Source organism: Eretmochelys imbricata, chromosome 21 (genome assembly GCF_965152235.1).
Source record: "Eretmochelys imbricata isolate rEreImb1 chromosome 21, rEreImb1.hap1, whole genome shotgun sequence".
Lineage (NCBI taxonomy): Eukaryota > Metazoa > Chordata > Testudines > Cheloniidae > Eretmochelys > Eretmochelys imbricata.
Window position 1 is genome coordinate 14,357,065 of NC_135592.1, and position 121,055 is coordinate 14,478,119.

A 121,055-nucleotide genomic window follows, 5' to 3' on the forward strand; every position below is an offset into this window, starting at 1 on the left:
CAGGTGACAGAACCCCCAAAATATTTCCCATACACACCTCCAGGACAGCCAGCGAGTCCTTTGTGTTGGGCAGAGACTGCACCCCACCCCCATGGGTGAAATATTGTGAAGAGGGTGATCAGAGGGGAAACATGCCCAGCGGGGCATAGGCAGGGCCCTGGGTAGAGACTCAGAACCGTGTCTTTCGGTTGCCAGCGTGGGGCATCTGGGTCACAAGCTTCACCCCCAGGGGGGTCAGGGCTCTGCCGTCCATCTAGGTTTGCAGCCAGCTCTGCCCCTCTCCCACAAAATGTGCAGCTCCTCACCCCCTATCAGGGCTCCTCCAGGTGTGCAGAGCTCCCCCCTCTCCCCCCCCCAGGTGTGCAGAGCTCCCCCCTCTCCTCCCCCCAGGTGTGCAGAGCTCCCCCTCCCTCCCCCCCGCCCCCCAGGTGTGCAGCGCTCCCTCCGCCCCCCGAAAGCGAAAGCGGCCGGGAGCGAAGGCGGAAGCGCGGTGCCCGCTCCGGGCTGCAGAGGGACGCGCCGGCCGGGCGCCGCGCTCAGGGTCGCCGCGGCTGCCGAGGGGAGCGAGCGGAGCTGGCATGGCCGGGGCGGGGATCGCCAGCTTCTTCCGAAACAGCGTGCGGCGCCGGCTGGCCCGGAGAGGTGAGGGGGGCGGGGGGCGGGGGGGACCCCCCCAACCCCACCCGCGTCCTTCGTCTGGCCTCGCTCCGGACCCCTCGCTGGGCGCCCCCCGACCGGTCTCCCTGCCCCATTGCTTCCCCCCCCCCCCCGGGCCAGGTCTCCCTGCCCCATTGCTGCGCCCTCCTCCCCCCCCGCCAGGTCTCCCTGCCCCATTGCTGCGCCCTCCTTCCCCCCCCCCCCGCCAGGTCTCCCTGCCCCATTGCTGCCCCCCCCGCCCCGCCCCGCCCGGTCTCCCTCTACCCCATTGCTGCCCCCCCCCCCGCCAGGTCTCCCTGCCCCATTGCTGCCCCCTCTCCCCCGCCCCCGGGTCCCTCTGCCCCATTGCTGCGGCCCCCCCGTCTCCCCGCCCCCAGGCGCTTGGCTCGGGACTGGGAGCTGTTCTGGAAGGAGGATCCGGGACTTTCCTGCGGGGGCAGCAGCCTGGGATTCCCGCGGCCCGGAGCGGGAAGGCAGCGCTGGCCCCGGCGACCCACGCGGAGCTCGGAAGGCAGGATCGGGCCCGCTCCCGCGGTGACCCGTGCCGCTGCGAGGGGGCTTTACGGGGCTCCCTCTGCCCAACCCGCTTTGAAATCCGCTGGCTCTGAATCCTGCCTGTCCGGGGCACCTGCTGCCTCCCCTCCCCTAGCCCGGCAGGCTCTGGGTGGAGAGCTCACACGAACTCCCACCCGCTGGCCAAGTTTCCGGTGCCCCGACCTGCCGCGGTCATTCACACCTCTGCAGAGCCCCGCCTTCCCGATTCACACCTCTCTGCCCAGCATGCGGGGGCCATGCACATTCTAGTTTTACACCCTTGAAATGCTGCTGGGATAAGCTATTAAACAGGGTATAGATTCAGACGTATGGTCTGTATATGCCCTCTGTTACTGGCGAATCCGAGCAGGGCACAATCTGACTTGTATTTGTTTGGCGAGGTAGGGCAGTGCCACTCTCCCCCTTTTACAGGGCGGGAAACTGAGGCACGGAGAGATACCGCCCCCCAGGACGAATCGACTAGAACCTGAGTCTCCCAAGTCCCAGCCCTAACTCTTGGCCCTGTCTTGGTCTGGCTCTTATCAGTCCTCAAGATAGTGGGCCCTAAAGTCAGCTCAGAATTGCAGCAGTGCTGGGAAAACATTCTAACCATCATTGGAAAACGGGGAGGTGGCTTGCAAGATAATGTACCTTGAAATATTCACTGGTCTCTGGACCGGGCAACAAGAGAGACCATTTACAGGGTGCTTTGAGTGTCCCAGATACCTCGGGCTCGGTGCTGCCTGAATTCAAATGCCACGCTTGATAGAAGTGGAGGCAAGGCTGAGGATCGCCACTTTAGAGGCGCAGCACTGGCTGGGCCTTCATTTTGTCATGTGGCATTTGCCATGTGGTGCCCAGGGAGGAGTGGAGGCCAGGGGCCGCCCTGCCAGGAATCTGCATGCCCATCATTCTAGTGCTCTGTGGGCGCTGGAGCGGCAAGCCCTTCGGCTCTTCTGGGGAAGGCTGGTTTTGTTTTTTTGATACTTGTCAAGTGTTTGTGGAGCTGTAGAAAACCCATTTCCTCTCCGCTAGGGCAGGTGGGTGTCTGCATGTTGCAAACAGAGCATGAAACAAAAGTCTTCTGCACCGCAAAAGTGGCCAGAGAAATGGAACATTTTATGCAAATAATAAAATATTAAAGAAATTCTGTGCTTAAAGGTCTGATGTTATCACAGCAGGAACCGCCTTGCTGAGCTGGAGTGAGCCTAGTAATCATTCCAGTTCTGATCTCATGTAGACAAGGCAGAAAGTGTCCCTTCTGTATCCCCCATGCAGTGCTGCCAGGAGCCTGAGGGGTGTGTGTGCAGGGCTTATCTATGCCAAGAAATTACACTGATCTTAACTCGCTCAATTCAGAAACCAGTTTAGTGAAATCCGGGCGATTTCAGTGTCGACTGGGCCTCAGGGGCACCTTCCTCCCACACCCTCTCCCCTGAGAGTCATGCCAGGCTGTACCAGGAGGAAGAGGTGGAAATGAACTGCACCCGCTTTGGGTTCCAGCTACAGCTGTTCGCTCCCGGTACCCGCTCCCCCAGCCAAACAGACAGACTTCCCTTAGTGGGAAGGAGTCTGGAGGCCAGTCCCCTCCTCCCGAGATGGTCGTGCTACTCCCTGTTGCCGTCCCCCCCTCCTTATACCCAGCCTTCACCAGCCAGGCCTGTTCCCTCCCCCGCTTTCCTGTCATCACTGATGGAGAGCTCCATCAGACCAGAACCACTCCCACCTCAGCAAGGAAAGACCTGCCCCGCCGGCCCCCCGTTCACAAACTGATGGGGACCAATTCCGGCTGATCCACCATCAGGGTGAACGCCTCACCTCGCCAGCCACCTCAGACCCCAAACTCCCAGCAGGGCAGCCTGCGGGAGTTGCTGGGGTTTGGGCAGGATGTTGGGTGAACGGGGAGGCGTAGCAGTAAACGTTTGTTGCAGCAGCCGACTTCCCGTCCTGAGTCAGAACGCTGTTCCCTGGCTTCTGAGTAAGTGGCCCCTGCCCCCCCAAGTGGGGCTGGCCCCTGCTGCTCACCCCCCAGGCCACCAGCCCACGCCACTGCCCCCCACTCCTGCCCGTGCAGGGCTGGCCTGGCCTGCGCTACTCGTCCGAGCCCTCCCTCCCCTCGCGCAGGGCTGGCATTGCCCCCCCGCACATTCCTCTGCACCCCGCTTGGGGTCACACCCCACTTTTGGGGCAAAACTGGGCATTTGTCCCGTGCGCTCTGGCTAACTGATGAACAGTTGGCCAGAGCAAACGAGACAAATGCCCTTTTTTGCCAAAAAAGTCGGGACAGCCGGGACAGGGCTTAAAAAGGGGACTGTCCCAGCCAAAGCGGGACCTATGGTCACCCTACTTCAGAGTGGATTGGTTTGTGTTTCTGAAAGTGCTTTGGAGATCAAGGTCCCCGCCACAGGCTTGTAGCCAGTCCTTGGGCGGGCTGGCTGGCTCTCTCTAGCTCTTGTCATGGTGCTCATTGCCCGTCTCCAGTTCTTTCCCGCCACCCCCCCGGATTACATCCATGGCAATGACCACGTGTCCCTTGCTGGAGTTCAGGGCACGCTTCTTATTCCGTGTGCACGGGGCCCATTGGTTGACCTGTGCAACCAATTTGACACAGTTTCCTTCCTCCCGTCTCCCTGAATGGTAGGATGTCCTAGAGCGTAAGTCCGCTGGGCACTCTTATCTTCTGCTGAGGCACTGTGGGATAGAGGCCCAGATTTTCCCAGCATGCACTGACAGAAACCCAGCTGGCGTGGAAGGTATGGATAAGCTCAGGTGGCTTTTATGACTGCCAAGCTACGGAGTGGACACAGAGCTACTTGTAACCCATTAAGATGACTCTCCCCCCAAAATCGCAGCTGCATTTGCAAGGCGGAGGGGCTCCGAAAGTGCCGTTGGCCCTCCGTGCTATTTCCAGTTAGGGGTGTCGGGATTTCAGAAGGGAACAAATTATTGGTGCCTGGTCACTTGATACCTAGTGGAGAGATTCAGACAGGTGGCATCTTGATCCTGCCAATATTGGAAGCGCAGTGGCTGCAGTGTATTTTAAGGTTAGACCAGGCAAAGCATGAGCAAGGACATAGAGCCATGAGCACTCCTGCACTGGCTCCCCAGGCATGGGCTGGGTGGGGCCTAATCAGGATCTCTCTTCCCCTATATTATTGGAAATCAGAGGATAACATCTGAATTCGGTCAGTATGGTAGAAACCAGATCCTGCTTTTAGCTGCAGCCTGCTGCTTTGCTGAGGGTGACCTTTTGACAGGGAGGGTGCGCTCCAGTAGGAAGTGCAGCCTTTTGACCGTAGCAGCTACCTCCCGCAGCTGCTGTACACTGGCAGGAAAATCTTCCTCCACTTCCAGCGCTCTCAGTTATGCCCGACAAGGCTGCTGTCCCAGCTTCCATAGGTACTCTGAGAAGAACCTCTGTACCATCCAGGAGGAGCCTGGCTCCTCCCTGCACCCAGCAGATCTAATCTCTTCCAGTAAAGGACACGCATGGTGCTAGGTGCCTAGCAGGCGTGTCCCTGGGGCTCCTTCCGAGGATGGAGCAGCAGCACCTAACACTGCTGAGGCCTCATCTGGAGCACTGTGTCCAGTGTTGGGCCCCACGCTACAAGAAGGATGTGGAAAAATTGGAAAGAGTCCAGCGGAGGGCAACAAAAATGGTTAGGGGACTGGAACACATGAGTTATAAGGAGAGGTTGAGGGAACTGGGATTGTTTAGTCTGCGGAAGAGAAGAATGAGGGGGGATTTGATAGCTGCTTTCAACTACCTGAAAGGGGGTTCCAAAGAGGATGGATCTAGACTGTTCTCAGTGGTAGTAGATGACAGAACAAGGAGTAATGGTCTCAAGTTGCAGTTGGGGAGGTTTAGGTTGGATATTAGGAAAAACTTTTTCACGAGGAGGGTGGTGAAACACTGGAATGCGTTACCTAGGGAGGTGGTGGAATCTCCTTCCTTAGAAGTTTTTAAGGTCAGGCTTGACAAAGCCCTGGCTGGGATGATTTAGTTGGGGGTCGGTCCTGCTTTGTGAATCCATGGTGACTGTTCTTGATCACTTTCCTCTCCTCTAAGTGCTTCAGAATTGATTCCTTGAGGACCTGCTCCATGATTTTTCCAGGGACTGAGGTGAGGCTGACTGGCCTGTAGTTCCCAGGATCCTCCTTCTTCCCTTTTTTAAAGATGGGCACTACATTCGCCTTTAGAAACTTGTTTCAAAGCTGACTTGCTCCTGATGCTGGACATCCCTGTGCGGAGGCCCTGGCTGTGCCTGGGGCAATCAGGGGACTGGGCTAATGTGGGGTTTGGAACAGGCCCCAGTGTGTCACTGACAATGTCAGGTCAAAGCACCCTCTAAGGACTGCACGCCCCCCTCTTTGGAGTGCATGCCCAGCGTGTGGGCAGTGGGAGAAGACTGGTGCCAGGGTACAAGGATGGCACTGCACCTTTGGGCCCCCTCTCACTGGAGAAGAGGAAGGTGGTTGTAACTGGCCCGATAGACACCCCCCACCCTTCTGAGAGCCCATCCCCAAAGCTTGGGCAGAAGGAGAGGGTGACAGCCAAGACCTTGTGCTCTGAGCAGAGGAGAAAGGGCTTCAGGGTGACTCACGATGCACCCAGTCCTTGTAGCCCTCCTCCCGCTTACTCCTACAGCTGGTCAGAGAGGGACAGAGCCTCCATTAGAGCAAAAGGCTTCACCTCTACTTCATCTGGTCCTGGGCCAGACCTGGGGGAACAAGGCATTTTTGGAACGATGGCCTCAAATTTGGAGTCCAAGTTTGCCCTGAAGCTGCTTTGTACAAGTTGGGATGTGATGCTTGCTTAAAATAAGATGGATGCCACCAGCGAGAACGCACGGCAGAGAGGCTCTTCTGCAGATCTGCCTTGTATTCATCCCTTTGCTGTCGGAGTGCTGTGAAAGGGACAGACCCGGGTGCCACTATGCTGTCTGCATCCAAGGCTCTCATCTGCCCAATTCTACTGCCGTCGGTTTGGCTCAGAACAGGCAGTCCTACACTAGCAGGGTATGAAACCGCACGGGACCCTGGACTATTGGCAGATCTGTTCATAGGCTTCATGATGGGTATAGACATGGGCCATGGAGGTTCTAGCTCCGCTGAGATGTGGCCCCATGGAGGGAGTACACCTCCCGGCTGCATGCTGTGATTCATCTCTAGCAGTCGTCCCCTATGACGAAGTGGGACTGTTCTTAATGTTTCCTCTGAATACTGTAGGGGTGCCTCTGTTTCTCCTATGCAGTTCTTAAGTCTCTAGGGGGTGGGATAAGGGGGTGTAATTGTTGCAGAACAAAGGGCCAGTGTACATAAATGGCCGACACTCTGTCTCCTGGCAACTGATGGCCTGGGTCCTTCCCCCCTGCAAGGTGAGAGCTAAAGGGGTTGGAGAACAAAGGAATCAGGTGACCTCCTGGCCCGGGAAAGGGACAAAGCCCAGAGGAGGAGGGGCTGGAGAGAGTTTCAGTTTGGGGCTGGCTGGGGAGGAGGAGTGAAGTACAGACGTGGTTGTCTGGCTCACTGCCCCCCAAAATGGACCCAGCTGAGGGATCCTGTTCTCTGCACCTACAAGCTCTGTTTTAGACCATGTTCCTGTCATCTAATAAACCTCTGTTTTACTGGCTGGCTGAGAGTCATGTCTGACTGCGGAGTTGGGGTGCAGGACCTTCTGGCTTCCCCAGTACCCCGCCTGGGCAGACTCGCTGTGGGAAGCGCACAGAGGGGCAGAGGATGCTGAATGCTCCGAGGTCAGACCCAGGAAGGAACATGGAAGCCGTGTGAGCTTCTTGCCCTGAAGACAGTCTGCTCACAGAGAGGAGGCTCCCCCAGAGTCCTCACTGGCTTCTTAGGGAGCAGTTTCAGAGCATGGCCCGGGGACTCTGTGACATCCCCCTCATCCCCCTGAGAACTTTCTCAAGTCATTGAAGACAAAGCTGAGGGTTCCAAGAAGATGGAAGAATGGGAGAGTAGATATAGAAATGTCACCCTCGTTAATGCCTGTTGTGATAATTGGGCCTACCAATTTACCCTAGTTGCAATCTCAGTTGTAAAAAGTATATGAAAGTTCATAAAATGTGACTTTCCCTTAAGGTTTGTTATTATAGGTTATTGCAGGGATCGGCAAACTTTGGCACGCGGCCCGCCAGGGAAAGCCACTGGCAGGCCGGGATGGTTTGTTTACCTGCAGCGTCTGCAGGTTTGGCCGATCGCAGCTCCCACTGGCCACGGTTTGCCGTTCCAGGCCAATGGGGGCTGTGGGAAGTTTTATCCTTGAGATCTTGGCTCAGCTGTGCACCAGGCCACTCACCTGGCAGAACTTACATTAACTGCCAGTATCCGGAATGCAGGGGAGCCCTGGCTATGCCCCCTCTCCCTATGCCAACCACAGGGCAGGGGGGTGATGTAGGACCTCTTGCACCTGCTGTATGCTCTCTGACGTTTCCCCCTCCCAGCTCTGGCTATACCAGCTTTAGGGGCACTTTGTGCTCAGGAATGACAGTTTCTCCCAGACTGCGCAGGGTAGAACAGATAGACTGCAATAAATATGGCCCCATCATTTCATGATTTCTTGGTGCCCTAAAGTGCATTTGCTCCATGTGCTTTGCTGATCCTCTGCACACCTCCACCCCTGTGTGATGCAACTTGTGGTTATTTCTGTTCTGTTGAGCCTTGGACTCGGGGTGAGCAACACTGCCCCGCTCTAATAACCCTGTATTGTAGCCACTTGTCACCTGCTCCGGGGGCAATAAAACTTGAAAGTTAATGGCACAATCCAAATGATAACGGTCAGATATATCCTGGGATGAAGAGGTTATTGGAGTTGGTGTACCTTGCATTGGAAGGACAGCGGCTTTGTGTGTGCACACAGTGTCCTGCGGGTCAGAAGGAGCCTGGCTGTGCTTGGTATAAAGCGCAAAGCAGGTCTGGGCTTGTTCCGGGATGGGAGACCACTGTCTATTCCAGGCTTTCTGTTTCGCAATAGCAATGGCTTCTCTTCGGGACACAGAACGGAGAAAACAGCGTTAATGCAGAACGAAGGCTGAGAGATCCCGCACTCTGGATTCCTTGCAGCGGGGGAGCACCCTGCACATCTGTGGCTTTAAAATACTGCCCTTGCTGATGGGCGGGGTCTCTGACGGACTTCACACCCACGGGCTCTGCTGTGTTGGTGCTAGGAGGTGCTTGGCCTCCCTGCCCCGGCCCAGTCAGCCTGCTCTGTACTCCTTCAGGGCGAGGTGTAGAAGTTAAACAAGCAGCGAGGGAGTGACCTGGAGAGCCCAGGTTTCTAGGTTACATTGTGAGAGTGACTCATGTAAACTTAAGAAATAGCCCATGTGGCTCAATACTGGGACTGCATTTAACTTTCTGCTCTCCGGAAGCTGCAAGGCGATTTTCACACCCGCTAGGATTTCCTTTTTCCCTTGGCAAATTTGTAAAAGCCCTTCCTGTTCTCCCCTGGTGGTATTAGCTCTTTTTTCCATAGCAGCAGCCCTTGTCTGTTCCTTTCAGGTTTGAACAGGGGGTTTCTCTTTTCTCCTGTCACCTGCACAGCCGGCAATTAAACGTGAAAGTTAATGGCACCATCCAACTGATAGCGGAGGGGGCCAAATGCATCCCAGGATGAATACATTATAGGAGTTGGTGTAGGTTGCATTAGAATGACAGCTGCTTCCTGTGTGATAATCTCCTGCTGATGATAGCTCATGTTAATTAATTAGCCTCTTACAGTTTGTATGGCAATTTCCACCATCTCTGTATGTATATATATATCTTCTTACTATACGCTCCATTCTATGCAACCGATGAAGTGAGCTGTAGCCCACGAAAGCTTATGCTCTAATAAATTGGTTAGTCTCTAAGGTGCCCCAAGTCCTCCTGTTCTTTTTGTATGAATACAGTGTTTTACAGGTGCGAAGGGGCCTGTGGACATTCTTATTCTGAATTATCTTAATCCATTTTGGAAGTGGATTAAGCTAATTTTGAATGAGAGTCTTCTATTCCAGAATAAAATCATGCATGCAGGGAGTTAATGAGGAACTGGGGGGAGGGATAGCTCAGTGGTTTGAGCATTGGCCTGCTAAACCCAGGGTTATGAGCTCAATCCTTGAGGGGGCTATTTAGGGATCAGGACAAAAATTGGGGCTTGGTCCTGCTTTGATCAAGGGTTTCGACTAGATGACCTCCTGAGGTCCCTTCCAACACTCATATTCTATGAATAGCTTATTATGCTTTACATTCGCACATTGCCTTAATCCGAATTAACATCCCAATATAGACAAGCCCACAGTCTGTGTTTCCTTGTTTGGTTGCCTCCCTTCTCCATTTCCAGTGCAGGTCCCGGTGCATTACGCCCTGCTCTCTGAGCCGAACTGCATTCTGGATCACTAAAAAAGGCACCCCCATTGGCTGCCACGTCACCATACACCATAATTTTTGGGTTACAGATGTAAATCAGGACGCATCCCAGGACGAAAGCAAATCCGAATCTGCAAGGAGGCCGGGAGATCGAAGCCCCTTCTGCTACTCACCAGGACAGTTCTTCTTTGAATACCTCGTCGTGGTCTCACTAAAGAAGAAATCAGGAGGTGATTATGAACCCAAGATAATCTACCAGTTCCCAAAGGTGAGGAGCCCTGTCCTGGTTACAGAATGTGCACGTATTTGTTAGAAGTCACCTCAAAACCATCAGGGCTCTGGGCAGCCTGAACATAGATTACAGCAGCCTGAGGCCATTTTAACTTAATCTGGGGGGGACAAACTGACCCCCAACAGGCCCAGAACATGGGAAGTGCAAAGGAGACTGAGCACAGGCTCTCTCAATCAGAGCCCCAAACTCTTTTCTTCTGTCCCACCAACCCCACACCTCCTAGCAGAATCCTGCCTGGGGGAAAGATGCGGTATGTGAAATTTCAGGAGCTTGATCCCTTTTCAGGGAAAGGAGGAGAAGAGTTGAAAATGATGCTTCTGATGGGAGGTTGGCTCTTGCCTTCCCTTGGGAGGGTCAGCCCGGCTCCAGAATGCACCTCTGTTCATGGTCACGGTGCCTCCTTTTCAGCTTGGAAAGCTTCATTGTGGGCTGCGTCAAGTTCAGCTGAGTCTTGCGTTTGGCCTTGCAGCTACCAACAGCTATGCTGCCCTTCTCGCTTAAAGCCTTTGCTCCCCCACTAGACTGGGGAATCCTCGTGTCCACCCTGGAGGCAGTCTAGAGAGACAACGGACTAGGTAGTGACCCGCTCTTCCAGTCCCGGGGCCCTGCACTGCTCTGCCGACGCACCGGTTGTGACCTACAGAGCCCAGCTAGAGAGTCCAGATGTTTCCCTTGTGCAGTGGCCTGGGCTGGATCCTCTTTTATTGTGATTTTACTTCTAGTATCATTTTCATTTCAGCGTGAGAACTTACTGCGGGGCCAGAAGGAGGAGGAAGAGAGGCTGCTGCAAGCCATCCCCCTCTTCTGCTTCCCCGACGGCAATCACTGGGCCCCACTCACGGAATACACCAGGTGACTCCCAGATTGATACGGGCTAAGGGACCACCAAGAGCCAGTGCTGCAGCAGGGGCCCGTGGGCAGGGAGCGGGGAAGGAAAAGCGAGTCCTCGTACTCCCTCCTACTGCCTGGATGTCACAGGAACCCAGTGAGCTGCCTGGGTAGGGAGAATTTCCCTGCCTGGCTTCTGCAAAACCAAACCACTCCTGGCTGAGGTTTCACATTATTGGCTCTTAACCGTTGCAGTTTATCTGGCCAGGGGTTAGTGCTTCATCATCCCACGCTGCTTAGTGCTCAGGGCTGAGCATCTCTCCTCTAGATGTTTTGTGGTCTGTTTATTTGTTCCTCTTGATAGTTATTATTCATTGTAAAAAGAAAAGGAGTACTTGTGGCACCTTAGAGACTAACCAATTTATTTGAGCATGAGCTTTCGTGAGCTACAGCTCACTTCATCAGATACATACCGTGGAAACTGCAGCAGACTTTATATATACACAGAGAATATGAAACAATACCTCCTCCCACCCCACTGTCCTGCTGGTAATAGCTTATCTAAAGTAATCGTCAGGTTAGGCCATTTCCCTCTGGAAATGGCCTAACCTGACGATTACTTTAGATAAGCTATTACCAGCAGGACAGTGGGGTGGGAGGAGGTATTGTTTCATATTCTCTGTGTATATATAAAGTCTGCTGCAGTTTCCACGGTATGTATCTGATGAAGTGAGCTGTAGCTCACGAAAGCTCATGCTCAAATAAATTGGTTAGTCTCTAAGGTGCCACAAGTACTCCTTTTCTTTTTGCGAATACAGACTAACACGGCTGTTACTCTGAAACCTGTCATTATTCATTGTGATCACAAAAACGCCGAGCTCTTATCAGGAGATTTCCAAGCGCTTTACAAAGCAGGTCGGTGTCCTTATCTCCATTTTTACAGATGGGGAAACGGAGGCCCAGAGCAGGGTCATGACTTGCCTAAGGTCACCCAGCAGGCCGGTGGCAGAGCTAGGAATAGAACCCAGCTCTCCTAAGTCCCGAGCCGGGGCTCTGTCCACTAACCACACTGCCAGCCCGTAGCACCTCGAAACCCCAGTCACGGGCCAGGCCCCCGTTGTGCTAGGACTGGACAGGACCTGCCCCAGGGGGCTGACAGTATAAGCCAATGGACCTGACTGGTAATCAAGTGGAGGATCCAGCTGTTGGGAGCGTCAGTCACTGGCAGGGTAGGGGGCTAGGCTGCCATCTTGGGCAGTGCTGGGGACTCTCTCCCCACCTCCTTTTGCCCCGTTGCTCAGTGGCTCCAAGCTACGTTCCTGTGGCTCTCGTGCTCGACCCTTAGCAGCGCAGTGGAAAAACGTTTCTCCTTGTCTTTCAGTGAAACCTTTTCGTTTGTCCTGACCAACGTTGATGGCAGCAGAAAGATTGGCTACTGCCGGCGCCTGCTGGTGAGTATCCCTCGCTTTAAATGATCTGGTCTCATGCCGGCCCTTCGCGCCCTGAGCAGCCAGCTTGGCTGCAGTGCGTCCCCATCCCCCTGGGCAGTGCAGGGAGAGTAAACCGAGCCAAGCTAGCCCCAGGGAACTGCTTACAGGAGACTGTCACTCTGCAGTCGGCTTTCGGGGGGAGTGCTTATGCCCAGCCCTTCTGCAGCTGCAGGCATGGCCTGATGCCAGACAAAGAGGTGGTTGGGGAAGGGGGTGTGTGGAAGGGTAACCGGCGACAGGTGCAGGATGGGGGTGGGGAAATGTGCAGAGAGGCAGGAGGAAGAGGAGAGCTGGTGGAGGGCACCTTGGTATCGCATCTAGTATGATGAAACTGCTGTACTTCTTCATGGCTCCCTTAGAGAGACTGAGAGAGACGGGCACAGGACTGGTTAGCTGCCTTTGAGGGCCTGACTGGCTCAGAGGCAGGAGATGAGATATGGATGGTTACCTCTCAGGTGCTGGTTTGAATCCAGCCCAGTTCAGCTGCGGTGGAAGACTGTTACCAGGGCCGCTGAACTGTGTATTGTGGTGTTGGTCACCTACATTCAAGGCCCTGTGTTGTCCCAGGCAAGATGCACCTAAATTCTGTGTGGAGATCACTAGATTCTTCAGCCTCTGGGTTGAAATTTGGTGGCAGTTTCAGATCAACTTGATTTATCTTGAAGGTTTAGAACATAAGAACGGCCGCACTGGGTCAGACCAAAGGTCCATCTAGCCCTGTGTCCTGTCTTCCAACAGTGACCAATGGCAGGTGCCGCAGGGGGAATGAACAGAACAGGTGATCATCAAGTGATCCATCCTGTCAGCCATTCCCAGCTTCTGGCAAACAGAGGCTAGCGACACCATCCCTGTCCATCCTGGCTAATAGCCATGAACTTATCTAGCTCTTTTTTGAACCCTGTCATAGTCTCGGCCTTCACAACATCCTCTGGCAAGGAGTTCCACAGGTCGTGTGAAGAAATGCTTCCTTTTGTTTGTTTTAAACCTGCTGCCTATTAATTTCATTTGGTGACCCCCAGGTCTTGTGTTATGAGAAGGAGTCAATAACACTTCCTGATTTACTTTCTTCACACCCGTCATGATTTTATAGACCTCTTTCCTATCCCCCTTAAGCACCTCTTTTCCAAGCTGAAAAGTCCCAGTCTTATTAATCTCTCCTCATTCGGAAGCTGTCTTCTGACCCTTTTCCAATTCCAGTATATCTTTTCTGAGACGGGGCGACCACATCTGCACGCAGTATTCATTGTGAGTAATCCCCACCCCGGAGCGACGTAAGCTACACCGACCGAAGCCCCAGTGTAGACCGCGCTGTGTCAGCTGGAGAGCCTCTCCCGGAGGTGGAGGAATGAGGTCGACGGGAGAGCTCTCTCCTGTCGGGTTAGAGCATCTTCACCAGATGCCCTACAGTTGTGCCCGAGCCGCGTTTTAAGTGCAGGCGTGCCCACAGCATTCTAGGCCAGAAGGGACCCCCCACGTCATCTCGTCTGACCTCCCGTATTTCACAAGCCACCACCCGGCCAGCCGCACACTGAGCCCCGCAACCAGACGTAGCCCAGTTTATTACAGCCCTCAGGAGACTCAACTGTCGACGCGGCAGGCAGAGAGCAGGAGGCTAGCGGGGCCTTCCGTTGTCTGCAGGCTCAGGAAAGGTGTAGGGGCTTCGGTGACTCTGAGTCCGTGTTTTCAAGCTTTTCTTCAAGCCCTTAAAGGCTAGGAACTCACAAGCTTTTTTAGTCTGGTGCTTAGATGCAGAAGCACAACCCTGCAGGCCAGGAACTGTGGAACCCACGTGGTCCTGCCTCTGCCCAGCACCAAGGCCCTGTTTGCTGTTCGTTCTGTTCAAGGCCTGACGTGATGCGATAGCAGACAGAGATCAGTGCAGGCTGGGAATTGCGCTGCACTGTTAACGGGCTCTGAAATCGTTGCCTGCTTCGGTTCTCTTGAAATAGCCCTAAAGATGCCCCCCAGCAGGGAATACATAGCATCCCGGCCGGGGAGACAAGCCAGCTCAGCTGCCTGAGAGGCCTCGCCATGGATCACCGCCTTGGCATGCCAAAGCCTCTGTGCGCATTGAGTGCAGACAAGTCCGCGCTAGTGCACCCAGCTATGGCCCTTCCCCCCAACCAAATCGAGGTCTTTGCCGAGCGACGCGTCATTCGTCTCTGCCCGGCGATTCCTGAACCAGACTCTGCCCCGGCCCCGAATTCCACCCTAGGAAGGGAGTCGGAATCCCCTCCTGAGCCGCCCCGCTGGCTGCCTGCCCTCGGGGCTGGGAGGCAGACGTTGTGGCGGGGCGGGTAAGTGACGCCCTCCAGAGGTGGTGTGCATGGAGGGTCAGGGCTATAGTATTCTGCCCCAACCACAGACCCTGCCTCAGTGTCTCCTGCCTGCAGCTTTATCCCCACCATGAGCCTGTGGACCCGTCTCTCCCAAACCTGCCGTGCTTCGCTAGCTGCCAGCTTAAAGCCTCACTTGCCTTCCTGACACATATTCTGTTCCATGGTCTCTACTGTTACCCTGTGCCCCTCCCCAAACCTGCTACACCCCCACTCCGTGCCTGGGGCTTCCAGCAGCATGCTGGGCAGCATCCGCAATAATTCCTCTAGTCGGCCTGCAGGGCCTTTTTTTGGAGGTCTGTGGGCCAGCGGGAGTCCTAAGCGCCTTCCCTTTGCCTCAGAGACTGTGTATATGCATCTGCTTCTGGGGTGGGGCATCTCCTGCAGCTGAGTTTGGAGAGGAACAGGGCTGGTACCAGCCTCCTTGCTTTTTCAGCTTGTTCTGCAAGTTTCCTGACTTGTAGTTTACGTAGCCTGGGAGGACCAGCTGGGCTGTAGGCGGGTGGTATCATTAACCAGGTCTCTGGGAGGCAGGCAAGGCCAAGCCAGGGACAGCTCCTAGCTTTGCTGACATCTGGCTTTGCATTCCTCGGAGAGGCCATGGCCCCGCCCCGAGTGGCAGTCCCTATAGTGATGGGGTTGGCATGGGGGGGCTGGCTCGGTGCACCTGATAGAGGGGGTAAGATATTGTGGGGTACAGTTAACCCTTTGTGTGCTGATCCTTCTTTCAGCCCGTTGGCCGGGGCCCTCGTTTCCCAGAGGTCTTCTGCATCATCAGCTGCCTTGGCTGCTTTGGCTTGTTCTCCAAGGTAGGAACGCCGGCTCTCACGGGCAAAACACTAACCCGATCCGGGCCTCGTGCAGCTGCTGGTCCCCGTCTTGCTGCTGCCAGATCTACAGCTCGGTGCAGGGAAGGACTTTTGCCTGGGGGAGCAGCTGGTGATGCCGCGGCACAGAAGGCCACCTCTCTGGGGCTGAGGAGGGCGAGGCCTGTGGTGTTGAGGCTGGTGCTGGCTGCTTTTCCTCAGTGAGGACACAACTGAGCTGCTGCTGTGCCGCCGGGAGGGGGTGGGGGGCCGGGCGGGGGCAAGTCAGGGAATTCTTTGCCTTGCTGTGGCTGACGGATCTCTCCTTCCCATAGATCCTCGATGAAGTGGAGAAGAGGCGGCAGATCTCCATGGCCGTCATTTACCCCTTCATGCAGGGCCTCCGCGAATCCCCCTTCCCGGCTCCGGGGAAAACGGTCACCATTAAAAGCTTCATCCCTGATTCCGGAACGGAGGTTTGTGTCGGCTCAGTAATCTGTGCTCGGGCGCTGCTGACCTCCAGCAGGGCCTGTCTCTCCACCCCTAGGAGCTGGTCTAAGAGGAGGCCGTGCTGGAGCGTGTGTCTGGCCGTCGGGCCAGCCGGAGCTTTGTAGGCTTTCCTCAGTACAGTCTCTGCTAATGCACTTCATGTCTCCAGCTGCCTAGGGGCAGTAATACACGAGGGTCAGAGGTCAGGGTGGACAAGGGGCGCTGGCTGAGTTGAAGAGCGAGGCTGTGCTGTCTGGGAACGACAGATTAGGGAACGACCCCTTGGAACGAGCTGGCCGCTTCATGCCAGTGGCGATCGAGCCAGCAGTTCCATCAATTCTCCACCCTCTGGGGGAGAGTTGGAGACGGTCAGGTGTTCCATATTCCAGCCTGACCGCTATGGCCGGGTTCTCCCAGGTGGCCGGAAGGTGCAGTGAGCTGGGCGCTGCCCAGTACACAACTGGTGTAGCGCTCCGTGAAATGCTCCGTGTCGGTCCTGCTGCGAGGATCTATCAGCACAAACAGCCGTTAATGCCAGCGGATGTGGCGGTCACACTTCTTGAAGCTGCTGTTGCAACCTCTCCCTGCAGCCTGCAAGCCATGATTTCAAAGAGGCTGCTGATTTTGGGAGCCCAGCTTGGACCCCCTTGGGCCTGATTTCCAGAGGTGCTGGGCATCCTTTCATGTCAGCCAGAGCTAGAAGTCCAGTGCCACCTAGAACAGCTCACTCTGCTCCCAAGCATGCTTTGGGGGGCTCGGCTCTAACAGGCAACCAGGGGAGAGAAGTGAAGCCTAGCAGCATGAGAGCTGGGGGGAGAAAGCAGATGTGGCAGGGGGCCCACGGTTGGGGCGTGGAGAATTGGACTGAATGGTGGGAAAGGGGAGCAAAATCATGCTGGGTGCAGACAAGGGTGGCGTGGCCGAGTCAGCTGTGCGAAGAAATGATTTGTAAGCAATTGTCATCAGTGACAGGGAAAACCCTGCCAGGTTAGGAGCTGGGGAGTTTGGCGTCAGGTCGAAGGACGTGAGGCTGATTTTGGAGACACCAGTGTGAATCTGGATTAAAACTGGTTTCAGTGGAATTGCAACAGTGTATCCCAGGTCCCTGGAACTACATGACACTGCCCCTAGAAGCCTGCACTGTTTCCCCTACCTCTGCAGTCCCATACAATCCGTGCAGGATCCCTTGTGTTACTGAATGTTGTATTACACTTAGTTGATTTGACTGTGTGTCCGGATTTTTCAGTGTGCTCACAATTCTATACTGACCACTCCTAATTTGAGTTGTTTGGTTGCTGAGTCAGCAAAAGCTTGGGCTTTCGGGACAAGGAAGCAGAAGCCTGGCCGCTTTCACTCCCCCATTTGATCAGAGCGGCGAGGACTTTAAATGTGGGGTGGGTTGAAGTGCTCCTTCTCCAGCAGCCGCCCTTGCTCAGAAGTGACACTCACTGTGCTCAGCAACAGGGAAGCAGTTAGCTCAAGGTTTCTACAAAAACAGCAGTGAAAGATTTCAGAGTAACAGCCGTGTTAGTCTGTATTCGCAAAAAGAAAAGGAGTACTTGTGGCACCTTAGAGACTAACCAATTTATTTGAGCATGAGCTTTCGTGAGCTACAGCTCACTTCATCGGATGCATACCGTGGTGAAGTGAGCTGTAGCTCACGAAAGCTCATGCTCAAATACAGCAGTGAAAGAGTTAACAGCATGGCCTTTTTAATCACTTTCATTCACACCTCCCTTTGTTGAATGGCAGCCATTCACACCTCTCCTTGAGCTATTGTTTCATACTGAGTGCAGAAACTGCTTTGCATCTGCTTTTCTCAGCTGGCAGGGCTAGAGACAAGACACTGGGTTTATAGTAGACAATTGTGCCCATTTAACAAAAAGATGGGGGGGGCGGGTGGATAGCTTAGTGGTTTGAGCATTGGCCTGCTAAATGTTCAATCCTTGAGGGGGCCATTTAGGGATCTGGGACAAAAACTGGGGCTTGGTCCTGCTTTGAGCAGAAGGTTGGACCAGATGACCTCTTGAGGTCCCTTCCAACCCTGATATTCTATGATTTTAGATATCTATCTAGTTAAAAGAAAAGGAGGATTTAAAGGAAAAGGAGGACTTGTGGCACCTTAGAGACTAAGAAATTTATTTGAGCATAAGCTTTTGATGAAGTGAGCTGAAGTGAGTTTCACTTCATCGAAAGCTTATGCTCAAATAAATTTGTTAGTCTCTAAGGTGCCACAAGTCCTCCTGTTCTTTGTGCGAATACAGACTAACCCGGCGGCTACTCTGAAACCTATCTAGTTAAACCGTAACAAACCCTAATACAGATGCATGGGGATCAGTTTCAGCCTTACTGGTGCCTGTTGTTAGCTTAATTCCATATCATTGGCTTTGCTTTAGGAGTTTGCAATTGTACAATTCAGTCCTGTCAGTGCAAGCCCTGCAATGGAGACAAGCCTTTAGGCCTCCTCTGCACTGGGGTGGGGGCTGCTGATGTAACACAGGTGCAAACTGGGACTTGCTCTGCTTTGAAGGGGGGCTGAGCTGAGTGCATTGCCTCCTGCAGACAACGCATTCCTATTTTTGACATGAGACGTTTGACTGCAGTGCGCTGATGCAGCGGTTGTTTTGGAATGGGGCATTGCAGCCACCTCGTCCCATTGCACATTGGGTGCTGGGTGTAACTGAGAGCAGGAGCCGGCTTGGCACAGGTTCTGCTCTGCCAACTTCCTGGGTTATGAAATCTCTTGTGATGCTGCAGCAAGAAGGGTAAGATTGTGTAAAGACTTGGCCTATTGCTTCATGCATTGGCTGCTGGCAGCACTGCAGAGATGGGAGCATTTTCTTCAAAAGCGTCAGCGTGGCGGCTTATCCAGCCTTGCCAGTGGAGAAGGGAGCCGCTGCTAGGGAAGGCGAGGCTGGGAGCTGGCAGTGCGTGGGAGAGAGAGGGTGATGGAGGCCTGTGGGTAGCCCAATGTTCAGCAAAGCCCAGGCTGGACTAAGGTCTAAGTAAGATCCTCCACTTTGAGTGGTGGGAGGTTGTTCCGAATGCCTGGGGCTTCTCCTGGATCAGTAATCCAGGGCTCAGCTTTTGAGGCTGGCGAGAGGTTTGGCTTCACCTGACTGGCAAAGGCACGTAATATAATGACACCAATTAGTTGTAAGGGCTCACCTGGGCTGGAATGAAGTCTAACCAGCCTAACAGGAAAAGATGTAGCGAAGGGTAGGAGTGTCTGGAAACAGGCATTCCAAATGGCCACTAAGTACAGGGATTGCAGCACTCCATTACCTCTCCTTTTGTGGCCGTCTCAATGCTGCTTGATGTGGCCATTTGGAAGAGATGTGTAAGAGGCAACGAGATGGTGCTGCATAGATACCTGCATGGGACAAAGCTAGTACAGGAATCGATGCTAGCGGACAGAGGCAGATCAGTGTCCAACTGCTGGAAGTCAGAAAAATTACCGCTGGAACTGGGATGCAAATTTTCAACCAGGAAGGTTATTGTGACATCATCCCGTGGAGTCTCAACATCCAGATTAGGTGTCTCACTCCAGCTCAGTCACCAGTTACTGGCCTCAGTGCAGGAGTCGCTGGGGGAAATTCTCTGGCTGGCGTCATGTAGGAGCTCAGACTAGATGATCAGAGTAGTTCCTTCTGGCCCTAGAATTTATACACTCCAATGCCTAATGAACACTTGGGAGAAAGGATATCTTTGTTAAAGATTCAACACCACCCACCCGGTTCAGTGAGGCTCACAAAGCAACCCCCCTAAGGCCTGGTGTACATACTAGTTTGTTCCTGGTTAACTAAGGGTGTGCTTTGTAAACTGGTCTAGTTAAACCAGTGCAAGTATGTGTGTAGACAAGGCCTAAAATATCCTCCATCAAAACCAGGGCAAGCCAGACATGACACCCAGATATCTGGGCTCCTCCTACCAATGTCTCTGCACTTTCTCCCACCCTGCACTTGGAGAGCCCTTCATGAGAAGCTCCGCGAGGCTGCTGGGGGCTGATGAGAACTCCTGGTGATTGCTGGTAATTGGGGATTACCTATGAATTCATGGTGTTGGTAAAGCAGCTTTGAAGCGGAGGACTGGTCCCCACTGGGAACTTGTGCCGATTCTAGTCTGGGGCATAGCTATATGGTACACACCAGGAAAGCTATGGCTTGCCTGTCACGATCTTATCCCGCTGTCAAGCCGGAGTCATCTCCACCAGTAAACAGAGGCCGTGCCTATCTGCGCTAGGGGTTTGCATCGAGGCACATCCCCAGGGAGGACACAGTCAAGTAGGGTCACTTATTGCCTCGGCCACGCTCTTATTTGGTGCACCAGTTTCCCCCACTCTTGGTCTGTTAGATCAATGAACTCTGGGCAGGACAGTGCCTGGCCCATGCTGGGCACTACCAAAAAGTAATCCTAACTAATTGTAATATTGCAAAGATCACGCATGACACTCCTTTCCTGCCTCCTTTCTCCGCCATACGGAAGCAGGTAGGGCCCAGCCCAGCATGTCTGAGACCTTCTGCATGGTGCTTTTAATAGAATTAATTAGTGACTTGTTAGCTCACTCGTGTCCCCTCTGCTTCCCATCAGCTCATCGAACTCACGCGGCCCCTGGACTCCTGGCTGGAACACGTGGAGTTTCAGGCCCTTCTGCAGCATCTCAGTCCGGAAAACATCCTTTGGCTCTTCGCCTCTGCGGTTCTGGAGCGACGGATTATCTTCGTGGCAGAGGAGCTCAGGTGAGCGCCCTGCACTTAACCAGAGAGCTAGTTCTGGGAGCTTCAGAGAGCTACAACTAATTCTTCCACTGTACGCCGCGCTGATTAGGCCTCAGCTGTAGTATTGTGTCCAGTTCTGGGCGCCACATTTCAGGAAGGATGTGGACAAATTGGAGAGAGTCCAGCGAAGAGCAACAAAAATGATTAAAGGTCTAGAAAACATGACCTATGAGGGAAGATTGAAAAAAATTGGGTTTGTTTAGTCTGGCAAAGAGAAGACTGAGAGGGGACATGAAAGCAGTTTTCAAGTACATACAAGGTTGTTACAAGGAAGGAGAAAAATTGTTCTTCTTAACCGCTGAGGCTAGGACATGAAGCAATGGGCTTAGATTGCAGCAAGGGCCGTTTAGGTTGGACAATAGGAAAAACTTCCTAACTGTCGGAGTGGTGAAGCCCTGGAATAAATTCCCTAGGGAGGTTGTGGAATCTCCATCATTGGAGATTTGTAAGAGCAGGTTAGACGAACACCTGTCAGGGATGGGCTAGATAATACTTAATCCTGCCATGAGTGCAGGGGACTGGACTAGATGACCTCGCGAGGTCCTTTCCAGTCCTATGATTCTCTCAACTCGTAAGTACCAGTCACATGCAGCTCGCCCAGCCCTGGAATGCAGCCTGCAGGTGCCGTCGGTTCCACTCCCCCTTCGTAAGGGGGCAGACGCAGATGCAAATGTCGAATGACGTGTCCTGAAGTCTGCTACTCCGTGTATCTCGGCCCCAGGGTAGGTGTAGTTGGGGCTGGCTGAGGGCACCCTCCCCATCCCCACAGTGCAGTGAGTGGTGATTAATTTTTTGTGCCCCATCCAGTTCAGGAGATAAAATCAGAATAAATTAATTCCAGGTGCAGGGGAGGAGAGAGAAGCTGAGAACCTTCCACTCTGGGAGCGGACCCTGAGGAGTCTGAGCAAGCAAAGGGTCACTGACCTCAGACTGCTCATGAGGCATGGAAGTCTGATCTAGTGGACAGAGCACTGGTCTGGGATTCAGGAGACTGGGTTCTATCCCTGGCTCTGCCACTGGCCTGCTGCATGGCCTTGGCTGAGTTACATGCCCTTCTGTGCCTCAGTTTCCCCATCTGTAAAAGGACCTCCTTTGCAGAGTGCTCCGTGGATGAACAGTGCTAGATAAAAGCGAGGTGGTATTATTATGTATGATAGACTAACAAGTCAGCTGGAGTCTGTTCCCAATTGAGCCCAAAGGGTTAATCCTCACTAAGCTGACAAGCCCAAGGAGGCAGGTAGCCAGGAAAGTCACCCTCTCATGCTAATATCAGCAGAGCGTAAAGGTTATGTTCACTCCTCGTCAGACAGCCCGTCGATTCAAATCTCTCCTCTCCCTCTCGGATTTCCTCATTCCGACTCATCAGCAGGAAGGAGTCTCTGATTTGATCCCAGCCACCAGAGACTTTCACTCTTCAGAGCCTTGGAAGAAAACGACACACACTGACCGCCCTGCGGAAGGATCCTCTCTATAAAATTAGCAAACAATAACTTTGTCTAGTGAGGGTTAAGCCTTAAAAGCATTGAAATAAGGAGTGAAGGGGGAAGACTTGTGCACTCCTTTCAACCACAATGCTGTCGATATCGCACTCCCCAAGGCTTCCACTTCCAACATATACCGAAAAGCAATTCACACCCCAGCTTCCTCAGACTCACGCTGTGCAGGGAGAGCACCAGACCAGGACTTGGGAGACTTAGGGTCTGTTCCCAGCTCTGTCGCTGGCCTGCTGGGTGACCTGGGGCAAGTCATGCTCCCTCCCCAAGCCTCAGTTTCCCCATCCATAGGCGCTGACTTCCCCACTGCCTGGTGGGTGCTCAACCCCCGCCCGCGCCCCAGCCCCACCTCTGGCCCCGCCCCTGCCCTGCCTTTTCCCACCCCAGCCCCGCCCCCTTCCCACCCCCATTCCACCCCCTTCCCCGAAGTCCCCGCCCCGCCCTGCCTCTTCTCTACCTCCTCCCCTGAATATGCTGCATCCCCACTCCTCCCACTCCCTCCTGGAAAGTCCTAACCGCCGCCAAAGAGCTGTTAGGTGGCAGGCGGGCGGGAAGCACTGGGAGGGAGGTGGAGGAGTGGGGACACAGCGCGCTCAGCGAGGGGAGAAGGAGGCAAGGAGGGGGGAGCTTGGCTGCCGGTGGGTGCAGAGCCCCCACTAATTTTTTCCCGTGGGTGCTCCAGCCCTGGAGCACCCACAGAGCCGGTGCCTATTTTCCCATCTGCAAAATGGGGATAACGAGCCTGTCCTCCTTTTGAGAGCTACTGATGAAAAGAGCTAGGTATGATTATTATTAACTCGGAAACTTAGCAGCTTTTGTGTCAACGGATCAGTATATATGACCGTCCCCCATTCCCTGCATTTGGGAGCTTATTTTGCCTTAACTCTGCTGAGGTCACTGTTAGGGTTTTGTGTTAGAGTGAAAGATAATGACCCTCCCAGGTGGCAAAGCCAACCTGCAGCTTGTGCTAAGGGGTAGGGGAAGGCTAGTTGTGTGGGCTGATGGCAGTGCAGCTTGTTGGGCCCCCTGCTGAGGGCAGGGGGTTTCCTCTTCTCTCTAGGGGAGTTTAGTCTGAAATTCAATTTATTGTTTTCTAGTTGGGGAAACTTTTTGTACCAAAAAGGCAAATCTGGAGGCACCCCGGATCGCGGTGCCCTGCCACTCAGAGCATTGGTGGGGCGACACCGGCAGCAGGGCCAACTCCAAGGGTTCAAAACCTGTGAGCTTTTGGCCCCCAAAATCATGGTATTTTTAAAAAAAATACCTATGTGGGAGTTTTTTCTTCTGGTTTTTGAGCCCTTAGGGACATGTATTCAAACTTTTCTCCGCAACCACAGAGCTAGAAACTTACTTTTCTTTCGATTTCTTCATTAAAGAAAGCTGAGATTCTGATGTAATCACCTGACTCCAGGAACTGGGGATTTAAGAAGAACATCAAATATTGATGTGTGATGAAATCCTGAGAGTTGGTAACACTGCCATGTGCCAAGGGGAGGAAGACTTCCCAAAAACAGCGAACATAGGCAGGTAGAATTGAGCTGCAGGAGCTCAATGTATTTAGCTTAACCAAGAGAAGATGAAGGGGTGATTTGATCAGTCTTAAGCAGTATCTATAAGGGAAACAAAACTTTGATACTGGGCTCTTCAATCTAAGAGACAAGAGCCAATGGCTGGAAATTGAAGCAAGACAAATTCAGATTAGGAATAAAGTTCATATTTTTTAACAGCAAGGATTATGAATCATGGGAACAGTTTACCACCATGGTGCGTTCTCCATCACTGGCAAATTTTAAATCAAGATGGGATGTTTTTTCTAAAAGATCTGCTTTCGTTGGAACAGGAATAAGTTCAGGGATGTTCTCTGGCCCGTGCTATGCAGGAGGTCAGGCCAGATGATCACAATGGTCCTTTCTGCCTTTATAATCTATGAAAAACAGCACCCACCTGTTTAGGAGCCTGTCTCTCCTTGGAAGTGACTTAGACTTTGGATCCTGTGTCACTCAGGTGCTCCTGAAAGTCTCACCCAAAGCTTAACCTGCTGGCCAGCTACTTGCCAAATTAATTTACTAATCAGAACCCTTATTTATTCGGCAGTGTCCTGTCCCAGTGCATCCATGCCGTGGCAGCTCTTCTCTACCCCTTCTCCTGGGCGCACACCTACATCCCCGTGGTTCCGGAATGCCTGATCGATACCGTCTGTTGCCCCACGCCCTTCATGGTTGGAGTCCAGAAGCGCTGTCTAGAGCAGGTTCTCGATCAGCCGATGGAGGAGGTACTGTCTGAGGGGGTCTCTGTTCCCATGCCGCAGATGGGCTTGAAGATGAATGTTTGCCTGTTCGTGCCCCTTGATTGTTATCTCCACGTGGTAGCAGGCAGGGCCGGATTTACAACTTACGCGCCCCTGGGCACAGCATCTTCAGTGCGCCCCCCCACCCCCAACTACAGCTGACCTCCGTGTTGCACACTGTTTGAGAGAAGCAAGGCGTCCCTAGACACGTGCCTACTGTGCCTAATTGGAAACCCAGCCCTGGTAGGAGGCCCTGATTTTGTCTCCATCCCAGCCTCAGGAGGAGAAGGGCCCAGAAGGAAACAAGAGCGGACTCCAGCCTGCTCCTAGGGTAATACCCAAGCTGTTCCCTAGGCCAGATGGGATGCTGATATCATCTCCTACCCACTAGCTGGGCAAGGGCCTCAGCCCAGATTCCCTGGGACAAAGGGGGCATTCCTTGCCCTCAGCTAACCTGTAGCCAGCATTGCCCTAAGTGTCTCACTGCTCATAGCTCATGGGAGGTGAGCACACATCTTAGAAAACTAGTGTAGACACTGCCAGAGTTTCCAGGACCGTGCGCTCCTTGGCCTTCTGCTGGGAGCACTAACAATGGGGCAGTTGTGGGGCTGTGGCCCTCTCCCGATGGGGATGTGGGCTGAGACTCCTGAACTCATTTCATGTGGGCCTCCCAAGAGACACCGGACGGGAACCACTTTCAGTCTGGGCTGGATTGGACCCAGTGACTGATTCTAGAGGTGAAAGGCTCCAAATCTCCTTTCCATGTCCCAGGTCCATTCGTTCCCCCAGGCCAGGCACTGGTGCTCCTCTTTCACCAGGCAGGAAGTTTGGAGGGGTGGAGAAGCCTTTTCCATTGCAGTGACCTAGAGCAGTTCATCATCAGGTGCAGCTCAGAGCTTTTCAAATGGACTTGGGGCACAGAAGACTGCTCTTGAAATACATTCTCTTAACTCGCTGCTGCTCAGAAGCGGCCTTGCAATGCAGCCTGGCTAACGCTGCGTCCTGTCTGTTGGTTTTAGGTGCTGCTGGTTGACCTGTGCGAAGGGAAGTTCTTAAGATCGGTAGGTGTCCCTGGTGCGATTTAGACTGTCCCTCATGCGATCGCTAGACGCAGGTGCTTGTTCGTTGCTTGACCAGTATTACTGAGCCACTGTAGGGTCCTTAATCCTGGCTTTTCAGTAGCTGTCACTCACTCCTTCCCACCTGTCACTTATTATTTGCACTCTGCAGGCTCAGGGGGGCAGGGCCTCTTGCCCGAAATTACAGAGCACACTGTAACGTTAGCGTTCCTGGTTTCAAAACACCCGGGCACGGCCCTTCAGGGAGAGACCAATGGGAGTTCAGTGCAAAATTAATTTCTCGGGCTGTTGTGTTGTCTTTTTCTCGTTACTGGTGGCGGAGGAGAGGCTGTGTCAGAGACAGAGGTGTCAATTAACCCTGCAGAAGGTGTCTCTCCAACATCCTTTGGGATAAAAATTGATAAGCAATAGCTTCTGGCAGTAGCTAGTGAGCCCCACCAAGACTATGGTAATGCAGACTGCACGGCTGCATTAAAGAATGGGTCACAGGGGATCTGGTGGGGGGAGATGTGTTCATTCCAGGATGCTTTGGGCCTGCAGGTACACTCAGAAAGTGGTTCGCCGAGCTAGAATTCTCTCTGATGCTTCAAAACCTTCTTCCCAGTAAAAGCCACCGTCTCAGGCTTCCCTGGTTTGCAAAAGCTGGCTGTGCTAACATCGGAACATCCTCTTTCAGGTTTGCGACGAAGGAGACATCTTACCGGCCAAGCTGCAGACCGAGATGCTGACTTCTTTAAAGACGCACAACAGCAACAACAACATACAGAGTAGGCAGAGAGTTCTTTCTTTGGGGTGCGCACAGTGGAGTACCTGTGAATGCCCCACAAAATGACTGCTGGTGTCCCGGGCTAACCAGCCATCCTGGGGCAAGTGGGCTAAGAACCCAGGACCTAATTTCCTACACTGCCCTCTCAGTTCCAGCCAAACCATCTCTAGTGTTGTGTATGCTTTAGACTCACATGCACGCGAAGAGAATAGCTCAGTGGTCTAAGCAGCTGGACTGGAATAGCCAGGGTCCCTGGGTCCCACACGCTCAGCCTCTGCAGGGACACCTTAGCCCTTCCCGCTTTAGAGGTAGAAAGAGACTGAGGTTTGTGCAGCTTATGGAGTGTGGGGCAAGTCCTCAGCTGGTGTAAAATTATCACTCCATTGGCTTCCTCTCCACATTGACTTTAGTGGAGCTGTGACATCTCCCACCAGCTCAGGATCTGCCCCGGGGTGTCTTCAAAGCAACACTCGAAAGACCAGCACAGAACTGTCAAGGATCCCAAGGCACTTAGCTATGATTGGGGTTTACTTTGTGGTCCTTACCCAACCTTTCGCTTCCCCCACCTGTTGTTCAATGTGATATGCTCTGATTAGCTGCAGCTCCCCACTACAGAGGTGGCTGCATTTCACCTGCATTTCAGCGGTGCTCTGGTTCTGCAGGTTGGGAAGTGCTCTGCTTTATTCCCCATCCCCAGCTAGCAGGCATAGTACACTGTTTCTGCTCTGGATGAATACTAAAGTGCAGCCGTGGTCAGAGAAGCCCCAATGGTTATACCGATTTCTTTGTGTGTGCAGCAGAGTCGGACCTGCTGACTTCATTGACAAAAATAGACCCTTTTTATTGTTAGCTCCACAGAGCTAGCGCAGTTCCGGGAGAAGGAGCTTGATTCTAGCAGACACTACTAAATTCCAGTCTTCGTTATTGGTGGGGATGAGCGAAATGGACAGAGCCCAGCGTGACTCTCAGACGCCAGGCCGAGTTTGCAGGGCTGGGTGTTATATAGAGATTTAAAAAAACCCACAGCCTTTCTAGCTGTCGTGCGAGCACGTGTGATCTGGAGTCATTGGAACGCAATAAACGAGGGATTTTTACCAAGTCATTTTCAGACTAGTACCATCCCCTGCCAGTTCTTGTAGTGGCCATATTCTGAGCTGAGCATCTTCCTCCCTAAATTCCACAACCATGTAGGATTGTGGAGACCAGTCAGGGAAGAGAAATAATCCATCAATAGGGAGGGGAGAAAAAAATCCAGAAGGCTCTTGATAGCTTTATCTTGACAAAACAGAAAGCCAGTGACCCTGAATATCCCTCAGTGAAATCTGGATCTGGGAGATCTGGACAGCTAGACTCCCTTCTTCCACTACAGTGTATACGTGCTAATCAAGCAGGTGGAGTCCTCCATCCAGAACAGCCTGTGAAGGGCAGTACCATGTGCTAGTGGCTGCCACAACTCTCCTTAATGATTTAACACCAGGAAATTGGATTTTAATGTGTGAAGGAGATGGCCATTGCTTCTGACATGAACACAGCATGTGAATTAGGTCAGCGTGCAATGAGGCCCTCCATCTAGCATCTCGGTAGGCTGGTGTACTTCACATTTTAAGGTGGTAGACGCAATTCATTGAATGTGTATACAATGCTCGGAGTTCCTTGGAAGCCAAGTGTTATAAGAAGTCCAAGTATGGAGGTCAGCAGTAATTATCCATTGGACTGAGCAATTGAATACCACATTGGGACAGTTCAGTTTATACTCCTGTCGGCTCCTTAGCGAATGGAACCTCCTGGCTTTTCTCCCTTGCCATGACTGGGTTTGGGAGTCACACAATTTAGCAAAAAGAAATGGAGTACTTGTGGCACCTTAGAGACTAACCAATTTATTTGAGCATGAGCTTTCGTGAGCTATAGCTCACTTCATCAGATGCATCTGATGAAGTGAGCTATAGCTCACGAAAGCTCATGCTCAAATAAATTGGTTAGTCTCTAAGGTGCCACAAGTACCCCATTTCTTTTTGCGAATACAGACTAACACGGCTGTTACTCTGAAACCTGACACAATTTAGCACCATTCAGGTGTTACAGCTGCTTTTGAATGGAAAATGTCCCGGACCTTGGAATGCCCCAGACTGTGGCACAGACAGGAGAAGAGAGGTGGGATGGCCCAGTGGTCAGAGCACTAGCCTGGGACTCAGGAGACCAGGCTTCAAGTTCCTGCCCCACCACAGACGGGGCGATCCTTGGGTGGGTCATTTCGGCCCAGATCCTTTAAGGAAATTTGGAGTGTAAATACTTCTGAGGATCTGTCTTTCCATTCCCCCATGATAGCCCTGTCCTGCCTCACAGAAGGGTTGTGAGTGTAAATACATTCAGATTGTGAGGTGTCCACATCCTGAGTTAATGGGGGGGTCGTGTGAATACCAGCCCCCATGCCCAAACGGTACGTTTTCTATTCCCTTTTCAGCGTCTGAACAAGTGAATGCCCACGTCTCCAAAACCTTCGTGCAATTCTTCGTTAAAACTGTTGGCCATTATACATCACACCTCAAGTGGAATAAGAGCGGCCAGGGCTCCTTTCAGGAGAAGGCGTTCTGCAAAGCCATCACCTCCAAGTCCTGCCGCAAGTTTGTGAAAAGATTTGTGAGGACTCAGATGTTTTCCCTCTTTATCCAGGAAGCGGAAAGGAGCAGGATGATCCAAGAAGGTAAATTGCCCCATCTCCTCCCCCTTCTGTTACTGCCCTGGCATTCAGGAAGCATCAGGATCCCTGGAGGCCACTCTTTGGTTTCTTTGGGCTAGAGGGAGCAGGACTCATTTGCATATTTGCTTGTGCAAATGAGGTGCAAATGTTTTTGTGTGACTGCTCCTGAAAACACAGCCACGGGGGAAGGGGGAGAGATGCTGTTAGAGAAGATGGTACAGGCAGTGATAGTGAGTCTCTCCCGCAACCTCTGCCTGCAATGCACCAGCAGAGACACCCTGGGTCGGTTGCAGTAGTCTCTTCGTCACTGCAGCCCCTGGATGGAGAAGGTAATTGCAGACTCCAGAACTTGGCCTGCATTTGTATTGAATACAGTCAAAGGGCAAGGAGGAAAGGACTAGTGCAAAGCGCTCCTTGCTTATTCTCTTCTCTACAGTGTATTCCCTGACACACACACATCCTGTTTCAGGGCTGTAAGTAATGCAGCATGGCCTAGTAGATGGAGAACTGGACTGAGCCTCAGGAGAGCTTCGTTCTAATTCCTAGCCCTGCCACTGGATTTCTGGCTGATCTTGGGCAAATCACATCACTACTCCGTGCCTCAGTTTACCTATCTGTAAAATGAGCTGTATAAGACCTGGGTATTATGATGATGATTATTGCCACTTTCAAGAAGAATTTCAACAATGTGTCTCAGTTACTGAGCTAGCTGCACCTCTGAGCCCCCGCACTCTCTGAGTGCACTCCCCCATCCCCTTCAGTTTGGATCTGGTACCATTTTATCCCCAATATTTGTGATGCTTGCCCTGCTGGTTCAGCTTCAGCCTATCGTTGCTCGAGGTGCAGGTAGATTTGGAGCCAGTGCTGCTGCTCTGGTGCCCTCCAATGCAAATTGACCGGAGTCATTGGATTCTGTTCCCTGCCTCTCTACCTCCTTCAGCACCTAAATCCCATAGCGATTGGTGTACAATAATAATGTATATGGAGAATATGACCATAGCTCCATCTTCAGGTTCTCTGGTTCTTATGGAGTTTGCTGGGCTAATCTCTGCTTCTGCATCCCTACCACAGCATGTTGTTATTAAACAGAAACCAGCCAATGACCTCAATTGTTGATGAAACTCCAGTGTCATGTGTAACTGACCCAGCTTTTGTTTTCCACAGGGCATTTCCAGCAGAAAGTAACTGAATATCAAGAACAAAAAAAGAAACAAAGGACAAATTCCTGAAGTACTGTTCCGAAAGAGGGGAGCCCGGCTGGGCTTGGGCAGATATCTTCCTGCAGCAATATTCTGTCCAGACTGGGTCAGCATCTCGCTCAAAGGCAGAGCGCCCTGTGCTTTGCTGGCTCTGAGCAGCTCTGGAACCTTGCCCATCCTCCTGTGAACGATGAGATGCCTGGTCAACCCAGAACGCCAGTTCCTTCCCAGTCTCTTCTTTCTCAGGGCATGACTGCACGAGAAGCCTCTTTTCTATATCGCTAGCAAATACGGGTGTGATTTTTTTTTCCTGGCCAACTGACACCGTGGACCAAACTGCAGTTCTTAGCCAAAGGGGAGCAAGGAGTTCCTATTGGAAGACAATCACGGACCTTACATAGAAATAGAGTGAAATCAAGGGAGGATTATCTGCTTGCTGTATAATGGCAAAGAATGTAGAATAATTGTTAAGATAAAATGTATTAGTAAGAAATATTTTTAATTCTTATTAAAAAAAAATCTAAATTTTCTAGCTGAGACGTTCTACCCAATGTGTATTCCTGAAGGGCTCCCATTGACAAGGTGGTTTCATGTTCTTTTTATAGCGAACGGCTTCATTGTTCCAGACTTACATGAGCTAAAAACGACTCTGCAGATTTTGATGAGGCTTCCTGAAAGGCACCTGTTGGCTTAGGCGTTGATGAGAACAGGAAGCCTAAAATAGACCATGTGAAGGAGAGCAACCTGGGGTTTGGCGGGAAGTTGCTTGTTTGCACTAGCTCCATTTCGGGGGGATGTGTGCCATAGTGGGGCACATGGGAAATCGGCAGCTCAGTGTAGGGAGACAGCATTGTTAAAATTCAGTGGTGCATGCGTTCCTGAAAAGCTGTACTCTTCTGTCCTGTTGTGGATGCTGAATTTTAAAGCTCTTTTCCAGTTCATCTTTTAGAGACTGCATTGAGCTTAATTATGCTTGTCCATCTCTCCCCTTTCTTTATTGCATTCTTACAGGGAGCATAGTGCCAGAGTCCAAACTGGTACTGCCTGCAGTTTTGACTGGCCCCAGTGGGAAGGAACTATCTGGATAAAGCCAGATACCTCACTCCTGCAAGTGCTGGGATGGTTTCACAGATGGGAGAGCTTGCTGCACTCTTTCCTAAAATACACACAGGTTTTTCACTTTACACAATGATGCCTCAAATGACTGCCGCCTTTAGACCCTAGAGATTGCCCAGATGTGTGTGTTATATGTTACCAAAGAGATGAGCATTTGTTCTTTGCAGTACTTAGGAGTCTCTCATGGAACATGACCCCATTGTGCTAGGTGTGTACACAATTTATTAGGTGTATTACAATAGTACATAAGATCCCCAGTCCTGGACCAGGACCCGATTGGCCCCTGGTCTGCCTACTGACTACCCCTGTCCTTAGGGAAGATAGTGACCCTCTGCTGTCAGGCAGTTATCTTAGACCTTAGTCCATCCCATGCTTTGCTGCACATTGAGCTACCCACGTTTGCCATCCTTGCCTGTCAGCTGCCTTTCTCTCCACATCTTCCCATTTCATGTTGAGGTGCTGTCAGGCAGTAGAGAGAGAAAAAGGCAGGTGGCAGCCATTTTGAGGGTAGCTCATTGTGCAGTTCTCTGAAGTAAGTGTAGTTTTCCCCTCCTCTTTCCTGTCTCTGTGGTGGTGAAGAGGTGGAGCTAATAATTCCTTCTGAATGTGGTGAGACTTTAGTCACTCTGTTCTCTTGTGGGAGTGAATTCCAGTCATGGGCCATCTATGATTCTGTCAGGCTCTGTCCTCAGCACCTGTAAATCTAACCTATAAGGTTGATATTGTCCCTGAGAAGCAGAGTTATTATGGCCAATCCTAATCAGAGAGGGAGAGACTTTGAAGATTAAGGCTGGAGTTGAATTTGATTCAGTATGCAGTGGGGAATCAGTGTAATGTCCAGAGAACCCAGATGAGCTTAAATTCATAACTCCGTTAGACACTAAAAATCATGGTCTTTATACAGACACTGGGTTTATGGTTTATTAAAACAATCAGTAACTCGCTAACCCCCTTTTTTTTTTTTTTGGTACTCTAGCTCAAGCGGTGTTAACAGGTCACTTCACCTTGAGTAACACACATTGTGAGACCAATTACTTATGCTAAACAATCTGTTCCACCTTGTATTTAGCTGTGACAAGTACCTTTCCCAGACCTCAAGAAGAGCTTGGTGTAGCTCCAAAGCTTGTCTCTCTCACCAAAAGAAGTTAGTCCAATAAAAAGTATTCGCTCACCCATCTTGTCTCTCCAGATCCTGAAAGGCATTTAGGTGCCTAGCTCCCAGTGGTTTCAATGGGAGTTAGGCTCCACAATGCCTTTGAGTATCTGGGCCTTATCCTCCCCCGTGCCTCAGTCCCCCACCTGTAAAATGGAGATAATAACACTGCTCTACCACTCAGGGGCATTGTGAGAAAAAAATCATTAAAGATTTTGAGGTGCTCAGACACAACAGAAATGGGGACTATATACGTACTGTATATAGACACAGTTTCTGTATCACACTCTTTGCCATAAGTTTGAGATGTCTTATAAATTAAAAAAAACCCACAAACCAACCAATGTTTTTGTTTCATTGGCCCCTAGATAGAGGGGAAATTTTCTGCCTGGTAGTGTGGTTTTTAGGGGTAGCTCAAAGCACCATATGTCACATTTTGTTTTCAAGACAGTGAGGTTTGTACTTATTCTGATGCGTTCCAGGAAGTTCTACATGCAAGAGAGAGTTCTGTAAAAGCCCTGCACCCAGTGCTTGCTTGTACTCTACATCAGAAAGGGTAAAGTTTAAGGTTGAACTTGCAACGTTCGGTCTCTTTGGCCTTATGAAGTATGATACACTTTACTTAGCAATCTCGTTCAGTTTCTCAATTAATTCCACAACCTTAGGCCCATATATGTATAATAATCTGCAATCACATAAATAGAGACAGTATCATAATGCATAAGGACAAAGTTCATTTATTACAGGCAATTTGTACAGTACCTATATGCATACACTTTATGAGCAGTAACATTTCTCAAGTATAAGGAGCAAGCTCCCCACAGCACCTGGTAATGCTGAAGCTTTACAAGCAGAAATGGGAAGTCTTCCTCCTAGAGTTAAGACTAGGGGTACTGGAGCTACCAGTTAGTGAAAAGCCTGGGAAAAGGTGCATCTTATAGCATTTCCTGGACAGGCTTTAGTTTAGACGTATTTCCAGAAGTGAAGGCCTCATGTTGACTCCCTCAAGCCTCACCCTTGAGACATTAGATTAATTAACAATTAATTGTTCCTGACCAACACAAATGGTGCAGTGGATCAGACTGGGAGCAGTGGTCTCTGAGATAGCTAGACAAGAGGAATTTTAAGGCTCTGGGACTGCAGTTGGTAAGCAGCACTTTAAAATTTCCTATCTTGATCAGGGTCTTCTGTGCCCTTGCTAGTAACCGGCAGCTCACTGTATGCACTGATGTGGCTCTGAGCTGAGCCCACTCATGGACTAGTCAGTGCAAATGTACCTTTGAGTGGCTTTTGCCTTTCATTTTAGTATTTAAATGGCAGGATACAACGGATGAGCAGGGGTGTAAGTATTCAGTTTAGATTGATTTCAGTAGGTTACATCTTGCTTTGGTCCTGGAACTCTGCATCAGCACATACACCCTTAGATCAGCATGTGACTTCTGACAGAGCAATCATATGGGAAGAGATTCCTGGAGAAATATTTGACACATTGAGGTTGTGCAACTCCTAATACCTAAAAGGGGGCAGTATGGCTTATCACTTAGAGAAGTGAAGTAGAATCCAGACCCGAAGTAGAATCCAGACCCTTAGTAGTCCTACTCCAGACCCAATATGAACTACTGGGAAGTTATTTAGATTCCTTGTGCCTCAATGTACCACACATAAAATGGGCATAATATGCCTATGGCTTCGGGAGCTGGGCTGTAAGGCTTTGCTAATTAGCAAAGAAAGTGCTTTGAGATGCTTGGTTGACAGGCACTGTAGACACATGAAGCATCATAAAAGTCTCTCTAAACAGCAGTTCAGATTTTGCTTCATCAGACCAAGTACTTAACCCAGTGTGACAAAGCAGCTGACACACATGGAAAGACAATTGTAGCTCTTAGAATTTCCTTATTTATTAAAGAGCAGAAAGAAATTTTTGCTTAAATTCTATACGTAAAAAAGTAACAGTAAAATTTGTTTTTAAAGTTTTTCCACTGAAGAAAATTATGAAATAAGTTTTCTTTTTTATTTAAAAAAAATTAATGGACAAAGACACCACACTATATTGCATGCTGATAGTCACCCCCTTCTCCGATAAGGTCCCACTAAAATATACTGTTGAACAGTATATGTAAGCAAATGAACCACCTCAATCTGGACTGAAAGTCACTTCAGCTATTTCAGCCACACAAGCTAGTGGGATCTCTCTGTTTTACAAGCTCAGCTCTTTAGTAAAAGAAATTTCAAGTGGACACTAAAGTATTTCACTAAGATGATGAAATATTAAAATTATAAAGCACATTTTTTGCAGTTTGTAAATATACTACATTAGAAATTTCAGTTGTTAGGGATCCATTCACCATAGATAGTTTATTCTGTTTTCAAGGTAATTACAAAGACAAAGCATTACTCCCTGCATGCTTTCCTGGGCACAGAACCAGTAAAGTTGACTACATGATGTTTGACTGGAGAGTACTTGGAATTCACTCTCTCATAGGCAAAGACTAGTTAAGGAGTGTTACCAGTAACAAAGAATAAAAGTTATACAACGTTGATTATAATAAATTAGATTTGTTCTTATCTGCTCCTTTTGCCTTAGTCTCCTAAATATGTTCATATTCTTCCCTATAGAAAACACTTGTTTCGTATTTCTCATCACAGCAACCACCCAGTCGCTAATGGTGATTAGAATGTGTAGAAGAGACCTTGATTCTGAATACATGGATGCGCAGATGGGAAGCAATCTGATTGCACACACTGATGCAGTAGCGGAGCAAATCAAAGAGGGAAAAGATCTGCAAAGGGAAAAATGACATGTGTTAGATCTATCTATACTCGACATGAATGTACCATGTTTCATCTATCCTTCATGTTATCACAGTCTCTCTAAAAGCATCAAGGACTGCTCTCTTGAGTCCTTCTCTCCCTCCACTAAAGGTTTATTCCTATATTCTTCATTTTTCAGCCTAGAATTTAAATCTACATTTCAATAAAAGAAAAATTGTAGTGACTGTAGAAAGCTTTTGTAAGAGGTCCCATGATTTCAAGTGTGGAATTTTGATCTTACTTTGGGACAAAATGTACACAACGTTGTATTTGAATGTATTTTAAAAGTGTTCCACTGTAATGGGAATGATCAAGTTTCAGCATCATAATTTATGCAGGTTGAACCTTTATTACATACCAAGCTCCCAACTAAAACACACGCCCCAGTGAGGATGAAGTGAATGTACTGTAATTCCCTAATAGCTGGGCTTTTCCACCACTTGCAGCTAGTACAGAAAGAAGTTCCCAGCTGCTCACAGGATTAAGCAGCTGTAATCATGTTACACCTGCACAGCATGTTTTAGAATGGCTGTCTAGAAAGTAAAAAGAAAAGGAGAACTTGTGGCACCTTAGAGAGACTAACAAATGTATTTGAGCATAAGCTTTCGTGAGCCACAGCTCACTTCATCGGATGCATTCAATAGCTCACGAAGGCTTATGCTCAAATACATTTGTTAGTCTCTAAGGTGCCACAAGTCCTCCTGTTCTTTCTGCGGATACAGACTAACACGGCTGCTACTCTGAAACCTGTCTAGAAAGTGGCAGCCTGATCTGAACTTGGTTTGGTTTTCAATGCTCTAATCAAGGACAGACATGGCTATATAGCCAAGACTTCCTCTGAGAGACTGGTCCTGGCAGCTACCATTGCTCTGACACTACATGAATTTCAGGAATTCCACCGGTGGGTTTGTGTGTTATTGAGCTTTTGCTGTGGTGCACCCCAAAGTGTGGAAATTATGTTCCTGCAAAAATACATCTCAGCGCATTTCTCCCCAATGGGTTCTAAACCTAGGACTTTGAGTACTGCTCATTCAACATAGCTTTAAAACTGTGTTTAAACAGAGTGGGGTCCATAAGCCCAACCAAACCATGTTTCAGCCAAATTAGCCTGAACCCTGTTTAAAACTGATTCAGGCAAGAAGGTTCCCAAGTCCATGCTTCTTGGTGAAAACTGGGTGTGATCTGTGCACAACTGGCACAAACTCTGTATGCGTGTGGGGAGTGTGAGCGAACAAGCAGATGCAAAAAAGATCATTGATAAACAGAAAATACAATGACCTACTTACCATGGCAATCCAAAGTACAATATATTCATCAATAAAGCTGTTAAAGTACTGGTCCAAGAACAAAAGTGCTGGACCTATGAATGCTGTATCATGCAGATGCATTTCACTTTTGGTCATATGTGCAACCTATTAAAAAAAAAAAAGAGAGAGAGACAGACACAGTAGTCTAGTCTAAACAAATCACAAAATATATTTTGACCCAATATTTTCAGCTGATTAACAACACATCCTTATAGAGTATTTTAATGAAATGTCACCAAAAATTATTGCAATGTAAATTACATGCTGCTGGTTCATTCCTTTGTGGGCTATGACAAATTTTCAAGAAAAATGTGGGTTGTAGCTACCAATTAGAACCACTACAGATTCATGGGATATACAGAAGTTGCATTAAATCACTTTAATACAGCGAAGGAAGGGTGTGGCTCGTCAATTCAGGGAAACTGACATTGTGGGGAAGGTAGACCTTTGAGAAACTATAAAGACCATCTTATACAATAACAAAGATAAAGGAAAAGAATCAACGACTCCGAGACACTTACCACCAATTTGTTAGTTATCTTAGCAGATACAAAACCAAAAGTAAGTATATACAGGCAAGGATGCTTTTCAAAGAGCTGTACAGCAGATTTCTTGTAGATCATTGCAGCTAATATGATCACTGACCCAATATGAAGAAAGGGTGAAAGGACACTTGTTCCCTATAGTGAGGGAGAAGAAAGTGTTAGCTTAATGAAAAGTGCACACAAGTGAACAACAGATGTGTTGTGTGCATATTATTTAAATTAAAATGTGCCTGTCTGAACTCACTTGTGCCAATAGTGAAATGTGACTGAGGGTGTCAGCTGATAATGTGGTTGGAGCCTTTGGTTTGAAGGTCTCATAAATTGTGTGTTGCATGAAGAAAACATGCAGTTTCAGCTACAAAACAAAAAATGTATGTATTGGGGCGACAGGGAGGGAAGAGAGGAGAAGGCTTCAAATTGCAAAAAATGGTGCTGTGGTTATCTTCTAACTCCTGTACAACAGGAAGGAGATGATTCTGTTCTTAAATGACAGGGGCCCAAACATGTGTGTGTCTGTTTAATGGTGAAAAGAAAAGGAGTACTTGTGGCAGCTTAGAGACTAACCAATTTAAATTCAGGTGGTTCCGCAGTTTCTTTGAGAGCGTGTGGTGATAATACATTTTTGTTAAGATGTCAATGCTCAGAAGCAAAATATAACTAAAGACTAGTCCAACTCACTCAACTGGCACAAACACAAAAACCAGACTCTCCCAAAAAGTTCACAAAACCTTCCACAACTCCTCCCACCCCCCCCAAAAAAATCACAAGTCCCTTAAGAAAGAAGTCTGACAAGAATATTAACTTTTACCCCCTCTGGAAGGTCAATAGCTTTCATATTCTTGTCAGAAGCAAAAACACCAAACAAAAAGCATGCGCATCAGAGAGGGAGTCTGGTTTGGATAATTCATGGAGTCTAGAAGGTAAGACCTTGTAGAACATAAGAATAGCCACAGTGGGTCAGACCAATGGTCCATCTAGCCCAGTAACCTGTCTTCCAACAGTGGCCAATGCCAGGTGCTTCAGAGGGACTGAACAGATCAGGCAATCATCAAGTGATCCATCCCCTGTCATCCGCTCCCAGCTTCTGGCAAACACAAGCAGACAAACTCTGACCATCCTGGCCAATAGCCATTGATGGACCTATCCTCCATGAACTTATCTAGCTCTTTTTTGAGCCCTGTTATAATTTTGGCCTTCACAACATCTGCTACCACAGAGTTCCACAGGTTGACTGTGCATTGTGTGAAGAAGTACTCCTTGTGTTTGTTTTAAACTTGCTGCCTATTAATTTCATTGGGTGACCCCTAGTTCTTGTGTTATGTGAAATGGTAAATAACATTTCCTTATTCACTTTCTCCACACCAGTCATGACTTTATACACCTCTATCCTATCCCCTCGGAGTCGTCTCTTTTCCAAGATGAAAAGTCCCAGTCTTTTAAATCTCTCCTCATACAGAAGCTGTTCCATACCCCTAGTAATTTTTGTTGTCCTCCTCTGCCCCTTTTCCAATTCTAATATATCTTTTTTCAGAAGGAGCGACCAGATCTGCACACAGTATTCAAGATGTGGGCGTACCATGGATTTATATATTGAGGCATTATGACATTTTCTGTCTTATTATCAATCCCTTTCCTAATGGTTCCTCACTTTTGGTTCACTTTTTTGATTGCCACTGCATAGTGAGTAGATATTTTCAGAGAACTATCCACAATGACCTGAAGATCTCTTTCTTGAGTGGTAATAGCTAATTTAGACCCCATCATTTTGTATATACATAGGACTAATGTCAAAGCATGGGAGGTGATTTTATCGTTCATCTATTTCAAATCCATCCTTTTAAAACCTTTTCTCAATTCCAAAAGCTACTATTTTCATTTAGACAAGATTTATCCCTTTTTTCAAGCTAGTAAACTAGGTGAAAGTGGATTTTACACCAAAAGCAGACATTACATTAACACACTTGAAAGCATATCAGTTTTCTATAAACCATCATGCAAACTACAGAGCACTCAGAAAAGGTGGTAACATAACAGATTCATAAAAGCAAAACAAAGCACTCACAGCTATAGTTGATCCATTTTTGCCAACACCACCTGTGAAGATCACACCAAAATAGTTTGTGCAGGAGAATATGGTTCCTGCAACAGTACAAAGAGCTGGGAATATTTTCATTTGAATATTCAGCACTGGAATCTTGACAATAGAGAAATAAAAAGATTAAAATATGTACAATTAATCTAAAATCGTGTTTACCTATTTCAAGTAAACTCAAACACTCCACTTTTCTAACTCCACTTGGGTTTTCCTCTCTCCCCCCAAAATTAGTCAATATTGGTTTAAATTTCTACGAACGAAATTTGGGAGGAATTTTTCTCACCCGCCATATCAGCAAAATTCCCTGATCCATTTGCTTTTATATTTAATTACCAGAGAAGAGCAGTCATGGAGCAGAATCCCTTTCTCCTAATATTATCCTTCACAATGCTGGACACTTATCAACCAACCTCTAAAACCTGAGCCGGGGTTCCTCAGCACGGAGAGAACAGAGGCCTAGCACAGGTGAAAGGATAGACCCCACACTTAGTATCCCAGCCCTGAGTGCAGGGTGAAGCCAGATATCAGTGGGGATTAGATGTGAAGACCCATAAACTGGACCACACCCCAGAGGACAGACAAGGTGTAATGAGAGGAGGCATGATAGGGAACAGCAGAGAGGCAACCAGCCACTAAGGTTACTTTTCAAAGTAAGACGGGAGTGGGTGGCTGGGCTGGTAGCAAGGGAGTGAGAAATGAGGGCAAGGTGGGCTGGGAAGGAAGACTAATAATCCTCTCTCATCTTTTCGACATAGTGCCTTGGGCGGAGAAGTAATTATAAGAAGAGAGGGAACCACCCAGCAATAAGAGTTCAACCTTATCTATCCAACTGCTAAAGAACAACTTGAACCCTCCAGTAACAAGCATCTACGCTCATACCTTTTCCAAAATGAGTAAACATGCGCCGTAGTGAACATCACCATATGTCTATTTCATATGGGACCCTAAATGGGTTCAAGTTGTTTTTATTTTAGTATTTTGAATTGCATGCCCAGTCTGGTTTTCAGGCTTTTCTAATAGATAATTCTTAGCACTTACATCATGCTTTACAACTTCAAAGCACTGTGCAAACAACAATCTGACCATACACACCCCCATCTTTGATACTTTATTATCCCCATTTTAGAGAGAGACAGCAAGTGACTCAGCCAAGTTCACTTTGAATGAGTGGCTGGAACTGGGATTAGAATTCAGTGGGTTCAAGCAGATTTTTTGTTGAATTACAAGGTGAGTTACAGGTTTCAGAGTAGCAGCTGTGTTAGTCTGTATCCACAAAAAGAAAAGGAGGACTTGTGGCACCTTAGAGACTAACAAATTTATTTGAGCACAAGCTTTTGGGAGCTACAGCTCACTTCATCGGATGCATGTAGTGGAAAAAGGTGCAGTTAGAGACTAATCTGGCTCTGTAGTTCTATCCATGTGTTGCCCATATGGAGCCTACAACCAATACCAAGCGGAGGAGGAGGAGTAACAGCACCTCACCTGATTGTTGCTCTGCACTCTGGAGTTCCCCTTGAGCAGGAAGTTCTAATTATGCTCTTTTGAACAATCTCAGGTACCCCTCCTACCCAGCCTGCTTACTCTGCACTTTTGCTCAAAGACAGGATTCAGACAGTGAAACCGCAACAGAGTGAAGAGAGCTAGCTGAACTGAACAATTCAGTAACAAACACACCATTACTCTCAGAGCTGCTCCAGAGCTTGTACCACTCTTATTAAACAGCCCGGCTGTGCTGCCATCTGTTTTGATAATGATGCTTTCTCCAGTGGTCAGTGGAAGTATTTGAGAATGGGGTGATGGGGTTGCGCTTCTTGGTATATGTGAGGAGAGAAGAGCAAGAGTAGCATTCTGCCCATGGTGGAATCTGTACAGAGGAGGTTTCAGGATGCCACAGAGAAAGGAGTTGCAACAGTCAAGAGATCTTGTACGCTGGCAAAAGAACAGGATTTATAATTCACCACTAGGGCAGCTCCAGGAACAATGTACACAATACAGACAGTGGAAACTGTAACGTAGACAGGGCTCAGAGTAGGGTGAGACCACATCATGATAAAAATGTTTGATTCCACCTGAGCTATATCTATATTATGGCTCCCACCACTGCTATCACTGATGGAGCTGCACCAAGTGATTAATTACAAGGTCCTATTTTTGCCCAGCGTAAACAGACCCTACATGATAGGAGATGAAGGCAAGGACAAAGACTTCCACAGTGGTGGAGTGAAGGAAGTTAATGTTGCAAAGCCGTGACAAAACCGATTTGCAGCTAAAGTAAATGTGGGAAGAGTCCTGAGTCAAAGATTATGCAAAGGTTAAGAACGGCGGAGACAAATGGATGGCGTGAGTCAAAGAAGGAAACAAGAGATAGAGTTCTGCTGGAGGATGATCCTCATACTTTATTAACACTTCTGTCTTTAGAGTGTTTAGCTAACAGAGGCTGAGATAAAGCCACAGGTTTACTTATTCTTTGGTATTCTACATAGAATTGTAGCCCATACTATAGTTTTGCCCTTTACACACAGCTTGATCTTGCCAGGTGTTGACCACTGACTTCAGTGGGAGTTAAAGGTGTGCAACACTTAGTAGGACTGAATGTATAGTGCTGAAAAGAGTCCCAGGTCAGATCTTCTTCAGATAAAGGATGCTTCTCTATTAAATCCTTTGAAGTTGATCAAGACTGGTTATGCCACTGCAACAGCAGGATACCCAACTTCAAAAATAGAGTGCAGTCTGCTTAAAAGTAATGGTGTTTCAAGTTCTGCCACAGAGAAGTAAGCATGTCAATAAAAATAAATGTCACAATGGGTAAGTGCTCTAATCTGTTCTTGGGCAACCAGTGTTCAGATCCAGATTCCTTCGTAAGGGAAAATTAGTTTGGGACACTTATTCATGACTCATTTTAATCCGTTTACCTCCTATAACTAGGCTTGGAAGAACTAGATTTTGAGCTGTAAATGTCAATTTCACTGCACACACCAGCCAATGAAAAAAATATGACCATAGACAATAATCAAAGTTTACATATAGGCAAAGTAAGAGAAATGCTACTTGAGAACTTAGAGTTTTAAGGGTATATCCTCTGAATATTTTGACATGTGATGTTGACAATTTGCATTTTAATGGTTGTAAAGCTTTAACTTTTTGAATCTCAATGTCTCCTGTCATTAGATAATTATTGTCTGACACCCTCCCCCATTATTTGACCTTCCCATAATTTCCACAACGGTGAATATTTAAAGTGATAAAAATTGGAGGAAAAAAAAACTAACTTAAAAATAAACATCAATATAATCCATCAAAATTATAAAGAAATAAAAATGGAATTCTTCCAAGCCTACATATAACTGACCCATAGCTCAACATGTCCACAATCAACAAAACCTCTGGTCAGGAGGGAGAATGAGGAATCTGAGAGAGAGTCAAGAATGACAGTTATCAAGATGAGATGTGTCAAGGAAAGGGAACAAGTTGAAGGGTGAAAGGCAGAACACAGAAGATATCAGAATCAGAAACAAGAACAAAGCAGAAGTGAGAATAAAAGGGGGAGGAGTTCTGACTGGATGTTATCAAGATCCCATGCTCCAGGAAGTTGGAGATGTAGGGAAGAAGGGAGACCATTAAAGCAGCAAGTAGGGTCAAGAGAAAGTTGACTGACAGCACACATGAAACGTGGAGAGAAAGGAGGCAGAGGAGAAGGAATAGTTAATGATGAGACAAGAGAAGGGATGGGAGCAGGGATTAGAGACTTACGTACCACATGTGAAGATACTTCTATCATCAATGTTGGTGGCTGTCAATGGAACAGGATTCATAGAGGGTGAGGTACAATAAAGTAGTGGAGCGAACCACGACTGAGATGCAGACAGGCAGAAGAGCAATGTTGAGGGGATAGTACTCCATAAAAGAGAACACATTTAAATAGTGGTATTTCTCCCTATAAATATTTCTTGTGATTTGATTCTTTTCCTTCATAGTTCAGATTCATAGAAGGTAGTGTGGCAGAACAAACCGGGCTAGTCATAGTGGAAGGTTTAAATCAACTTCTCCTCCCTGTAAACTTTCCAATTACCTGAGAGTATCTTTTTGCCTAGTAAAGCATTAGACAAATTTCTTGACTGCCTTTCTACATGGTCTTCAGCTCTTCTCATATGTATGGCAAACTCCACTTACTACATGAATTAAAATAACGCATAGCGCTTATAAAACATTTCACAAATATTACCCTAATTAATTAATCCAAACAGTGCCCATGTGAGGTATTATCCTTATTTTACTGATAAGGAAACAGATAAGGAAGGCTTAAGTAATTTACCCAGTGTCACAGAGTGAGTGGGTGTCAAGGCTGGGATATAAATTCTGAGTTCACAGGCTCATGCTCACACCTCTCCACCACTCTACACTATCAGGGTGAAACTGACCCTTGTGCAGAGGACCAGCCCAAGGCTCATGCACCCGTAAAGTCTTTATTTTGATAATTCAGGTGGGACTTGAGTAGTGCTCAGTGCTGGTCTGGAGTACAGGGATCAAATTCCACCCTTAATTCAGAAATACAAATACTTTCTATCTATTATTCCTGTTCCAGGAATAACAACAGTTATTGAGCTCAAAACCAGACCTATCTTACATTACATGAAATCTATACCCAGCACATTCAACAAAAGAATATTTTTTACTAAGTAATGAAAGTAATTGTTGCATTTTATTTCACTTCCAGTATAACAGGAACAAAATCCAAAGGATTATCTATTAAGAGCTGCACCAACCTCACTACTCCACTGCAACCTACCAAATGGGAATCTCACCTGCAATAATACTCACCATCTCTCAGAAAACACTGGATTCCAGGAGTCTTACAGAACGTAGTAGTGCTTTAGCCAGATTTAAAGAGAAACTTCATAGACAGAGAGAAGGAAGCGAGTATACTGCATATTTTACTGGGTGCAAAAGGCCAATAAAAGCAATAATGGATGACAGCATAGACAGTTAACTATCTCAGAATTTGCCTGCTTTTTAATTACTAGAGGGAAAAGTGGAATGTTTGAGTATACAGCTGAGGTATTTTCATTAAATAAAATAGGTCTTTCAAACAGAAATAAACACAAAATATTACTCTGTGGCAGAAGCCTGGCAAATCTTTAACTGAGTCAGGCCCCTATTTAGGGCATCCTGTATATGGCAGTGTAGATTTCAGGATCTATTTGGTTGTAACAGATTAATTGTGCTACAACACAACATATTTCACCCTAAAATAGTCACTGAATTGTTTTTTGAACATTTTGATGCTTTTTTCTAAAATTAATGAGAATTTTTTCAGACCACTTTAGGAAGTGATTTCATTAGCTCTTAGAAGTTAGGCAAGGTCAGGCCAGGTCAGCACCTAAATGGAAAACCTTCAGGGAAATCATGCATCAGAAGGTAACGCTGGCAATTCATTATGTAGCACATTCCTCTCTGAGTCAATTCTGCACCAGCACCCCAGGATGGTTTTAGATGGTGCTGATATATAAAACTGAGTTGCTGAGCACCCTTAGGCTTCAATCCAGCAAGCTGCTCCAAATAGACAGTACCTTATACCCACAGTGAGCCTCAGTAAAATCAACTGTGATCTGTATGGGTGCATGGATCCAACCATGCAGATCAGCTTACAGGATTGGGGCCACAGTCATTAAAAATCTTAAGGCAATTTTCATAAGGGAGAGAGTGTTAGCACCTGTGTTCTAACCAATTGCAATTATGGGCAATTACATGCTGCATTCCAAAAATTCCCCCTGTAATTTCAATTTGATAAAGCATTCTTCTCTTTCTGACCTAAAATTGTTAGATATTATTGATATCTATGTCAAACAGTTCACCCAGAGGTGCAGGTTTTCATTGGTAGACAAAGTAATTTTCTATTGGTAAAAGTAAGTCTGTAAAGTCATTTTGGACCATTCTACATGAATGATGGTACAGCATGCAAAAGAATGACTGTTTTTCATGTGGTGCTGGTAAAACCAGAATGCATTGCCATTTCTTAGATATGAAATTCATTCAAGTTCTTCAAGACCATAAATCTTTTAACCTTATGGGAAAATGAGATCTCTCTCTCCCAAAAGAAACTGATACTGTTCTAAATATAGTGCTCTTCCAGACGTATACCAGATTAGAAACAAGACAAGAAGCAGAATAATCAGAAATATACATTAAACTTAATATACAATATGAGCAAAATTACCATTGATTGCCAAAAAGGTGGTCCTCCAATCACCGCCAGTAAATGCATGATTATTATGAAGATTTGCACTTCAGTCACATCAATTCTGATTAGGTACAAAAAAAGCCAAAAAAGCAGAATTATTTGAAGCAATTTCAAGTCAATTATTTGCAAACTCAGCAGGTCTCCTCTATCATGCACAACAGAAAGGACTCACAATACTGGGGGAAAATTGAGAAGGCATCAATAATTTATTACGCAAATATATTTTTGAGCTTTAAGTAAAATCTATTTGATTAATTTCACTGCTTAATAAAAACCCATCTTGTCAAAAGGAATAGTTGGAACTCATTTACTTATTTAAATTGTATTTATTTCTGCAACTAGTTATGGTCAAAGGTTTAACCTTGCCCACCAAATAAATAAATAAAAATAAAAATGTGTGTGTTAATTGCGGGGGAGGGTAGGGGGGAGGCAGAATCCCCCTTTATACTCCTTCCTCTACCATCTTGTAAAATTATATTGTTCTGAACAATATATAACTTGCAGCTAAAATATACAAGCAACATAAAACCCCATGGAGCTTGTGCAAATGTAAACTGTATTGCTAAAGACTACAGCTCAATATGCAGCAAGAATAGGAAACCCTTTCTCGTTCTCACTGTGGCAACTGTCCTCAGAGGAGATGCAGGAAGGAGAGCCTTATAGAAAAGGCTGCACTGAAGGAAGTTAAGAATTTGCTGTAAGGATCCTGCATAAGTCTCACTGCTAGCAAGAGAGAAAAAACAGGGGCACAGAAATCAATGCCAGAAAATGAAATTACAGAAAAAGAACTAGGTCAAAAAATTTAGAAAGGAAATGGGGTCTTCTATGGTATATAACATGAATAAGTTTATGAGGTTTCTAAGGGAATACTGTAACTTTCATGGCATACAACATGAATTAGTACATGCTGTCTCATAAGGGAAGACTGTGCCATCAGACTAAAGAGATCTGCCCAAATATTTACAATGTATCTTAGTTTGAATTGTAAAATGCCTCAAAAAGGACTCCAAGATCAGCCAATGCACAGGTGCCACTTACATTATCAATGACAGTTGTATGTGTACCAGAGAAGAGCGGACTCCATATTTTTAAACTAGCTACTGAAAATACAAAATCTGTATCTGTGGACTTCAATATATTGAATATTAGACTCCTGTGTACCACTCCCCCTACTCCCTATAGAATCTGACCTAGTTCTGCAGTAGATCCTCTTATTTGAAACAACTCCCTCCCAACCCAACCAAAATTTCTTTATCTTAGAAACAAAATGATATGAACAAGAGGTTCTTTAGTTAGGATGTGACTAGACAGTTATTTTTGATACATACATGTTTAATGACAAATGGAATGAATCAGGATGAAAAGAATCTGAACAGCTGACCTGGTGTGCGGTGCTTTCAATAAGGGGGAATTAGATTCAGAAGCAGACTCAGGAGATTAAGCAGGTGGCAAAGCTGATCCACTCAGTCTTGGATGGAGTTGGGTGCACATCATACAGCTTTTTTTGCTTGATATATGAAGTAGCCTTTTGGAAGGGGAAGGGCCAGAAGTATAGAATTACAAAATAAAAATGGAGGGGAACTAAGTGCAACGTCACCTACACAATACAAGGTTGTTAAGTAAACAGTGTATTTAATACAGCGAACAAGCAATCTCCTCTAATCCTCACCACAAATGCCAAAAAGGCATTCAATAGGCTCTCATGTTGTCCTATTTTAAAATTTAGAAATACACAGAACTGCTAAAACATATAAGACTAGGCTCATACTTAGACCTTCCCTGATAATATGGGAAAGCGATAGAGTGAATTTACTTACCAGTAGTTGTGTATTTAATGTAGTCATCTCTCATCTTATGATATAAAACCCCTAACTCTGAGCTGTTGATTCCAGCTACCAGGAAGCAGAATGCAAAAACACTAATGTCTCTACAGTATAGGTCCATTTCTTTCCCAACAGTCAAGAGACTTCCCGAACAACTTCCTAAGATGTGAAGTGAAGCTGGCAGAAAGGAAGACGAGAAGACTCCAACAAGTATAATTCCCTTTACTCTGTAATAGGTCTTTCCATTACATCTATTATGCCAGTGTGAGAATAGTAACCATGTGGGTCATCTTATAGGCTGACTTCAACATGATTACTCCTATTGGGCAATCAGAGGCAGTTTGCAGAAAGAGATTGTCAACCTCTTTTGCTAATCAGCTGAAGATCTGAAACCTCAGCCCTCATCCAAACAGATGAAGCATCTAACAGGTTTTAGAAAAATCTTGCACAGCTGCAAACATTTGGGCTGTGCAAGAACAGTGAGCTGCCGCATGCCTGAACATATTTCTATATTAACTGCCCAAGCCAAGAAAATGCTTAGGAGCGGCTTCCTCTCAATCAAGATGCTCATTTGACTAGATGAATGGGAAGGATTTGGAAATCATCATCTCCTGGGCATGTTTCTAGTGGGGTTTTGCAGGGATCTGTTGTTGGTCTAATGCTATTCAATATCTTTATCAATGATCTGAAAGAAAGTATAAAATCATAGTTGATAAAGTTGCAGATGAAACAAAAATTAATGGAGTGGTAAACAATTCTAAGGACAGGTTCAGTTCTAGACAGCGATATAGACTGCCTGGTAAACTGGGATCATCTGAACTATTTTAATACCACCAAATGCAAGGTCATACATCTAGAAACAAAGAATGTAGATCACACTCACAAGATGGAGGAATTTTGGAATGCAGTGACTCTGAAAGGGACTTTGGGGTTATAGTGGAAACCAACTAAATATAATCTCTCAATTCAATGTAGTGGCTAAGAGAGCTAACTCAATCCTCAGCTACATAAGCAGGCAAATATAGAGTAGGAGTAGGGAGGCGACATTCGTGAGACCACTACTGAAATACTATGTCCAGTTTTGGTGTCCACCCTTCAAAAAGAACGTTGAAAATCTGGAAAGTGTTCAAAGAAGAGCTACAAGAATGATTCAAGGTCCGGAAAACCTGCCTTATAGCAAGAGACTTAAGAAGCGCAATCTATGTAATTTATCAAAAAGAAAGTTAAGAAGTGACTTGACCAGTATCATAAGTTCCTACATGGAGAGGAGATTTTTCTGATAGCAGGTGGCTCATTAATCTAGAAGACAAAGTTATATGGAATGTGTGTGGGGGGGGTGCAGAAGCTCCTGTTGGGTGCTCAGGGTGGGAATGTGGGGGGTGCAAGAGTCAGAGCATGGCAGGCATGGGGGTGTGTGAGGAGGGTGCAGCAGGCTGGGGAGTGCAGGGGTCAGGGCAGAGGGCTGGGTGTGTGTGTGAGGGGGGGTGCAGGGGTCAGGGCAGAGGGCTGGGTGTGTGGGCTAGGGTCATGGGGGTGCTGGAGGGGATATGCCCTGATTCTACCCCCCTTTCCCAAGACCCCTTTCCCAAGACCCCGTCCCCACCTCTTCTGTGCCTCCTCCCTGGAGCAGTGAGCGAGCTGCAGCTCAGCTTCTCCCACTCCCTCGAAAGGGCCATCAGCTGATGGGCAGCAGGGAGGGAGAGGAGGAGGGGCAGAAACCCAGCACGCTGGGGGAAGAGGCGGGGGGAGCTTCTCTGCCCTGCAGCAATTGTGGGCAGGACCAAGCTTCTTCACCCTACCCCTGCGGGGGGCAGGGCGGAGAAGAGCGGGCCGGGGCAGACAGGATTTTTAATGGCACACTGCTGCCTGCCAGGGTCCCGGCCTGGGTTCAGCAGCAGGCTGAGCAAGGCCAGTGGCTGGGACCCGGCAGGCAGCAGCGTGCCATTAAAAAAATGGGCTCACGTGCCGTCTTTGGCATGCATGCCATAGGTTGCCGACCCCTGTTCTAAAAGATATGCTCTAGTTCAATCAGAAACTATAGGGTTAATACAGGAATTATTGCATGAAATTCTAAGGCCTGTTACGCAGAAAGTGAGACTATAGGACCATAATGGTCCCTTCTGACCTCAAAAACATATGAACATAGGGATCTACCTAACAAACATTCATGAAGCTAGGACAACGTAGGAGAACAACACTTGGGAAATGGGAACAGAAGGTGGGTGATGGGAAGAAGAAACACTGTATTCCTTCATTCATCTAGCTGGAGGACAAATTCAGAATGCTTGAATATGGGATCTCCTTCCAAAAGTACCTGAGTACTAATGAGATGAGCTGGAGTCAATCTATTTCACACAGCACGGGAGTAGAGGCATGAATGGGAAGAAGTGAAGGCTCTTGAATTCTAATACAACCTTAAGTGAGTCATTACCAGTGTTTATTATAATTCTGAAGTAGCTGAATTGCTAAACTGCTTTTTAAGGTTTGTCCTTAAGAAAAATAAAGAAACAATGATTGGTTAATTAGGAAATACCATAATGAAGACCTTGTAAATTTAGGTGTTGATAAAAAGTAGATAAAGGATTACTAGGAAAACTTGAACATATGTCAGCTGCCCAGATAGTGTTATATTGATCCTATCGGGTTAAAGAGTAATCAAAGTTTGTAAAGCACTTTCAAGATAAAAAGTTCCAATTATTATTAAGGAGCAATAAACTTCCTTGAACCACAGAACTATTTTTGAAAATCTGGGAGAACTGGGCATATAACCAGTAGACTGGAGCAAGAAAAACATGGAGGGGGCAGAAGCGTGATTGACCAGTTTAAATCTAGTTTGATTAAAGCACTAAAAAGCTGTACTGTTAAGAACAATACTGCACTGGCCTCTGGGGAAGATGGACTATATTCATGATTCTTAAGCTGTTTTTACAAACACTTCACTGGGAGTTACCAATATTTCTATAAAAAGAAAAGGAGTACTTGTGGCACCTTAGAGACTAACCAATTTATTTGAGCATAAATTGGTTAGTCTTTAAGGTGCCACAAGTACTCCTTTTCTTTTTGCGAATACAGACTAACACGGCTGTTTCTCTGAAACCTGTCAATATTTCTATGCAATATAAGCTTTAATTTTAAATATATATATTTTTGGCCTGTCTTCCAAATGTAAGCTGTTTTTTAGTAATTAGATTAATGAACTATAAATTACATTGGGTAATATGCAATTCATGGCATTTTTAGTAAGGAATATTTAGAAGTATAATTTATATTTTTAATTCAAAGAAACAGAAGTTTATATGCACCAAACAAATGTCATAAAAAGCACAAACATACATTAAAAACACATCACATTTATTGCGTTACAACCTATGGAGATTTTTTGGCTTAAATGCACAAACACCACAAAGATGAGGAGGGAAGAGAAAAAAGATGTGGGATTTGGAAGTTCAGGTCACAAGTGAAAAGAAAACCTTTGGACCCAGAAGGCCTTTTCTACCTCCACCTTATATAAAAATCAGACTAATCGGTCAGACAGACAGATGATCTGCTCTAGTCCAGAGGGTCTGACCCTAGGGATGGGAACCACAGAGCAGGAGAGGTAGGCCTAGCAGAAAAAAGGAGGCCCAACACATTTCAGGGTCTGATTCTAGTTTTTCTTTTGCCTTTCTCGTGCTATTTTCTTATTTCGTTAAATGTAACGATAAAAACAAAACAGAAAAAAAGAAAGCCAACAGCACAAATACTAAAGCCAAAGTAAGAGGGCTCAGCAGAAAGCTTCTTGACTGGGATATTTTCAGCACCCCAATCATTTTGGACCACTCTTCCACAAGACTGACAGTTCTTTTGCCTGGTGCTTCCTGATTTAGTGGAGTCATATCAGCTCAGCAGAAATAGTTTTTCACAGGATAAGGAAGAGGAAAAATGCACAAACAGCGGATCCCTGATAAATATGAAATGAAAACAAAAAATTATTTTTTCTTGTGTGATTACCCCAAGACAAGACCCAAAACCACAATGGTTTTCTATAACTGGGCCAGATCCTCATCTTATGTAAATCAGCTTTCCATTAAAAGACAACTTATTCAACTAGTACAGTGTACTTCTTTTCACATAGGCACTCAAATTTTAATTACCCAGAATAAACAGGAGAATCACACTTAAATTTTTAGGCCCCCCGGAAACAAAGGCCAACTATCTGCTTGCCATCCTTTAATAATATTTATACTGCAGTAATGCCCAGAGGCCCCAAAGGAGGTCAGGCCCGCATCATGCGAGGCAGCGTATAAACACAGACCCTACCTAGAACAGCTTACAATCTAAGAAAGACAAACCATAACAGAATCACAGAATTAGTTAGAGAGGGAAGAGATCCTTTAAATCATCCACTCCACCTCCCTGCCAACGAAGAAGCTACACTTCAGGCCTAGGAAGCCTTCTTTTAATATTGTTGTAATTTAGAAAGGGGAAAAAGGCTAAACAAACTGTTAAATATGAAGCTTGAGAAAAAGTCATTTAAACCATAAGATTGAAAGAAAAATATATTGACTTGTAGCAAATGGACATTGCAAAAGGACAACAGAAAAAAGTAATTCTGCACTAACTTAAGGAGTTTAGCTGTGACTAACTAAACAAAGAGCATCCACCATCGTAGCTGCTGAAATTAATTCATTTTAGTTCTGAACCTCATAAATTCAATGGAGTATTTACAATCGCAGCTTAATTACAGCTGAACTATTGAAATTAACATAAGTCACCTCCCCTACTTCACCCTTCCAGTAAATAAAGGTTCAGAACTAACTAAAGAATATTCATCAATAGCTATTCTTAAACCTATTTAAGAATTCTAGTAGCTCCAAAACCACAAACATTTCGGTCTTCCAGTTCCACTACTTGCAAAATACACGAACTCTCCCTGCTGCAACATTTCTATTGTCTAATCTGTTCATCAATATTTGTTTACAGATAAGAACTTTTTCCCAACTGAATACAAAAACTGTGCTCATACAATATCTTCCACCCACAAAGTCAGGAAATCCAAATGGAAGGCTCGCTAACTGTATTTTGTATTACTCTAGGTGGTGTTACTTAAGTGGTCCAGTGTGATTCTGTAGGAAGAGTTTATAAAGTGTCAGATCTATGACAAAGGTTAATAGCATTTTTTTTAAAAGTGTTTTAACTTATTTGTGTATCCCTATATTAAACACACTGAGTCTCAGAAATAAATAAAACACACTAGAAGTAATACTAAATTCCCAGAGAAAAAATACATTATTAAACTGAAAATTGCTAGTAAGGAAAATATTTTAAAAAGAGTATTTCAGTTAAATGAACAAACACTAGAAAGCAAGGAAATTCTGTTACGATAAAAAATTTTTTCATTGCTCATCCTCTGCCTAAACTCACTAAACTACCATATGCCTATACAATAGGCAACCCAACACTGGCAGTGAGCCAGTACCTGCATGACAGTGTACTGTATTGTATTTACCAAAGCCATGTGCAGGAGCACAGACAATACAACAATTCACTCTTCTCTTACAAAACCATCTCTCTCTTCTCACTCTTCATATATCACCAAATGTTCATACCATCTTCCCTCATGACAGATGCTTGAAATTTAACTACCATTTACAGAGGAGACGTGGGGGGACGGGGACGTAGGGTCACATGCTTCCCCCCCCCCTCGGTTTCTGCCAGGATTGATACGCCCTGCCCTGACCCCTGCTGCATACCATCAGAAGCTTCAAATTGTGCCCCCCACTATCAAGTTGCAGGTCATCTCTGACCATTTAAACATTTTATTATCTACAGAAGTCAAATTCCCTACAGCTTCAACCACCTGTATGCATTTGGGTTCCCCTATGTACGCCTGCCACATAAACAATAGGGAAACATTGCAGCTGCAGACTTCAAGTCTATAAGCAAACTGCCGAAGTACAGGGGGGTTAAGATATCTCCAGCCTCAGGGGCTTGTGGCCAAACTAACAAGGGGTAAAATGATCAAGTGAACAGGGAGAAGAGCAGCCTGTGGAAATGAGGTGGTTTGAACGTTCTTAAAAAAAGCTGAAAATTATAGAAATGCAGAGTTATTTTAAACTTGACTAATTGCCTAGCATGCCACTGTTTGTTAAAAATGTCAATGCTCTTTGAAGTATTTTCCCTCCCAGTTATTGATTCTTACTTGTACATTTAACTAAGTTTTTCTCTCTAGAAAGTTGCTTGGGTGTTTTTTTTTTTTAATTTAATCAAGAATAAAACAATAGTTCCCCTTGTCATATTGAAGTATATATTCCATTAAATTAGATTATGCTTGTCTTCATTAGCCTTCTTTGGATTCCTGATTGCTAGATTTGCCCCAAAATTACCTCAAAACTACACTTGTACATTTCATACCTTTCAGCCCAGCTGATTCAAAGCTGGACTATGAACTCTTCACTCCTAGGCCAGTGAACTCCTTAACTTACTTGAACGCAGCTGGTTTTGCTTATAGCATATGGAGTCCCTGTATAGCTTAGAAACTCTCCATGACACGAGTCCATTCATTCATGTGTGTGTGTGTGATGGGATTGTGTGTTTCAGAAATGATGCCTAGGACATTGTGTGTATGTTTGGGATGGAAGGCTGGAAAGGCGTCTTTGACCCAGTCCAAGTTCATATTGCGGTTTCTAAACTTCCCCAGAGTTTACATGGAGGTTAGAAGTCCACAGAACTTTGCATAAAGCTAAGGACGTCTTTCAAATCCTTTCAGGGTTTAGGACCTCCAAAACAAATCATTTCCTCAGTTCACCTTCCAACTGAAGACAATTCACCTTCCAACTGAAGACAATTCACCTTCCAAGAGACAAGTGTGAGAATTTTCAGCCTTGAATCATGCTTTAAGTAATGAGAACAGGGGCTTTTACAGAAAATGCCTTCTCTTCAAGTGTAACTATAATGCCTTTACCAGGATGCACTAATATCTTGATTAAACTTTTCCTTCCTTTGCTTGCTGTACTACCATTTCCTGAGTAATTTTTTTCAATTGTTCATATACTGTCAACAAGAAGGTATTTAAAAGTTGTAACACCTAACCATGCTCAGAGCAGGTCTAATTGACATGTTGCTGAAAATGCCATAGGCAACCAGTAGCCCAGCTACAATAATAGCTCCCAACGTTAACACAACTGGAGCTGAACCAGAGTGGGAATTTTTGAAAAAAGTCCCCTATTGTAGAAAGATGTTGTGCCACAAAACTAAATGATAAACACAGAAGTATAATACCAGTTTCCATTTATGTAGCATGCTACAGCACAATAAATTTAAGTGGACCGAAAAACAAAAAACAACCTCTTAGGATAGAAGTTCTAGAATGTTTATGTTGTTTTAATGAAATCTGTTGTGTTTTTAAGTTGAGACAAAAGTTATCCTTGTATTCCTGGAATGTTTCAAGGCAAAGTCCTCTATAGCTATTAGCCAGGATGAGCAGGGATGCAAAAACCACACTCTGAAGTGTCCTTAGCCTCTGTTTGCCAGAACCTGGGAGTGGACAACAGGGAATAGATCACGCAAGGATTGCCTGCTCTGTTCTTTCCCTCTGAAGCACCTGGCACTGGCCACTGTTGGAAGACAGGATACCGGGCTAGACAGACCATTGGTCTGACCCAGTGTGGCCGTTCTTATGTTCTCACAAGCCGAAAAGGTAGTGGAAATGCTCTCTCTCTCTCTTCAAGCTTCTACTAAAATGAATGATTACAGCACCTACAAAACATTGTTTGGTCAATACTGGCCATTTTAATATGTATTTTAATAAGAAATTTAAAGTTGCTCACTGAAATTTGCCATTTTGCTCCATAAAAATGATACCTTTCATCAAAGATTCATAGATTTTAAGGCCAGAAGACCATGATCATCATGTAGTTGGACATCCTGTATACCACCAGTTAAGGAAACTCACCCAGTAATCTCTCCACCAAGCCCATCACTTCTGTTTGAGTTACAGCAGATCTTTTAGAAAGATATCCACTCTTGTTTAAAGACTTCAAGTGATGGAGAACCACATCCCCAGGTAAGTTATTCTAATGGTTAATTACCTTCACTGTGAAAAATGTGAGCCTTATTTCTAGTCTGAATTTGTCTAGCTTCAGCTTTTTTGTTTCCAGCTCCCAAATTTCTGGGATTGCAAATTTCCTTGCTACTTCCTCCACTTTTTAGAATTAAATAATTATCTCATAAAGTCTAAGACCCTGCCTTTATAAAAGTGTCTTATCTAACAAATAATGCAGCAGTTGAAAAATTTCCCATTATCACACTTTCTGTCAGTAATGATATAGCTGACACCTGCTTCATTAAGTAGCTCCTCTTCCCTTGTTAGCCAGTCTGGAAAATACTCCCTCCTCCACCACACCCTGTTTTTCTAACATTTGTTTTAACACGCACTTATGGGCTATTGCTGTTTGAGTGCACTCTCCTGTTATGTGATGCAAAGTAAATCAAAATTCTTTTCATGGATGTGAAACTCTTGCTTTTCCAGCCTATTACCCATTCTCCCAGCATTTGCACAGACCCATAGCACAAATGTTATGCTCTTGTCCCTTTTTAAACATTGCTTTAATAGTTAGCGATTCCCATTTCCCCTCACTAAATAGGCCAGAGACCCAATGGGGTCGCTGCCTTCCTACTTTCTCTCTTTTTCTTTTCGGGACACACTCAGGAACTCCCTCTTTGCTGTTTTTTTTCCAACGATCACATATCTATTCAGGGGACACCATCATAGGGCCTAATCACATCTGCCACAATATCAGAGGCTCGTTCATCTGCACATCTACCGATGTGTTATATGCCATCATGCGCCAGCAATGCCCCTCTGCCATGTACATTGGTCAAACTGGACAGTCTCTACGTAAAAGAATAAGTGGACACAAATCAGACGTCAAGAGTTATAACATTCAAAAACCAGTTGGAGAACACTTCAATCTCTCTGGTCACTCGATTACAGACCTAAAAGTTGCAATACTTCAACAAAAAAACTTCAGACTCCAACGAGAGACTGCTGAATTGGAATTAATTTGCAAACTGGATACAATTAACTTAGGCTTGAATAGAGACTGGGAGTGGATGGGTCATTACACAAAGTAAAACTATTTCCCCATGTTTATCCCCACCCCTCACCGTTCCTCAGACATTCTTGTCAACTGCTGGAAATGGCCCACCATGTTTATGACTACAAAAGGTCCTCCCCCCCCCTCCGGTAATAGCTCACCTTAAGTGATCACTCTGGTTACAGTGTGTGTGGTCACACCCATTGTTTCATGTTCTCTATGTATATAAATCTCACCACTGTATTTTCCACTGAATGCATCCGATGAAGTGAGCTGTAGCTCACGAAAGCTTATGCTCAAATAAATTTGTTAGTCTCTAAGATGCCACAAGTACGCCTTTTCTTTTTGCGAATACAGACTAACACGGCTGCTACTCTGAAACCTGTCATTGTTTCATGTAGCACTGAAAATATTTGTAGTCAGTTCATGTTCAACCACAGGCATCTATCTATTCATCTTGGTTTGCACACCATACTTGTCACTCTGCTACTTGAGAGCTTATCTGGAACCTCAGTTGCAGCAAACATGACAATTGAAAAGTCACATAAAATGTGAAGACTGAAATGGCAATAGCTTTGTGCTGATAGCCATTTTAGCTGTAGAGTGCAGTGCATTCTTGAAAGGAAGAAAGAGTTGGAGGATTTCCCATATTTCCCAGGGTACAATGTCTGTGACTCTCCCACTGGCACAACTCCCCCATCTCACAGGCATCCTTGCTTGGGGAAGTGACCACCACCTGCTCTCCTCCCAAACACTGGCTTTCCCATTACCACTGGCTCTCTCGTCACCTCTTCCCAATGCAAAGAATCTTGTCTGCTGGCAGAGCTGTCCCCCTGATTCAGACACTGCTTACCTCTACTCACTTGTCCCATCTTCTAGTTAGTGCCCTAATCACTCCTTCCTGCCAGGTAGACAATCTTCCTCTCACTACTACTCATACTTGGATTTTGTAAATACTAAAGCAAACAGTTTCCAAGTCAATGAAATACTAGATTGGTCACATCCCTAATCAGCCCTTCATTTTAGATTGGAAAACCCCTCAAAATAGTGCAAAGCTCTGATGTAATGTCCTTCAAGAGCAAAACTAACAAAGAGGGAGGGTTCAAAGAAAGGGGGGAAAAAACTGATGCAAGATCTTGAGAGATGAGGGAACTCAATTTGTTTAGTTTTCATAAAATTAAAGAGGAAATTAACTCTATACAGATTGGAAGGGCACAAGTACAGAAGAGGGGAAGGAAGTGTTTGTCTGGATCCTAAGGGATAACAAGCTAAAGATGAAAAAGGATACATTTAGATTAAGTATTAAGAAAAGCATTTTGAAAAAAAGGTGAATTAAATAGTGAAACTGCTAATGATGAAGTTCTGGTATAGTCACTAAACTTCTTGAAGGAAAAAAGTGATGCATGACCTTTCCTGAGCTTGAAGCAAGGGTTTGTCCTAGATGGCCAAGATATAACCTTATCTGGCATGTGATTCTATTAACCACCCAAACAATTCTATTTTCTGGTGGGAAGGCATTTAACAACAAGAACTTTCAACAGGCAGTTCCAACCAAATTAATCCAGCCCCTTGTGTAAAGAGGTGCTTTCACCATTATGGCTATCTTTATATGCAAAGGTGAAGCCAGCACTGGAAGTTTTAAAATAACCAATGGGGGGGGGGGGAGAAGAGGGAGGGACTTTGTTTAAAAAGAAAGTTATCTGCGGTTTTAAGTAAACAGTGAAACACTCTCAAAACCTCATTTCCAATCAGAGTGGATTTTTTACTGCCACTTCATACACTACAGATATTTTGTCTTTTAATAAAGCAGCTGTCTGTGAAATATCATTAGAAAGACACTTCTCATTTTCCAAGTTACTCTGTGCATGACAAAGGTGTTAGCTCTACAGGATCTATGCCATTTGTTCATTGGGTAGCATTTATTCTAGCGGTTACCGTATAGTTCCAGAACCAGGGCCCCACCATTCCTGTGAAAAGCTGGAGTACTAGAATACAAAGCAGGGACTCTGTAACATCAAATCTATGTGTGAGGGAAAGAAACATTTCAAAATACTGAGAGCTTCATTGAAGTAGCCCCATTAGAACAGATTTTCAATAACTGCTAAAGAGTATCAAATATGTACTTTTAATCTAGAAAGGTTTCCCCTTTAAAACATTACAATAGTTATAGCTAAGATTTTTGGAGGTTTAGGGGTGGGAGTTTAGCTTTAATAACCGTGAAAGATGATGGCTTGGAAGCCGCAAAGACTGAACACTACTTAGCACTTATATAGATACTTTACATGTTCAAAGCATTGTATGGACTTTACCTAATTAGTCCTTGACTCCCCTCTGAATCAGATGGGCAAATACTATAATCTCCACTTTATGGAAGGGAACACCCAAGGCTTATCTATACAAACATTTAGTTTTCAGCATGCTGGGCTGCGAATCTACCCGCACTAATGTGTCCACGTGGTCCATTAATGCACTTTGATCTAGTCCCATTTCAAAGAGGACTAGACCATAGCACATTAATAAAGTGTTAATGTGCATGACCAGAGTCCACATGGACAGTTAGTGCATGGCAGACTAGTGTGGGGGTAGATTTACACCCCTCTTGCTGCAAACTAAAAGTCTGTGTAGACAAGCCTTAAGAAACAAGGGTAACGTGGCTTGCTCAAAGTCACACAGAAGGTTAGGGACACAATCAGAATTAGAAATCAGGACCACTTGTATCCAACCCCATGCTCTTAATTCAGACAATGCTGAACTTTTATTAAACAGACACATGCAATAGTACTGTAAGTTTTCCACTGAACAAATATGTGGGCAATGGTAGTGCAAGCTTCCTCACAGCAGCCTGGCCAGCATGGCTACATCGTCAGCTAGCTGCCTCCAGTGAGCAGGGAGGTCTGCCTCCATACTCATTCAAGTCCTTTGCTTCTTGCCAGAGATTGCCAACAAGTGTGCCAAATATGAGATGGACACCTGTCCACTGGAAACAAAACTGTTACCAGTGTGGTGATCTTTATTAAATATAAGTTTTATTTCTGTCAGAAAGAGTGGGAAGAGTAAAACTGTGGCCTAGTGAAGCAGAGAGATAGCAAGAGGAGCTGAACATATTCCCCACAGAGGCGCACTTAGAGAATACAGTACCTGTAATAAAACTAAAAAGATACTTTTAGGTAAGGCTGAACAATTAAAAATAGAATCACAAAGCCAAAAACTTCAAAAATGAAAAGGTCCAGGAGTAACAGACCCACAATATTTTACATCAGCAGTTCACAAATTGAGATGCATGAAACGGTAGTATGTAAGCTGCAATCAGATAGCATACAAGTTTAAAATTTAAATTAAGTATAGTATCAGAATAAGAATCTACTGTAACTGTATTGATTGAAGTTATGAATATGGTGCACTAGATGCTTTTCAATTTTAGAGGTGGTACACTAGGTTTCAGTGTGAAAACTGCTATTTTATGATGTATGTATAATGAGAAACAGTAAATATATTGCCACAGTTAAGGAAAATAGGAAGAGAAAATTACATGTTACTCTTGGAACTGACTCTTTGTGATGGTAAGGTTGCATAGAGTCACATTTTTATTCAAATACCGTTTAACTGTAACTTTACTTAGAGGGATTCCACTGGACCACTTGCCTAATTAAAGTTAAGCACGTACCTATGCAGTTGCAGTACCAGGGCCTAATTTCTTATACTTTGTGTTTAGTTTTTAAAATAAAGAGATAGCATTTGAAGCTAAGATCTGGTGGTTTTCCTAGCGAGGGCTGGAAGCATCTTGAACCAATACCAGTATAGCTGACTAGCCCTACATGCATATGCAGTATATGCCTGTACAAAGTTTTCACTGTATATGTTTAATATGCAGTTTTTTTTAATGATCCTATTTTTGCTAAAACAAAACCAATTTTATTTCAAGTCAAGAAAAGACGCTGCTCCTCCACGAAGATTATGTCCCCACCAAGTTTCAAAATCTGGCCCTTTTTGCTGTAGTTGTGGTCAAAAGTATGGTTCATTTTTCCCATTCCCACAGCAGAGAAACAGTAATTTTATTTACACTTCATAACTGAGGTGATTTAGCTCAAACTTTTAAAAGATTCACATTCCAAGAGAACCAAGCAAGTGTAAATGTTTTGGAAGCTATAAGCACCAGAAAACAGACAGTTACAGTGGAAATAAAACAATGTGAAATTTTAGAGCCTGCAAGTCCACTCAGTCCTACTTCTTGTTCAACCAATCACTCAAACAAGTTTGTTTACATTTGCAGGAGATAATGCTGCCCGCTTCTTGTGTACAGCACCCAAAAGTGAGAACAGGCGTTCTCGTGGCACTGTTGTAGTCAGCGTCACAAGATATTTACGTGACGGATGCGCTAATGATTCATATGTCCATTCATGCTTCAACCACCATTCCAGGTGGCATGCGTCCATACTAATGGCTGGTTCTGCTCGATAACTATCCAAAAGCAGTGTGGACTGACAAGTTCATTTTCATTATTTGAGTCAGATGCCACCAATAGAAGATTTATTTTCTTTTTGGTAGTTTGGGTTCTGTAGTTTGCGCATGGGAGTGTTGCTCTTTTAAGACTTCTGAAAGCATGTGCCACACCTTGTCCCCCTCCGATTTTGAAAGGGACTTCAGATTCTTAAACCTTGGGCCGAGTGGTGTAGCTATCTTTAGAAATCTCACATTGGTACTTTCTTTGCATTTTGTGAAATCTGCAGTGAAAGTGTTCTTAAAATGACAGGTTTCAGAGTAACAGCCGTGTTAGTCTGTATTCGCAAAAAGAAAAGGCGTACTTGTGGCACCTTAGAGACTAACCAATTTATTTGAGCATAAGCTTTCGTGAACTACAGCTCACTTAAAATGAACAACATGCGCTAGGTCATCATCCGAGCTTGCTATCACATGAAAGATATGGCAGTATCCAGGTAAAACATTGTCAGAGACCTACAATTCTCCCCCAAGAAGTTGAGACACAAAATTTAATAAACACTTTAAAAAAAAAAAGCACACGAGCGTCATCAACATGGAAGCTTGTTCTCTGGAATGGTGGCTGAAGCGTGAAGAGGCATATGAATATTTAGCATAGCTGGCATGTAAATGCCAGGCAAATGCCTGTTCTCACTTTCTGGTGACACTGTAAATAAGAAGAGGGCAGCACCATCTCCTGTAAACGTAAACAAACTTGTTTGTCTTAGCAATTGGCTGAACAAGGAGGAGGACTGAGTGGACTTGTAGGCTCTGAAGTTTTACATTATGTTACATAACTGCACTCAAAAACAAAACAAAGTCTACATTTGTAAGTTGCACTTTCACAACAAAGATTGCACTACAGTACATGTATTTTTCATGTGAACTGAAAAATATTTTTTGTTTAAATCTTTGCACCGTAAAAGTGTTCAAAAATATACACTGATTTTCAATTACACAGAATATATATGAAAATGTAGAAAAACATGCAAGATATTTAATTTCAATTGGTATTCTATCGTTTAACAGTGTGTTTAATTTGATATAACTGATTAATCAACAGCCCTAATAATTAACTGAAAATAGTGCTAACTGTAATTCAGTTATAGGAAATGCATCTTTCTTATTTAAAAATTTACAGCCAGTATTTCCCCTTCTTCTTTTGTACTATATTTTGGAAGACATGTGCAGCAAAAGGAAATCCATGTCAATTAGGGCTGTTTACAAATTTTGCACTGTAATTTCATATATGTGTACCTAAGGTTGTGAAATCTTCCTTTATAATTAGAGTTACCTTGTGAAAACTTCTTGTAAAATAATTGGGTAGAAAAGTTGTCAAAAAACATTATAGAAAGAAAAGAGGGCCCCGAAAGTTGCAAATGTAATTTTTTTTTTTAAAACCAAAATGCATTTTGAAAACATTAAGTAGGACTGTTCTTGAAAAAACAAAAATGTTTTGGACCTCATTATTTATCTTTATTTTGTGTAACTCGGTCATTATGCCACAGTAAAGGTTGTTTTGGGTTTTTTTTGTTTGTTTGTTTTAATTCATACATACTGTAGCTAGCTTTAATTTCCCGTAATTTTAAGGTCTAAACGTCAAACAGTAAAAGACAAGTTATCCCCCAAAATAAAGTATCTCCAGCTAGAAAGATCCTTTAGGGAACTTTTGTTTTACTTATATACACATCCTGCCAGTAAGTGCTGTTGTAGTCTATGAAACATTCAAAAATGAAAATAAATGGGGAAAAATATGTATTTTACAAAAATGGTTTAGGATGTAGTTTGAGAGACTTATATTGCCTTTTTATTTTTCAATAACAATTGTAATAAAATATCCCTGGCTGGGATGATTTAACTGGGAATTGGTCCTGCTTCGAGCAGGGGGTTGGACTAGATGACCTTCAGGGGTCCCTTCCAACCCTGATATTCTATGATTCTATGATCTGTAACCTGCATTTTCATAGAATATCAGGCTTGGAAGGGACCTCTCAGGAGGTCATCTAGTCCAACCCCCTGCTCAAAGCAGGACCAATTCCCAATTTTTGCCCCGATCCCAAATGGCCCCCTCAAGGATTGAACTCACAACCCTGGGTTTAGCAGGCCAATGCTCAAACCACCTAGCTATCCCTCCCCACTATTTTAATGGGTCAAACCTAACATTTCTTTTTCCCCCCCTTCTAACAGTTAAGAGGAAGGTGGAGAACACACTAAAAAAAGCTAATATTTACTTACTTGTAATCTCTCTTCACTGCTCAGCAATTTTATAAATGACAATATTCTAATGGGGTCCTCAAAAGACAACATGCAATGCTAAGAATATTGTTGGTCCCAGTGATTATGCTGGTGCACAGATATGCGTCTAAATGCAGGTTTTTAATTAGAATGGCTAGGTTAGATAAAAACCCACAATTGTGGGTTAATATGGACTATATTTTAATACAACTTCTATTGTAACTGAACTTTAATTGTGTTTGATCATTTTCTTTGGGAGAAAATTAAGCATTTTGGGGTATCTTCTCATTGCAACTTGTGCTAACAAATTATGGTTGGCCAGCAGCCATACACGAGGAGCACAGAAGAATTAAGGTATGGGCACAAAACAGTTCCATTCAAAAGAACTTTGTTCTTACAGGTCTCTGTACCAGTCTGAGGTTTGTAGGGCTTACTTTGCTTTCCTCAGTTCCTTGCCAGCAGGTATAAACTGAAGAAAAACTTCAATTAGACACTACTTTCCAGGACACCGTTGCTCAGTTTAGTATATTCCACAATCCTAGGTCTTGTACAAGCTGAAGATATCCTTGGTATTGTAGGAGGCTGATGCACCATAAGGGAAAAAAAGCATAAAGCAGGTGCAACTTCACAATGAGAGCGTGCCCTGTTTTTCCTCGAGATTCCATAAGCCAGCCCTCACATCCAGGCTGGATTCAAACAAATCTACTGTGCACCTGAATTTGCTGATCTCAGACAGTTCTTCAAAAACATCAGTGTATACCAGGGTTGGGGCAAAGTCTGTTCTAAGCGGACGTTAGTTGCTGCAGAGAATCAGATCCCAAGATTTTGCTTTCTTCCCCAGATACTTAATCTATATTTCAACTCCTTTTTAAATGAAGCATTTCTGCCCAAATTTCCACGTATTCCTACTTTTGTCTGCACGCACACACACTTTACGGATAACATAGCCAAGTACTTTTAGATTTAGAACTTTATTTCTGAGAGGCAGTGTAGCTGGAACTGTCTGTCACATTGGAATTTTAGGTTCAACTCAGCTCATGAGGCCTCCATCAATAACAAAGGTGGTGAAAGGCACAGAATTAACATCAGTCTCACTTTTTGTGGTGACTATCTCATGGTCTCTTAGTACCCAGATAAAAACACCTTGCCAAAGGCATCACAGAGATTGAAAGCAGCAGCAGGTCAACAACAATCATCCTTTCTGTCTGTGCCCGGTCAAGAGGTTCAACTGTGTGTGGCATGCTACAGAAAGATGCAGGCACAATACTAATAGAATCCTGACCAACCTCCAGGAAGCTTTACTGAGAAAAAGCCAGATGGGAAGTAGCAGTTGACAACTTCTAACTCAGAAAAACTAGAAGACATATTCCTTGTGACAGTAAAAGGCTCCTTCCTGACCTCAGGACAATCCTCTGCCAAAAAGCTTCAAGTTCCTTTCTGCAAACCATGGAGACATTAGGGTTCTTCAAGAAGTGGTTAGAATAGTTTTTATAACGTAAAGGGTTAGACAACATAAATATAGGGGCTGCTGCCGTTTAATGAACTCAAATCCCAAAACTGGTCCCAGGGGTACTCCACTCAGATCACATTTTCAACATGTAGCATTTCCCCTCTATGCACAGGGCATACTTCCTGATCTTAATGCCAATTTTTTAATCCAGTACAATGTCTTATCTTCTTTTCTGTTACTCTTCCATGGCCAAGAAGCTCTGATGCGGAAAGCTGTCAAATGCTTTTGAAAGATACATACGTTTACTAAATCCACCTCATGGCTTACAGCGATGAACACTTTCAGAAGATCCCAGCAGGTCAGATCTATGCCAGGGATAGTCTATTTTTTGTCAAGGGCCAAATTTCTCAGTCAAGGTCGAGACTCCAGAGAAAATAATTTCTGGTATTGTGGAGTCCACGACTGACTGCAGTATTGTGGATGTAGTCTCCTCATAACCATATTCAAAGTGCTCATCAACTCCTTGTTCTTTGATACTTCTCTGTATTCAGTCTACCATGATACTGAGAGGCTATTTGCTATCAACTAGCACTCAAGTCTCTTACAGCATCATGGCTTTCCACTGCCCTTCCTATGTATTGTCTGGGGGATTACTTTCAATCTGGAAGAATGCATCTAACAGGTCTGAGAGAATCTCCTTTTATTTCCTGTCCATCTTTCTAACCTCTGTAGCTCTGTTTATATCTTCATCAGTTTATAAATCTCCACATTTTATTTCATCATCATTCTGTTTACTTCTTCTTTCACAGCTACTGTAACATCTTAATAATGTAACAGATCGCTGGGGTATTTTGTAGCCTACCTTCCCCAACTCATTACACTCTCATTTACCATTACTTTTCATTTACAGCTGAATAGCCCATTTTCAATTTATGTAACCCTTGAATAGGAGCTCTGTATTTGAATAAAAATATCAAGTCAGATTTCTAGTGAATGCACTACACAGGTCCAGTTATATTGCCATTTCCCTTTGGGGACTAATTTTGTAATTTGACAAATAAAAGCATCAAATTTACTCCAAAGCTTCAGCTATACTTCTCATATTCAAATTTTAATTTCCAATTAAATCCAAAATATCCACTGACTTTGCTGGCTGTTAACATGTCAGGTAACAAAATAATTCTTTACTACCAAAGCCACAACAAAAATAGCCTTCGTTACTGTAGAACAGAAGTGCCAAGTCATCCAAGGGGAAGCAGCCAATGAGAGCTACCAACATCTATTTGGAATGTATAGGTACCTATATTTGCAAGTCTCAGGCGATAGGCAGAATAATCTTATAGTGCAAAGATTGGTAAAGAGAAAGCTTCAGAGACAAACTAAGATTTAGCATGGCTTATTGTCTTCTTTCCTAATATTCATTCTCAGGTTTTTGTGGCAGACATTAATGAGAGTTTGTTGTAAGCCGATTAGCCTTATGACCGTGGGACTGGTTAAAAGAATGAGTTCATTATACAAATGTGGATCTGATACAACTATGTTATGTGCTCAATATTACAAGTATGACATTTAGTATGACCTTTTAGATGTATTATAAATATTGATTTATCAGAAATTACTGAATTTTTCATTTTAACAGTGAGGTTCCTGTAGAATTAGATTTTGAAACATGGCATCTGTAAAATTAGAGACAAGTTTTGGTGCATTGATCCCAGTGAAAGGGATCTTAAAAATTAATATGTGGAAATGAGAATATTTACATGGCTACTTCTCTGACTGCACCTGGAAATCAAATAGTTTGAGATGTAAATATCATTTGCACCTTTAACATTTAAGCACATGCTCAGGCCTCTATAAAAATCAGGCTCTTTGGGACGGTCTCTGCAGAGAGCCGATTGTCCTCAACGATCACTGGACTTCAATGGGAGCTAAAGGTGCTTGGCCCGTCCCAGAGCAGAGCTCTTACTATGTTCTGAAAGAACAAGGACCTAACATTATGGGCAAAAGTCTTATGTGGAGAAGTCCAGGAACTGGGACCAAATTTTCATTGGTTACAACATGAATCTCAAATGACACCAATGAGGTTGCTAAAGTTGCTCTGGATTTATATGATTGAGATTAGAGTCTGACCCTTGATTTTTATGGGATCAAGGAATACTGGCTATTTTGGCATTTCCTATTGTTCTATCAGAAATCTGTTCAGTGGAGCTAACCAAATGAGACTTATCAGGTAAGCTCAATGAATATTAAATTTCTCCTTAAAGGGCTATTTCAGCCAAAAGGTCCAGAACTTGATTTTAGTTTGATAAAATTTTACAATACCCAGAAACCTGTTGAATGACCATTTAATGAATAATGTTTGTACCTTGCACGTACCTTAAAGCTGGAAAACACCACAAATTAATAGAATATCATGTGTCTAGAAATGTTCAAAAAATATGATTCTTCTTCAGCACAGAGGGCATCCTTCAATATGCTGCTTAACCTCATTTGAAATATACTTAGCAGATGGACTTCATACATATGTAGATATTACCAGTAATAGAAATATTGTATTTTGAGGACACTTTAGCGCCAATAGGATTACACAACAGCCATTGATTAGGGACTTGATCTTGCATCAGAACTTAATATCCTAGTCTTCTAGATGAAATCCTGCTACACCAGCCCCCCCTTAAATCAATGGAAGTTTTGTAATTGATTTTAATAAGGCCAAAATTTCACTCCCCGAGTCAGACTTCTCACAAGCACTAGGGATCTGTTAATACAGACCCCAATGCAGGGTCAGGGCTTCAGATTGTAGGAAAAAATGTCAATTTATATTAATTTTCCACATCAAAAAAACCTCACCACATTGTATTAAGAGTTAAGTAAATCTTATTTAAGATCAATGCTCAGGGAATAAACATGCACATCTTGCAAAAATCAACTGTTGTGCAAATGCTGTGGTTGATTTTTTCCAGATACATAGTGATGACTGCATAACTGAAGTCACTTTGCCATCTAGCGGAATAGACATTTTTGTGTTTAATTCACATCAGAAGCTATTAGCAATTATTTCAAAGGGCAAAAGTTTTTCTTCTCCTGATAACAAGAGGCTCAAAAATTTAGTGTTATTTTTGTATGCAGTGGCTCCAATATATAGTAGTCATCACAGGTAACAAAAGTGTGAGAATGTATGTATGTATGTATGTATGTATCTGTACATACATACCCACCTTTTACTAATCTAAGAATCTTAGTACAGGACATACATTGAACAGAAAACTGACTTCACTGTTTACAGTTTTACTTTCAACTGAGTTACTTACATTCCAAAGCGCAAGGTTCCAGAGACGTATGTCTGCCAGTGTGCACAATAAAACATGAATGTCCCAGCAAAACAACAAAAGAACATCCAGTCAGGATTCGTCCCCAGCTGCACAGCAATACAAGTTCCCAAAACCACAAAGACTGCAGAAGAAATCAGACAAGAAAAAAAAAAGCAAGCATGTACAAAGAAATCTTTACAAAACTATACAGGAGACAGAATTCTAGCAAAGGACCCAGAGAAAGAGGCACAGTGAGATTACAGTAAACCGCTACATTATATAGTAAAGACTTTTAACAAAGATTATATATCAAACAAAAACAGTTCAAGAAATGCAAATATTTCATTGCTTTATTACTGCTGTTCAATGAGGGTGCTCAAAGTCACAGGGTGACTGCTGAGATGCTGTTGATTATACATTACTGTGAACTACAATACCTCTGCAAAAATCTTAATCTTGAAATATCTCATCACAACAGATTTTCAGAGCAGCGGCTAAGAGAGAGTTTGCAGATGGTACCCATTGCAAAAGGCACCCTTCCTACTGAAGTCAATGGGAGCTGAGAGAGGGCACAGCACTTTTTAAAAAGAGATTCTCAGTAATTTATGGGATCAGGCTCTTAATTTGGTATTTCCTTGTTTTTGTTTACTTTTGTTCAAGTTTGCCATTTTCTTTCACTGCATCTTTCATTAAAAGAAATTCTCAAGTTTTCTTATGTGCAAATCACAAAAAAAGGCAACTATTACTCCTGGGGGAATTCTACGCCACTGCACATGCGCAGAATTTATGTCCCCTGCAGATTTCTTTGCTTCCCCACAGAAAAATGACTTATGGGGAAACAAAGGGAAGCCACAAGAGAGGTCATGCAACCTTCCCAAGCAGTACGTTTTGGGTGCCCAGGGCAGCCCGCAGAGAGGTAAATCACTGTTCAGCCTCCTGTCCCACTGGGGAAGACCCGGCTGGCAGCTCTTACCCTGCACCAGGCTCAGCTGCTAGTCCCGGCTAGGCTAGAGAGGACAGGACTTCCTCTTCAGACCCAACCCCAGATTTCTCCCCCAGCTGCAGGAATCTCTGAAGACTCCCACACACACTTCCTGCACCCATCGCTCCTCAGCTGCAAGGGGAGGGATCCCTGTACAGGGAGCTGCTCCCCCTTCTCCCCAACCCCCATGCATCCAGACCCCCTCATACGCAGACCTTCCCACCAAGCCTCACTCCCCCCCACACTCAGAACCATGCCAATGAGCCTCACTCCCCATGCACCTGGTGCACCCCAACAAGCCACCCATACCTGGATCCCCAGCCCCCTGAACCCCAACTAGTGCACCTGGATCCCCATTCCCCCACACTGGCCTCCTCCACTGAGCCACAGCCATCTTGACCTGGACCCCCCTGCAGAGTCCCATCATCATTGCACCCAGAACCTTCCCCCCCTCCCCAAACAAGCCCCTGTGCATCCAGATCACCCACTGACCCACCCACACCCAGACTGCCCCACACAGAACCCTCTCAAACCAACACCTGGATCCCTCCACACTTGGATCCTGCCTTGCTGAGCCTGCCTGTCCACACCTGCTGCACCTGGCATGGAGGGACAGGGCCCTTGGGTGTTTCTGGGGCAGGCCCAGTCTTGGTGCTGCGTCAGGGTTGGGTACAGCCTCACTGCCAAGTCTGTGTCCTGGGAAGGAGCTGCACAGTGATCTCCCACCTCTCTGTGTAGCCAGTGGCCTGTGCTCCCCAATGCCATGCTGGAACCTCCACATTTATTTGACAAATAAAATTTGCATAATTTTAAAATATTGTGCACAGAATTTAACTTTTTTGGCACAGAACGCCCTCAGGAGTAAACTATGCATTCTATGAATCTAAAATTACAAAGTGAGTGATCCATCAAAATTTAATATTAGAGTCTTATAAACTGTGATCTAAGTACCCAAACAAAAAGAATCTGAATCATTCATTGAACAAACAGGGTTAAAGTTACCTCTGCTTTCAACAGAGTCAGGGCTGAATTTGGACTCCCAGTGTCACATAGTTTAGGTTCAAAATTTGACGTTAAAATTGTTTTAATTAAGTATTAACTATAGAAGCGTTCTTTGTACTTTAAATGTAAGCTAGGTAAAGTTACTAAATTAGGCTCAAATTTAGCAAGCCACATGTGTAGACCCCATGATGTCAACAAAACTACTCATATGCTTAGAGCTTTACAGATTAAGTATCTTGCTGAATCAGGGCCTAAATTCCCCTAGTGTCAGTGTAACACCAAACTAGTCAGATTTAGGTTCTGCTTAAAAAGAACAAAAAAAAAAAAAAACCACACAACCAAAAGAAGATTTATTTGGCAATATAACAATAGCATCAAATTGCTCATCTCTTCAACAGCATGCCTGACAAAGGTTTTTCTTTCTATATTCTAGTTTACTATTAGGAATATCTCCAAAATATAAATAAATTTATTTAACCATTATCTTCCAGTTACAAGTGACAATACCTGTGGACAGTGAATCACAACCATGGTCAAAAAGTTCTCCCAGAGGAGTACTACTATTGGTTCTTCTTGCTTGTTTTCCATCTATAGCGTCCAAAGACTGGTAAATGAAAAGGCCACATGCACAAGCAAAATATGCCCATGGAGGTGCCTAAGAGGAAAGAAAGAAAGAAAGAAGGTCAGTAAAAGATTAACAAAGATTTGAAACACCTTAAACAGATCTTTATTCTCATACCAAAATAATTCTGATTTGCAGTACCTGAAAATACTCATGAATACATTTTTGAGAGTTTGTACTACAGGGGTGTGAACTGCAGAACACATTGGTATGCTGCACTCCAACTCCCTCGTGTGGACACTGCTGTTGCAAGCTAAAAGGTACCAAGTTCACATTAAGTCTTCTTTCAAACGGGGCTAAATTAACCTGAACTAGGTACCTTTTAGTTCATGCCCACAGGGTCTACCCGGGAAAGTTATAGCATAGCACTTTAGCATGAGCTGTAGTTCACACCCCTGTAATCCAAACTCTGGGACTATGTAAACAAGCCTTAAGTTAGCTGTGCATGCATCCACGGGACAGCCTTTGCTTTGAATATTGGTACATATGAAATAAGACCCCCAATCCTGCAATGACCTTCATAGTGGTAGGATCATGACCCCCATGTCAAGCTCAAAACTACACCCAGGTCAGTTGCAATACCAGTTATGCTAATAATAAACAACATTTTGAACTAGAGTTCCCCTACTCCTGTGGTTCTCAGAATTCTTTACAAAGGTACGCATATAGGTATAGCCCAATTTTACACACTATAGCAAATCTCATGGATCCAATACTTTGAGAGGCATTGCACTTTACTGGGTGAAACCTCATTCTATTCCTAGTGCACATATATTACAATAGTTTTATGTCTTTATATTACTTCGCTGTCATGCAATTCTCTCCTACAATCTTAGGATTCCAACCTATACATTTACACTGTTTTCAATGGTTTCAGAGTAGCAGCCATGTTAGTCTGTATTCACAAAAAGAAAAAGGAGGACTTGTGCAGAGGACTTAGAGACTAACAAATTTATTTGAGCAATAAGCTTTTGTGAGCTACAGCTCACTTCATCGGATGCATTCAGTGGACTGCATTTTCAAGGTCAACTTATAATGTGTTTTTTTAAATAAGTTCCTCTCTTTAAGATATGCATTTTCATAATTTTTATCTGTACCCATGCACTACACATAACAGGACAGTTTTCCCCATTGGAGACAGTTATCCCTTTGAACACTAATTTGTTATTGTAGAATATCACTAGCTGTTTGCTTCTAAACTAAATATACTTTAGAATTGTCGTAACTTTATATTGTTTGATTACAGTAAGATTTTCAAAAACATCTAAGTGACTTGAGAACTTAAGTCACATGGACTTGCAGTAGATACTCATACTGTGGTGATAACATATTCAAAGGTTACTTGATCCAAGTATTATATGTGATTTGAATTTCACATAAGTTTTTTTAAAACACTTACTATTTCTAAATGGAAAATTAAGATTTTTTCCTAATGAGACCCATGTTTTTCTACATCCAGTTAAAATAATTAGCATTAACGTATTCACAGTAAAATTTATTACCAAGGCACACCTAATATGGAAAGAGGTATTGAAAGTTATTTTAATCGTAAACCCCTTTCTGCCAGCTTGTACTTCTGACTATCACTACTCAGTATTACATATGTTGTCCAAGCATGTTTTACTGTGTATTTTCATACAAGTGACTTTCATTAACTTCACCTTGAATGGTCCCTTAGAATACATGCTAACTACTTATGCTAAAAACAAGATCTGACACCCTAAATACTTTTCCCAGACCTGATGAAGAGCCCTGTGTAGCTCAAAAGCTTCTCTCTCTCTCACCAACAGAAGTTGGTCCAATAAAAGATATTACCCCACCCACCTGGTCTCCTTCATGAACTTTGTTGTACACAGTATACTCCTGAGGGCATTCTCCACCAAACAAAAACTAAAAAATCTGCACACTATTTTAAAGTGTGCAGGTTTTATTTGTCAATAAATAAGTGCAGAAGCTCCAGCATGGCAGTGGGGCACAGAGGCTCCTGGCTGCACAAAGGTGGATGATCACCCTGCAGCCGCACCCCCGTCCCAGGACACAGACTCAGCAGCGAGGCTGCACCCTACCCTGACACAGCACAAGGGCTGTGCCTGCCCCAGAAACACCCTGGAGCCCTGCCCCTCTGCACCAGGTGTGGGGCAGGTATGCTCAACCAGGCAGGATCCAAGCATGGAGGGGCTCAGTGTGGGGGGAATCCAGGTGTGGGGTGAGAGGATTCTGTGTGGAATAGTCTGGGTGCAAGCAGCTCGGGGTGGGGGAAGGAAGACAATGTCTAAGTGTGGGGAGGATATGTATGCACAGAGGCTTGTGGGACAGGGGGCCCTGGGGCAATGGGACTCTGCAGAGGCTTCCAGGTGAAGGTGGCTGGGGATCAGCGGAGGAGTTTGGGTGAAGTGGGACTTGGTGGGGTGGAGGTCTGGGGGCAGCTCATGGGGGGAGGGGGGGGTGTCAGTGGCATGGGGGTCTGGATCTGTGGGCTGAGAGTGATGCTGGGGATGGGGGGTTGAATGCAGGGAGCTCAGCTGGGGGTGGGGGGTACTGGAAGCAGGTGGGCTCCAGATGCAGGGGCTGAGGTTCAGGTATGGAGGGCTAGGTAGGTTCTGGACATACCAGATGAGGTTTGGCAGTGGTGGCTGGGTATGGGGGTTGGTGGATGGGGCGGGAGGCAGCTCCCCATACAGTCCTCCCTCCCCCCACCACAGCAGAGGAATGATGGGGGCAGGAAGCAGGGGAAGATGCTGAGCTCCCTGCAGCTGACAGAGGTCTCTGGAGGTGGGTCTGACACAGCCTTAGCCACTCCTTGCAGGGGAAGAGGAAGTCTCGTCCTCTCCTGCCTCCAGCCCAGCCCAGCAGCTGATCCTGGCTCAAGGTAGGATCACTTGCTGGAGTGTCCCCAGCCCCACAGTGATTTACCTCTCCACCAGCTGCTCCAGGTACCTGAAACGATGTACCTGCACTGCTAGGAAGTGGTACTCTTGCAGCTTCCCTTTACTTCCCTGTCAAAGTCATTTTTCTGTAGGGAAGCAAAGAAATCTGTGGGGGACACGAATTCTGCACATGTGCAGTGGTGCAGAATTCCCCCAGGAGTAGGTATTATACTGTACTACAACAGACTGCAGTTAATATTGTAGAACAAGTTTTATAATGTGTTGTATTATTTGAGAAGGAGTATGTGATCGTGTAACTAGACTGTGGAAATACATAAGGGGAACAAAGTTAAAGCAGCATTTACCACCTTAACACCCTAGACTTCTTTCCAAAGAGTGTGCCTCCTCTGGTGATAACAGCAAGAAGGGCTGCAGGCAGATGCCAATACTTTAAGCATGTCTTCTTAGACCGACCCCTTCTAAGCATGTAACAGCCCTCCATACATTGCTAACACCAGTGGTGCTGCTCTACTGTTAGTGTTTTTCAAACCAACCTATTTTCAGTTGGATATCAAAAGGCCTGTTCTGGTATACATGGGTATGCAGAAAGACACCCTGGCATCCCTCACCGAGGAAGTAAACTGACTGCAAAGTTTGCTTAATGAAAAAGGGATTCTCATGCAAGCTTGGTTGAAAATGCTGGAAAGAACTCTGATTGAGGTAAGCTTCTTAAGATACAAGGATAACTTGTTAGTTAAGTTTAGGCTCCAGAATGATGTTCTGGGAACAATGATTATTTAAGAAAATAGATTCAAATAAAAAAAAAGTTTTATTTTATAATTGAACTTGAGTGCTGTGCATAATACAGGAGCAGTAGTCTATGGTGAAACTGTGGTACACTGGGTGATCAGCACTGGATACCACAGGGCAACACTTCAAAAGGGAGTCAGGGGCTGCAGTGCATCTATTGTCAACCTGCCAGGCAAAGCTAGGGCTGGTGTAGCCCAGGGGAGAGTGCTTGAGTGGCTGACAGGCTGGTTGTGTTAGGCTGCTATCACCCAGCTAGCACAGACAAGACTGCCTCCAGCATGAGGCAGGTAGTAATGAGGTGACTCACAGGCCTGCGTGCACCAAGAAGCATCAGACCTACCTATCAATCAAGTTTCTTGTTGTTGTTGTTCAAACTGAAGTCCACACAGAGCTTCAGGTGACCACAGTACGATCACAAGTAATAAAAAATAAGTGGTAACTATACATGCAATGCCAAGACAGGATAGCTCCAGCTTCCTTTTCTCAAAGCTTCCATAGGAACTCAGCAGCTTCTTGTGAGGATCCAAACCAACTCCTTTCTGTCTGCAGCAGCCCCCACATAATTGCTACTAGAACAGCTTGAGCTCCCTTCCCAGTCTATTGTGCTATTACATATTCCTTGACTGAACGTTTCACATGTATTTGGGCAGAGCCAGACAACACAATGTTAGTGACTGTTGGCCCTTGACATCACTTCCACTTGCCCCAGCGTAACTAGTGAGCAGCAGAACCCAGCTGTTTTCTCCAGGAAGTGCCAACACGGAAATCCACTTATGTTTTACTACACACAAATGCTTGTAAGTAGGAAGACCTCTTTAAGACCCTCACCCCCTGCACACACACACACACACACACACACACACACACAAAGCATTTGTGTTCACAGAACAGCTCAAAATAAGAATTGTGGATCACTCAGTGCAACACAACCACTTCCCCAAACACAAGAACACAGCCAAAATAATGTTGGCTCCATGCTACTCACATTAAATATGAAATCTGTCATAGTTAGAAGCCCATCTCTTACCTGCTCTGCAGCTGTTGGGCAGTAATACACTAATATTACTGTTGTACATATGTTTATTAACAGTCCAGTAATGGTGATCAGATTTGGGGCAATCCAGGCTGGAATTCTTCCAACTAGCCATTCCCAGTAACCTTGCATTAGTGGCTCAAGCAAGGACTGTCCAGCACTCTGATATTTGTGTTCTTCTAACCGCTTTAGCTGGTGCTTTGACAATGGTGGTGTAGGCAACTGAACCAATCTGCGTAACACACACACTGTAGCAGGAACATGACCACAATCCATAGGGGATTCTATGCGTGACTCTCCACATCGCTTCCTTGAGGATCGATGCCCACTCATGGATTGGTTAGCCTTGGAATTTTTATTTGGCAGGTTACAGTTGTGAAGTATTAAGATCCAGATCTACCTGGAACATGAAAGGAATTTAGACATATTTAAGATGAAGAAAATGTGCATAACTTAGTAGCGTTCAACCTCTAAGCGTAACACTATTGTAAGTCTCACATTTGACAGCCCAGGCCAGTTGCAAACCAAACGTGTCCTAAGTCAATGTTCAGAGGCATTTGCAGAGAGGAATTTTTGAGGGGAATGGAAGTGTTATTTCTGTTCAGCTACTAATGAACATGTGAGCACATAAAAAAAAAAATTATAACCACAAGTAGCACTAGCTTTCACCCCTTGTTGCCTCTCTTGGCAAATATACTGCTGCCCTTAGCCTCATTTCTAGCTCCAGTGGAAATATACACCACTGATATGCATCAGAAACCAAAGACCATCACAAACCTAACCATCTTCTGATCCAAGTACAAGTCCCACTTCTTTAAAATTGCCTTCTCTAATATAGGTTAGCATGTACATTTAAAAACAATAAAACCCTACCCAAACACTATGTTGTATAGTCAGCTTTCCTCCTGTGAGGAGGATAAGGTGTCAAGTCACAGCATTCAACGAATTCAGATACGAGGAGGACAGTATAAGAAGCCACACAGAATGGAACAGAATTAAGTTTTCCACAAATCATTGAACACTTCCAACATTTCATGTAAGCCTCCAATGTGGTTCCAGCTTTTCCAGTTGCAGTAGAAACTGGAATGCGATTTGAAGCAGAATGGTCTTTTTGGACCGTGCCTACCTGGGTTAACGCTACAGCCTAAAGATCACACAAGCCCCAACACTGTCCATTAGTTCATTTTTCAGAGGAGCAGCCGTGTCAGTCTGTATCCCCAAAAAGAACAGGAGGACTTGTGGCACCTTAGAGACTAACCCATTTATCTGAGCAAAGCTGATGCTCAAATGAATAGGTTAGTCTGCATTAGTTCATTGCTGCCTACTCTAGGAGGCACCTCCAGCTAGCGTATTAGGGGATTAAATTTGGAGAGTGAATTTGCAGGAATGCAAGTTGTGGACGGTAACAGCAAACCCCTGGGAGCCTGGAAGAAAGAAAGTTGATTTTTTTTTTGGGGGGGGGGGGCGGGAATCAGAAGAGTTCCCTATTGAGACGTCTAAATGCAACTGGACTTTCTAAGCTCCCACAAGCCACGAGATCGCCGAGTAGCTCAGAGCCTGCAGGACTTTCGGCTACATTAGGTCGCCTGAGAAGCCAGAGGGACTCCTGCCAGGGGCCGCTAGCCCCAGCCATGCTGCAGAGAAGCCCTGGCCCGGGGCGGGGCGGGACAGGACATCACCCCCCTCGGCGGGGAGCGCCCCGACCCCGCTCCCGGCCCCCCACCGCCGCCGCCTCCCGCTCAGGCCCCAGCCCGGAAGGCAGGGACCCCTCGGGGGCGAGACCCGGTCACACACCCAGCCCCGGAAACAGGGACTGCCCGGCGGAGCCGCTCACACGGGGCCCCGGGATCCCGGCTCGGGCCGTCAGGCTCCCTCGGAGGACCCGGCATTTACCTCAGCCTCTCTCCGCACGAGCCCGGGCGGCGCTTTTACGTCCCTTTTGCGGCTGCCGTAAATGAGCCTGGTGGCGGGCGGGCGGGGAGGGAGGGGTGACTCGGGAGCGCGCGCTGAGAGGTGGGTGTGGGAGCCCGGCTCGGGAGCGCGCGGGGCTGGGCGTGTGGCGCGCGCGGCCCGGGCTCACTCACCCGTGTCCCTGCCGTGCGCGCGCTGCCGGGTGCGGAGAGGCCATGGGGGTGAGGCAGGAGAGCCCGAGGTGAGGCACGCGCGGGGCGGGGCGGGGGCAGGGGGGGGGAGAGCGCGCGCTCCCCTTGGGGTCTGACAAGCACCGAGCCGGGTCCGAGTCCGCCCTGCCCCCCTCATCCCTACACTGCCCCGCCCCCATCCCCCACCCCCCCGACACTGCCCTGATCCCCCCTCTCCGCACTGCCCCGCCCCACCCCCCACCCCTCGACACTGCCCCGCCCCCATCTCCCACCCCCCGACACTGCCCTGATCCCCCCGTATCCCTTCCCCCCACTTCCCGCCCCCCACCTCCCTCCAGTCCACTGCCCTCACACCTCCCCTGCCCGCCTCCAGCCCCCCACCCCCTCCCGCCACTGACCTGCCCCACTAACTCTTCCCTTTACACCTCCCATTGTCCTGATCCAGCCCCCCACGCCCCGTCCTGCCCTGTCCCACTGACTCTCTTCCTGCCTCCTGTTACCCTTCCCCGCAGATTCTCTCCGTCCTGGTGTTATCCCACCCCTTCCAGAGCCCCTCACCCTTCCTGCTTACTTTACTGGTGCTTTTTCCTTTGGGATCGCCTTTCTAAAGCTTCACCACTGTCCAGCCCCTTTTAAAATCTTCCCTTCAGCCTGGCTCAGGTCAGACTTTGTGGTGTGTATCTCCAGGCTTACTCCGTGTTTCTCTGGGCTTTCCACCCCGCCTCCTCCTTTTTAGTCACCTTAGCTTTACCTTTAACTTTTACCCTGACGATACAATACTCAAATGAACCCTTTTGACACATCTAATGACTCCACCCTCTCCGTTCTTTGTGCTTGTCTTAACAAAGTAATGTGTGCCTGCTTGCTTCAACACAATGTCTCAGGGATGGAAATACTTATCTCAGATACAGCTCATTTTCGTTCATCTCCTATCCCTTCCTGAGGGGGTCATGCTGTATCTTTCATTTAACTCCTGTATTCCTGGATGTCATCCTTACCTCAGAATTTTCCTTCTTTCACAGCTGCTGTTGGGATTTCTGTTTACTCTGCAATACAGTCCATCTAAGCAACTATTTTAACTCCACCTCATCCATGCCTTGACAGCCTCTCATCTTTATTATTACAAAATCCCTTTTCCATAGCCTCATAAAGTCCTAGATCTCTCTACTTAATCATGTGCAGAATGTTCCTGCACACCACACACATTGGAAGAAACAAAACCACATCACACCTGTCTTCAAAGGAGTTTTCAGGTTTTTAAGCTCTTCATTGACTTTCTCCAGCCTATTGATTCCCCCCACCTCATCTCTGCCCCCTTCACCCCACTGTTTTACCCCTGCAGTTGTGGGAGTTCTCTCCTCTCCAGTTCTGTCTTTTTTCAGATTTCATTTAAAAGCATCTTTACTAGTCCTTGCCTAGTCCTGATAATTACCTATAATTACACTTGATAAATAATGCAAGAGGGAGAGAGAAATTAAGTGCTTTAATATATTCTATCCAACAGAAGGCTAAAAAAAACTCCTTAAGAAAATGGAAATAAAGAGCCAGAGACTGAGATAAGTATTTTTAAATAGTTAAATACATCAGGAATAAAGACGCCTACATTTGTGACTATCTAGACCAGTTGGCAATATAGTGCCCATCTTTAAAAAAGGGAAGAAGGAGAATCCTGGGAACTACAGGCCAGTCAGCCTCACCTCAGTCTCTGGAAAAATCATGGATCAGGTCCTCAAGGAATCAATTTTGAAGCACTTTGAGGAGAGGAAAGTGATCAAGAACAGTCAACATGGATTCACCAAGGGCAAGTCATGCCTGACTAATCTAATTGCCTTCTATGATGAGATAACTGGCTCTGTGGATGAGGGGAAAGCAGTGGACATGTTGTTCCTTGACTTTAGCAAAGCTTTTGACACGGTCTCCCACAGTATTCTTGCCAGCAAGTTAAAGAAGTATGGGCTGGATGAATGGACTATAAGGTGGATAGAAAGTTGGCTAGATTGTCGGGCTCAACGAGTAGTGATCAATGGCTCCATGTCTAGTTGGCAGCTGGGATCAAGTGGAGAGCCCCAAGGGTCGGTTCTGGGGCCGGTTTTGTTCAATATCTTCATAAATGATCTGGAGGATGGTGTGGATTGCACCCTCAGCAAGTTTGCAGATGACACTAAACTGGGAGGAGAGGTAGATACGCTGGAGGATAGGGATAGGATACAGAGGGACCTAGACAAATTAGAGAATTGGGCCAAAAGAAATCTGATGAGGTTCAGCAAGGACTAGGGCAGAGTCCTGCACTTAGGACTGAAGAATCCCATGCACTGCTACAGACTAGGGACCGAATGGCTAGGCAGCAGTTCTGCAGAAAAGGACCTAGGGGTTACAGTGGACGAGAAGCTGGTATGAGTCAACAGTGTGCCCTTGTTGCCAAGAAAGGCCAATGGCATTTTGGGCTGTATAAGTAGGGGCATTGCCAGCAGATCGAGGGACGTGATTGTTCCGCTTTATTTGACATTGGTGAGGCCTCATCTGGAGTACTGTGTCCAGTTTTGGCCCCCACACTACAAGAAGGATGTGGAAAAATTGGAAAATGTCCAGCGGAGGGCAACAAAAATGGATAGGGGACTGGAACACATGAGTTATGAGGAGAGGCTGAGGGAACTGGGATTGTTTAGTCTGCGGAAGAGAAGAATGAGGGGGGATTTGATAGCTGCTTTCAACTACCTGAAAGAGGGTTCCAAAGAGGGTGGATCTCGACTGTTCTCAATGGTAGCAGTTGACAGAACAAGGAGTAATGGTCTCAAGTTGCAGTTGGGGAGGCTTAAGTTGGATATTAGGAAAAACTTTTTCACTAGGAGAGTGGTGAAACACTGGAATGTGTTACCTAGGGAGGTGGTGGAATCTCCTTCCTTAGAAGTTTTTAAGGTCAGGCTTGACAAAGCCCTGGCTGGGATGATTTAGTTGGGGCTTAGGGCTTTGAGCAGGGGGTTGGACTAGGTGACCTCCTGAGGTACCTTCCAACCCTGATAGTCTATGATTCTATGATTATGACGTAGCAAGGGTGTTAAAGTATTTGTTTACATAATTCTTTACATAGAAGGTAGTAGGACATCTTCATAGAGTAAATTGTTAATAATCATTTATACAATACCATAAATGTACACCGCACTTTACAGATAAAGTGAAGACACACTTCCTTCTCTGTTTACACTGTGCAGGGCCTACCTATACACGAGCATCTGCCCACGTAGCTCCAATTGCACAATACGGTCCTTAATTAGACAATTTAAAAAAAAAGAGGCAGGACACAGGGCAGCTGTCTAGGTGAGGGGCCATGGGAGAGTAGAAGAATTTTTAGAAGTGAGTTTTAAAGAGAAATTTGAAAGAGTTGAGAAGGGGTGCTTGGTGGACAAAATATGCAAGGCTTTTCTAAGCACAGGAAGTTGCTACTGTGAATTAATTTTGTACACAGAATCCTGGCTTTGGATGTTCACAAAAGCACAATTATATGGACTGTCACCTGTATGCTTTCATGTACATCCTTGCCATTCTTCAGACAGTCTGACCTTGTGCTACATCTTAATATTACAGTGACCTTATGCATAGATTAAATAAATACATTAGTCAAACTGATGTTGCACAGTTAAGCATGCAAAGTCAGGAAATTCCAAAGTTGAAGCTGTGAGTATTGCATTGTGATATAGTTGATTACATCATCATGTTTCTCAAATACTATAATACATCATATCATCTGTTCTATGCCTTTAGCTAGATCTACAGAATTTTGTATGTTTGTCACTTCTTGTATATGTCTACTGATTTAGTTGCTTTAATAGTCCAGTATACAATAACTAACTTTTTTATGGTTTCAGAATAGCAACCATGTTAGTCTGTATCCGTAAAAAGAAAAGGAGGACTTGTGGCACCTTAGAGACTAACAAATTTATTAGAGCATAAGCTTTTGTGAGCTACAGCTCACTTCATCCGATGAAGCTGCCACTTCATCACTTCATCTCTTTGGACCCTTACATCTACTAGGCTTAACCAGTTTCTGTGTTCTTTGTTTCTCAAATGTAAGACTGGCCTTGTGGTTAAAGCACAAGACCATGATTTTGTAGAACTGGGCTCTAGTCTTAGCTTCCTGGTTGGAGCCAGTAGCAAACGACATGAAGTGATGAAGTGAGCTGTAGCTCGTGAAAGCTTATACTCTAATAAATTTGTTAGTCTCTAAGGTGCCACAAGTACTCCTTTTCTTTTTAACTTTTTTATGACAAATTCTCTGCTCGCTAAAGTTGGTAACTAAATTAAAGTACCTTTCATTTAACAGGATTCTTTTCCTTTGGAGACAGTTACAATACTGAACTCCTGTTAAGAAATGTATCTCACAAGCTGTTTCTCAGACAGAGTTGTATAGTCTTATTTCTGACTTATCTTTTATGTGGATTTGTACATTAGTATTTTTGGTATGCTCAAACTATCTTAATAAAGCTCAAATTTTACTTATGACATTCTTCAATTTCTCATAAGAACCTGTGTGTAGAGTTTATGCTTATTTGCCACTGGTTTGAAAGTTATGACTATATTTCTAACCAAGCAGGTACAACACTTAAACATATTGAGTTGTGACTTTTAAGCCAAAGACTTTTAAAAATAGTGAATCTTGGGTTCTTTTTATTTATGGTATTTGAGTCTTTCAAGCTCTTGTTTTCAAGTTTTTTTTCACAAAGGCAGAAAATTACTTTAATTTTAAAAAATGAAAGCTGAGATTCTAGTATAGTGACATGGCTTTTGGGGGAGGGGCTTTAAGAAAATCCTCAGTAAAATCAGAACAGTTGGCAGTGTTGAATTAGTGGTGAAATTGTATAGCTTGTGTGATGCAGGAGGTCAGACTGGATGATTAATGGTCACTTCTGGCCTTAAAATCTATAAGCCTAAAACCCTTATTTGACATCTTACTGTCCTGTTATATTGACACTTTTCTTTATGTGTTCTGATAACACTTCCAATTAGGTCTGTCAAAGGTTTAAAATAATTAATTGGGAGATTAAAAAATAATCACAATTAATCACAGTTTTAATCGCACTGTTAATAATAGAATACCATTTATTTAAATATTTTTGGATGTTTTCTGCATTTTCAAATATATTGATTTCAGTTACAAATCAGAATACAAAGTAAAGCTCACTTTATATTATTATTTTTTAGTACAAATATTCGCACTGTAAAAAGATAAACAAAAGAAATAGTATTTTTCAGTTCACCTCTTACAAGTACTGTGGTGCAATCTCTTAATCGTGAAAGTTGAACTTACAAATGTAGAATTGTTTTTACCTGTTTTGGGATTTTTTAGCCTAACCTAACTGTCCAGAGGACATGTTTCCATGCTGATGACAGGTTCTGCTCAATAATGATCCAAAGCAGTGCAGACTGACGCACGTTCATTTTCATCGTCTGAGGCAGATGCCACTAACAGAAGGTTGATTTTCTTTTTTGGTGGTTCGGGTTCTGTAGTTTCTGCGTCGGAGTGTTGCTCTTTTAAGACTCTGACAGCAATCCTATAATGGAAGTTCATGAAAGTGCTAGTGTTATTTTATTAATAGCTTGAAAATGAAATATTAAATGCCAGAAAGTTAGTACATGGGCACTTCAGATTCCCACCCTACCTTAATTCTGCCTCTGCATCCCCATCCACCTTCCACTTCCATGCTAGAGACTGTCATGCATCATAGCAAAATACATCTGCCTTTTTGTTGTATGATGTAACCCACACCCGCTCTTCAGGTTTTAGCAAGTACAAAGTAGGTTTCTGTCTCATGTCAAGAGAGTTCCAGAGCCTGATTAATGGCAGCTGGTTATGCTTAGAATCTACACCCCATACTTGAAGACGTCCCCAAATTTATCAGCAAGTGGTGGACAGAGGATTGGTGCTGGTGTAGCATGTAAGACCCAGACTGAGGGGGCAAAGGAGCAAGAGTACTTAAATTAGTGACCAACCTCAGGGAAGTAGTTGAGGGAGGGATACCTGGCAGCCATGTGCTGTCAAGCATGGCCTCCACACAAATCCTACACCCGTCCATGGGGAAAGGTCAGAATAAAGACATCACTGAGGGACATGGGATACTCTGGGATTTCAGGGCAGTATGCAAAGAGTGGGTAAGATGAAGGTATATGTCTGGCCTGTCTCATAGGGGTTGGATCAATTCATATCAGAAGGGTAATCTGGATAGAATAAATTCTCCAGCCCTCTGGAACATGGAGGAGGTTGTCAGCTCTGGACCATATTTTTTCTTCTCTTCATATCCTTCTTCTGTTCCTGCTCTTTCTCCTGCCTTTATGCTTGCCCTTTGGACTCTTTGCCTGCCACCCCCTGTTCTCCTTCCTCCTACTACTCCACTTCCTGTCAGTCTGTTATCTGTCAGAGTTCACAGCTGAGGCAGGAGCAGATGCAGGCTGGAATTGGGGTGGGCTAGCTGGGAAACAGCCACAGGTGCACACTAGAGCAGGAGCCGCAGTAAGGGCAGTGTTCCCAGATAAGTAGTAACATTGAGCAGACTAGAGAGGCTGCTTCGCAGGAGCCTATGTACCTTCCTTGAGATCACCTGGTGGGATCTCGCCTGTGGGTTGGCTGAACGCTGTAGGTAACTGATGACTCATTACACTCAAGCAGGCTCAGAGATAACACAGGGATGAGACCTCCCACTTTATCTCCCAATTCCTCACTCTGACACCCATCTCTCCCTCTCTGACTCGCCTTCTGCTCTTTTCTTGGAATCTAGTTTCTTCTCTCACTTCCCCATCCACTGGCTGGAGAGGAGGACCCTCCTCATCACTTTCAGATTCTCTCTTCCCGTACCTCCCCTTCCTATCTGTCTAGTCTCTCTCTCCCCCTCCATGGGATCCTCCATCACTCTGGCTCCCTCAGTCTCTGTTCCTGTACTTTGGTGACTGGCTCTCTCTATTCCTGTCCCTGCAACTGACCACCCTCATTCTGGTTAGTTTGAATGTTGTATTTCCAGTCCAGCTGTGGACTAACTCTGCACTGCCTTATTCATCATCTGGCCCTGCTCTTTTCTGAGGGTTCTGTCTTTGACCTCTCTCTGATCACCACTCTCTCTACATTGCTCACTTCTCCTCGTCTTCTTTGCCCTATCCCTTGCTCTGTTCACAGTCTCCAATCTTTCATCTCTTTGGACCCTTACATCCACTAAGCTTAACCAGTTTCTGTGACCTTTGTTTCTCAAATGTAAGACTGGCCTTGTGGTTAAAGCACAAGACCGTGATTTTGTAGAACTGGGCTCTATTCTTAGTTTCCAGGTTGGAGCCAGTAGCAAACTATTTCCCCCCCAGCGGCAAGGAAGGAGTTACGGTTCCTTCCCTGTGCTCTTGTGGGGGTGACACAGCTACACATTGTGCCTGTACATCTTGCTCTGTATGAAGGGTAACCTCGCTCTGAGGCTCCGATGTTCAAAACCGGATAGGTGTATAAATGCAGCATGAGGTACTTAACTAACTCGGTGTGTAAGTGGAACTTCCTCTCCAGCTGGATTAGGTGGTGGTTGTCTCTGAGGGTCCTGGATGGCAGCAGCCAGCTCTTGCCAAAAGAAATCTATGCACATATTTACTGACTTAAGTGTGAGGTTGTAAAGTGTCTGGAGAGCTTCAGATAGAAAGTGCTCAACAAGTGCAAGAGTTACTAATATTTCTGTATCGTCAGGTCACTTTGTAAATATGCCCAATTTGTTGTTAATGGCAGCTGTAGAACCTTTCGTTTCCTCTGTTGGTAAAACTGTCACTGAGGCATATTCTGTACTCACTGCACTCACTATCCTCCCTGATCCCTGGAGCTTAACCTTGAAGAGGTTTTATGCACAAAAAGAGTCGAAGAGAAAGAATCACAACATAGTGGCTCTCCTGACACAGCTGTGGAAGCAGACACATGTGGAAGCAGACAAAATGACATCAGTGAGTTTCTTCTCTAGTTTTCTTCTGTGAGTTGCAGAATGAAAGTTTCCAAAAGAAGTTTCTGCTTTTCACTTTAAAGTTACTTCTGGGTTGTAAGGGCAGTGACTTCCTGTAAGCGTCGTGTTGTGCTTTCAGTGGCACCGATACTAAATCCAATTTGTCTTCTCTTACTGTGGCTGTTTATAACAGGATGCGCATGGAGACTGCATGTTAACACAGTTGCCACTTTGGCTTCAAGAAGAGAAAACCACTGAGACAAAACCAAAGATTTTTTGCCTATTCGATTCTTCACAGCATTTGGATTTGTGAAACAGTGCTGCAATGTGGTGGTTTCAGCAAGGCCTCTGTTTCTTGCCTTCGGCTTTGGTTGTTTGGTCAGCCGCTTCTTTCATATTTTCATACATTACCGCAATCCTTCTACGTCACATTGACCCTTTGGTGCCCTACATCAGGTCAGTAAAACTCTTAACTGTTGCACTGTTAACTATACCACAGTATTCATGCCAGAACTGGCCTTTCTTTTTTGCGCAAATGTTTCCCCTAACCTTTTAAAAATTGTAGTTTAAAATGTATAGTTTTGGGATTAGCAGTTCTAACATTAAACTAAGAAGATATTTAAAACAAAAACAATACTTGTCTTGGTAATTTAATTTAGTTTAATTTTTTGAACAAACACAAACATTTACATTTTAAAGTTTTCATGGCCTATGTTAATGTCATCACGATATCACTGGGTGTTTTAGTGATCGCTAGAGATGTTGGGTAATTGGAGGCACAGAGTCATAGAATAAATATCTGAATCCAGAGTTCTTGTTCTGACGCCAGTTCTCAGCCTCTTCTGTATTTGGACTCACCCAGACACACCCTCCTTTCTAGCCGTACGGGAAGGGCCGGGTGGTTACAACCTTCTCCCCTCCCTTGCAATCTTGAGATTGGGAACCCGTGTTCCTTGACAATATGGCTTTTTCATTTGAAACATAGGCTTTTTCCTCTTTGGTTTTAACATGTTTTTTAACTTAAATCAGTTGCTGGTGCAGGGTCATAGACAACCGTGAGTAATTCTTAGTTCTGCTAACCAAGCACAGTCACAGAATTTAACATCTCTCTGGAAGTACTAAGGGCCTGCATGTGCCTCTGCTACTGTCCTCCTTCAGATGGCTGGACCTACCATCATCTTCCCTCTCTAATTTCTCCTCCATTTGGTGGAAGGACTGGCAGCCTTCACAAATTGGTCCATTGGCTATTGAGCTGCTAGAGATGAGCTGTAACTGCCCATATCAGAAAAGGTATCATGCTTTGTGCAAATTACAAAAAATTCTATCTTTCCAGCACAAAACCTAGGGACAATTAGCTTTCTGTGAGTTCCAGAATGTATATTTAGATCTAATCTCTCATATTCCTTAGTTTAGTGCCCTTCTGTGTCATGTGGTTTACTCTCACTTAGGCCAGGATTTCAGTGTTACCTTCCGATTCAGGCTTTTTTTAAAAAAAACAAAACACAATTTTTAGCTGCTGTTTTATAACGTTGTTAGTCATATAAAATGAGATTAACCCCATTCAGAAAGCCAGCCCCAGGGCTGTTTGCCACTTAATTCCTTCTTGGGTCCTCAGAATAGGGTTTAAAGGGATTTAAACAGTTCCTAGGCCTTATGCTGGCCTTTGCACTGGGGCTTTACAGGTTAAATTAGCAGTGAGAACTTTTCACTCATTGTTTAATCTCTTTAAAATTCTCCTTTCTAACATTTCTTCTTACTTATGTGGGTATGGCAGCTTCACCCTTAGGGTTTGAGACACCAGCCTGCCTGCGGGCTTAATGCCCAATCTTTCCCTTTGTTATGATTAATGCTGCTGCTTTTTTGATCTCCTGATAGATTTACTCAGAGTTCCACCGTGGTGCAGTGGAGATACAGAAATATCAGGCAAGATTTTCCTGAGATTTTGAGAGCCAAATTTGAGACACTTTAAAGGAGCCCTTTTTTCAGAAAGTGCTGAGCATCCACTTTAGAAAGTGAGGCCCCATTAAAGTATTTCAAGTTGGACACCCAAAAATGGAGGCTCCCAACCTATTAGTCATTTTTGAATATCTTGACCCTCATTTATAAGGGTAAAAATTTAACTCTGCAAGTCTGCCTTGTTTATAGTGAATCAGGCAGATGTTTGGATGTGTGCAGTGAATAACATATGGGACCACATGTTGAACACTTAAAGAGAAAAAATAATGAACAGCTCCCGCATTTACTGTATACAGTCCAGCCTGCACACTAAATGATGCAAGTGTCCTTTGAAAAATGAGTGATTATGTAATTAAAATCTGTATTGTAATCTATATGTCCAGTTGGAACCTTAACTTTGGCCTTTCCAGACTTCAGAGTGCTTCATTTTACAGCCTTAACTGTCTTTTAACTTTTGATGTAGAATTAACATAAACAAAGAGGATAGCTATGTTGGTTTGTACATATTGTTCCTGTTCTAAAACCATTGTGCCCATAACAAAAAGGCAGTCATGTTGGCTTCTGCAGCCCTAGAAATTAGCACAGTAAATTGCTTAAATAGTGTACAACAAAATAGGTGAAACTGCTTTGAATGGTTCATGACCCTGTTTCTCCTTTCCTTTCCTCCTCTTATAAAGATGCATTTCTGTGGTGGGAATTTACAGTACATGACGGAGAACCGTATTTCTTATACTGTTTTTCTTACAGTGACACAGGGACAATACCTCCTGAAAGATGCTTATTTGGGATTATGTTAAATATTTCCACTTTCTTAGGTAAGTAGTTAAAATGACCTCTAGCACATTGTAAACACTTCTAGAATACAAATTATTAAACAGGAGCGCTAAGTTACTTATTTATAAATAATGCCTTACTTATAGTTTCATTATTACTAAATTACCCATAATTCCCAGACAAAAGCTACATTAAGAGAGTGAGGCTGAGAGTACAGATCAGTTATTTAGGGTGAAATGCATTACAGGACTGTTGTAATTATCCCCAAACCAAGCATTTATTAGTGCAGGAAACTTTAAGGTGCCACAAGTACTCCTTTTCTTTTTATGGATACAGGCTAACACGGCTGCTACTCTGAAACCTGTCATAGCTAAGGTTAAGCTTAAAAGAAATCAAGACATGTTAAGGTATGAAAATGCACATTTATGACATGTCCATAACCTTAACTGTGCCCAGTAGTGACATCATCGGGGAAGTGGACTCTCATATGTCTTTAAAAATCAGTTTAATCTAATCTGGGATCACAAACACTACATGCCTTTATCAGAAGGTATTTGCATTTCTGTCACTTCACTTCATTTCCTGGCTTGAGTTCCTCACTTTGCTCTCTTAGGGCTTGTCTTCACTAGTCGCTAAATCAGCATTGCTGTGATCGATGCAGCAGCTTCGATTTACTGGGTCTGGTGAAGACATGATAAGTCGATGGCAGAGCGCTCTCCTGTTGATTTCAGTACTCCACCTCCTCGAGAGGTGGAAGCTATATCAACAGGAGAGCATCTCCCATCAACATAGTGCAGCGTAGACACCGCTGTAAGTGGATCTAAGCTACGTCGATTTAAGTTAAATGATTTACGTAACTTAACTAGCGTAATTTAGATTGACTTCCTTCATTAGTGTAGACCACACCTTAATGTAGTTTTTGCCTTTTAAATAACAATGACCTCTGTCTCTCATATCACCTTACAGTAGACAAGAATAGTTTCCTTGTTTACGTAAGCCTCACGGCATTTGGATTGTTTGTTCACAGGTATTGCCACTGTGTATGTTCGCTATAAACAAGTGTATGCTCTGAGTCCAGGAGAACTCAAGATCGCCAGATTAAATAAGGCTGGCTTTACACTCGGAATGATAAGCTGCTTTGGACTTTGCATTATTGCCAACTTCCAGGTTTGTGTTCTGTCTGCAGTTTTCTGGATGTTATAGTGGAAGGACAATTCAGTATTTTGGACCAGATTTCAGAGGTGATGAGCCCCCACTGACTTAAGTTATAGCTCTGGGTGCTCACCACCTCTGAAAAACAGGTCCTTTATGTATGTTTTCTTTCAAAACAAGACATTTTTGGACGAATTACAAGCCCTAGTAACCTCTGTCCTTCTCCTGTCTCTCAACTGTCTATTTTTCTCTACAACATTATCTTCCTTTTCAAAGTTTTCCCTCTCTCAAACTGATAACCTTTTAAATATTCACACCACAAGCAAGAAACGCCATATGCAAAGCTTCTGGGTGTCACTGTCTGATGGCAACAGTCATGCATTTGGCAGCCATGTCATGCACGTCCGCGTCTCAGTTGGAGTCTCTTGCATCCAGCGGATCTGCCAAAAGGATGCTGGCATTTGTCTGCAGTTACGCAGCTTTTTGGCTGCTGCAGTGCCTGCTGAGCAAGGATCCAGGTGCCTCCTTCCCCTGCTGGATTAGGGCCAGGGATGAGAAGCCAGGAGGTGGTGAGAGCATGTGGTGGGAGCAGAAACACAAGGTGAGGAGCTTGATCCTGGCCTCAGGCTCCAGCCTCCTCTCTTCCCCCAAATCCAGTTGTACCACATGATCTATAGCACATAGTCCCTGTCCACTGGGAGCCCCAGCACCCACTGTCCCCAGCCGCCCCCAGGGGCTTTAGCACTTCCTATCCTTCCACAGGCCCAGCACTTCTTGACATCCCAGCAAGCACCCATCTAGCTACTCCTTCTTCCCTGTGCCCACTCACCTACCATGGCTAGAGATGCCAGGTTTTATTCAGCTCCATGTCCTAACCGCACCAATGATCAAGGGATGATGTGTTTGACTAAGCCTAAATTTAGGGTTATGTGCAAGTTAGTTAATTAAATACTACACATAAAATGGCACATGGTACAAACCAGAACTTGGCAGCTATGCTTATTAGCGTATTTGACTACCAGTGCTGGCAAGGAGGATCCCACAGAAAAAGGAAGGAGCCAAAAAAAGAAATTCGATTCCACTAACTACAGAAGATAAATCAAGAGGGGGCAGAAAGAGGAGTAAGATCAAAGGGTGAGCAAAAGGGTTCCAGAGGGGGACACCAAGCAGAGAACCCCAGATAGTGGTCGATGCAGAAACTGTTGAGGGTGTCAGTGGATGCTGCCTCGTAGAACTCTGCCCAGATGGGTACATGTGAGAGGCCAAAGGTTCGTCTGCAAGGAAAAATTGACAGGTATAGCGAGAGCGGAATAATTGAATACTTATTGTGCTATAGCCACGCAGGTCAATTTTCCTGTGCAGACGAGCCCAAAGAAAATTTCTCTGTTGATCTCTACACTGTCAATACAGAAAAACATATTTGACCACGGGATGGCAGTATAGCAGCGCACAATTTAAATTCTGATTTCTACAGTACAGGTGCAGAGTCAGCCTTGGGAATTTATTGGCGTTTGATTAAATACGTGGCCAGATTTCGTAAGGGCCTGGATGATTTCATTACCATTAATCTCATCTGCAGTTATGTCGCTGAAATAAGGGGAATCCAGTCTCAGGGTTTAGGGCATAAGATGATCTGCGGAGCGAGGAGGAATCGACCATGCACAGTCAGTCAGGTGCATTTTTTTCCCTACCTTCCTTCTCAGCACCAGGAACTGGTCACCGTCCAAAGACAAAACACTTGTCTGAGTGCCTCCACAATCTGATTTTCTATGGGAAACCCTGTGTTTCTTTGATAATAGTCGAGTCGATTCCATCTTTTACAGTTTGTTACTGTTACATTTTGAAGTATGTATTCTACTTAAGGTGTGATTCCGTTCTACCTCTAAAATAAGTAGAAGTGACCCTTTCTTATTCAAAGGAGCCACTGCTGGTTTTAATGCCAAGCTTTTATTGTTCTTAACCCCTGTTAGAATTGAAGAGCGAACATACCTAAGAGGGAGTAAGGTGAAATTTATCCGTTTACTTTATTACTGGTGGTGATGGACAAGTGACTCCAGCTGGTTTGAGTGCACAGAACTGGCAGTCAGGAAGGACTCATACACTGAGCCAATTTCATCTAAAGTGATTGAGACACAAACAGAGAACCCCATGAGTCCATTTTTACAGAGTCACTTTTCAGAGTAGAACCAGAACCACTAGGTTTTAGCCTGTATTGTGTGATCCTGTTGTGTTCATAAACTTAGATGTTAGGATAGAAGGGGTTAATAGGCCGTCTAATCCCTGATCCCTGCCCTCATCTGCGTAATCGCAGGGCTTCCTTTATCCAGCTTCAGTGTTGTATCCCCGTTTTCTCTGAATACATCTTGTGACAGGACCTTGATGATTTCTTGTCATTAAACTACAGGCCTCCTTGGACAAGTAGCATACAGCCAGATTTTTCAAGAGAGTGGTTACTGACTACAGGTGACTTGACAGTTGTGTGTCCAACTTGACACACTTTGTGCATCATTTACAAAAGTGCTGAGCACCTGCAGTGCCTAGTGGCTTGAAGTGGAGCTGCAAGTGCTGTGCGACTCAAAGTCAGGCCCCAAGCCTCTCAAGTTGGGAACCCAAAAATCAGTGGCCTTTTTGAAAAGGTCAGCTTTGAACTCTGTGCCTTGGCTTTCTCATCTGTAAAATGGAAATGTGAATACTTACCCACAAAGGACATGTAAGGGTCAGTTTTTTCATAAAAAAAAATAGTTTGATCCTCAGATGGAAGACTCTGTGTACGTGCAGGTTACTGGTACTATTCTCATCATGATATTATTCCATTGTCTGATGGGCGTATTCTCATTTTACTTGCTTCAAACCTCCTGAATAATTCCTCCACTTCCTTTTTGCTAGTACTGTTCAGTTATTTACAGACCAGTCTCATTAAGGCTGTATTTCACACAGCCATCCTAGGAGTCAGTTTGTCATCTTTTCATTATTAAATGAGAATCTGTGACTTGACACTGAGTTTTTTGTGTCCGAATGATGGGAAGTGATGACAGATGAACTAGTTTAATTGAGAACACTGAGTGTTGCCTAGTCTAATAATGGGCTGTTTAGGAGGGTTAAGTTTAACAACAACACTATTATAAGAAGTATGTGGCCAATGAAAGCTGAGTAAAAGCTTTTATTCTTCCATGGTGATGATCCCCCCCACCCCTAGGTAACTAAAAACAAGGGTTGTTTTAAAAAACAAAAGAAGTTCATGCTGTTATGCTCAAGTCCATGAACTGTTAACATAGCTCTAGTTATTGCACTAACTAACTAAAAGTTATCGCAACAAACTAAAAGCCCTGCTGTTCTGGCCAGTTTATTAAAATCTCTGCTCTTGAGTAAAGTGTCACAGGAACTTTAAGGACCGCAAGTGGCCAAGACCTTAGTTTTATGTTTCATCTGAAAGACTGGCCCTCCGGCAGCCAATTGCTCCATGACAACATGTACTGACAGAGAGTTGGCAGCTGCTGAATTACTGCTAACCCACATGTGGATTTCCTTTGAAGGTCTCCCATCGAAGTAATGACTCTGTCCCAGCACTGCTTAACTTGAGAGATGTGAGGAGATCACAGTTAGAGGTGATGGCAGCTGCAGGCAAAGCTTTTACAGAAATAAATTGTCTGAGCTTTGATAAAGTGGAGCTATCAGCACTGCAATAAGCTAAATTGTGTTCTGTATATTTTATGTACATATTATATTTTATTTATATCTGTCTTTCCATCTAGAAATATACTCTGTTTTATATGCACGTAGTTGGAGCCTGTCTAACGTTTGGAATAGGAGCCATTTACATACTGGTTCAGACTATTCTTTCCTACATGATGCAGCCAAAAATTTTTTGGATCCGAGTGATCGTGTTACTCTGGTGTGGATCAAGCATAGCAAGCAGTATCCTTTGTTGTGAAATACAAGTAATACTAGTAGTACAAGCTAGATCATAAAATAGAGTAAGTTTGTGAAAAATGTGCAAAGAAACGTGTAAGGTCTTTTGTCGTCTTTCATTTAGAGTATGGAAGTGTGCTCTAGGTTAAGATACATCTTAAATCCATTTCAAAATGTAAACTAGTACAGAATGCACAAGATCACAGGACAAAAAATAGGAACTGATCACAGAACTAAAAATTAGCAGTAGCTTAGGTACAAGTAATCATGACTTGATCACTTGTTATGTGCAAATATATAATACTGGTTTGGACTCTATATACATTTGGTGTTTTTATAAGAGCCAGTTTCACAAAGCTGAAAATAAGTATGAGCCAAGCCAGTTGACAAAGGATTTAAACCAAAAAATAATGGATAATTGGGAACTATTTAAGAACATTTTACTAGATACCCAAAGAGCCACACTAAAGAAAAGGCCACACTGGTTTAAAAAAAACAAAAACCACTAGCCAATCTAGTATAGATGGGAAGTGAAAGTAGCTATTTAAAATAACTCTCATCCACGCACAAAATGGAAGAAAGGGCAAGTTGATAGCTTCTGAATTATATTAATACTATGAATTGTAGAAAATTGGTAAGGGAAGCAAAAGGAGTAATCTATGGCCAGCAGCGTTAATCACCTTATTATCCTTAAGTATAGGATTCCTTTTGTTCCTAACAATGGTATTGGTCCATTATTAGCTGGACATGGTTGACCTGTCAAAAAGAAACTGAAAAGGTAAAAGTGTTCAATAAATATTTCTGTTCTGTATTTGGGGAAAAGTCAGGTGATATAAAATATATCATATGATGATGAAATACTCTCCATTCCAATTGTGATTAAGGAGGATGTTAGAGAGCAACTACTAAAGCTAGACATCTTAAAAATTATCTGGTGTGGTTAACTTGCACCCAAGAGTTTTAAAGGAGCTGAAGTTGATGTAATGTACCTTGACTTGACAGGGTAGTGCACTACATTTTGATAAGAAACTACAAGAGTCCAAAATCAACATGGCTCACATTAAACAGATTAAAAACTGGCTGGCAGGTCTCAAAATGTAATTATAAATGGGGAATCATCATTGAGCAGGTGTGTATCAACTGGCGTCCTCCAGGGTTTCGTTCAGAGCCCCACACTATTTAATATTTTTAGTTAATGACTTGGAAGAACACAAAATTACTGATAAAGTTTGCAGATGAAGATTGGGGAGAGTGGTAAATAATGAAGAGGACAGGTTGCGGATATAGAGCGATCTGGACTGCTTTGTAAAGTGATTGCAAGTAGATAGCTTGTGTTAACAAGAACTCCATAGAAAGTCATATATCTAGACCCCAGAAGGTGGCCATACAGCATCAGGGCCCCTACAGCATGGGAAGCAGTGACTGAAAGACACCTGGACAATCAGCTGAACATGAGTTCTTAGTGCAGTGTTGTAGCCAAAAAGGTTCATGAGATCTTTGGATGTATAAATGAGAATATTGAGTAGGGAGGTTTTATTACTTCTGTAAATGGTCTTGCAACCACTACTGCAATACTGTGTCCCCTGTTGGTGTCCACAGTTCAAGAAGGATGTTGATTAATTGGAGAGGGTTCAGAAGAGAGCGAAGAAAAAGATGAAAGGATTGCAAACAATGTTTTCAGCGCTAGGCTCAAGGAGCTCAAACTGTTTAGCTTAACAAAGGGTGACTTGATTATAGTTTAAATAATTGCATGGGGAAGAACAAACTGATAAGAGGGCTCAGTCTAAGAGACAAAAATATAACAAGATCCAGTGGCTGGAAATTGAAGCTGGACAAATTCAGACTAGAAGTAAGGAACAAGTTAACAACAAGGGCAGTTAGCCATTGGAACAACTTACTAAGGATTGTGCTGGATTCTTCATCACTGGAAGTTTTTAAATCAAGTTTTGGTGTTTTTCTAAAAGATCTGTGCTAGTTCAAACAGCAATTAGTTCAAGAAGTCCTATAGTCTGTGTTATACATGAAGTCAGACTTGATCACAATTGTCCTTTCTGGTCTTAGAATCCATAAATCTACCCCTTCCCACTTGTGCCGTGCTGTCATCCAAACAGCAGCCATGTGATTCCCCACCACCACAACTTCCACTGATTCACTGTTCCCACGCCATTAATTATTTTTTTAAGGACTGAAGGAATTCATTGACTAAGAATCTCAGTTATCGGTGGGGAGATCAGACCCATCTCCAGAGGCAGCGCAGACCCGGAGCTTCCTGCAGCCAGAGGAGGTACCTGGAGGTGCATCTGATCTCTGCCCAAGAGCAGCCGTGCAGGGGAAGAGCAAGTCCTGTCCTTCCCCAGCTCAGTAGGGAGTCAGACTTTGGGCTTTTGTTTCCATGGCTCCCACCAGGGCTCAGGGTGCCCATTTTTCCAAGGGGCCCGCAAATTGGCTGGGGCCCCTGAGCATGGGCCCATGCATTAATCTGCCACTGGCCTGGACTAACAACTAGGAGCCCCTGGCTGAGGCATTCCCAGCGGATAGGGGAGATCACACTCACCGCCACCTCCGGGAGCTTCTTCCAGCTACCGTAAGCTCAATGGCTGCTGCCTTCAGAGCCCAGCACAGAAGTGAGAATGGCAATCCCGTGACTCCCCACACCAGCTTTGCAACTGCCCCATGACCCCCTTTTGGGTCAGGACCCCCACAGTTACACCACCATGAATTTCAGATGTAAACATCTGAAAAAGTGAAATTGACTAATTTTCAAATCCTATGGCTGTGAAATTGGCCAGAATGGACCATGAATTTGGTAGGGCCCTAGTTATGGGGTAAGAAACTACACTTTTGTTGCAAAGAGTAACTTTCTGTTTCACCTCAAGGTTACTGTTCATTATGGTAAACACGTCTTATCTTGGCATTTCAGAGCCCAAGGTCCCATCCATTTATGTAGATACCTGGCCGCAGGGTGAAACTTAGTCTAGACCTTAACTGGAACATTCTTTCCAAATTTGCCATTTAGCATCTTCCTTACCTTGTTTCTCTAGTGTTTGTTTCTTCGGTCCTTTTGTACAGTGGCCTATATGGAACTGACCTAGTACAGAAGCTGCACTGGAACCCACAGGAGAAAGTAAGTCTGATTTTGAGAGCGGGGAGGAAAAGGTAGGACAATTCCATAAAGGACGGTGTGTCCATTTAGCATTGGAGAAAGTGTTCCATGTATGAAGGCTAATGCAGACTTTCTAACTGATGGGAATGCCCAGGCTGCTGGATTGCCTGGATCACAATGGTGAGGGGATGGGAGTTTGCTTATCCTTGGAGAATAAGAGGGGCCGAAGGGGAGAACACAAGAGCTGCTGCTACTTTCTTGTGTGTTTCTCACTAACTCTTAAGTTTTATTCAGAAACCATGTTAATTCATAGGTGTAAGGGGACAAAGTAAAGATTGATCATTTAACAAACTGTTTCCAAATTTCCTGTATTTGCTTTTCTGTGCTTAATTTCTCACTGTTGCATCTACAGTTTTCCTTTAAATCAAAGTGTACATCTCTCCCATGCTTTCGATGACCTTCAGTTGCAAATACAGACAAATGCATGAACAACTGAGAATTACCATAAAACATTTTCAGTAGATGGAACAAATGAACTTTTGCTGTTTGAGCAAACATGAGATGGCTTGCCCAGTTGCTACTCAGTGCAAGTAAGGGTTGCAGAATCAAGCCCTAAATTAGACTAGAAACCTTGAGAAGTGTTAATGAATGAAGGACGTTGTGAGGATTACTACAGTGAAAAGAACTTAAAGAAGTTATTAGGTACAGGCTCTGTAACCATTGGTAAAAGTACAGGTTTAATGACTAGCAGCTGCTGTGCTGTACATGACCTGCTTTGTCTTCGCTGACCACAAAATTATGATCAGAATTGTCAGCCAACAAGATTCTTTACGGTCACATTTTAACATGTTAGCATTTTGCATTGAAGATGAAGCCTGTGTGTTCATTGCTGTTTGGTGGGTTACTGAAGTGGGTATGAGAGATTAATAGGAAAAATCAGGGTGGGGGCAGGGATAGCTCAGTGGTTTGAGCATTGGCCTGCTAAACCCAAGGTTATGAGTTCAATCCTTGAGGGGGCCATTTAGGGATCTGGGGCAAACTTTGGGGATTGGTCCTGCTTTGAGAAGGGGGTTGGACTAGATGACCTCCTGAGGTCCCTTCCAACCCTGATATTCTATGAATGGAGAAAGAGGGAAGAGCAGGGGACAAAAGAGGGAAGAAGAGAGGAAAGTGGGCAAGTCAAAGCTACATGTGATGTAGCTATACTTTGTTAGTTGACCTTTAGAGGCCATTATGTAGTAAAGCAACAATCTAGCCCCCAATATACATTAGAAGCAATGTGTACAAGGTACATGAGTTCCAAAAAATAGTGAGTTAGGAGTTGTCATCCATCTGCACATGACGCTTTAGAAGCGTGAGCAACAAGGGTGATGTCGTGGTGGGAGTCTACTATAGACCACCGGACCAGGAGGATGAGGTGGACGAGGCTTTCTTCCGGCAACTTGCAGAAGCTACTAGATCGCACGCCCTCGTTCTCATGGGCGACTTCAGTCATCCTGATATCTGCTGGGAGAGCAATACAGCGGTGCACAGACAATCCAGGAAGATTTTGGAAACTGTAGGGGACAATTTCTTGGTGCAAGTGCTGGAGGAACCAACTAGGGGCGGAGCTGTTCTTGACCTGCTACTCACAAACCGGGAAGAATTATTAGGGGAAGCAAAAGTGGATGGGAACCTGGGAGGCAGTGACCATGAGATGGTTGAGTTCAGGATCCTGACACAAGGAAGAAAGGAAAGCAGCAGAATACGGACCCTGGACTTCAGAAAAGCAGACTTTGACTCCCTCAGGGAACTGATGGGCAAGATCCCCTGGGAGAATAACATGAAGGGGAAAGGAGTCCAGGAGAGCTGGCTGTATTTTAAAGAATCCTTATTGAGGTTACAGGGACAAACCATCCCGATGTGTAGAAAGAATAGTAAATATGGCTAGGCGACCAGCTTGGCTTAACAGTGAAATCCTTGCTGATCTTAAACACAAAAAAAGAGGCTTACAAGAAGTGGAAGATTGGACAAATGACCAGGGATGAGTATATAAATATTGCTCGGGCATGTAGGAATGAAATCAGGAAGGCTAAATCACACCTGGAGTTGCAGCTAGCAAGAGATGTTAAGAGTAACAAGAAGGGTTTCTTCAGGTATGTTGGCAATAAGAAGAAAGCCAAGGAAAGTGTGGGCCCCTTACTGAATGAGGGAGGCAACCTAGTGATAGAGGATGTGGAAAAAGCTAATGTACTCAATGCTTTTTTTGCCTCTGTCTTCACGAACAAGGTCAGCTCCCAGACTACTGCACTGGGCAGCACAGCATGGGGAGGAGGTGGCCAGTCCTCTGTGAAGGAAGAAGTGGTTCGGGACTATTTAGAAAAACTGGACGTGCACAAGTCCATGGGGCCAGATACATTGCATCCGAGAGTGCTAAAGGAATTGGCGGATGTGATTGCAGAGCCATTGGCCATTATCTTTGAAAACTCATGGCGATCCGGGGAAGCCCCGGAAGACTGGAAAAAGGCTAGTGTAGTGCCCATCTTTAAAAAAAGGGAAGAAGGAGGATCCTGGGAACTACAGGCCGGTCAGCTTCACCTCAGTCCCCGGAAAAATCATGGAGCATGTCCTCAAGGAATCAATTCTGAAGCACTTAGACAAGAGGAAAGTGATCAGGAACAGTCAGCATGGATTCACCAAGGCAAAGTCATGCCTGACTAATCTAATTGCCTTCTATGATTAGATAACTGGTTCTGTGGATGAAGGGAAAGCAGTGGACATGTTATTCCTCGACTTTAGCAAAGCTTTTGACACGGTCTCCCACAGTATTCTTGTCATCAAGTTAAAGAAGTATGGGCTGGATGGATGCACTACAAGGTGGGTAGAAAGTTGGCTAGATTGTCGGGCTCAACGAGTAGCGATCAATGGCTCCATGTCTAGTTGGCAGCCGGTATCTAGCGGAGTGCCCCAAGGGTCAGTCCTGGGGCCGGTTTTATTCAATATCTTCATTAATGATCTGGAGGATGGTGTGGATTGCACCCTCAGCAAGTTTGCAGATGACACTAAACTGGGAGGAGTGGTAGATACTCTGGAGGATAGGGATAGGATACAGAGGGCCCTAGAAAAATTGGAGGATTGGGCCAAAAGAAATCTGATGAGGTTCAACAAGGACAAGTGCAGAGTCTTGCACTTAGGATGGAAAAATCCAATGCACCGCTACAGACTAGGGACCGAATGGCTAGGCAGCAGTTCTGCAGAGGAGGACCTAGGGGTGACAGTGGACGAGAAGCTGGATATGAGTCAACAGTGTGCCCTTGTTGCCAAGAAGGCCAATGGCATTTTGGGCTGTATAAGTAGGGGCATTGCCAGCAGATCGAGGGACGTGATCATTCCCCTCTTCGACACTGGTGAGGCCTCATCTGGAGTACTGTGTCCAATTTTGGGCCCCACACTACAAGAAGGATGTGCAAAAATTGGAGAGGGTCCAGCGAAGGGCAACAAAAATGTTTAGAGGTCTGGAACACATGACTTATGAGGAGAGCCTGAGGGAACTGGGATTGTTTAGTCTACGGAAGAGAAGAATGAGGGGGGATTTGATAGCTGCTTTTAACTACCTGAAAGGTGGATCCAAAGAGGATGGATCTTGACTGTTCTCAGTGATAGCAGATGACAGGACAAGGAATAATGGTCTCAAGTTGCAGTTGGGAAGATTTAGGTTGGATATTAGGAAAAACTTTTTCACTAGGAGGGTGGTGAAACACCAGAATGCGTTACCTAGGGAGGTGGTGGAATCCCCTTCCTTAGAAGTTTTTAAGGTCAGGCTTGACAAAGCCCTGGCTGGGATGATTTAGTTGGGATTGGTCCTGCTCTGGGCAGGGGGTTGGACTAGATGGCCTCCAGAGGTCCCTTCCAACTCTGTTTTTCTATGATTCTATGATCTCTGCACCCCTCAGGGGAAAGAATACTTTACCCTTTCCCTCCTAGACACCAGGTAAATTCAGCTTATTTCATTCTATTATGAAAGAGTTTGAAAGGCAGAAATATAAGCCTTCTACTACTGGAGACTGAAAAAGCAGTCTCACTACATAGATGTATTTTCTCTTCAATACAGGGCTACATAGTTCACATCATCAGCACAATCTCAGAGTGGTCTCTGGCTTTCTCCTTCCTCAGCTTTTTCCTCACCTACATCCGTGATTTTCAGGTAAGGCGCAGTTCGTGTCCAATGCTTTGTATAGCCTGAGACTCATGAAATAAACTTAACATGCTTCATCAAATATCAGAGCTGGTAAACTCAGCCCCACCAGCCTAGTTACAACAATACACCTTTCTTTTGATTGTCTTGGGATCCTACCCTGAAAGAGCAGCATGGTAAACATGGTCCCATCTTACTCAATAGATTTTCTTTGTGCTGTGTCCCTAAGGTATATCTACTGAGGGACCAGAATTAGCTTTCACTACTTTCATACCCTATATGTGCTGCAGAGCTATCATAGCTCAGGAAATAACATGGAAAATAGCACAAGAGAGGAATGTTTCAGAAAATTCTTGGTTACTGAAAACAGGGGATTAGAATGAAAACTCTTTTGCGACCTATCTCTAGCAACCTCTGTCTGCACCTGCAGTCACCTATAGATCAGCCGATTATCTCCCTCCTGAGCTGTGAAATCTTTCACACCCTGAACAGCCGTGAGAGAAGTTTGGACAATGCCATATTTCCTCATGGGTCTCTCAGGGCTATTTGAGTTACTAATATTTCGCTTTCTTAGCAGGCAAGTAGTTTTTGGAGTGATATGCATTTCAGGGTACTTGGACTTGGCTGTAGAAGCTACTCTGGGGAAAGAGCAAAGTAAGTAGTGGAGCTCTGCTAACTTATGTTATTTTTTTTCTCTCTCATTTTTTCTATTACAGAAAATTTCCTTGCGTGCGGATGTCAGTTTAAGTGGACACAACGTTTGCAATACACCCAATAGCTTTGTGGCTGATGAACACACACTGTTGATTGGAGGACGTTTATAACTAAGTGGGAGAGAAAACACTTTCTCAGCTTTTATATCTCAGGAATTTAGAAAGTAGCAATAATACTAACAATTTATATAAGCGTTTGTATCAAAAATTCCATCCAATTAAAGAGGAGACTAAATTCTATCACTTTGACACATAAAGGGTTTTGCTATTAACCCACATAGCAATGCAAAGGTGATTAATAATCAGTATTATCAGTAACCTGTAATACATTTCTGCACTTATACATTTTATAGAATGAAGAATAAAATGGACATTGGAAAGTTGTGAGTGTCTCTGCTGATTCGGTCCATGCGTTCTGCACGCACAGCAAGGCCTTGGACAAGATTCCAAGCTATTTCCACTCCGGGCCTGATACAACTCCCATGAAAGTCAGTTGCAATGAATGGGAAGATGTATTGAATGAGGATTAGCTACATAGATGGGTATAGGTGGAGAGGAGTTATACCTTAAACAGGTCCTAGCCTTGATCATTTTGACAAATGCATATGCACAAGGGGCCAAATTAAAGGTTGTACAGCCTTAATTCTGGCATTTCATACCTTTTGAGAGCTTGACTTTGCAACCTTAATATTCTTACATAGTTTTGTAGGTAGTTTCCCAGATTTTAAAAAAGCAAACGGGGTGGGGGGGATGGAACCACATTCCACCATGTGACATATTGACACTAATATGGCTCATTAGCAGGCTTGGAACCTTTAGATCAACTGCACAGATCTCTGCAGAGCTAATGAAGTGAAGTAGAAGAATAGCAGGTTATCTTCTGTGGACTGCACTAGAGGGGGATGAGACATTTAGCCACTAGTCTCAGGTATTTGCTGACTGGAGGAATGATGGGATGGAGGAATCTTGGATTCCATTCCAGGCTCTGGAGGGGAGTATCTGCTCTACTGAGCAGAGATCCTTTTGCCAGTTCCTCCAAGCTTGACCCCTCTGCCTTGTCCCCTCCAGCCTGTCTGTTCCCCACACCTGGCTCTTCAGCGCCATTCGCTTTGCCTACCCAGCCCCAGTCTCCTCACCCAACAAGTCGCAGTCTCCCTCCAGCTCAGTTCCCATCTCCAACTCCCAGTTTCTCTCCTCTTCTTTCACCCCCGGCTCACCCAGGTTTTGTCGCAGTCTGCTCTTTCTCTCCCCCAGTCAGCTCCTGTTCCCATGCATTCAAATCTTCCACCTTTCCTCTTCCATGCTGGCTGAATGCCAGCATTGGGTCATTCAGATCCCAGAAAAGACAGCAGACAGAAGTGCCATCAAGTTGAGAGTAGGGCCTTGCTTCATTCAGCCAAGAACAGAAGCAAGGTCATCAGCCCCTGCAAAACTAACTGAAATGAAACAACCACCACTTCTCTCCAGCTACCGGGCACCCCAGGGTAGCCCCACCCCTCCCACCAAACTCCAGGGCTGAAAAATGCAAGGTGGGCTCCTCTCTTCCCTCAGGCCCACTTCCACTTGCACCCTAGGGATGCGCAGAGCATGTGACCTCTCCAGCTGGGCACTGCTCATGTCAGTGTCCCCACTGCCTTGTGCTGACATCAGAGTAGCTTTTCCTAGCACTACAAAGGCAAGGAGGACAGACCTGCTTGTGAGTAGGCTCTCAAGGAAGTGCCAGCGGGGGCTCTCTCCTTTCCCCCACCCCTGTATCTTGTATCCCTCTTTCTTCATGCTTCACTTCCTCACTCCCCCTTCCCTTTACTCCATCCCACTGTTTTATTTCCACCACTCACCCACCCCCTCCCCACACCTCAATATCTGGAGGCTCCTTCCCTCTCACCCCAACCCTACTGTCTGGCTTCTACTTCGTGCCCTCCCCACCCCATTTCCCAAGATTTGGCTTTGCCAAACATGGCAGCTTGGGGAAGTGACACTGGTCAATAGCCAGACTGCCTGGGCTGGTCAGTTCTGCAGCCACACACGGAGTTAATCAAGAATAGTTCATCTGGAATAACTCCCCACATAGACAAGCCCTTACACGATGCTCAGTGTTGACACAATACCCAAATCCCTGTGCTCCATTAGTTCCTCGTCCACATGACCATGGCAGACAAACACTCACTTCATCAGCCTGACCTTCCATCTGAAAGCCCAATGGACACCAGCCGCCCCTGCATTGTTACTGAGGGAGTCATCTTCCACACTTAGAGGTTAAAAAAAGAAGTAGATCCTAATGTGTTTTATGAAACACTTGCATTGTGTCGGCACGTAGGGTGCGATCCACAACAGTACTTAAGCGTTACCACAAGCTGCAAAACCCTGTAGGCCCCTAAATTCACTCAGCACCTAAGTGTTTGCAGTAAAAGTTTCCTAGGCACTTACGCTTCTGCTCTGAGCATGCACACAGCTGCCTCACTCTAGGCACCTGGACACTGGTCTCCTGCCTACGTCCCAGTGTGAGTCACAAACCAGGAAAGACACACACCCCCCGAAGTCTCATGTGGGGCCCATTCTGATAAGTAGGCTGAGAGGCTGCCTACAAGATGGAGCCCCTCAGACAAATTCACAGTAAACATCTGGTGGAAGGAACAGCTCATGGTAGGCAAAATGTAGGCACAAGTCCTATCCAGGGCTCTGGTCCGGTTTGGAAAGTCGATTCTCTCAAAGCCTGCAATTATTTCACCAACATCTGAAATGCCCACCACCTTCAAGTTCACCACAGTCCTGATTGCCTCAAGCCTCTGCCACAACCCCCCCACCCGCAGTTGTTTTTCCCTCCCCCCATGAAGAGGAGTCATGCAAGTGGATTCCTCATGTCAGCTGAGTTTGCAGCACAGATCACAAGGAAGGAGGGGGCTAAACCATCTAACAAGAAGGGATTGTATCTCTGCTGCTTGGTCTCTGAGGGCAAGGTTTACTAGGCTGTAATGGAAGTCCTCACCTCTTGAGTGCCTCCTAGCAGCTGAGTATGGTACTGCAATCATTTTCCTGCTCTTGGTGCCCTCTGTCTGTTGCTGACCTCTCTAGGTGGGTCTTCAGTGGCTAAACCCTCTGGCCAACTCACCCCAGCAGGACAGACCTCTTCCCGGGTAGCAAAGAGTTCACCAAACTGTCTGCCCTCATCATGGTCATTAGCCCCATCTCTGGGCCCTTTAAATCACATTCCTCGGGTTTCTAAAGGGGCATCGTCCCCTTTTAGGGACTTAGGTCACTTTGCCAGTGGGGGAACTTGGACCCACCCCTACTCTGGGTTCCAGCTCAAGGACCCTATAGACAGCTGCTTCCATCAGCTAGTTGCTGCTGCCTTCCCTGGACCTCTTCCCACCTGGGCCCTTTATCTTCGCCTGTTATTTTAGGGTGACAGCTCTCAGGTCCGCTCACTCCCAGGTCCAGTAAAGGCAGCCAGTTGAGTGCCCCTTCCTCACCCTTCTGGTCCCAGGCAGGAAGTGACCTGCTAAAGACCTGCCACAACTTTTATCTGAGCCCGTTGGGCTCTCATTGGCTGCTTCCATGGGGCCTCTCTAGGCCAGCCTCGAGGACCCACTTTCACTGCTCCTTCCTGGGGCACGGCGTAGTAGGACCACAGGGCACCCAGCAGGGGGGCCCCGAAGGGTCAGGTACACACCGTCACATAGACATAAGCGAGAGGTCCCCATATGTTTAACCTGGGTTAGCCCTAAAGGACATGGAAAGCTTGCTTATAAAAGAAGCTTCTATTACTTTTTGAAACTTAAGATTCTAACTCATTTGTGTATCCGTGTTTACCTGCTTTAACCTTGTAACTAATTCCTTTCCTTTTCCTACTTAATAAATCTTTAGATAGTTTAACGTAGGATTTGCTACAGGTGGTATCTTTGGTTTAAGATCTAAGGCAGTGTGTTTCAAAGTCTGGGTTAATTAAAAAGCATGTAAGGCACTGGGTCACCTTGCTCAGCACCCAGGGACCCTAGAGGCTCTGGTCAGCACGGCCGACCGGGACGTTAAAAGTCCCCTTGACGGTGCTGCCCAGCTAAGGCAGGCTAGTGCCTACCTGTTCCGACACCGTGCTGCGCCCCAGAAGCATCCAGCAGCAGGTCCAGCTCCTAGGCAGGGAGGGGGGGCACGGGGCTCCATGCGCTGCCCCCACCTCGAACACCAGCACCACACTCCCATTGGCCGGGAACCAGCAAATGGGAGCTGGGGGGGGAGGTGCCTGCAAGTGAGAGCCATGCGGAGCCGCTTGCGCGCCTCCACCTAGGAGCCGGACCTGCTGCTGGCTGCTTCCGGAGCACAGCTCCATCTGCGGTGCCAGGACAAGCGGGAAGCCTGCCCCTGCACCACCGCTGCATCGCTGACCGGGAGCCACCAGAGCTAAGTCCGCACCCCAACCCCATTCACCAATCCCCTGCCCTATTCCTGAGCCCCCCCAAACCCAGAACCCCTTCCTGCCCCCCAAGCCCCTTAACCCTGGCCCCACCCCAGAGGCTGCACCCCCAGCCCAGAGCCCTGACCCCCTCCTGCACCTCAAATCCCTGCCCCATCCCTGAGCCCCCCCAAACCCAGAACCCCTCCTGCACCCCAACCCCCTGCCCCAGCCTACAGCCCCCCTCCCACATCCTGAACCCCTCATCTCCAGCTCTGTTGAGTCATGGGCATCAACAATTTTCTTCAACTGAGTCCCCAGAAAAAAGGTTTGAAAACCACTGCTCTAAGGTGTAATTGACCTAGGGTAAGTGACTTACCTTGGGGGGGAGGGATAGCTCAGTGGTTTGAGCATTGGCCTGCTAAACCCAGGGTTGTGAGTTCAATCCTTGACGGGGCCATTTAGGGATCTGGGCCAAAATTGGGGATTGGTCCTGTTTCGAGCAGGGGGTTGGACTAGATGACCTCCTGAGGTCCTTTCCAGCCCTGATATTCTATGATTCTATGACTGGTTCTTCGGAGTGGGAGTAGCCTGAATATTGCCATGATTCTTGGTGTAAGGGACCATCTATCACACTTGTAGGCTCATCTGGTGGTGAGATAGTCCAAGGGGACTGTCTGTGACTCTGTGGTCAGCCTGTTATAGTGTCTGAGGAGTTTACACTTGATAATTGATTGGTGAAACCTAAGCATAGAACACACAGCCAGTGTGGGGTTTGTGCCCTGCGTCCCAATAGTCTGCCCTGAGGTTGGTACAGACAGTCTTGAGTCACCGTAGGCAACTTTCCAGGAATAATTATGGTGACACTGCACCCCCATATTCTTAACAGTGATATTATTGTGACGGGTTGGATCACAGAAACCCCCTGGGAGCTGACAACTGATGTGCAAATATTACTTCTGCCCCTGCTTTCCTGCCTTGTCAGCTTGGGACTTCAGTGCCCTGCCTGGTTTGAGCCAGATCCACTAGTCTGCTGCAAACCCAGACCCAGGTCTGAACCACGTCCCCTAACAGTTGTAGGCTTAATTGAAAGCAGCTTGGGAACTGTTCCTGTCTTTAACACTCAGATGCTCAACTCCCAGTGGGTTCCAAACCCCAAATAAATCCGTGTTACCCTGTATAAAGCTTATACAAGGTAAACTCATAAATTGTTCGCCCTCTCTAACACTGATAGAGAGATATGGACAGCTGTCCGTCCCCCCCCGAGGTATTAATACATACTCTGGGTTAATTAATAAGTAAAAAGTAATTACAGAAAGTAGGATTTAAGTGGTTCCAAGTAGTAACAGACAGAACAAAGTGAATTACCAAGCAAAATAAACTAGAACATGCAAATCTATGTCTAATACAGTAAGAAAACTGAATGCAGATAAAAACCTCACCCTCAGAGGAATTCCAGTAAGCTTCCTTTCACAGACTAGTCTCCTTCCAGACTGGGTCCAGCAATCACTCACACCCCCTGTAGTTACTGTCCTTTGCTCCAGTTCCTTTCAGGTATCCTTGGGGGTGGAGAGGCTCTCTCTTTAGCCAGCTGAAGACAAAATGGAGGGGTCTCCCAGGGGTTTAAATAGACTTTCTCTTGTGGGTGGATACCCCCTCCTCTCTCCTATGCAAAGTCCAGCTCCAAGATGGAGTTTTGGAGTCACATGGGCAAGTCACATGTCCATGCATGACAAAATGCCAAAATATTTGAAAAAGTCTCCAGGGGCAAGAAGGACAGAGGCTATCACAGGGACCTGCAGCAGTGCCGAGTGAAACTTAAGGAGCTTAGGCAAGTCTACCAAAATACCCAAGAAGCAAATGCCCGCTTGGGGTCAGAGCCCCAGACATGCCGCTTCTACGATGAGCTGCATGCAATTCTAGGGGGTGCCCCTACCACTGCCCCACCCCTGTACATGGACTTCTGCAAGGGGGGAGTCTCACACAACAGGGATGAGGATTTTGGGGATGATGAAGATGAGGAGGAGGGGGAGGTTGAAGATAGCGCACACCAGGCAAACAGAGAAACTGTTCTCCCTGACAGCCCGGAAGTGTTTATCACCTTGGATCCAATACCCTCCCAACCCAGGCTCCCGGACCTTGAAGGCAGAGAAGGCAGCTCTGGTGAGTGTACCTTTGTAAATATAATACACGGTTTAAAAGCAAGCGTGTTTAATGATTAATTTGCTCTGAAGACTTGGGATGCATTCGTGGCCAGAACAGCTACTAGAAAAGTCTGTTAACGTGTCTGGGGATGGAACGGAAATCCTCCAGGGACATCTCCATGAAGCTCTCCTGGAGGTACTCCCAAAGCCTTTGCAAAGGTTTCTGGGGAGGGCAACTTTATTCCGTCCTCCATGGTAGGACACTTTATTATGGCAGGCCAGCAGCACGTAGTCTGGAATCATTGAATAACAAAGCATGGCAGTGTATGGTCCTGGTGTTTGCTGGCATTCAAGCAACATCCGTTCTTTATCTCGCTGTTTTATCCTCAGGAGAGTGATATCATTCATAGTCACCTGATTGAAATAAGGGAATTATATTAAGGGGACATTCAGAGGTGGCCGTTACTGCTGGGCTGTTTGCCTGTGGCTGAACAGAAATCATCCCCGAGAATTGTGTGTGTGTGTGGCGGGGGGGGGGGGGGTTTGGGCTGCACGTCAACCCGAAAACAGCAGCCCCTCCTTTTAAAGGGCCAACCCATTCTAAAGGGCCAACCCAACAGCTGCTTGGTATGTGAAATGAGGGTGCTGCTGTTTGAAACCATTACCACATGTTAGGAAGGTTAAAGAAGCCAAAAGACTGTGGCTTACCATGGCTCCCTGCAAGCCAAATTCTGTTGCCCACCTGCGTGTGTGATCTCCCACACCATACAGGCAGGCCCTCGATATAAGAGGTAAAATGCGACGTTGTAAAGAAACCACACGTGCTATGTAATGTTAACAGCTTGGTTCACCGTGAAAGAGTCTACCCATTGTTCTCTAAAATGTCTCTTTTTAAAGACTAATCTCCCTTTTTTCCCTCCTGCAGCTGCAAATGTTTCAATGCCCGCCCCCCCGCCGATCATCTCCATCCTAGAGGCTATCAAAGATTAGAAATGAAAAAAAAACGCACTCACAATGAAATGTTCTCTGAGCTCATGCAGGCCTCCCACACTGAAAGAGCCCAGCACAATGCGTTGAGGGAGACAATGTCAGAGTTCAAGAAAGCACAAAATGAATGCGAGGACAGGAGGGATGAGCGAGAGGAGAGGTGGCATCAGCATGATAGAGGAGGCAGGATGCAATGTTGAGGCTACTGGAGGATCAAACCGATATGCTCCAGTATATGGTTGAGGTGCAGGAAAGGCAGCAGGAGCACAGACCGCCACTGCAGCCCCTGTGTAACCAACCGCCCTGCTCCTCAAGTTCCGTAGCCTCCTCACCCAGACTCCCAAGAACACAGTGGGGGGCCTCCGGGCACCCTACCACTCCACCCCTGAGGACTGCCCAAGCAGCAGAAAGCTGGCATTCATGAAGTTTTGAAGTATAGTGTGGCCTTGTCCTTCCTTCCTCCCCTCATCCACCACTCCACCCAGTGCTTCCCTCCTCCCTCACCCCTCTCAGGCTACCTTCCCCATTATTCCCCCATTTCTGTGACGAATTAATAAAGAATGCATGAATTTGAAACAACAGTGACTTTATTGCCTCTGCAAGCAGTGATCAAAGGGGGGCGGGAAGGGCGGTTGGCTTACAGGGAAGTAGAGTGAACCAAGGAGGCGAGTTTTCATCAAGGAGAAACAAACAGAGCGTTCACACCGGCAGCCTGGCCAGTCATGAAACTGGTTTTCAAAGCTTCTCTGATGTGCAGCGTGCCCTGCTGTGCTCTTCTAGCTGCCCTGGTGTCTGGCACATAATCAGTGGCCAGGCGATTTGCCTCAACCTCCCACCCCGCCATAAACATCTCCCCCTTACTCTCACAGATATTGTGGGGCACAAAGCAAGCAGCAATAACAATGTGAATATTGGTTTCGCTGAGGTCTAACCGAGTCAGTAAACTGCCCCAGCGCGCTTTTAAACATCCAAATGCACATTCTACCACCATTCTGCACTTGCTCAATCTATAGTTGTACAGCTCCTGACTACTGTCCAGGGTGCCTGTGTATGGCTTCATGAGCCATGGCATTAAGGGGTAGGCTGGGTCCCCAAGGATAACTATAGGCATTTCAGCATCCCCAATGGTTATTTTCTGGTCTGGAAAGTATCATAGAATCACAGAATATCAGGGTTGGAAGGGACCTCAGGAGGTCATCTAGTCCAACCCCCTGCTCAAAGCAGGACCAAGCCCCAACTAAATCATTCCAGTCAGGGCTTTGTCAAGCCTGACCTTAAAAACTTCTAAGGAAGGAGATGCCACCACCTCCCTAGGTAACGCATTCCAGTGTTTCACCACCCTCCTAGTGAAAAAGTTTTTCCTAATACCCTACCTAACCATCCCCCACTGCAACTTGAGACCATTACTCCTTGTTCTGTCATCTGGTACCACTGAGAACATTCTAGATCCATCCTCTTTGGAACCCCCTTTCAGGTAGTTGAAAGCAGCTATCAAATCCCCCCCTCATTCTTCTCTTCTGCAGACTAAACAATCCCAGTTCCCTCAGCCTCTTCTCATAACTCATGTGTTCCAGTCCCCTAATCATTTTTGTTGCCCTCCGCTGGACGCTTTCCAATTTTTCCACATCCTTCTTGTAGTGTGGGGCCCAAAACTGGACACAGTACTCCAGATGAGGCCTCACCAATGTCGAATAGAGGGGGACGATCACGTCCCTCGATCTGCTGGCTATGCCCCTACTTATACATTCCAAAATGCCATTGGCCTTCTTGGCAACAAGGGCACACTGCTGACTCATATCCAGCTTCTCATCCACTGTAACCCCTAGGTCCTTTTCTGCAGAACTGCTGACTAGCCATTCGGTCCCTAGTCTGTAGCGGTGCATGGGATTCTTCCGTCCTAAGTGCAGGACTCTGCACTTGTCCTTGTTGAATCTCATCAGATTTCTTTTGGCCCAATCCTCCAATTTGTCTAGGGCCCTCTGTATCCTATCTACCACTCCTCCCAGTTTAGTGTCATCCGCAAACTTGCTGAGGGTGCAATCCACGCCATCCTCCAGATCATTAATGAAGACATTGAACAAAACTGGCCCCAGGACCGACCCTTGGGGCACTCCGCTAGATACCGGCTGCCAACTAGACATGGAGCCATTGATCACTACCCGTTGAGCCTGACAATGTAGCCAACTTTCTACCCACCTTGTAGTGCATCCATCCAGCCCATACTTCTTTAACTTGCTGGCAAGAATACTGTGGGAGACCGTGTCAAAAGCTTTGCTAAAGTCAAGGAATAACACGTCCACTGCTTTCCCTTCATCCACAGAACCAGTTATCTCATCATAGAAGGCAATTAGATTAGTCAGGCATGACTTGCCCTTGGTGAATCCATGCTGACTGTTCCTGATCACTCTCCTCTCCTCTAAGTGCTTCAGAATAGATTCCTTGAGGACATGCTCCATGATTTTTCCGGGGACTGAGGTGAGGCTGACCAGCCTGTAGTTCCAGGATCATCCTTCTTCCCTTTTTTAAAGATGGGCACTACATTAGCCTTTTTCCAGTCATCTGGGACCTCCTGCAATCGCCATGAGTTTTCAAAGATAATGGCCAATGGCTCTGCAATCACATCCACCAATTCCTTTAGCACTCTCGGCCCCCTGGACTTGTGTACGTCCAGTTTTTCTAAATAGTCCCGAACCACTTCTTTCTCCACAGAGGGCTGGTCGCCTCCTCCCCATGCTGTGTTGCCCAGTGCAGTAGTCTGGGAGCTGACCTTGTTCATGAAGACAGAGGCAAAAAAAGCATTGAATACATTAGCTTTTCCACATCCTCTGTCACTAGGTTGCCTCCCTCATTCAGTAAGGGTCCCACACTTTTCCTGACCTTCTTCTTATTGCCAACATACCTGAAGAAACCCTTCTTGTTACTCTTAACATCCCTCGTTAGCTGCAACTCCAGGTGTGATTTAGCCTTCCTGATTCCAGGGTAGTGCAGGGTACTGTTTCCCTGCATGACAGCACGCAGTGCCTCTCATGGTCAGGACACTGAAATTCACCAGGATATGGATCTCAAGCACTCATGTGCCAGGGATCCAAAACGTAACTGTTCACACTGCCATAGGCCAGATTGTACCCGCCTCCGCCATGTCCCTTTAATGAGAGCGCTCACTGCAGGGAAGTTGGCACCTCTCATCCAAAGAGCCCTGAGTGGAAAGAGGGGACAGAGAAGAAGAAAGAAGCACCTCTTCCAAAGACTCATGCTGGCAAAGTAAGATCAGCAGCATTTCCCAGAAGCTGCTCCGGCTCTGTGGATAAGTAGAGCATCAAAGTCACCTCTTTGAATGTTCACTGCCATTATCACCCTTGGGAAGTCTCCTTCTGTCTCCAAGCCAATAGGGCAGCCAAATTCCTTCTTTCAACACTTGTGAGTCCAGGCCAATAAGCTCTTGCTCATTACACCTTCCTATGGCCAACACTGGTTAGAAAAAGCCAGTCTTGTAGGATGGGCCAGGCAATGTACCTGGAAGACATCAGCCATAAAGGAACTTTACCTTTCCAACAGATCCTGGAGAAATTCTACACTTGCAAACCGTTCTGTTTTCTGTTTGTAATGCTGCAAATCCCCTGTATTGACAAAATGTCTGGGAGAAGCATGGAGAAGCAGCAACTTGAAGCCCAGACACAGAAAAATCCCTGAGTCAGATTCTCTGCTTTCCCGGTGTGCAGCCGGCAGTGGGTTGGTTCAAGGAGCTGGTTACAATTCCCTGATTTTCACACTGCCCACTCACTGGACTGCCACCTGAGCATGGCCATAGCAAAGCATGCTCTGTCTCCTCCTCCTCCACTCCGCACTGCCTTCAGTGGGGGTGGGGGGTGGGGAGGCTGCAAGGTGTTGTAGGAGCCAGCTGGAGATTCCACCACCCGAGGACAATCCCCAGCAAGGGGGATGTGGCCAGTCTCTGTTCCCTTGTGTCACCTGAATGGAGCACCATAGAGAACCTGCCCCTGTGAGAGCAAATGAATAGGAGTATCTGGCGTCTCTGCTAAAGCCAGATGGCAAATGGAATGGAGATGGAGAAATGTATCTCTGCTGGCTGGAAACTAACCCAACATGACCTCCCTGGAAAGGAGAAACTCCCCAGAGTGCAGTTTCCAACGTTCTAGGCACTGCAACTATGACTTAGACGCAAACTGAGACTTGCCCCTCTGTCTTGATTATAACAATGGTTCTGTTTTTAAAAGACAGACACATTTCCCCTCCTATCCCACCACTCACTGGCCCAATGATCCCCAAACCACTCATCCTCCCGACAGCCAGATCCAGCCTGCCCAGGCTTCCCACCAGACGATCCTTAAATGAACAATCCCTCCAGCCCGGGATCCCAGCAGTAATTTCCTGCCGTACAGACTGTCCCAGCCACTACCACTGCTCCCAGGCCTCAAGCAATCAGGAGAGAGCTGCACAAGCCCATACCCCTGGCTTCTATTCCAGAGGGAGGTGCTGAGACTAGAAGGGAGGTTTTCTCACATTCAGTGCATTGATGGGGTTTCCCCTCCAGCAGACACTGATCCCTCTGCATTTCCTGGAACAACTTTCACTGTGAGTAGATCTTCCCCCTCTTTTCCAGGTGGCTTTTCCAGTGCCTGTTTTCCACAGCTAGACCCCAGGGAAACCTTCCCTTTGGATCTTCCTGCTCAATCCAACATGGTCTGATTCCTGCAGGCCCCCTGTGGCCAGGATTCTCTTCCTTGCTTTCACTCACCATCCCATCTTCTGCTGTAACAGGAAGAGACTTCAGCTGTAATGAATCCCCTGTACTGCGGGGAAAGGTAGTCTGGAAAGAGGAACAACAAAGGGCCTCTTCTTAGCGGGTTATAAGGCTTTCTACCCAGAATCCCTATCACCAGAGGAGGACCCTCTAGGTTTCAGAATCCCCACCTGAATGTTCACAGAAAAGGTGAGTCAGAGGAGAGTATCCGTCCAGAAATCACTCAGTATTGGGGGAAGCCAGGAGTGACGTCCACCATGAGCACATGGGAATTGCCGGTTGCCGCACCAGACAAGAGACCCCTTCCTCCTTGCGTGCCTATCCCATGCACATGCCACCATGAGAATCCTCCACCCACACACGTTTCCCGTGGGAGAGGTCCACCCTCCCATTATTGCTCACATGGGCTCACCCAAGCACATTCCCCTCAGACATTGTTCTCACACTTTTCCATGAACACCCTGCAGGAGACAGCCCTACCTGCTTTCCCCTTGTGAGACAAGGGGATCCACATGCATGGTTTCCCCCTCCCAGAGAAATTATTCCTCCCCTGAAACATCCACTGTGCTGTGCCTTCCCCATGAGGCACCTACACTTCTTACACACTCCCCCACATGAGACACTGAGTCTCAAAGGCATTGCCCCTTACGATTCACCTGCTCCATCTGGGCCTCTCACACATCTATCCCCACACCACACAATCCATTGTGCCAGGGTGCCCCTGAGGTGCCCACCTCTGTATGCATGCTCCCCCTATGCCATGCCTGGCCCGACTTACCTGCGTCACTACACAAAACCCTTCCATGAGATACATGCTCCAATGCCCATTCTCCCATGAGATGTCTGCTCCCACACACTCACTCCACCCATGGTGGCTCATGCAACACTCGTCCCCAAATGTAAACTTTCCCTATAATAAATGTACCCTCCTATGCATACTCTGTTGTTGGAGACCTGCTTCCCCTACCCAGGCTTACCCTATGGGATGTCTGCCCTGTATACACACTCTCCCATTAGATATCTGCCCCTATATGCACTCCTGTATGAATGTTCCCCATGGAACAACCATTCCTGTATGTACTTTGCATTCTACAAACTCTCTCTCCCTACACAGGCTTTCTTCCATGCTAACCAAGTCTGGAAACATATACTATATTGATGCTCTTTGGGGGCAGAGGCTGTCTTTTTTTATTCTGTGCTTGTACAGTACCTAGCACAATTGGGTCCTGCTCCATGACTGGGGCTCCCAGGAGCTATGGCAATACAAATAATATACAATTCTCTAAGAAGATTCAAGCAACACATCGGTGGTAAACGGATGTCATGAAATACGTAAGGTGGTGTATGTTAGTTGTTTGCTTTAACCTATAAATGTTGGGGTACTTCACCTTAGTTCTTTGTTCGGCCGAGGGGGCAGCAGAAAGTCCCGCCGCGAACTGAGCTGTTCCTTGCCACAGGATACTCATGTGTTAGCACATCTGTAACCACGGAGCCAGGGTGGTAGGACTGTGTTTTGACGCCAATAAACCTTGCTGAGTGCCTTTGTCACTGAACCGTGTCCGTGGTCCTTCTTTATGAGAAACAGTGAGGCCCGCTGAATGTGCAGGCTGCCTTATCTGCTCCAAGAACCGAAGCACTGGACGGCCTGAATGGCATTACTAAGGCAACGACATTCCAGCCTCAGTACTTCACCACACAGGGTAATACTCCTGAGGCCTGCTGAACCAGCTATCTGTACAGAGCTGGACAGTACGTTAAAAGAACACAGACAAGCCAAATGCCAACACCGGCTATTTGTAAGTAGAAAGTGCTTGCTGAGGAGAGAGCACATCTAAAAATCAATACAATCACCCAGTATCTTTGCTTTGAGAGAAATCATCATTAAATATATTATTTGTTGCTATTTCCTTCTCTACCTGCTTAACTGTGGCAGGATCATGCACAGCTTTCAAACAATGGCAATTTCTTAAATATTTGGAAGTTGGGTAACAAGATGATCACAAATGGCCCGTTCTGGCTTTATGATTACAACTCTTACAGTCTATTAACATTTTAAGTAAAATTTTTTATAAGATCCTTAGTCCCACTGAAAATCAATGAGATGTAGATGCCTTTACTCTAAGTCTTGACGACCTTCCTGTTTTAATGTTATGACATAATCTTGCTTTCCGGAATCTTATCTCGTTTGGTTTTTTTCAGTCTCCACTGTAATGGTTGCAAAGAAATCACTGACAACCTGACTAGAAAGAAACTGATGTAGCAATGTCTGGCTGAGTTTGCAGAGAGATCAAAACAATTGCTCTGGGTAGGGCGTACCATTCTATTCACCCCTCAGCAAGGGATTGGGGTTTAACTCTGAGGTCCAAATATGTTAATTTGTCAACACAGGTAACGGCTGATCAGAGTATCTAAAAATGCAGCAGGATAAACACATGGACTGTCTATGGTGAGCAGCCTCTCATTTAGGTGCCCCAAACAGGTGATACTTGTGAAGTTACCCACACTTTCCCCACAGTCTAACCTGTGGAGCCAAAAGGGAGGAGGAGTGAAAAAGAGAACAACAGAACCCCTCCCAAGAGGGAGTGAATTTCAGAGCCCAGCATTGAATCTGGACCCCAAGAAGGGAAAGCCAATCCCACCAGAGCACATATGAATATGAACATCTGTACAGTCAACCACTTCACTTTGGTGTCTCAACTGGACAGAGTTTGGCTTGCAGTTTGAGTTTGGAAGTACCACTGCTTTTTTCCCCGCAGTTCAAGCCTGGCCTTGCAGGCTCCTATTCTGAAGTCAGTCTTCTTTTGGCCCATGAGCCCTCACTTCACTTGTATGCTGGACAAGATTCTTGCTGAAAGCTTGAGCTCACTGTCTCAAGAAGGAAGCTGGAGGTACAATCTTCTAAGAAGCAGGCCCAGGCCTCTGCCATTGATTTCTTATAGGCATATAGACTAGGGAGGGACTTTGTTGCATTTAGGATTATATTTTTAATTTAGAGACGGCGCTGAGCAGAGTATCACAAGATACTGCCCCAACCCAGAAGTAGCTTCAGGATACACTGTGGGTATGTCTACACTATGAAATTCGTTTGAATTTATAGAAGTTGGTTTTTTAGAAATCGTTTATATATAGTCAATTGTGTGTGTCCCCACAGAAAATGCTCTAAGTGCATTAAGTGCATTAACTCGGCGGAGTGCTTCCACAGTACCGAGGCTAGCGTCAACTTCTGGAGTGTTGCACTGTGGGTAGTTATCCCACAGTTCCTGCAGTCTCCGCTGCCCACTGGAATTCTGGGTTGAGATCCCAATGCCTGATGGGGCAAAAAACATTGTCGCGGGTGGTTCTGGGTACGTCACCAAGCCCTCCCTCCCTCCCTCTGTGAAAGCAACGGCAGACAAACGTTTCGCACCTTTTTTCCTGAGTTACCTGTGCAGACTCCATACCACAGCAAGCATGGAGCCCGCTCAGCTCACTGTCACTGTATGTCTCCTGGGTGCTGGCAGACATGGTACTGCATTGCTACACAGCAGCAGCAGCAACTCATTGCCTTGTGGCAGCAGACGGTGCAGTAGGCTTGAAAACCATCCTCATCATGTACGAGGCATTCCTGGCTGCCTCGGTAAGGTCGGTCAGGAGTACCTGGGCAGACATGGGCGCAGGGACTGAAATAGGAGTGACTCGATCAGGTCATTCTCTTTAGTTCTGCAGGCAGTCCTATTGCACCATCTTCTGCCGAGCAGCCAGGAGATGAGGATGGTTTGCAGTCCTACTGCACCGTCTGCTGCCAGCCAAAGATGTAAAAGATAAATGGAGTGGATCAAAACAAGAAATAGACCAGATTTGTTTTGCATTCATTTGCTCCTCCCTCCCTCCGTGAAATCAACAGAGGACAATCATTTTGGTGAGGTCTGTCAGGGGCACCTTGAAAACTTTAATAGAGATTCAGTCCTGCCTGAAATACCAGAGGGAGGAATAGCTTAGTGGGTTGAGCATTGGCCTGCTAAACCCAGGGTTTTGAGTTCAATCCTTGAGGGGGCCATTTTGGGTGACAGTTGTTTTTGTTTCTCCTTGATGTAAAGCCACCCCCTTTGTTGATTTTAATTCCCTGTAAGACAACCCTGTAAGCCATGTCGTCAGTCGTCCCTCCCTCCATGAGATCAATGGCAGACAATCATTCCACGCCTTTTTTCTGTGCAGACACCATACCACGGCAAGCATGGAGCCCACTCAGATCACTTTAGCAATTAGGAGCACATTAAACACCACATGCAGCAGTATATGCAGCACCAGAACCTGGCAAAGCAAAATCGGGTGAGTAGGCAACATCAGCGCAGTGGCGAGAGTGATGAGGACATGGACACAGACTTCTCTCAAAGCACGGGCCCTGGCAATGTGGGCATCATGGTGCTAATGGGGCAGGTTCATGTGGTGGAACACTGATTCTGGGCCCAGGAAACAAGCACAGACTGGTGGGACCGCATAGTGTTGCAGGTCTGGGATGATTCCCAGTGGCTGCAAAACTTTCCCATGCATAAGGGCACTTTCAAGGAACTTTGTGACTTGCTTTCCCCTGCCCTGAAGGGCATAAATACCAAGATGAGAGCAGCCCTCGCAGCTGAGAAGCGAGTGGCAATAGCCCTGTGGAAGCTTGCAACGCCAGACAGCTACCGGTCAGTCGGGAATCAATTTGGAGTGGGAAAATCTACTTTGGGGCTGCTGTGATGCAAGTAGCCAACACAATCAAAGATCTGCTGATATCAAGGATAGTGACCCTGGGAAATGTGCAGGTCATAGTGGATGGCTTTGCTGCAATGAGATTGCCTAACTGTGGTGGGGCCATAGACAGAACCCATATCCCTATCTTGGCACTGGAGCACCAAGCCAGCGAGTACATAAACCGCAAGGGTTACTTTTCAATAGTGCTGCAAGCACTGGTGGATCACAAGGGACGTTTCACCAACATCAATGTGGGATGGCCAGGAAAGGTACGTGACGCTCGCATCTTCAGGAACTCTAGTCTGTTTCAAAAGCTGCAGGAAGGGACTTTATTCCCAGACCAGAAAATAACCGTAGGGGATGTTAAAATGCCTATAGTTATCTGTGGGGACCCAGCCTACCCCTTCATGCCATGGCTCATGAAGCCATACACAGGCACCCTGGACAGTAGTCAAGAGCTGTTCAACTACAGGCTGAGCAAGTGCAGAATGGTGGTAGAATGTGCGTTTGGACGTTTAAAAGCGCGCTGGCGCAGTTTACTGACTTGGTTAGACCTCAGCGAAACCAATATTTCGACTGTTATTACTGCTTGTTGTGTGCTCCACAATATCTGTGAGAGTAAGGAGGAAGACATTTATGGCGGGGTGGGAGGTTGAGGTAAATCGCCTGGCCACTGATTACGCGCAGCCAGACACCAGGGCGGTTAGAAGAGCACAGGAGGGCGCGGTGCGCATCAGAGAAGCTTTGAAAACCAGTTTCATGACTGGCCAGGCTAAAGTGTGAAAGTTCTGTTTGTTCCTCCTTGATGAAAACCCCCGCCCCTTGGTTCACTCTACTTCCCTGTAAGCTAACCACCCTCCCCTCCTCCCTTCGATCACCACTTGCAGAGGCAATAGAATCATAGAATCACAGAATATCAGGGTTGGAAGGGACCTCAGGAGGTCATCTAGTCCAACCCCCTGCTCAAAAGCAGGACCCATACCCAATTAAATCATCCCAGCCAGGGCTTTGTCAAGCCTGACCTTAAAAACTTCTAAGGAAGGAGATTCCACCACCTCCCTAGGCAACGCATTCCAGTGTTTCACCACCCTCCTAGTGAAAAAGTTTTTCCTAATATCCAACCTAAACCTCCCCCACTGCAACTTGAGACCATTACTCCTTGTCCTGTCCTCTTCCACCACTGAGAATAGTCTAGAACCATCCTCTCTGGAACTACCTCTCAGGTAGTTGAAAGCAGCTATCAAATCCCCCCTCATTCTTCTCTTCTGCAGACTAAACAATCCCAGTTCCCTCAGCCTCTCCTCATAACTCATGTGTTCCAGACCCCTAATCATTTTTGTTGCCCTTCGCTGGACTCTCTCCAATTTATCCACATCCTTCTTGTAGTGTGGGGCCCAAAACTGGACACAGTACTCCAGATGAGGCCTCACCAATGTCAAATAGAGGGGGACGATCACGTCCCTCGATCTGCTCGCTATGCCCCTACTTATACATCCCAAAATGCCATTGGCCTTCTTGGCAACAAGGGCACACTACTGGCTCATATCCAGCTTCTCATCCACTGTCACCCCTAGGTCCTTTTCCGCAGAACTGTTGCCTAGCCATTCGGTCCCTAGTCTGTAGCTGTGCATTGGGTTCTTACGTCCTAAGTGCAGGACCCTGCACTTATCCTTATTGAACCTCATCAGATTTCTTTTGGCCCAATCCTCCAATTTGTCTAGGTCCCTCTGAATCCTATCCCTGCCCTCCAGCCTATCTACCACCCCTCCCAGTTTAGTGTCATCTGCAAACTTGCTGAGGGTGCAATCCACACCATCCTCCAGATCATTTATGAAGATATTGAACAAAACCGGCCCCAGGACCGACCCCTGGGGCACTCCACTTGACACCGGCTGCCAACTAGACATGGAGCCATTGATCACTACCCGTTGAGCCCGACAATCTAGCCAACTTTCTACCCACCTTATAGTGCATTCATCCAGCCCATACTTCCTTAACTTGCTGACAAGAATACTGTGGGAGACCGTGTCAAAAGCTTTGCTAAAGTCAAGATACAATACATCCACTGCTTTCCCTTCATCCACAGAACCAGTAATCTCATCATAGAAGGCGATTAGATTAGTCAGGCATGACCTTCCCTTGTTGCTTCAAATTCATGCATTCTTTATTAATTCATCACACAAATAGGAGGATAACTTCCAAGGTAGCCCGGGAGGGGTGGTGGAGGAGGGAAGGACAACGCCACACAGCACTTTAAAAGTTTTAAACTTTAAAACTTATTGAATGCCAGCCTTCTGTTGCTTGGGCAATCCTCTGGGGTGGAGTGGCTGGGTGGCCGGAGGCCCCCCCCACTGCGTTCTTGGGTGTCTGGGTGAGGAGGCTAAGGAACTTGGGGAGGAGGGCAGTGGTTACACAGGGGCTGTAGCAGCAGTCTGTGCTCCAGCTGCCTTTCCTGCAGCTCAACCATATGCTGGAGCATATTAGTTTGATCCTCCAGCAGCCTCAGCATTGAATCCTGCCTTCTCTCATCACGCTACTGCCACCTTTCAGCTTCAGCCCTCTCTTCAGCCTGCCACCTCTCCTCCCGGTCATTTTGTGCTTTCCTGCACTCTGACATTGTCTGCCTCCATGCATTCGTCTGTGCTCTGTCAGCGTGGGAGGACAGCATGAGCTCAGAGAACATTTCATCACGAGTGCATTTTTTTCACCTTCTAATCTTCACTAGCCTCTGGGAAGCAGAAGATCCTGTGATCCTTAATACACATGCAGGTGGTGGAGGAGAAAAAAAGGGACAGTGGTATTTAAACGGACACATTTTATAGAACAATGGGTACACTCTTTCACGGTAAACCTTGCTGTTAATATTACATACATATCACATGTGCTTTCGTTCCAAGGTCGCATTTTGCCTCCCCCCACCACATGGCTAGCCCCTCCCCCCTTCATGTGGCTAACAAGCGGGGAACATTTCTGTTCAGCCACAGGCAAACAGCCCAGCAGGAACGGGCACCTCTGAATGTCCACTTAAGAAAAGCACCCTATTTCAACCAGGAGACCATGAATGATATCACTCTCCTGAGGATAACACAGTGAGATAAAGAACGGATGTTGTTTGAATGCCAGCAAACATTCACTGCAATGCTTTGTTCTACAATGATTCCCAAGTACATGCTACTGGCCT

The 121,055-nt window shown here is 45.7% G+C and overlaps 3 protein-coding genes across 7 annotated transcripts; 2 read left to right on the plus strand and 1 right to left on the minus strand.

Moving 5' to 3' along the window:
- Nucleotides 1-502: 502 nt before the first annotated feature.
- Nucleotides 503-30,633, plus strand: DENND2D (DENN domain containing 2D). Its single transcript, XM_077839164.1, has 12 exons — nt 503-642; nt 9,645-9,823; nt 10,587-10,699; nt 12,057-12,126; nt 15,233-15,310; nt 15,643-15,783; nt 20,387-20,535; nt 24,162-24,339; nt 25,374-25,415; nt 26,110-26,200; nt 28,661-28,900; nt 30,062-30,633. Exons 1-12 carry the CDS (start codon nt 579-581, stop codon nt 30,124-30,126), a joined length of 1,410 nt encoding a protein of 469 aa, XP_077695290.1. The 5' UTR covers nt 503-578; the 3' UTR covers nt 30,127-30,633.
- A 3,612-nt stretch (nt 30,634-34,245) lies between these two features.
- Nucleotides 34,246-76,993, minus strand: CEPT1 (choline/ethanolamine phosphotransferase 1). Of its 3 annotated transcripts, none has more exons than XM_077839242.1 (9): nt 76,943-76,993; nt 75,044-75,449; nt 70,225-70,372; nt 67,734-67,875; nt 45,338-45,422; nt 39,091-39,222; nt 37,005-37,163; nt 36,463-36,588; nt 34,246-35,145 (listed from the first exon to the last, which is right to left on the minus strand). In XM_077839242.1, the coding sequence occupies exons 2-9, from the start codon at nt 75,380-75,382 to the stop codon at nt 35,026-35,028; spliced, it is 1,251 nt and encodes a 416-aa protein (XP_077695368.1). In that variant the 5' UTR covers nt 75,383-75,449; nt 76,943-76,993; the 3' UTR covers nt 34,246-35,025. The 3 variants fall into 3 exon arrangements, with proteins under 3 accessions (XP_077695368.1, XP_077695369.1, XP_077695370.1); XM_077839243.1 differs by having other exon boundaries at nt 75,044-75,445; nt 76,943-76,970; XM_077839244.1 differs by lacking the exon at nt 76,943-76,993 and adding an exon at nt 76,844-76,909 and having other exon boundaries at nt 75,044-75,445.
- A 65-nt stretch (nt 76,994-77,058) lies between these two features.
- DRAM2 (DNA damage regulated autophagy modulator 2) lies at nt 77,059-101,265 on the plus strand. 3 transcript variants are annotated; one of them, XM_077839266.1, is made up of 10 exons: nt 77,064-77,201; nt 78,174-78,404; nt 84,896-85,104; nt 85,294-85,556; nt 87,804-87,871; nt 88,858-88,997; nt 92,735-92,897; nt 95,933-96,015; nt 100,085-100,177; nt 100,885-101,265. In XM_077839266.1, the coding sequence occupies exons 4-10, from the start codon at nt 85,426-85,428 to the stop codon at nt 100,990-100,992; spliced, it is 786 nt and encodes a 261-aa protein (XP_077695392.1). In that variant the 5' UTR covers nt 77,064-77,201; nt 78,174-78,404; nt 84,896-85,104; nt 85,294-85,425; the 3' UTR covers nt 100,993-101,265. The 3 variants fall into 3 exon arrangements, with proteins under 3 accessions (XP_077695390.1, XP_077695392.1, XP_077695391.1); XM_077839264.1 differs by lacking the exons at nt 78,174-78,404; nt 84,896-85,104 and having other exon boundaries at nt 77,059-77,201; XM_077839265.1 differs by lacking the exons at nt 77,064-77,201; nt 78,174-78,404 and having other exon boundaries at nt 82,617-85,104.
- Nucleotides 101,266-121,055: the final 19,790 nt, after the last annotated feature.

Bases quoted from the DNA above. Each gene is read 5' to 3' on its own strand.
- DENND2D (XM_077839164.1), top strand. From the start codon at position 579: ATGGCCGGGGCGGGGATCGCCAGCTTCTTCCGAAACAGCGTGCGGCGC. The intron at 643-9,644 runs GTGAGGGGGGCG...TTTGGGTTACAG, and splicing joins GCGCCGGCTGGCCCGGAGAG to ATGTAAATCAGGACGCATCC. The intron at 25,416-26,109 runs GTAGGTGTCCCT...ATCCTCTTTCAG, and splicing joins AAGGGAAGTTCTTAAGATCG to GTTTGCGACGAAGGAGACAT.
- DRAM2 (XM_077839264.1), top strand. From the start codon at position 85,426: ATGTGGTGGTTTCAGCAAGGCCTCTGTTTCTTGCCTTCGGCTTTGGTT. The intron at 92,898-95,932 runs GTATCCTTTGTT...TTGTTTCTCTAG, and splicing joins TGGATCAAGCATAGCAAGCA to TGTTTGTTTCTTCGGTCCTT. The intron at 100,178-100,884 runs GTAAGGCGCAGT...TTTCTATTACAG, and splicing joins CCTACATCCGTGATTTTCAG to AAAATTTCCTTGCGTGCGGA.
- CEPT1 (XM_077839242.1), bottom strand. From the start codon at position 75,382: ATGAGTGGGCATCGATCCTCAAGGAAGCGATGTGGAGAGTCACGCATA. The intron at 45,423-67,733 runs GTAAGTAACTCA...GTACCTAATCAG, and splicing joins GGAACCTTGCGCTTTGGAAT to AATTGATGTGACTGAAGTGC. The intron at 37,164-39,090 runs GTGAGTGCTTTG...CCCTCACTATAG, and splicing joins AAAATGGATCAACTATAGCT to GGAACAAGTGTCCTTTCACC.